The sequence below is a fragment of the Zingiber officinale genome, chromosome 5B, assembly GCF_018446385.1.
Source record: "Zingiber officinale cultivar Zhangliang chromosome 5B, Zo_v1.1, whole genome shotgun sequence".
Taxonomy (NCBI): Eukaryota; Viridiplantae; Streptophyta; class Magnoliopsida; order Zingiberales; family Zingiberaceae; genus Zingiber; species Zingiber officinale.
This window is the reverse complement of record NC_055995.1, coordinates 112,003,606-112,141,406: the sequence shown is the minus strand read 5'-3', so window position 1 is coordinate 112,141,406 and position 137,801 is coordinate 112,003,606. Positions and strand designations below refer to the sequence as shown.

Sequence of the window (137,801 nt, the reverse complement as noted above, 5' to 3'; positions counted from 1 at the left end):
GGCGGGCGATCGCTGGCTAAAAAGATACTGCTAGCCGGATACTTCTGGCCAACCCTGCAAACAGACGCCGCTCGTACCGTCTCGACGTGCCTCTCTTGTCAGAAGTATCATAATTTCTCACACCGACCGACAGAAGAAATGAAAGCAGCCACTGTGTCCTGTCCCTTCGACCAATGGGGAATGAATATTGTGGGTCCATTCCCTATGGCGACCGGGCAGCGGAAATTTTTACTAGTGGCAGTCGATTATTTTTCCAAATGGGTGGAGGCCGAGCCGCTAGCCAAGATTACCGAGCAGATGGTCAAGAAGTTTATCTGGCAGAACATCATCTGTCGGTTCGGCATCCCTCATCGACTTATTTCCGACAACGGGCGGCAGTTCACAGGAAAATTGCTCGAAGATTGGTGCGAGAGCTTCGGCATTGAACAACACTTCACCTCCGTGGCGTACCCCCAAAGCAATGGTCAAGCCGAAGTAGCCAATCGGGAAATTCTTCGCATTTTGCGCGCTCGGCTCGACCATCTGGGAGGAAGTTGGGTGGATGAAGTGCCAGGCGTCTTGTGGGCCATCCGAACGACACCGAAGGAAGGAACTGGAGTCACGCCCTTCCATCTGGTGTATGGCGGCGAAGCGGTTATTCCTGTCAAAGTTGGCGTCGAGTCCGCTCGGATCCAGAACTATGATGACGACAACGTTGAGCGGAGGAACATGGAGCTGGATTTGGTTGACGAGGAGCGAGCCAAGGCATCCGTCCGGCTGATGGCGTACCGGCAACGGATAAAGCAAAATTACAACCGACGCGTCATCCCCAGATCATTCCAGGTCGGCGACCTTGTATGGAAGAAAGTGAAGCCGATCGGCGACGTCGGCAAGCTAGAAGCTCCTTGGGCTGGCCCCTTCAAGGTTATCGAAAAGCTCCGCTCGGGCCCTTATTATTTGGAGGATGAAGACGGGCGCCAGCTGGACCGACCATGGAGCGCGAATCATCTCGAGCCTTATCGGGCTGGTTGAAAGGTGCACTGATATAATTCTTTTTTGTATATATTCTGGTCGCCCATGCCCTTGTAATGCAGGAAGCAAATTTAATTCAAAGGATGGCTAATGTGTTTGCCGAGCGGCTATGTTAAAGTTAGCCATTAAGGCCGTCGAGCTCCGACGTTAAAAATCGAGAGACGAGCCGACGTTTATAAACCCGCCGAGCGGAAGACCGTCGAGCTCCGACGTTAAAAATCGAGAGACAAGCCAGCGTCTATAAACCCGCCGAGCGGAAGACCGTCGAGCTTCGACGTTAAATATCGAGAGACGAGCCGGCGTCTATAAACCCGCCGAGCGGAAGACCATCGAGCTCCGACGTTAAAAATTGAGAGACGAGCCGGTGTCTATAAACCCGCCGAGCGGAAGACCGTCGAGCTCCGACGTTAAATATCGAGAGACGAGCCGGAGTCTATAAACCCGCCGAGCGGAAGATCGTCGAGCTCCGACGTTAAAAATCGAGAGACGAGCCGGCGTCTATAAACCCGCCGAGCGGAAGACCGTCGAGCTCCGACGTTAAAAATCGAGAGACGAGCCGGCGTCTATAAACCCGCCGAGCGGAAGACCGTCGAGCTCCGACGTTAAAAATCGAGAGACGAGCCGGCGTCTATAAACCCTCCGAGCGGAAGACCGTCGAGCTCCGACGTTAAATATCGAGAGACGAGCCGGCGTCTATAAACCCGCCGAGCGGAAGATTGTCGAGCTCCGACGTTAAAAATCGAGAGACGAGCAGGAGTCTATAAACCCGCCGAGCGGAAGATCGTCGAGCTTCGACGTTAAAAATCGAGAGACGAGTCGGCGTCTATAAACCCGCCGAGCGGAAGACCGTCGAGCTCCGACGTTAAATATCGAGAGACGAGTCGGCGTCTATAAATCCAGGCGGAAGACCGTCGAGATCCGACGTTAAATATCGAGAGACGAGCCAGCGTCTATAAACCCTCCGAGCGGAAGACCGTCGAGCTCCGACGTTAAAAATCGAGAGACGAGCCGGCGTCTATAAACCCTCCGAGCGGAAGACCGTCGAGCTCCGACGTTAAAAATCGAGAGACGAGCCGGCGTCTATAAACCCGCCGAGCGGAAGACCGTCGAGCTCCGACGTTAAATATCGAGAGACGAGCCGGCGTCTATAAACCCGCCGAGCGGAAGACCGTCGAGCTCCGACGTTAAAAATCGAGAGACGAGCCGGCGTCTATAAACTCCCGAGCGGAAGACCGTCGAGCTCCGACGTTAAACATCGAGAGACGAGCCGACGTCTATAAATCTTCCGAGCGGAATATGCCAATAGAAAGGATGCAATGGCCCCAGAAACTCGCCTTCAATATCGTTAGATCGTATCTACGTTCTGCTCGGCCCAGCACCCAAAGGTACTTCATCGGTATCTAGCGAGTGATCACTGCTATCAAAGCGGAATATTAAGTAGTCGAAATATTACATATTTAGCCGAGCGGAAGGGCAATGCCAAATACTTGGGATTTTAATGAATCCTTTCTGAATATCAGGGGGGTGATAATAGGCGAGCGGGCAACACACATATTCACTAGCAATAGGACAGAGTACGTGAAAGAAAAACATTGCATTAAAATTAAAACTTTAGACCGAGCGGCCTAAGTACAAAAAAGGATCATTTTTTTTGCCGAGCGGCCCAGTTACATGGAGACCCCTACTCTAAATATTCATAAAGTGTCGAGGGGATGTTGTTGAGGACAACCGCTTGATCTGCGGCCGGGATGACAGCGGACTCGGGAAGATGCCCCTTTGACTTCAGATACGTGGTGGTGGCGGTCATAGCCTGGTCGAAGGCTGTGTACATCCGCTCATAGACTTTCTCCGAGAATTCGGGCGAGCGGATGTAGCTCTGTCTTAAGGCAGCGACCCGACTCGGCTCGGCCTCTTGGTATTCTTTGAAAGCCGCTTGGGAGGCAGTAAGGGAATCCTTCAGATTTTGGAGCTTGTCCGCGTCGGCCGAGCGGCCCGCCTTCTCTCTATCAAGCTACTCCGTTAGCTCCTTTACCTTCTGTTCAAGGCCTCGAGCTTCCACGTTCTTCTTCTCCAAGTCGGAAATGACCGTGTTTTTTCGAGTGGTGGCCAAGGTTATTTTTGTGTCCAGCGACTTAACTTGTCGCTCAGACTCGGCCAAGGCATGGGCTTGATCGGCCGTCTTTTTCTGTTCAGCCGCCAGTAAATCCTGAGCTTTCTTAAGCTCCTTCCGCAGCTCGGAATACGACGGGCCTTGAGAGCCGGACAGACCGACTGCCGCCTTTAGTTGTCTTAGTTCTTCATCCACCATCGCCAGACGGTTGGAGACTGCTATCTCCTCCACCCATCTCTGATGCAAGGGGAAATTGTTAAGGGTCGATCGAAAAAAATGCATACAAAACTTCGGAAAAAGCGAACTTACCCCCATGGCCTCCTGCATATGGCTATTGGCCAAATTGCGGAGGGGGATCATCGCGATGCGCGCCCGAGTGTTGGCCCACATCTCGGCTAGAGGCCCTTTCAAAGTAATGGTGTGCTCGGGCGCGGTAGGTCTGTTGGCCTCTGGTAGTAGCTCTTCAATAGGGAGATGAAGAGTAACCCGTACGGTGCGGCCACGACCGGGGGTCATCCGACCGGCGGACGGAAGGGGATCAGAAGCCGACGCAGAAAATTGAGAATGAATGGTGGAGCGCTGGACTGAGTGACGAGCGGGCGGAAGGGTGTTGACCGGAGTAGCCTCAATTGGAACAGCCGGCTCGTCCCATTCAGAAGGAGTCCGGTCGGACGAAATGACTTCGACCTCTGGCGCCTTGCCCCTAGCAGTCGCAGTGACCCGCTCAGATGGTTGGACCGCGGAGGTAGCCGACCGCAGGGGAGTCTCCACTCGGCGTCTCTTTTGTAGAGGCTGCTCCTCCTCCCGAGCGGAACCTTCCTCGGGGACAGTTGCTCCTCCGCTGGGGGTGGCTCCGCTGGCCACGTTCTGTTGAGAAGTTTGAGCGGCCGACTTAGCCCGAGTCCCGCTTTCTCCTTCATGGGATCCGACCGGCTGGATACCAAGCGTTTCCATTTCTTTGGCCGCCGTGGCTTTGAGTGCCGCCACCTTTCTCTTCAAAATACCGGCCATCACCGACTCCATGACGATGTCAGCTGCAAAGGAAAGGAAAGAAATCAGTTAGCAATCAAAACAAAGGTCCCAAGTAAAATTCTTACCGAAGCCGCTCGGAAGAGGAGTTCGCATTGGACTCAGGCCGAAGATGTACATCACCCCTTCATGAAGAAGTTTATTGATGTCAAGCCGCAGACCGGCTAGCATATTTGCCGCATGTAGGTAGTCCGGTCGGGTCTTGAATTTCTTCAGCTCGGGAGTAGGGGGTAGGTTGACCTGCCACTTGGTTGGGAAGTTGGCCTGATCGAGCATACGAATATAGAAAAAATACTCCTTCCAATGTTTATTGGAAGAAGGTAGTTTGTTAAAGAAGACTAAGCCGGGCCGAGCTTGGAACATGAAGGTGCCCAGCTCGGACTGCTTGGGGTAATAGAAATAATAAAAGACCTCCGGTCGGAGGGGGATGTTGTTAATCTTGAACAAAACAACAACACCACAGAGAAGAAGAAAGGTGTTGGGTACCAGACTGCCGAGCGGAACACAAAAAAAGTTACAAACATCTATAATGAAGGGATGTACAGGGAAACGCAGACCGGCGGTAAACTGGTCGCGGAATACACAGAAAGCTCCGCGCGGCGGCCGGTGTGGCCGAGCGGAGGGACCGACTAAAAGAAGTTCAAAATCTTCGGGGATTTCAAAATTATCGGTCAGAATATCAAAGTCACGCTGATCAAATCGTGACTGCATGGTAGTGTACCAAGGGCCAAGGGACTGGTCTTCGGGATGGGAAGAACTAGCCATAGTCCGATCGGAAGGAATCAAAAAGGCAAAAAGGCAGAAGGAAAACAACAGCAAGCTTCAAGGATCGTAACTAGGAAGAGAAATGCGGAATAAACACCGGAAACAAGGAAGAAAAGATATTGAGCCTTACTGCGAGGAAAAAGGATCAAGGAAGAAGCGCTGGAGAGCATCGGAAAGCAGGAAGGAAATCGCCGAAGCACCAAAACACCAGAGACGAAGGTAGAGGTCGCGGAAGCAAATGAGGGGAATAGGAGAGAACGAAGATTTTATATGGCGGAGGCCGAGCGGCCTCCACCGTTGGATCCAAGTCACGGGAATCAAAGCGCACATCTGGCCGTTCATTTCGAACCGCCTCGATCCCATCAAAGCACCACGCCGCCGCCGCCGTACGATGATGACAGTGTGCCACGTGGCATTCGGTCATTCGATGCATTTAATGAACGCGTGCTCAGCCTTACTGTCGAAGATTGGCGTGAGTTACGAGAAGATCCGAGGAATGTTGCTGTTGACTAACCTTACAGTCATCACTGCGGGAGGCCGAGCGGAGGATACTGTCGCGAAGGAGCCGTCCGGCTAAACTCGCAGTCCAGTCAGTCGGACTAATCGCCTCCTTCGACTAGACTTGAAGGGGAGGCAAGTGATCCGGCGGTAAGAACAGGGGACCCCCGTTCTGGGGAGTCAACGCCACGTGGAAGTCAAAGGGCAGGTGGCTGGCCGGCCGGGGGTCTAAGTGATGGTTAAAGGCACTGTAACGCCCGCCCTCCCTGCTAACCCTAAGGGACGGGGCTACGATACTCTATGTACAAATAACAGCGGAAGACTTAAAATAATTTTCTTAGTTTCATAAAAACTTTTCTTTTGCTTTTCTTTTCATCAAAACCGAACTACACTATCATGGCCTCAATAACATGATATCAAAATTAGTAGAAACATAACATCAAGTCACACATAAGGTACTACAATTCATGATACCAAAACGTAGTTCTTTAAAAGTTTTAAAGCAGGTTCTTATTTGGTTGCCTAGCCACTGCCACACACATCTCCTTGCCCCTCCTGCTGCTCCTCTAGCTCATCCAGCTTTTTTCCTTTATCTGTGGTACAAGGACAGTAAGCTGTGAGCACTCATGACTCAGTAAGTTCCTTTCCTACTCACTAAAACCGAAAATCATAGTATAATCAAAGAATGTCTCCACATGGCATCATTTCAATTAATCATGACATAATGTAACATACTCTTTTAAGCTTATCATGCAACATGAAGAAATCATAACTAGTCATGGCATATCATAGCGTAAGCATAGCATGAAGCATAACATAATCTTATCTAACCATGGCATATCATCATAAGGAGTCATGGCATATCATACACATGGACATATCATGGAACATAACATAATCATATCTAACCATGGCATATCATAAATCATCATAAGGTATATGCAATATGATTTTTGAAAACATGTATCCGAAAAACATGTGTATGTCTCATGACCTTTAAAACCATTTCTTCTTACATATATACTTGAACATAATCTCAACTTAAAGGGGATCCCGGCTATGTACCACTTACATATTGCGCGCAACCTATGTAGGTCCAAGGTAGCAAGTCTTGAACCCTACAAGGCAACATACTAGGCCCGAGTCTTACTCCATCGACCTAGGGGCACTTAGGAGCCCATCCCTAACGAGGCCCGAGTCTTATTCCATCGACCCCGGGGCGCTTATGGAGCCCACCCTTGGTACAATCCATATAAAGTAAAGTACATGTCATACTTATACATATCATACATCATAAAAGCATGCATCACTTAGGCACACACCATATCATAAAAGTATGCATCACTAAGGCATACATCATGTCATAAAAGTATGCATCACTTAGGCATACATCATATCATAAAGGTATGCATCACTTAGGCATACATCATGTCATAAAGGTATGCATCACTTAGGCATACATCATACCATAATAGTATGCATCACTTAGGCATACATCATATCATAACAATATGCATCACTTAGGCATAGATCATCAAAACATGCATATCTTAAGCATAAAGCATATCATCAAGCATTCATAATTTAACCACATAGCATATCATGAAAGCATGCATATTTTAAGTACTAAACATAGCATCAAAGCATGCATAATTTTAACCACATAGCATATCATGAAAGCATGCATATTTTAAGCACTAAACATAGCATCAAAGCATGCATAATTTAACCACATATCATAACATAAGCATGCATATTTTCAGCTCATATCATATCACCAAAGCATGTAAGATTTACTCACATATCATAACATAAAACATGCATATTTTGAACTCATAACATATCGTAGAAATTCTCATCTGGTATAGCTCACAAGCATACATGTCTAAGCATAAAAGTATATCATGTGCTCATCCAATCATAAGGAACAATGTAACATGATTAATTTGGGTACTAAGCTTCCTAATCCTTTGAGTTCTTATCATGGCCGAAACCCTCTTAGGTTCCCATTTAGGTTTTAAACACATCCAAGCATGTAGAACCTAATTCATTCACATATCATTTTCATAGGAAGTATCATAAACAAGGTTTACTTGGACTCTAAGTTCTCCAAGTCCTTAAACCTCATTTGGCCGAATCTTAACAAGTGTGAAACAAGGTTCTAAAGGACATAAAGCATGGAAACCTTAACCATATTTATAGCATTCATTTCAAGGAATATGGTAAGCACCATTGAGTTAGTTCCTAAATTCTTTAAGCCCTTAAATTTATGTCTTGGCCGAAACTTACAAGTACTCATTTAGGTTTTCAAGCAAGCATACAAGCATGTGAACTTATTCTAACATCATGTATAAATTTATAAATGGCATCATACAAGTGGTCATGGCCGAAACTTCCCTTAGCATCAATTTAGGTCACTAACAACATATAGCATGTGAATTTTTAGCTTTCTACATTTCATATTTCATGGAGAGTGACATGAGCATGTTCAATGTAAGTTCTAGGGTTTCTAAGGCATGTATCCCTTCATGTCCGAGACTTTAAGGTGTCCATTTGAATCATAGTTAAATATATAAGCATGTGAACACAATCAACATGTTATCTCAATTTCATAAGAAGCATCTTTAACACATGAGGTCTAAATTTTAGGGTTTCTAGGTCTTTAAACCCTACATGGCCGAACCTCATCAAGCATAGAATTTGTTCAAATGGCATAAAAGCATAGTAAGTCATAACACATTTCATAACATGTATAAAAGTCAAGCACTATAAGCATACATTTAAATTGTGTCTTAGGTTTCCTAGGTTTTTCCTTTCTTTATCTCATAGCATATGTTTGGCCGAAACCTTCCAAGTCTTTAAACTAGGTTTTAGGTGGCCTAAAGTATGGAAAACTTAAACAAGTTTTATGGCAAAAATATCAAAGAACTATACATATAAGTTTGGTTCACAACAAGCTAGGACCCTTGTGGTCATAATTATCATATATCATGCAACCAATTTTCCTATACTCTAATTAAGCATGGGAGCATTAAACAACTTTCATATCTTATTATCATGGAGGTTTTGAGCATGTTAAAACTCTGTTTAAGTAATTCTAAGCCATCCACCTTACCATGGCCGAAACATTAAGAGTGGTGTTCATGAGTTTCTATCAACATACAAGCCTGCAACTTCTTTAAGAAACTCTATATTCTATCATATAAACATGGTGAGTTTAAATCCAAAGTATTCCTAACCCTAAACCCTTTCTTGGCCGAAACTTATGTGTGGAATACTTTTGGTTCCAAGTAACCTTCAAGTATGAAAACAATAATGGATACTTAACCATTTATTTAGAGGGTTTTGTACAAGTTAGGTAAACAAATAAATTCCCTAGCCCTTATAAAACCTTTTTGGCCGAAACTCTAGGGTTAGATACATCTCTAATCCAAAATCACATATATATAAAAATATGAGAGGAAACCTTCTTACAAAGCATAGAAAAATTATCATGAATCAAGGCTTATTTTAAACATTCCTAGGATCACAAGTCCTTCCTTTGGCCGAATTTTTCACAACTTCGTTCTAGGTTTTAAAATCCTCATAAAATCCAAAAACACATCAAAACTACTTGTACCACAGGTGAGGGGATACTTACATCCTTTTCGCTTGTGGTTCTAAAGTGTGGTGATGGAAGAAGAGGTCTCTTCTTCTTGTTCTCCTCCTTTGATTTCCCTTGGTAGCCTTCCTTGTATTCTAGGAGGAACCTTGTTTTTGGGGGCCGAAAATGGAGGAGAGGGGGCTGAGGTTCTCGGTGATGGAGAGGAGAGAATGAGAGAAATGAGAGAAAAATAAAATCTTCTCTTTACATACTCTCTTTTATGTTAAGGGGGAAGAGGTAGCAAAATTGGTTTTTGCTTTCCTTCTCCCTTAGCCCTTTTTTTTTTTCATTTTCATTTTTATTTTATTTATTTATTTGTTCTCATCATTCATGATGAAACAAGGGGGAATGAATCCCCTTAATTCCCCTCTTTAAGTCACGGCAAAAGAAGAAGAAGAGGGAGAGAAAAGAAGGAAGGCAAGTTGCCTTTCTCTTGCTCTTTTCTTGTTTTCTTTTGGCTAGCTTTTACTCTCACCCTTATCATGAGTTTCCCTCCTTTGCTATCAATATGTTATTCCTATCCCAACTGGTTATTACCCATTAATCCTATCATTTACATCATGAGAGGTTCAAGGTTCAATCCTTGACCACTCCCTATTTTTATTTCTTTTTATTTCTTTTTGGTTCAACATTCTACTAATATTTTTCTAAGGCAAGTTCATCATTCTCATATTTATCTTAAAAGCTTAGTGGGTGTTACAGGCACCCTGGCGAAAGTCAGGGTTTCGGCGCTCATTGAACAGGATCGAAGGGCCAAGCGGATGTCACGCTCGGCCAAAGACATAAGGTAGCATACTGCTGACAGTCTCCACATAACACGTTATCAAGAATCTCCCAAGTAGACCTCTATATAGGGCCGGCCGGGTGTAAGGAGAATGTGGGCCGGTCGGACGCCCGACAGGGAGTAAGGAGAAAAGGACAAAGGACATCTTCTGACAGCTGTCATGCTCTAGGACTAGGCCGTACTCCAAACCTTATGACAGGGGGTTCCGCTGTCCCATCGAAGGCGTGATGGGACTGTAGCAGTATGGGGTCAGGTAAGCTCACTGACAGGCCTTTACTTGGGTATGGGCTAAAGACACGTGTACACCTCGGTATGCGCGCACCCACTTCTCCACAACCCTATATAAAGACTCTCATCCCTCGACGGAGGTATGCATTCTACGATTCCTGGAGCCACTTTCTTGTTGAGCTTTGCCTGACTTGAGCGTCGGAGGGTCACCGCCGGGAACCCCTTCCCGGCGCGACTTCTGTGCAGGTTCACCGGAGGTTCGTGCAACCCGACTGAGATCTACATCAACGACTCGGAGAGCGCCACGTGCCCAGCGTCCGCTGATTCAGCTTTCGGACAGGATCAACAGGCATTTACACTTGTGACCCGTGGAGTAGGATTCATCACAGTTAAAACAAAGACCCTTGGCTCTCCGTTCTGCCATCTCGGCGTGAGTCAGACGCTTAAAAAATGAAACAGGTGGAGTCCTCTTGCTGATGTCCGGGGTCCTGGTCTTCGCCAAAGGAGGGCCTCCACTGCTGGTGTTGAGCTTGGTTGTGGTCCCACCCCAATTCGTGCACAACAACCCCCCACCTTGATGGAAGAACTGCTTCCATTCTAGTGCCCTGGCCATATTCATTGCAATGCCTAGGTTTTTAGGCTTCTGCAGTTTGATGTCGATACGGAGATCTTCGACTAACCCTGCAGTGAATAAGTCAACTTGTTGTTGTGGTCGGAGGTCCGAGGTCTGAGCGAGGTGAGATTGAAATTGGCACTAGTAGTCTTCTACAGAGCTTGTCTGCTTCAGATTTGCTAGATCTCCCAAAGGGTTGTTGCTTAGGGGCGGTCCAAAGCGGACAGTGGTCTTTGAACCGCTTTCAAGTCATCTTTGGCTCTTCTTGCTCTACCTGATCAAACCAAAGTTAGGTTTCCCCTACCAAGTGGAAGGCAGCAAGGGCCAACCTTGTCAGCCTCTGTGGTCCTTTGGTTGGTAAAGAATTTTTCGCACCTTTTAACCCAGCTCAGCGGATCCCCTTCTCCAGAATAGGTGGGGAACTCCATCTTTGAGTATCACAGAGCCATGGTACCGCTGGTTGGCAGTTCATATCTGACCTCTGAGCCTCTAGAAGGGCTATACTCTGCACTGGTAGGGCTGTCTGCAGTGCGCAAAGGTCGTCGTCTAGCATCTTTAACAGTACGAAAAATCTCGGCAATCTGCTCCTCTAGTCCTTGCTGGCGGGAAGTGATCTGCTCCATGAAAACTTATTGTTGTGACATCAATCTTTCCATGATGGCCTCGAGGTTGGATGTGATAGGATTCGTGTCACCCATGACCGACTCTGATACCAAGTCGATATGGTCCCGAGTATAGGATCGAGTCACAGGTCAAGATCCGGATTTGTACTTGGTCATGCAACACGTAAGGGGGGAAGGGAGGAGGGAAAAGACTCATCCTAGACAGAGTCCAAATCACTCAAGGGGGAAGACTCGTCCTAGATAAAGTCCTAATTTCTCAATTTTTCTCTCCTCCTTTATTAATAATGACACTCCTTATATAAGGAGTCAAACATGACAAGATTATGAAAGACCAACCATAAAGGAAAACAAGGAATCAAAAATAGAAAAGCTAATTGGGCCATTATTTATTTTCTACTATAGCAGTAATTAAATTAGGCCATTATTTATTTTCTACTAATTAGGCAATAGTTAATTTATTTCTAATAGCTAATTAGGTAGTAATTAATTTGCTTCCAACTATAGCGATGTTCAACAAAGACGTCCACCTCGACGCCCACATCAACATTGTAGGAACTCTTACACACTCAGTTGATGGGGTTGTTCAGCAGTTAAGGGAGGAGGGTTACTTATCAAAGGAACCTCCTCCTCTCTCTATAAATCATCAACGACTCAATAAGAAGCTTCCAAAAGAATTCCTAGGCAAGTTTGAGTAAATATATAATTTTGTACCGTACTTTTATATTGTATGCTTGCTATTTAAAACAATGATAGAACATGAGATACCAGTGAAAATTAATAAGTACCTATCACCCATTATCCTGTGTACTTTCATGTATCTTCAGAACTACCCATATCTTAAGATACAAATTGAAGTCTTTAATATGTTTATAGATAAACCTCATAGAGAAATTCCTCATAAGATAAGGAAATCTTGACTATCTAGTCATTACATAAACAATCACTCATAGAGTTCCCAGATTAAATAATGAATAGGACGAATATAAACTACCAGGTGGGATAAATAGTTCGAATATTATATAAGCAATTAATGATGACTTCCTGGTTGAATCATAAACCACCTAAGCATATAGGGCTAAACGAAATGAGCAAGCCAGATATAATACAAACACTCCATAATAAACTCATGAGCTGCATAATAAACCAGTCGGGTATATAGTCTTGAACTAAATAAGCAAACTGGACATAATATCAACAAAATTGATAATGAATTCTCGGACTGTGTAATATACCGATCGGACATATAATCCTAAACAGAATAATATCAGTAGAATTGATAATGAATTCTTAGACTGTGTAAGATACTGATCGGATATATAATCTCGAACGAAATAATATCAGTGGAATTGATAATAAATTCTCAGACTGTGTAATATACCGATCAGACATATAATCTCGAATGAAATAATATCAGCAGAATTGATAATGAATTCTTAAACAGTGTAATATATTGATTGGACATATAATCCCAAATGAAATAAGCCAACCAGATATAATATAAGCAGAGTTGATAATGAATCCTTTGATTAACTGTTGAAGGTTTAAAGTCTCCGGTTGCCTCTCAAGGCCGCCTATCCGGTCATCCCTTAAGGTCGACGATAGACTGTTGATGGTCTAAAGTCTCTGGCCGTCTAGGCAATTGATTGATTGTTGATGATTTAAAGTCTCTGGCCGTCCAGGCGACCGATCGACCGTTGATGATTTAAAGTCTCCGATCGTCCAAGAAATCGATCGACTATTGATAGTTTAAAGTCTTTGGCCATCCGAGTACTGATAGACTGTTGATGGTTTAAAGTCTTCGACCGTCTAGGTGATCGATCAACTGTTGATGGTTTAAAGTCTCCGACCGTCTATGCAACCGATCGACTGTTGATGGTTTAAAGTCTCTGACCGTCCGAGCGACCGATCGACTATTGATGGTTTAAAGTCTCCCATCGTCCGAGCGACTGATCAATTGTTGATGGTTTAAAGTCTCAGGCCATTCGAGCAACCGATTGATTGTTGATGGTTTAAAGTTTTTGGCCGTCTGAGCGACCAATACTGTTGATGGTTTAAAGTCTCCGACCATCCAGACAATCGATCGACTGTTGATGGTTTAAAGTCTCCGGCCGTTTAGGCGACTGATTGACTATTGATTGTTTAAAATCTTCGACCATCCAGGCGATTGATTGACTGTTGATGGTTTAAAGTCTCAGGCCGTTCGAGCGACCGATCAACTGTTGATGGTTTAAAGTCTTCGGCCATCTGAGTGACCGATTAACTGTTAATGGTTTAAAGTCTTCGACCGTCTAGATGACCAATCGAATGTTGATGGTTTAAAGTCTCTGGCCATCTAGGCGATTGATCGACTGTTGATGGTTTAAAGTCTCCGACCGTCCGAGCGACCGATCGATTGTTGATGCTTTAAAGTCTCCAGTCGGCCGTGCGATTGATCGACTGTTGATGGTTTAAAGTCTCAGGCCATCCAATCGATCGATTGACTATTGATGGTGAATAAATCCACTTGCTCGGGAGATTGTATAGATTTTTTAGATAATGTCGCCTGCACTTTTCATTAATTATGCAAAAAAGTTAAACAAAATATATGAATAGGTTACAAGAGTACTTGTTAGGTTCTATAAGGTTGCAAATGATTAGTACTCCAAGGTCTATCCAATTTTCGACCTTCCGCATCTTCGAGATAATAAGAGCTTGAGACGACTTTTTGTACCACCCAAAAGGGTCCTCCCCATGTGACTCTAGTTTATTAACGTCTCCGACTAGCTTGACACGCTTCCATACCAGATCCCCCACTTGAAAGAATCTAGGAATAACTCTTCTATTATAATTTTGTCTCATTCTTTGGTGATATGACATGAGCCGAACTGCTGCCTTATGTCGTACTTCTTCTATTAAATCGAGCTCCATAAGGCGTCAATCGTCATTATCCTCATTATATAAACATTTTCGGTTGGACTCCACACTGATTTCAATCAAGACTACTGCTTCACCACCATATACTAAATGAAAAGGAGTTATACCTATTGATTCCTGAGGAGTTGTACGATATACCCATAACACACTGAATAACTTGTCCACCCAACTACCCCCAATGTGATTTAGCTTAGTTTTCAGTCCTTGAATAATCTCTCTATTTGTCACTTTTGCTTGCCCATTACTCCGTGGATAAGTTATAGAGATAAAAGCTTGTGTGATACCATACCCCATACGCGACTCTCGAATCCTTCTGCCCTGAAACTATCTTTCATTGTCATAAACTATATTATACAGAATACCAAATCTATAGATAATAAATTGCCATAAGAACTTAATAACTGCTTGTTCAGTAATTCTGGCCAAAGGTTCAGCTTCCACCTATTTGGAGAAGTAGTCCACAACCACTAATAAAAATCTTCTTTGAGCCGGTGCTATAGGAAATGACCCCACTATATCCATACCCCATTGATCAAAAGGATAGGATACGATGGATGTTTTCAATAATTTAGTGGGGTGATAAGGAATATTCTGGTGTTTCTGACAAGATGAACATGTTCTCACAAGTTGAGTAGCATCTGTTTGCAAAGTGGGTCAAAAATATCCTGCTAGTAATATTTTTCTAACCAGAGACCAACCTCCCATATGATTATACAAGAGCCTTGATGTGCTTCTTGTAAGATATACTGCATGTCATCGGGTCCTATACACTTAAGTAAAGGATAGGAGAAAACCCTTTTATAAAGATGATCCCCAATCGTAGTAAATCGTCCAGTTCTTTTCTTGAGTATACACACTTGCTTTCCATCAGTGGGTAGAATACCCTGTTGTAAGAATAGAATGATTGATGTTTTCTAATTACTTTGTATATCCAGATCAGCCTGTCATTCAATACAAGCTACCAATAATGTCTGTTGTACAGTCCTGTCCAAACTCCAGGGAATTATGGCAGAAGCCAATTTAGCCAACTCATCTGCTACTTGATTGTCTGAACGAGAAATCTTTTGTATGCATACTTCTTAAAATTCAACCTTCAGCTTACTAAATGCGTCTGCATATAGTTTGAGCCTTTCGTTATTGATCTTAAACCAGACAACTGTTGAACCGCTAGCTGAGAGTTAGAGTACATTAAAACCCGAGCAGTTCCTGTGTGCTGCATGCCTTGCAACCCCACTATTAGTGCCTCATATTCTGCTTCATTGTTAGTAGCCCGATAATTTAACCGAACGAATAACTGTATTCAATCTTTTCTAGGAGATATAAGAAGAATTCCTATTCCATTATCTTGCCGAGTGGAAGATCTATCAACATATATTTTCCAAGTTCCTTCCATCTTTGGACCTTACACTTCTGTTATAAAATCGACTACAACTTGGACTTTGATGGTCATTCGGGGATAGTACTGTATATCATATTCGCTAAGTTCAGTCATCCATTTAATCAACATTCCAGACGCCTCTGGATTAACAAGTACTTGACCCAAGGTACTATTAGTTAATACTATAATTGAATGCGATAAAAAGTAAGGACACAACCTCCGAGCAGCCAAGACCAATCCATAACCCAACTTCTCGAGTGTAGTGTAGCGACACTCTGCTCCTTTTAATAAATGACTCAAAAAGTATACATGTTGTTGCTCTCTTCCCTCCTGGCTCATTAATACTGAACTAACAATATGTTCATTAGCTGATAAGTAAATCCATACAGTTTCACCCATTATTGGTTTAGCTAATACAGGAAGAGTAGAGAGATAGTTTTTTAGCTCCTTAAATGCTTTGTCATAGTCCTTATCCCATTGGAATTTGGTCGCTCGATGCAATACTTTGAAGAAGGGAAGACTTCGATTGGCCGACCGAGAGATGAAACGAGATAAAGTAGTAATTCGACCGGTTAGTCACTGTGCCTCCTTCAAATTTCATGGAGGGGTCACGTCTTATAATGCCCAGACTTTACTAGGATTAACCTCTATTCCTTGTTTAGTTACAATGTAGCTCAGAAACTTCCCGCTTTTAGCTCCAAACAAATATTTATTGGGGTTGAGCTTCAGCCCATATTGCTTTAAAGTTCTACAAGTTTCTTCTATGTTTGCACACAAATCTATAGCTTGGAGGGACTTAATATAAACTTCCATGTTTTGCCCAATTTGCTTTTTAAAGACTTTGTTCATAAGCCTTTGATAATTAGCTCATGCATTCTTTAGTCTAAAAAGCATAATATTATAACGGTAAGTGCCTTCAGTAGTTATAAAGCTAACATTTTCTTGATCATCCTTAACGAGTGGAACTTGATGATATCCTTGATAGGCATCCAGCATACATATGAATTCACAACTAGTAGTAGAATCTACCACTTGATCAATACAAAATAATGGATAATAATCTTTTGGACAAACCTTGTTAAGGTCTCTGAAGTTAATACACACTCTCCATTTATTTTTAGGTTTAGAGACCAAGACTACATTAGCCAACCAGCTTGTCCACATATTCTTTAATGATTTTATCTTGATCAACTCCAAAATCCCTCTTCCTTTGCTTGACCAGACGAGTGTTAGGGTAGACATGCAATACATGCTCCATGATCGAAGGAGACACGCTTGTTACTTCTTTGAGCGTTCAGGCAAACACATCACGATTGCTTGTTAAGCAGCTCACTAGCTCGACCTTGAGATTGGGAGTAAGGTTGGAAGCTATGTGAGTGATGGTTTCTGGCCGACCAAGTTGAATCTATACTTCCTCCTTCTCTTCATACACCAGGATAGGCGACTTCTCTTGGATGATGTTGACCTCCATCCTTTGAATTTTCTGAACGACATTAGCTTCTATCTTTACTACCTCCATATAGGATTTGCAGGCCACTAGTTGATCACCTTTAGCCTCCCCCACTTGATCATCCATGGGAAATTTGATCTTCTGGCAGAAAGTTGAAACGACTGTTCAGAATTCATTTAGGGCAGGTCGACCCAAAATGACGTTATATGCTGAGGGTGCATTCATAACCATAAAGACTGATCGACATGTCCTCATTAGGGGTTCCTCCCCTAGGGATATAACCAATTTGATTTGGCCGAGCGGTTGAACTTCATTGCCCGTAAATCCATACAAAGGAGTTGACATGGGCTGGAGCTCGCTTGGGTCAATCTGCAACTGATCAAAAACTTGTTTGAAATTGATACTAACAAAGCTACCTGTGTCAATGAAAGTACGAGAAATATCATAATTGACTATCACAGCCTTAATTATCAATGCATCATTATGGGGTACTTCTACCCCCTCTAGATCTCTGGGTCCAAAGCTTATCTTTGGCCGGGTCGCTTGTTCGGCACTACATCCGATCTCATGGATGACCAAACACCTAGCATGTAACTTTCTCGCTCAGTTAGAGTCACTAACAGTGGCCCCCTGCTATCATGCTGATGTTACCCCGGGAGGTGTTATTACAATTTTCTTCTTGTTGGGCAGATGATTGTTCTTATTGTGCCCAAGCAGGCCCTTGAACTTGCTCGGCATAGAGTTGTAGGGTCCCCGGCTATGGTTTGGTCGCTTGATATTCAATTTTGAGTGGGTTATTTGGTCTTCGATATAGTCTGTGATTTGGGGTTGGGGAACGCAGACAATATTTGGGATTACCTTCTCGCTGATTTTGCAGAGTGTAACACTCCTCCGTACTGTAAGTAGTTGTCTGATGATATGTGCACCACTTTTGTGGGGCATCTCAAGGAACCCCTACATGTTGTACGACTTGAAGCCGTGGTTCTGGATGATAATATTGAGGAACTGCACAAGGTCCTTTAGGAGGAGGAGCAGGTGCTATGGGGCACTCGAGAGAAGAAACGGGTGTGATAACCTCCTTCTTCCGGGCAGCCTGGGTTTCTTCTACATTAATAAATTTAGTTGCTCTTCTAATTAGTAGATCAAAGTTGGCTGGAGGCTTTTTAACCAAATCCTTGAAAAAGTCATTATCATTAAGTCCTTGAGAAAAAATATTTACCAGAATCTCTGTGGTGGCCGTAGGAACATCCATGTCAACCTGATTGAACCTTTTGATGTCGGTTCGAATGGACTCCTTAGTCCCTTGTTTGAGTGAGTAGAGACTCCAAGGAGTTTTGTGATATCGTCGATTACTAGAGAAGTGGTGGAGAAATATCTTGCGAAAATCCTTAAATCGGCGAATATAATTGTTGGGCAATCGTTTAAACCATTGCTAAGTTGCTCTGCCGAATATGGTGAGGAACATTCAACATTTCACACCGTACATTAATTGTTGGCATTATGCTTGAACTTGAGGAGATGATCTTCTGGATTAGTTGTTCTCGAGTATTCCTCAATATTCAAGTTCTGACATCGCTTGGGTAATAGATCATCCAACACCCTTTGAGAGAATGGAGTGACAATTCACTCAGGAGAACTATCACTAGCTACAACTTTTCCTCTATATCGATCTCATATAGGTACTTCTCCAGAAGACTCTTGAGGGATTATTCCTTGGCCCAGTTGATCTAAGGGCGTTCGAAAAAATGCTCGAGGTTGCCGGGTTGGTGAGAGAGGCACAGGGAGCAAGCGAGTATGACTTTCCTCTTGAACTCCCCTCTCCCTTTAAAGAGTGTTGGTTGATGCTTCTGGATTTAGTGGTGGTAGCATGCTACCGGTATTGGCTTGTTGTTGCTGTTGAAGTAATTTCTACCCTCTTCCTTGTTGAGTAACTCCAGATTTTCTTATGTTAGGGTTATAGTATTGAGTTTCCCTGCCTCTTCCATTACAAAGCTTTAGATTCAGGTGAATATTCCCATAGATGGTATCAAATTTGATCTTGTCTGAAGGTGATGAAATGGTGCGTTGGCTTCGGTGAATGGAGAATGACCAACCTCTTAAGATATGAAGGAACTCCTTGATGATCCTGCACACACTCATACAATCTAACAAAGCGTTAGTGACTTGAAACTGGGTGGGAATCCCTGGCTAGACTCTCCGACGCTCAAGTCAGTCTCCTTGCTCGAATGTGGATGAAGAACAATAACAAAAAAAATAGGAAAGTGGAACTTTGGATGTAAGTGCTTATGTTTGCATACATTTCTAGCGGAGAAGATTCCTCTTTTTATACCACCTCACATAACCTCCGTGATCGTGAGGTGGTACCCAATTTGTTAGAGTTTGTTACAAGATGAGAAAAGTACAACCTGAACTTCGTGCAATAATCCTCTGAGGAATATTTTTTCTATCCCAGATGTACCCTCTTTGTTGTTTATGACTTGAATCTTGGATATGATGACATATGCAAAAGAGTACATCCTGTAACCGATTAATGAATAAAAAAGCTTCAAGAGAATATTTCCACCAAGTTTGCCAGGCTGTCATGAAGTTGTTGACTACTTGTCTACTAAATATATATTGGCCAGTCATTAAGCCAGTCGTATCATGAGAACACCTTCTGTTAAATATATCTCGGTCGGTCATGCATTAAGAATATCTTTTGTTTAATATATCCCGACCGATCATGCATTAAGAATACCTTCTGTTGAATATATCCCAGTCGGTTGTATTATGGGAACACCTTCTGTTGAATATATCTCGACAGATCATCCATTAAGAATACCTTCTGTTGAATATATCCCAGCCGATCATGCATTAAGAATACCTTCTGTTGAATATATCCCGACTAGTTATTAAGCCGGTCGTATTATGATAACACCTTCTATTGAATATATCTCGACCGGTCATGCGTTACAAATACCTTCTGTTGAATATAATTCTGGCCAGTTGTTAAGTCAATTGTATGCTAGAAAATTTATAAGGTTAAGTGCCTTTAGGCTCGATTGGGTTTTGCTCGGTCGAGCGCATACATGCACCCTTACGCTCGTTCAGTTTTCGCTTGGCCGAACGTATGCTAGAAACTTTATAAGGCTGAGTGCCTTTAAGCTCAATCGGGCTTTGCCTGGTCGAGTGCATACAATCACCCTTGTGCTCGTTCGACCTTTGCTCGGTCGATTGTATGCTAGAAACTTTATAAGGTTGAGTGCCTTTAGGCTCGATCAGATTTTGCTCGGTCGAGCGGATATAAGTACCCTTACGCTTGTTTGATCTTCGCTTGGATGAATGTATGCTAGAAACTTTATAAGGTTGAGTGCCTTTAAGCTCTATCGGGCTTTGCCTGATCGAGCGCATACAAGCACCCTTGTGCTCGTTCGATCTTCACTCGGCCGATTGCATGCTAAAAACTCTATAAGGTTGAGTGCCTTAAGGCTCGATCGGGTTTTGCCCGGTCGAGCGCATACAAGCACCCTTACGCTCATTCAGTCTTCGCTCAGCCGAATTTATGTTAGAAATTTTATAAGGCTGAGTGCCTTTAGGCTTGATCCGGCTCTGCCCGGTCGAGCACATACAAGCACCCTTACACTTGTTCGGTCTTTGCTCGACCGATTGTATATCAAAGAAGTTACAATGCAGGATGACTTTTATCTCGGGTAGATTTATGTTCATCCAGACACATGTAGAGAGCCTTGTATTCAGTCGGTCAATGCTCGACCGATCATACAATATAGATTAGATAAGGCTATGCATCTCTGGGCCCAATGAGTCTTTCCCGTCTTGGCATATGCAAAGAGCCTTATGCTTGACCATGTTTGACCGTTACCCCATCCTCTTGACTTTGGCTTCCCCATTACCTAAAGGGTTCACTCGCCATAACCCATATCATTTGGTATTAGCAACTAATGTTAAAATTTGCCGCTAATAATCACGGATATTAGCGACAAATTTTAGAAATTCGTCCTTAATTTATAGGTTAGTGACGAATTTGGAAAATTTCATCGCTAACATTTGTCAAAAATAAAACCCTACAGCTGCATTTCCCTGATGCAACACACTTCTTCTCCTCCACTATAGTCTTCTTCTCCTCCGATGACTTCAGCGAATCTTCCTTGTCTCCAGCGAATCTTCCTTCTCTCCAATGATTGCTTCTTTTCCCAGACTCCACCACACACTTCTCCTCCTCTGCTTCTTCTTCTCCTCCACCACACTGTTCTTCTCCTCCGACGACCCTAGTGAATCTTCATTGTCTTTGGCGAATCTTCCTTCTCTAATGCTTCAATGATTGCTCCTGCTCCAACTCGATGCCAATGACCTTCCCTATTCCGATCGCTCCAATCTTTTCTCCCATGGTAGAAGCTTTTCATCTAGTATTTTTAATAATTTTAATCATAATTTAAAGTTATTTTGATACTTAGATGATAGTTTTAGGGATATTTTAATACTTAGGTGATAATTTTAGGGTTATTTTCTAGTTGGATGCTAGGTGAATCAAGTCCAAGTGTATAGAATCAGCTGGGAGCTGATTGCTTGATACAAGTCCAAGTATGTGGAATCAACTGGAAGCTTATTGCTTGGCAAAACTGAACTAGATGGGTCAAATCTAGTCAAGTAAGTGCGAGTAACTTCACATTTTATATCATACTCATTACATGTAACAACTGCAGGAAATCATGTTTTATGGTTCTAGGCAACCGGATGGAGTCGGGGGTGACTGTCTGGTGATAACTCTTGACAAAGGGATTTCGGAGGGTCCAGACAACCGTAGCTGGGTCGAGGTGACTGGAGCATACGAGCGATCAAAGTAGCTTTTAGGCGATGGGGAGATGACATTATCAGTAATCTGAGTAAGGTGGCCAAGAAGAAGTTTGACCCCTACCCAGGCAAGCAGAGGATGTGCAATCAACAAGAGAGGTTTGTTAACGTTATCTTACGGATAGACATTGTAGCCACATCAGCACCTTTACAGACCACCAAGAAGGCTCCAGGCGATTGGAGGAGTCCTATATAAGGAGTTTTGAGGCAAATCTTGAAAATAACTCAAATAGAAATCATCTACTCTTGTTCTCATGCTTAAAAGTGCTCTTTTGCCTTCGGTGTTACTATACACTGCGACACAGGCTTCATTTTTGATCGATAACATTGTGAGTAATAATTTCATTTGTTTTAGGGTTGCCTTATTTGTTTATTGTGCTTAAATTTTTTAAAATTTTTTCTATAAGGTTTTTCCATTAAGGAGAAATTAGAAATAAGAATCATATTTTATAACTGTTGCTTGTCTATACTTCTGGCTTGGTCGATCAACATACATGCTTAAATTGTTAGCTAAATTTATTGCCTTTGTCTTACTTGATTGAATCAGTCTAAGTTAATTTTATTTTTACTGTGCTAACTCTGATTGATTCATCTGCTTTATTTACTATCTGCTAATTTTAAAAATTCTTAAACGCTATTCATCCCCTTTCTAACGTTGAGATCGATCCTACATTAAAGTTTCAATTTTTAAGCCTTTCTAATTGTGCACAATCTATTTTCAAAAATTCTGTTGGCGTGTTAATTAGCACAAACTCACAATTTCATGTAGAAGGTTTAGAACTAGGGTTGCACATCATATTTATCTTCTTTACACTCACTTCCACTCCAAGTCCAAATTTCAAAATTTCAAATTCTTTAGGTCCATCAATGAGTTTTCGGACAAAATCTATTGATGACGGTAAACAACTCTCATGGGATCCAATCCAAATCTTGTAGGTTTCTATAGAGCTCCTCAGTCTCACCATTTTCTAAAAATCTTATATTAAAAGCTTTCTTAGGTAAGTACAATTTATTTTAAAAAATTCATATAGGTAGTTATGCTTTGATTAAATTTGTACTAACCGTTTTCTAAAAATCTTATATTAAAAGCTTTCTTAGGTGAGTACAATTTATTTTAAAAAATTCACATAGGTAGTTATGCTTTGATGAAATTTGTACTAAGATATTGATACTTTAAGAAATCAACACCAATGCTTTTAAGAAATCAACACTAAAGTAGTGATGTTTTGATGAAATCATAACCACGGAAATGATGCTTTAATCAAAATAGTACTAAAATAATTTTGTATTTTTAATTAATTATTTATTTTTCTTTTTAAATTTTCTTATTTTTTTCCTTTTTAATTAACTATTAAAAAGGAAAAAATAATAAAAAATGGAAATAATTTTAATATGTTATTTTTATAAAGGTTCCTTTATTTTAAAATTTGTATTACTCTTCTCTTGTATGAAACTATTGGATTTAGTTCGATTTAAATAAAGAAAATTAATAATTTAAGTTTGGAAGGAAGACAAGGAAGTATTTTTTTTCAAAATAAAGATGCCCTCTCACAAATAACAAAACTGTGGTACGATGGCCTGTAGGGATTTCATAATTTTGAGCGCCCTGTTAAATTATAATTTGGATCCTTCCATAATTTACAAATCATGAATAAATTGGCTACGAGCTCGGCCATCAATCTCGACTCAAATTGTAATCTAATGGAAAAATGAGTGATGAAAAAATCGAAAGTATCTGTCGTCGTTAAATTGTGTATGTATGTTCAAATGGTTCTCGGATCCGAACTCGGGCTTCGGGTCCTCCCACCGTGCTTTGCAATTCGCGCTTCTCGATTCTTTCACCAACAAATTAATGCCAAACGATTCTTCTTCTTTATTTTGGGTCTCCACTCTCCGCGATCACCTCGCTCTCCCCCAGTGACTGTGAGCATGGCCAAATCTGTCCTCCGCCATGGCGCCGACCTCTTTCGATCTCACCTTTTCGTCAATATCTCCGTCCTCGCCCTCGTCGCTCTCGTCTCCTTCTACCTCGGCAAGCACTGGAACGACGCCTCCTCCCATGCCCAGCCCGCGTTCTCCTCCCCCTCCGTCTCCCTTTCCCCCAACGCCAACCTCACATTCGACGACGCCTCCTCCCTTCTTTCTGACGCCCTGCCGCAGCCGACGGAAGGCCGAGAGGATGCTAATGATGACACGACGACTCGACGGCGGAGTGGAGTTGGATCTGACGTACGGCTGCTTGCGACGGCCGGGAAAGAGGCCAGCTGCGAGGATTAGGGCGAAGATCGACAAGTTTACGAGTGACTAAACACCATTAAGTAGAATTAGACGTCCTACTTACTACTTTCTTTATTTTTAGCATATATTGCTCGTATTTTTGTTTTCGTTTAAATAATTTTAGTGTAGCGGTGGTGGATCGAACTTTGGATTTCTGTTTCGGCTACTCATTCACCTGTGTTTGTTGGACGTATCATCGATCTACGATCCCATTAAAAAATATAACTCTTAAATACTTGTTGTAAAAAATTAATAAAATAATCCTAGTCAACTTAACCCTAATTCATATTATATTGCGGCCTTAATGTTTTTTTTTCTAGTTTGAATATTCCGTCCTTAATTTAATTTACCTCAAATATAATGATTTAATGTATTTCTTTCGAATGAACACTATGGATATAGACTATGGACCAGTTGATAATTCCTTCGTCAGTTCATTACCATCTTGAATAACCATTATAGTAAATTAACTATTATGTTATAACTATCCCACAATCATCAGTCGACTGTTCGACTATTTTTACCATCAGTTGACTGTTATTCGTTGTTACAACCTTTGATATTTGATCACTATCTATTGAGACTTCTTCTTTCTAGATTTTTTATTACCTTTGATCTATCTAGATTTACTCTTGTCTCGTGATCTACTTTTATATATATTTGTCACAAGCTAATAAAGCACATATTCAAACAAAACCCTTTTCCTAACATTAAAACTAATTGCACGACAAAATCAACGCATGCTTTGATCAAAGTCAATAACTCTTCTCTATAATATTTAGCCTACTCTAAAAAAAAATTAGATCAAATGTTCCTCGATCTTTAATCCTAGGTTTGCTGCTATTTAATACCAACCTATCTTTATATACTCGCATTTCCAAGACACATTTGTTATTTGCCATATTCATGTTCAATTGAGCCTTTGTATTTAACCTCTCATTCAGCAACAACCATGTGAAAATTTTAACCTTAATAGAGCAAAAGAGTGCCAAAGCCATCCGAATTTAAATTTAAATGCTTAATTCAGTTAGAACTTTATGCATGGATGATCCTGTCCGAACGCTGAATCAACGGACGGTGGGCACGTGGCGCTATCCGAACTGATGACGTGGATCTCCAGTCGATCGTAGGGATCTCCGGCGAACCTGCAAAGAAGTCGAGCAGGGAAGGGGTTCCCGGCGACGACCCTCCGACGCTCAAGTCAGGCAAGAGGAAATGCAGAAGTGGCTTCGAAGATGCGAGAATGCGTGATCGCGTACTTTCGTCGAAGTATGAGGGCTCTTATATAGAGCTGTGGGGAGGCTTGTGCACACTTACCGAGGTGTACACGTGTCGTTTCCCATACCATAGTATGAGATTGTCGGAGGAACATGCCTGACACTATACTGCTACAGTCTGATCACCTTTCCGATGGGACAACAGAACTTTCCGTTGTACGATTCTACGTATGGCCTGGTCGTCAAACATGCCCGATGTCAGAAAAAGATGTTCCCCAATGTTCCCTCTGCCTTTGTCTTCTTTTTCCCCGAGCCGAGTATCCATCCGCTCGGCAAGCATCGACCCGGTCGGATGTAGGCATCGGTCCGACCGGGTGCTTTGCTCCAACGGTTCCTTTACAATATCGATGCTTCAAGCCTCGGCCGAGCGGGCTACCCGCTCGGCCAGGCGACTCTATTCCCCATGAGCGTCGGAGACCCGACTCCCCGTCGGGTTGCCTTTGCTTCTGCTTAGACCCCCGTTCGGCCAGCCGGTCCCCCTTTTCCGATCGGCCATTTGACCTTTGACCTCCACGTGACGTTGACTTCCCTCAAAGGGGGTCTCCTGTTCTCACCGCCGGATCACTTGCCTCCCCTTCAAGTCTAGTCGAAGGAGGTGATTAGACCGACTGACTGGACGCCCGTTGTGCTGAGCGGCGCTTCCAAGAAACCATCATCCGCTCGGCCGGTGTGGAGATAAGTACGGCCTTAATCAACGCCACCCTCTCTTGGATCTCCTCGGAATTTGTGCAAATCTCCTTCCTTAAGGGCGAGCACGTGCTCTGTGCCTCGATAAGGCGCTTATTAAATGCTCTCCTGTGATGGAATGCCACGTGGCACCCCTGATGCCGTCAGCGTACGGCGGCGGCGTTACCTTCGATGGGACCGCCTTAGTTCGAAATGGACGACGCGATGCGTGCTCCGGTTCTCGCGACCTGAATCCGACGGTGGAGGCCGCTCGGGGTTAACCCTATAAATCCTTCGCCTTCTCCACCTTCGCCGTATTTCTGCTCTCGCGTGCCCAGAAGCTTCCTTCGGCGTTTCAGTGCTCCGGCAGCTTCGATTCTCTTTTTCTGGCGATCCCTCATTCTTCGTCGATCCTCCTTCTCCTCTGTAAGGTTCTTCTTCTTTCTTTCTTCGTTAGCCTTGTGTTTCTTGTCGTGTTTTCGTCCGCTGCGCACAGTTTCATCTACCATCTTCTTCCTTTTATCCTCTGCCTTTCGTCTTTTTTTGGCTTCGTCTGCTCGGACAATGGCTAGCTCCTCCCAACCTCAAGACCAAGCCCTCGGCCCATGGTATACTACCATAGAGTCGCGCTTCGATCGGCGCAACGTCGATATTCTAATGGATACTTTTGATATCCCTTCTGACTTCGAAATTATCTTACCTTCTCCCTCCGCTCGGCCACACAAACCGCCGTGCGGAGCTTTTTGTGTTTTCCGCGACCAGTTCACAGCAGGTCTGCGATTTCTCATTCATCCCTTCATCGTTGAAGTTTGCAACTTTTTCGGCATTCCGCTCGGGAGCCTAGTCCCCAACACTTTCCGCCTTTTATGCGGCGTTGTCGTCCTGTTTAAAATCCATAATATCCCCCTCCGACGAGAGGTTTTTTACTTTTTTTTATTACCCTAAACAGTCCGAGCTGGGCACATATATGTTCCAGGCTCGGCCCGGTTTAGTTTTCTTCAATAAACTGCCCTCTTCCAATAAACATTGGAAAGAATTCTACTTCTACCTTCGGATGCCCGAGCGGGCCCCCTTCCGAACGCAGTGGCAGATCGGACCACCAACCTCCCCTGAACTAAGAAGATTCAAGATCCGGCCGGACTATCTTCATGCCGCGAACATGCTAGCCGGTCTGAAGTTTGACATCACTAAGTTCTTGCCAGAAGGGGTGATGTACATATTCGGCCTGAGTCCGATCAGGACCCCCCTCCCGAGCGGCTTCGGTAAGAATCTTACTTGTACATTTGCCTTGATTGCTAACTGATTTTCTCCTTCTTTCTTTGCAGTGAACATTATCATGGAGTCGGTGATGGCTGGAATTTTGAAGAGGAAGGCGACGGCGCTTGAGGCCGCGGCGGCCCAAGAGATGGAGACGCTGGGCATTCAGCCGGTCGGCTCTAACGAAGGGGAGAGCGACACAAATGCTGGGGAGTCGACCGCTCAGGCTTCTCTCCCGGAGCCAGCAGCTGGCGCAACTGCTAGTCAAGAGCCTTCCGTCCGGGAGGAAGGCTCCACCCCAGAAGAAGAACGCCCTCTTCGACAAAAGAGGCGCCGAGCGGAGACGCCGCTTCGATCGGCCACTTCTGCCGTCCAGCCTTCTGAGCGGACCACCGCTGATTCCCGTGGCAAAGCCCCAGCGGTGGAGGCCATCTCGTCCGATCGGACCCCGCCACAATTGGACGCGTCCGCGGACCCTCTCGAGGCCGTTCCAGTCAGCGTCCTTCCGCCAGCTGCCCGCCGAGTTCAACGTTCAGCAATTTTGTCCCAAATGTCTGCGCCGGCCTCCGATCCTTCCCCGGCCTCCGCTCAGACGACTCCTGGTCGGCATCGTACCATCCGGGTCTCGCTTCACCTCCCCACTGAAGAATTGTTGCCCAAGTCCGATCGGCCGACCGTGCCCGAGCACACGATCACCCTGAAGGGGCCTTTAGCCGAAATGTGGGCTGACGCTCGGGCACGCGTCGCTTTGATTCCACTCCGCAGTCTGGCCAACAGCCACATGCAGCAGGCTACTGGGGTAAGCCAATTTTCTCAAGGCCTTTACGCATTCTTTCCGATCGGCTACTAACACTCTTACTTATGTCAGAGATGAGTGGAGGAGATTGCGGTCTCCAATCGTCTGGCTATGGTGGACGAAGAATTAAAGAGGCTGAAGGCTCCAGGCGGCCCTTCCGGCTCACAAGGTCCATCATATGCCGAGCTGCAGAAGGAGCTCAAAAAGACCCAAAATCTGTTGGAGGTCGAACGGAAGAAGACGGCCGACCAGGCTCACATTCTGGCCGAACTTGATCGCCTGAGAAAATCACTGGATCACAAAATAAGCCTGGCGACCGAGCGGAAGAAGACGACTATCTCCGATCTGGAGAAGAAGAATGTCGAAGCTCGGGGTCTGGAGCAAAAAGTTAAAGAGCTGATGGACCAGCTGGCCGGCGAGAAGGTGGCCCGCTCGGCGGAGGCAAATAAGCATAAGGAGGAGCTGAAAACTTTGCAGGAGTCCTTAGCAGCCTCCCAAGCGACCTTCAAGGAGTATCAAGAAGCTGAGCCTGGCCGAGTCGCAACCCTGAGGCTGAGTTACATCTCGGAGAAAGTCTGCGAACGGATGTACACTGCCTTCGAGCTCGCTATGACTGCCACCACAACTTATTTAAAGTCCAAGGGTCATCTCGCCGACTCCGTCCTCATCCCGGCCCAAGACCAGACGACGCTCCTCGGCACCATCCCCCAAGACCTTTATGATTTCCTCGAGTAGAAATTTTTATGTAACTCGGCCGCTCGGCCAAAAACTTATCCATTTTTGTAATTCGGCCGCTTGACCTTAATTTCTTTAATGCTATCCTTTTACTTGTTTTCTCTTTTGCTAATCAATATGAGTGTTCTCCGCTTGGCTCGCCAACTACCGTTGTTCATGTTCCTTTGCTTCTCCTCGTTATTCGCCTCTCATCTCACCTTTCTTGTGTTCGAAAGGGGTTATTTACGAAGTATTTTGCATAGCTAGTTCGCTTAGCTGAATATACCCTGTTTCGCAAACGGGATTTTCGCCAGAGGTTCACGAAGTGCTTTCGGTTACTTGGCCGATCGGCCAAACGACTTAAGAGTCGACCTCTTTACTGTTTTCTTCCGGCCGGAGGATTTATAGTCGCCGGCACGACTCTCGATATTTAACGTCGGAGCTCGACGGTCTTCTGGCCGGAGGGTTTATAGTCGCCGGTCCAACTCTCGATATTTAACGTCGGAGCTCGAAGGTCTTCCGTCCGGGGGTTTATAGTAGCCGGTCCGACTCTCGATATTTAACGTCGGAGCTCGACGGTCTTCTGTCCGGGGGTTTTATAGTCGCCGGTCCGACTCTCGATATTTAACGTCGGAGCTCGACGGTCTTCCGACCGGAGGGTTTATAGTCGCCGGTCCGACTCTCGATATTTAACGTCGGAGCTCGACGGTCTTCCATCCGGGGGGTTTATAGTCGCCGGTCCGACTCTCGATATTTAACGTCGGAGCTCGACGGTCTTCCGTTCGGGGGGTTTATAGTCGCCGGTCCGACTCTCAATATTTAACGTCGGAGCTCGACGGTCTTCCGTTCGGGGGGTTTATAGTCGCCGGTCCGACTCTCGATATTTAACGTCGGAACTCGACGGTCTTCCGTCCGGGGGGTTTATAATCGCCGGGGCGACTCTCGATATTTAACGTCGGAGCTCGACGGTCTTCCGGCCGGAGGGTTTATAGTCGCCGGTCCGACTCTCGATATTTAACGTCGGAGCTCGACGGTCTTCCGTCCGGGGGGTATATAGTCGCCGGTCTGACTCTCGATATTTAACGTCGGAGCTCGACGGTCTGCCGTCCGGGGGGTTTATAGTCGCCTGCGCGACTCTCAATATTTAACGTCGGAGCTCGACGGTCTTCCGTCCGGGGGGTTTATAGTCGTCGGTCCGACTCTCGATATTTAATGTCGGAGCTCGACGGTCTTCCGTCCGGGGGGTTTATAGTCGTCGGTCCGACTCTCGATATTTAATGTCGGAGCTCGACGGTTTTCCGTCCGGGGGGTTTATAGTCGTCGGCGCGACTCTCGATATTTAACGTCGGCGCTCGACGGTCTTCCATCCGGGGGGTTTATAGTCGCCGGTCCGACTCTCGATATTTAACGTCAGAGCTCGATGGCCTTTAAGGCTAATTTCAACACTGCCGTTCGGCGAAGATTGCTAAATGTGTTTTATCATTTTGCTTCCTGCATTAAAAGAACACAGGCGACCAAGAGATACACAAAATGAATTACATCAGCGCACCTCTCACCCAGCTCGATACGGCTGGAGATGATTTGCACTCCATGGTCGATCCAGCCGCCGTCCGTCTTCATCTTCCAAATAATAAGCACCCGAGCGGAGTTTTTCGATGACCTTGAAGGGACCCGCCCAAGGAGCCTCCAACTTGTCAACGTCCCCGACCGGCTTTACTTTCTTCCACACTAGGTCGCCGACCTGGAACGCTCTGGGGATCACGCGCCGGTTGTAATTCTGCTTCATCCTCTGCAGGTACGCCATCAGCCGGACAGACGCCTTGGCTCGTTCCTCGTCGATTAAGTCCAGCTCCATGTTCCTCCTCTCAGCATTGTCGTCATCAAAGTTCTGGATCCGGACGGACTCTACGCCAACTTCAATCGGGATAACCGCTTCGCCGCTGTACACTAAATGGAACGGCGTGACGCCCGTTCCTTCCTTTGGAGTCGTGCGGATAACCCATAAGACGCCTGGCAGCTCGTCCACCCAACTTCCTCCTATGTGGTCAAGTCGAGCCCGAAGAATTCTGAGTATTTCTCTGTTGGTTACTTCCGCCTGGCCGTTGCTTTGGGGATACGCCACAGAAGTAAAGTGCTACTCAATGCCATAACTTTTGCACCATTCTTCGAGCTGCTTCCCGATGAACTGTCGCCCGTTATCAAATATGAGTCAACGAGGGACGCTGAACCGACAGATTATATGCTGGCAAATGAACTTTTTGACCATCTTCTCGGTGATCTTGGCCAGTGGCTCGGCCTCCACCCATTTGGAAAAGTAGTCGACCGCCACCAGTAGAAACTTCCGCTGACCGGTCGCCAGAGGGAACGGACCCACGATATCCATTCCCCACTAATCGAACGGACATGATACCATAGACGCTTTCATCTCCTCTACCGGTCGGTGGGAGAAGTTGTGGTACTTCTGGCAGGAGAGGCACGTCGCGACGGTCCGAGCGGCGTCTGCTTGCAATGTTGGCCAGAAGTACCCGACCAGCAGGATCTTCCTAGCCAACGATCGACCGCCCGGATGTCCCCCGCACGATCCTTGGTGCACTTCGTGGAGGATGTACTCCGCGTCCTCCGAGCTCACACACTTCAACAGTGGGCGGGAGAAATCCTTCTTGTAGAGTTGGTCTCCAATGAGTGTGAACCGACCGACTCTCCTCCTTAATAGCTGGGCTTTTTCCCGATCGGACGGTGTTGCCCCTGACCTCAGAAACTCCATGATGGTTGCCCTCCAATCGCTCGGAAACACTATGCCCCGCATCCGGTCGACGTGCGCCACCAAAGATACTTGTTCAATTGGCTGCTGAATGACGACCGGTGATATTGAACTTGCGAGTTTGGCTAACTCATCTGCCGCCTGGTTTCCGGTCGGGGTATCTTCTGGATAATGACTTCTCTGAAGCTGGCCTTGAGCTTTTCAAAGGCTTCAACGTAGAGTTTGAGCCGAGCGTTGTTAATCTCAAAAGTGCCCGAGAGCTGTTGGGCAGCCAGCTGAGAGTCGGAATGGAGCATCACCCGACCAGTCCCAACATGCCGGGCGGCTTGCAAGCCGGCTATGAGCGCCTCATACTCCGCTTCATTATTGGTGACTTTGTAGTCCAGTCGGACGGATAGGTGCATCCTTTCTTCTTGGGGAGACAGTAATATCACGCCAATCCCGCTCCCGAGCCGAGTGGTCGATCCGTCCACAAATATTTTCCACATAGCTTCGGGCTTTGGCTTTTGCACTTCGGTGACAAAATCTGCCAAGGACTGCGCCTTTATTGCCGAACGGGGTTGAAATTGGATGTCAAATTCACTCAACTCCGTTGTCCATTTGATGAGCCGGCCGGACGCTTCTGGGTTCAGCATCACTCTTCCCAATGGGCTATTCGTCCAGACTATGATTGTATGTGCTAGGAAATAAGGGCGAAGTCTCCAAGCAGCGAGGACCAAAGTGAAAGCCAGCTTCTCGAGCCCAGTGTAGCGAGATTCAGCGTCTTTTAAAATATGGCTCAAGAAGTACACGTGTTGTTCTTCTCCACTCGTCCTCACTAATGCCGAGTCTACTGCCTGCTCGGTTGAAGATAAATAAATATAGAGCGGCTCACCTACAGATGGCTTGGCTAGCACGGGCAAAGAGTTCAGATATATCTTCAGTTCTTCAAACGCCTGATCGCATTCCTCGTCCTAATGGAACTTAGTAGCTTTGTGCAGGATCTTGAAAAAAGGGAGGCTCCGGTTGGCAGTCTTCGAGATGAATCTTGACAATGCAGTTATCCGACCGGTCAGGCGCTGTACTTCCCTTAGATTTCTTGGGGGCGGCATATCTTGCAATGCTTTCACCTTGCTGGGATTTGCCTCGATCTCCCGCTCGGTCACTATATAGCCCAAAAAACGCCCGCCTTTTGCTCTGAACAGACATTTCTGAGGGTTGAGCTTTACTCCATACTTCCTCAGCGTTCGGAAGGTTTCCTCCATGTCAGTAAAAAGATCAGCCGCTCGGACGGACTTGATGAGAATATCATCCACGTACACTTCTAAATTACGTCTGATCTGCTTCTTGAATACTTTGTTCATCAAGCGCGGGTAAGTTGCTCCTGCGTTCTTCAATCCGAACGACATTACATTATAGCAGTAAGTGCCGTCGGCCGTGACGAAGCTAACCTTCTCTTGATCCTCTCGGGCGAGCGGCACCTGATAGTAGCCCTGATAAGCGTCCAGCATGTATATTAACTCGCACCCGGCTGTGGAGTCCACCAGTTGATCAATCAGAGGCAGAGGGTAGAAATCTTTTGGGCATGCTTTGTTGAGATCCCGGAAATCAATGCAGACCCTCAACTTGTTGCCCGGCTTGGAGACTAGCACCACGTTCGCCAGCCAGCTCGGGAATTGGACCTCGCGTATGTGGCCGGCCTCCAGGAGCTTCTCAACCTCCTCTCGGATGATGGCATTTTGTTCGGCGCTGAAGTCCCTCTTCCTTTGCTTCACCGGCCGAGCGTCCGGTCGGACGTGGAGCTCATGTTGTACGATACTTGACGAAATTCCCGGCAGCTCATGCGTCGACCAAACGAAGATGTCGCAGTTTCTCTGAAGACATTTTATCACCTCCTCTTTCTGGCTTGCCTCCAGATCGGCCGCAATAAATGTGGTGGCCTCCGATCGGGTCGGGTGAATATGCACTTCCTCTTTTTCTTCATAAACCAAAGAGGGTGGTTTTTCAGTAATGGCGTTCACCTCAATCCGTGGCGTCTTCCGAGCGGAATTAGCTTCGGCTCGGACCATCTTGACGTAGCATCGCCGAGCCGCCAGCTGGTCTCCTCGTACTTCTCCCACTTTATCTTCCACCGGGAACTTGATTTTCTGGTGGAAGGTGGAGACGACCTCTCGGAACTCGCTGAGCGCCGGTCGCCCCAAGATGACATTGTATGCAGAGGGAGAGTCGACCACGACGAAGTTGGCAGTCCGCATCCTTCTGAGCGGCTCCTCTCCCAGCGAAATAGCCAGTCGGACCTGTCCGACCGACAGAACTTCATTGCACGTAAACCCGTAGAGGGGGGTTGTCATGGGCAGCAGCTCGGCTCGATCAATTTGTAGTTGGTCGAAGGCCTTTTTGAATATAATATTGACCGAGCTTCCTGTATCGATGAAAATGCGGTGAAAAGTTAGCTATTACCGCTTTGATGAGGAGAGCGTCGTCATGTGGCACTTCGACTCTCTCCAAGTCCCTGGGCCCGAAACTGATTTCGGGCCCGCTCGCCCGTTCTTGGCTGCAGCCGACCGCATGGATCTGGAGCTGCCTGACACTTGCCTTTCGTGCTCTGTTGGAGTCACCTCCGGTCGGCCCGCCGGCGATGATGTTGATTTCGCCGCTGGACGTGTTGCTTCTATTTTCTTCTTCTCGAGCGGACGGCCTAGGCCGCTCCCTAGACACCCGGGGATAGTCCTCGTGCCTCTGAGGATGATGCCGCTCGGGAGACTGTCACTGTTGCCTGTCGGATATACACCAATCGGCTTCATGGTGTTGCTGTCGCCTGTCGGATGATGGTGAGCGACGACGGCTACTCCGAGGAGTGGGGTGGGCCATCAGGGGAAGGCTTCGGCAATCTCTTGTGTTATGCGTGTCAGTCCGGTGGAACGAGCAAAACATAGGGGGTCCATACCTTCTTCTTTGGTTTGGGCCGCTCGGCAGCTACCTCTTGGACTGCTTGGGACCTTGGGTTGTGAGGGCGGACTGCTTCGGCCCGCGGTCCCCTAGGCGGCTCCTGGCGATTGACAGGCTTCCGCTCGGCAGGGGCTAGCCGCTCAGTTGGAACTTCTTTTCTTCGGGCCGCCTGTGCTTCCTCCACATTAATGTACTCGTTGGCCGGGTGTAACATATGATCGTAGTCTCGGGGCGGCTTCCGAATGAGTGACCGGAAGAACTCACCGTCCACGAGGCCTTGCGTGAACGCATTCATCATCGTTTCTGAGGTGGCCGTTGGAATATCCATGGTCACTCGGTTGAATCGTTGGATGTATGCTCTGAGCGGCTCCCTGGGCTTTTGCTTGATGGCAAATAGGCTAACACTGGTCTTCTGGTAGCGTCGACTGCTTGCGAAATTGTGGAGGAAGGTCGTGCGGAACTCCTTGAAACTTGTAATGGATTCGTCCGGCAGCCTCCGAAACCACCGTTGTGCTGATCCCGAGAGGGTGGTAAGGAACACCCGGCACTTTACTCCATCTGTGTATTGATGTAGGGTAGCCGTGTTGTCGAACTTACCCAGATGATCATCCGGGTCGGTGGTTCCGTTGTACTCACCGATCGTCGGGGGCACATAGTGCTTTGGTAGAGGGTCCCGCAGGATGGCTTATGAAAATTGCCGGTTGATCTGCTCGGGGGAGGCGTCCGTTCGGGGGGTCTTGCCTTTTCTGTTGTCTCGCAGAGGCGCCTCGTCGGACGAAGATCCTCGATCACGGTTAACTGTTGCGGCTTCAGTAGGCGTACGAAATAGGGCCCGATGGAATGGAACCATGGCCGGTGGTGCTTCCGCTCGGCCTCCTGACGCGGACGTCGCTTGTTGCTCGATACGCTCGGCTTGCGCCTTTTGTTTTTGTTGTTCCACAAGCTTAGCTGCTCTTGCCTCGATCATAGCGTCGAGCTCTTCCGTGGAGAGCATCACCGTATGCGGTCGTCCAGCTTCGTCCATTTCTTCCGCTCAGATGCAGGTGCGTTCCCACAGACGGCGCCAATTTGATCCTGTCCGAACGCTGAATCAACGGACGCTGGGCACGTGGCGCTATCCGAACTGATGACGTGGATCTCCGGCCGGTCGTAGGGATCTCCGGCGAACCTGCAAAGAAGTTGAGCCGGGAAGGGGTTCCCGGCGACGACCGCCCGACGCTCAAGTCAGGCAAGAGGAAATGCAAAAGTGGCTTCGAAGATGCGAGAATGCGTGATCGCGTACCTTCGTCGAAGTATGAGGACTCTTATATAGAGCTGTGGGGAGGCTTGTACACACTTACCGAGGTGTACACGTGTCGTTTCCCATACCATAGTATGAGATTGTCAGAGGAACATGCCTGACACCATACTGCTACAGTCTGATCACCTTTCCGATGGGACAGCAGAACTTTCCGTTGTACGATTCTGCGTATGGCATGGTCGTCAAACATGCCCGATGTCAGAAAAAGATGTTCCCCAATGTTCCCTCTGCCTTTGTCTTCTTTTTCCCCGAGCCGAGTATCCATCCGCTCGGCAAGCATCGACCCGGTCGGACGTAGGCATCGGTCCGACCGGGTGCTTGGCTCCAACGGTTCCTTTACAGTATCGATGCTTCAAGCCTCGGCCGAGCGGGCTACCCGCTCGGCCAGGCGACTCTATTCCCCATGAGCGTCGGAGACCCGACTCCCCGTCGAGTTGCCTTTGCTTCTGCTTAGACCCCCGTTCGGTCAGCCGGTCCACCTTTTCCGATCGACCATTTGACCTTTGACCTCCACGTGACGTTGACTTCCCTCAAAGGGGGTCCCCTGTTCTCACCGCCGGATCAATGAATTTGTTAGAGAAAGAACCATTGTTGTTCTAAATCTATTATAAACAATTGTCTAAATTTAATCTTTTGGTTGGCAATAAGTGTTCGATGAACCTACAATATTTCAATTAGTTCCAATCGCCATGATCAGGCTCTTGAGCTTCTACTTAGCTTTTTATATTGTAATTTCTAGTTTTTGAGGCATTCAAAGCTATCAAGCATTTTTCTAAAGTTCTTGATTATCCTTTAGCAGTCCTCTCAAGGTGGTACGATGGTTAAAATATGGTATTGCTACATTAGGCATGGGGTTGAAACTCGATGCGTCTGAGCATGCTTTCCCCATGTTTTGTCCATTGTACTAATGGTTAGTAGCCATCCGCGATTTACGTCCTCCGTGTTGACCTAGGAACAGGTTGGTAGAGGCACTGAGGGTGAACGAATCACCTTTTGCCACATTGATCACCCTTTAATATGAGGTGTCTCCTCGGGGCGGTACGATAGTTGAGACATGAAGTGTCACCACATGAGATCTTGGAGTTGAAAGTTATCAAGCACTTTTTCTACTTAGTTTTTTAAATTGTAATTTCTATTTTTTTTGAATCATTCAAAGCTATCAAGCACCTTTTCTAAAGTTCTTGATCACCATTTAGAATGCCCTCGGGGTTATGGTGTCGTGATAAGACATTCAATTTGTCACCCATGTATTCGTGGTTCGAATCCTAATTACGACGTGTTTGTAAAAAGTTTTCCTCTAAATGGGAGACGTAATCAAAGGATGCTGGGCTTCTGGGTTGGTCACCGCGTGCACTTCCCGATTTATTCTGGTAGTCAGTGGGAAACTTTTGTGGGACCGGGCCGGTCACCCATAGGGATAGTCAATGAGGCTAACTGAGATTATCATTTTTTTATCACCATTTAGAAGTCTCCTTAGAACGGTACGATAGTTAAGATATAAGGTGTTATCATATTAGGTCATGGGGTTAAAACTCGGTGCGCCTGAGCATACCCCCCCCCAGTGCGGTAGTTGAGGCATGAGGTGTTGTCACATGAGGTCTTTGGGTTGAAACTCGGTGCGTCTGAGCATACCTTCCCCTATGCCTTAGCCACCTGTACTAATAGTTAGTAGCCATCCGTGATTTACCTTCTCCGTATCATCTTAGGGACGGATTAGTGAGGACGCTGGGACGAGCAAATCGTCTTTTGTCACTTGATCACCCATTAATAGTCCATATGAGATGTTCAAGTAGTTGGAGGGTGATAACTTTATTATAATGGGGTAAGGAGTTTATTCTATCTTTTAGGTACTTGACGATAAATTATAAATTAATTTTATGATTTATTTTTCTTCATATGACTTAAGAACGAATTATCGAATTATGTAAAATATTTGAACTGAACATAATTAATTTTTACTATAATGGATTGTAATCCAAAAAGTGTTTGATCATCCTTTCGTCATGCCGAGATGAGTTAAAGGATTTTTTTTAAGCCGTTGAGGGTTATATAATCTCTCTCCTGTCTGTCCACACAACCAGCGATGAGGGATTGAGGAAAGTGAGGTGGATTGAGCTTTAGGGTCGGAAGGGATGACCTAAGTAAAAAATTACAAAAAGAATTCATGTGTAATTAATTTAATAGTGATTTTTTTTATAATAAACTTTGTTTTATAATAGATAATAAAAAAGATCTTTAGGCTGGGCTACAGCCCTAGACATCCTTAAGAAGATCTGTCCTTTCACACAACGTCACCTTCTCTCTCTTTCTGTCTCGATCTTCATGTGACCACAATTAGTCATTTTCCCTCAGCTCCCTCATCTTATCTTCTCTCTTTGTTGGATTGTAATGACAAGTGGTCATTGCCCATTGTCACCCGAGATAATCGAGCTACCACCATTGACCTCCCTCTTTACCCTTCCTTTCGTATATCTTTCTCACTCCTACTCCCTACTCCATCACTCATAAATATATAAATAAATCAAATCGTTCATGACCTATTCAAAACTCGATTCAATAAAAATTCGTTTGAGCTGATTTAATGAGACTCGTTAAGATAAACAAATTAAGTTCAAACTTCACAATACTCAGTTTGTCAGCTCATAAATTACTTTTAAATAAAAAAATAATAGTTTTAATATTGAATTTATAGATTTTACACTCTACTTATGAAAACTAGAGACAAATATATTAAATTTATTTATTAGAATAAAATAATAAATTTTAATAAGAATATTATAATTTTTTTTTAAATATATAATTTAGTTTTTAATGAATATTTAAATTTATAATTTCTATTTATTAATCTCATTTAGGTTGGATAAAAGCTTGAATAAGCTCTTAAGCCATAAATATATTCATTAAATAAAGCTCGAGCTCGGCTCAATTGTAAATGAGCTAAACTCAAACATTAAAGAGTTTAGCTCGGTTCGGTTCGATTACACCCCTAATCACTCACCACTTGGTTCCCTATAGCTAAACTAAGGGGATCAATCATTGAGCCTCTTTTATCTCTCCCTATTCCCTCTTTCTTTCTTCCCTCTCCTTGGGCGCCGTTCTAGCCACCACTTGGGCACCCGAAGCTGAGTCAAGTGAACACCACTATTGTTGGCCTCCACTTCTGTTCTCGCTTCTGGTTGTCTACACACCACAATGCCACCGAGACCTTACACTCTTGGGGTGAAGTTGTTATGTGAGCATTATCGCAACCAAACCTCACCTTGCACACCAATCAAATTGAAGGCAAAATATGTTGAGTAAATTTATTGGTGGTGTTGAAACATAATTTTTTATTTTGGATTGATCATGGCATGTTTGTTATCTACGTGCAATTGCTATTCGCTACAAACACTTCCTAATTTATCCTGACGATCCAGAATTAATTAACGTAAGTTAAATATTATGTACCAACTAAAAAAAAATTATCAAGGGGTTTCATAGCATTGAAATATACTTACATTGTTTCATCTATTGGGAGAATTTACAATGTGTTGTAAAATAAAGTATGTGGATGCCCATAACCCCCAATAACTTTATAAACTCCCTCATCTACATAGTCTATCATCTTTTAAACTCCTAAGTTATGTAAATTTATGAGGAGTTTAGGGTTTAGGGTTTATCTTTTAAACTCCCTCATCTATAGCTAAACTCAAACATTAAAGAGCAAAATAACGAGCTTTTGATGAAAAATCATGAGATCTGTCTAACTAGTTCTAGTTTCATCCCTGAAGTGAATGAGATAACTGGTAAAAATGATAAACGACAGCACATACAAAAATTTCGTCATGGTCGTGGTCGTGGCCGTGGCCGTGGTCATGGTCGTAGATATGGAAATGATCGATCTCAAGAAAATCATGATGGTTATAATAAAAGAAATACAACAACTCACCAGAAGTGAGTTAACAACTCACCAGAAGTGAGTTAACAATAATGTTCACCAAAAGTGGACAAATGACAATGGCAAAAGGGTTCAAAGTGGACAAGATGATGACGAAAAGAAATCAGAAAATTCATGTTATAGATGTGGCATGAAAGGACATTGGTCATGTACTTGTCATATGCCAAAATACTTTATTGATCTCTACTAAGCCTCTTTAAAGGGCAAGGCAAAAGATATAGAGACAAATGTTGTCTTTCAAGACAATAACACAATTGTTGGTCCTTCTATGACAACACATTTGGATGTTTCTGATTTCTTTGCATATCCTGATGGAGGGATAGACAATTTGATTGGAAATGAAGATATTTATAGAAATATCTAAATTAATCAAATATTTTAAAATAAATTAGTTCATTTGCTATTATATTTTATTTTACTAATCTTTTAGCTGTTTCTCATTATGTATCTCTTTTGTTTTAATGAAGAATATCATGGCTTTTGGATTCAATAATAGAAATTTATGCCTTATTGATAATGCAACGACACATTCTATATTCAAAAAGGAAAAATATTTTTCTTATTTAGAAATGAGTAAAAGTAATGTTAATACAATATTTGGTACTACAAATATTATTGAAGATTCCGGAAGAGCTAATATATCATTATTTGGAGGGATAAAATTTGTTATTGAAAATGCATTGTTCTCTCTTAAGTCTCAAAGAAATTTACTAAGTTTTAAAGATATTCGTCGAAATGGATATCACATTGAGACATATGATGAGAATATTGAATATCTCTATATTACAAAATTAGTGTTGGGTAAGAAACATGTATATGAAAGATTACCCGCTTGCTTATCTGGTTTGTACTACACAATAATATATGCAGTAGAAACAAATACAATAGTAAACTTGAAGTTTACTGATTCAAATAATTTTATACTTTGGCATAACCGATTCGAACATCCTGGTTCTACAATGTTTCAAAAAATTATCAAGAATTCACATGGACACCTATTAAAGAACCAGAAGATTCTCCAATTTAATGAATTCTCATGTTCTGCTTATTCTCAAGGAAAACTTATTATGCGACCTTCACCATCTAAAGTTGGAATTAAATCCCCTGTATTCCTGAAATGTATACAAGGCGATATATGTGGGCCTATTCACCCACCATGTGGACAATTTAAATATTTATGGTGTTAATTGATGTCTCTACAAGATGGTCACATGTATGTTTATTATCAACTTGCAACCTGGTGTTTGAGAGATTGCTCGTCCAAATAATTCAGTTGAGAGCTCAATTTCCAGAATATTCTATCAAGAAAATGCGTCTTGATAATGCCGGTGAATTTACATCCCAAGTATTTAATGACTATTGTATGCCTATTGGAATAACTGTTGAACATCCTGTTGCTTATGTTCATACACAAAATGATTTAGCTGAATCATTTATTAAACGCCTCCAGTTAATAGCTAGACCATTGATTATGAGAACTAAGCTCCCTACATCTATTTGGGGGCATACTATTTTGCATGCAGCAACACTTATACTTATCAAGTCAACCAGTTATCATATATTCTCCCATTTACAATTTGCTTTTGGTCAAGAGCCTAATATATCCCATTTGAGAATATTTGGATGTGCGGTATATGTACCAATTAGCCCATTGCAACGCACTAAAATGGGACCCCAAAGGAAATTGGAAATATATGTCGGATATTATTCTCCTTCAATTATAAGATATTTGGAACCAATGACAGGAGATGTTTTTACGGTGCAATTTGCCAACTGTCACTTTAATGAAATAATTTTTCCAAAGTTAGGGGGAGAAAATAAAGAGTTTCCCAAAGAAGTCATTAATATGCATTATTATCGCAATTTGATCCTTGTATAAATTAATGTGAACTTGAAGTTCAAAGAATAATACATTTGCAAAATATTGCAAATCAATTGCCTGATGCATTCACTAACTTGAAGAGAGTGACTAAGTCACATATACTAACTATTAATGCTCCGACTCATATTGATGTACCAATTGGGCAATCAATTAATGAGATTACAACTCACCTGAAGCGTGGTAGACCAATCGGTTCTAAAGATAAAAATCCTTGAAAAAGGAAAGGAGCAACTAATCAAGATGTTCATTTTGAAGCGCCTAGGTCTCCTATAGAGACAACTGACATAACTTTTGATAAAACTCCAGAAGAGGTCCAGATACTTGAAAATAATGAAGAAATCTCAATAAATTATGTCAGGTCAGGGAAGAAATTGAATCGATCAAGATTAGTTATCGACAATAAATTTGCATACAATGTAGCGCTTGAAATTATTTATGAAAATGATGATCAAGAACCTAAATCTATTGAACAATGTCATAGTATGCATAATTGGCCAAAATGGAAAGATGCAATTCAAGAAGAATTAAACTCACTTGCAAAACGTGAGGTTTTGGGACATGTAGTCCAAACATCAAAAGGTGTAACAGTTGGGACCTTGACGTCCGCTAGAGGGGGGGGGGGGTGAACGTCTCACCCAAATTAATCGCTTCCTATAATGTTAGTTCACAACGAAAATACAAAAATAAATACTAACAAGCGAAAGCAAACCTAACACGTTGATTTAACGTGGTTCGGAGATAAAGCTCCAACTCCACGGCTGTCCGTAAGGTGGACGATCCCGATCCGTCGGTGGATGATTCCCCGGAAGACCTCCGGCTAGCTCAAGCTCCTTGTCGGTGGAGAAACCTCGCCACAAACACTTGAATACAAGCACATCGATCACACGAAGGCTTGGGAGACTCTAATAGGCTTTAACCAAGTCTATTTCGTCAACCATGCCCAAGCACCTCGAGCTCTATTAAATAGAGCTCGAGAGGAAAACACTAAACTGTTTTCCCGCTACCAGTCGACTGGTGTATGCACTAGTCGACTGGTCCTTTAAGTGAAGCCGACCGTTACCCAACGTTCGGCTACCAGTCGACTGATACAGTGTACCAGTCGACTGCTACAGTAAATCCTAAAACACATATAATTTTGCCCTGAGTACAATCACTCAGCACTCGTCCTCGCCCGACCAACCTAGACCTAGCCTTCTAGCCTCCTCCATCAGCCTCGCGTCCCTCGGATGTCTCCCCATCCTTCACGTCTTGCCTTCTGGAGCTTCCTTCGGCCTTGTCCATATTATCGGGTCTTCCTTTGCCAAGCGGCTCCTCACCTCCGGGACTTCATCCATTGCCAAGTCACACTTGGACTTACGTTGCCAAGACTACATGCTTGGACTTACACCGCCAAGACTCATTCTTGGACTTTCCTCCTTTGCCAAGATCACACTTGGACTTTCCTTGTTGTACCTGTATCCTGCACACTCACAATGCATATCAAATACAACAATAAACCTAACTTAAACCTTTGCCCAAACATCAAAACCTAGGGCACCTAGATTGCTCCAACAATCTCCCCCTTTTTGATGTTTGACAACTTGTTTAAGTTAAGGAAATATAAATGCAATACATATGCAAATAAATATGCAAATAAACTCATGCATAAATAATGGAACCTAAATCCCTAGGCTCCCCCTTCACCTAAGCTCTCCCTTGAGCTAGGATTTCCCTCAAAGGTAAACTTCTCTCACTTTGCCTAAACAATCGCTCCACCTTCACCTAAGCTCCCCCTCGAGCTAGGATTTCTTAAAAAGGTGTATAGATTTCCAACTTAAACCTAAACTTCTCCCCCTTTGCCATACATCAAAAAGAGCTTCAACAATATCTCAATTGTTGAAAACATGTCATCCAAATTGACCCTAAACTCATGTATTTATCTCCCATAGATCTCATACATCTAAACAAGTTGAAACGATCAAGAACAATGTTGAAAAACACTTTTAGGCTGGTATCAGTCGACTGAACTAGGTACCAGTCGACTGCCCCCTTCGATTTCCACTCACAGAACCTTCTGTATTCAAAATACACTGTTACCAGTCGACTGGTATCGGAACCAGTCGACTGACCTCATCAAAATGAGCTTACAGAGACATTTTATGCTCAAAAACATTGTTACCAGTCGACTGGTAACTGTACCAGTCGACTGGTACTCTTTTTGGGCAAAAATCAACCTTTTTTACTTACTTTCAGAAATGCGCCAAAAATTTCACAGACCTCCAAAAAATCTCAAATTTTGTTGAGAGGTCTATTTTATCTATGTCTACTTGAGAAAAATATATATATAAATATATTTATCACAGATCCCAAGATTGATACAAAATTTAAAACTAGTTAAATAGTTCAATTGAACATTGACCTAAAGTCCTAGTTTTGGCTTCATCTTGATGTATCTGCCCATACTAAACCACAATACTTCCCTAGCATGGGTTTATATGACATCTATACATCAAAAATTAATTTTTATGCAATATGACCCCCAATGTCATATTTTCATGCATGAAACACATCCCAATTGTGTTAACCCACTAGGTTAGAGACTTAAGTCCGTCTCCTAACCACTTGACACATTTGATAACCCATCTATCATGGGTCCCAAAGGCTCTTCATAAACTTAGGAATCTTAACCTTAGTCACCTCCCTTGGTGACTCATCCACTATGGCTAGGCCATTTCGGTGCACCTCGGGTGATACTTGGCCTACTAAACTCACCTTCTTAACCTTAAACACCTTGTCTTTGATTAATTTCTTCTTGTCCTTAATCTTGGACACCTCATCCTTGCTATAATTATATGCTACCCTAGCATATTCCTTCTTATTGGCCTTGGATGACTCTCCCTTGTCCTTGGTAACACCTCCCATACCAATGTCATGTGCTACCTTAACACTTGACCTCCTTTTGGTCTTGGAAAAGATTTTTATGTTTTCAAAGAGTAACTCCCCCTAAAAACATGGTCAAACTTCTATCATTGCACCAACAATGACTTGGGGTTCCTAAATAATTAGGAAAATCAAAACTCGAAGTTTTGAGGTTCAAAATTCAATAATGAAACTAAACCTCAACCAAAACTTCACTTTGGTTTTTCTTAACCAATTCATACTTGTTTTCATCATGAAAACTCATGTAGACATTATTTAGGGTATACTTTATCAGGAAAAAATAGTTTTCTATGAAAATACTTCCTATTTTCAAATATTGACACAAATTTGAAAACTTCAATGTTTTCTCCTAATTTGTGTCTAACTTTTCAATGATGATTACTATCAAAAGATAATCTTCACCAAGGTTTTTCAAAAGTATTTTGAAATCATTTTCAAAACCAATATCCAACCACGTTCTTTGGGCTCAATGCACATGACTTGTACATTAGCTTTCCCAATGATTGGAAAATACATAACTATGTGTTTTGATAAACCTACTCAACAAAATGCACTAGATCAACATCTTGAGTTTTGTTCACCATCTTAACATCTCACTTGTATCTAACATGTATTAAAACACATACGAGTCACCTTATAGTTCTTTGTGATATGTATATTTGGTCTTGCCCCTAAATTAAGGGATCATGCATCTCTATCTAGGCATTATAAAAATCATGATCATCCATCTAGGATGTCACTTGATATGATCCCTCTTGTTGGGACACTTCCATACATAATAAATACCTTTTGTCCTTAATTACAAGGAAATTGACATACTGCATGATGATTAATAACATACATCAAAATAAGCAATTTTCAAAAGCAAAGCATGTTATAGCTACATGATGTATGTATGACATGACATAGTATTTTTATATTTTTCATAATAAAATGTGAATGCTAAATATGATGTCATGGCATATGATGGGCAAACAATCATGGCAAGTTAGTATAAATAAAATTTACCTAGATTACCTATCTAAGTATTCTTAACCCTAGCTAACTCAAAATTTAACCCTAGATTGTCCAATTTCATCAAGAAAATGTCAAACCCCAACTTGACATTTCTTTAATTTCTTTCTAAATTTGTGTCATTTTAAATTAAACAAATTCATCAAAGTATGACGCATTTTACTCTTTCCAAGAGTAAATGAAATCAAATTAAGACATAGATTTGCCTTTAACCTTCTAAGAAAATATCAAAACCCCAACTTGGCATTTCTTATCCTTTTTTAAATGTGTCAATTTAAATTAAGTTCAAAACCTCAAAGTTTGACACATTTTACTCTTCCAAAGAGTAAACATCTTACATTAGGACCTATATTTTCCTTTAATTACCCTAAGAAGATACCAAAACCCCAATTTGGTATTTCTTATGTTTTTCCACATTGTGCCAATTTAATTCAAACATAATTCCTTAAGATTTGGCACATGTTATTCTTTCCAAGAGTGACAATTTGGATTAAGGTTTATATTTCCCTTAATTCCATAAGAAAATGTCGAATTTCAAATTTGGCATTACTTTTGCTTCTCTCTAGTGTGTCAATTTAAATTAGATTTAACTCCTCAAATTTTGACACATTTTTCTCTTCAAGGCTTTAATCACATTTGATTAAAACATGAGTTTTCTCTTAATTCCTTAAGAAAGTATCAAAATTCAAACTTGATTTTTCTTATATTTTTCTTAAGTATGCCAAGTTAGATTAAATTCAACTCTTCAAATTTTGGCACATATATTACTCTTTCAAAGAGTAACCCTACAATCCTTTTCATTTTCAAAGGTTAACAATAACCTTGAAAATGCTCTCAAGTGCCAACTTTAACAAGTTTGGGTTAACTACCCTTCCAATTGGAGTTGACACTCTCTAAACCTATCTAGGGTGTAGAGAATATGCTCCTAGGAACCCACAACCTATTGGTGCTCCTTGGATGCTCTAGGTACTCACTAGGGATGACTTCCCTAGATACCTTCCTAAGGACCTTTCTAGGCTTCTTAGAAGCCTTGATCACCTCTACTAGGTCACTTCTAGGAATAACTTCCCTTGTAACATTCTTTGTGACTTTATTAGGCCTTTTTGGACCCTTAGTCACCTTTACTAGATCAACTTTAGGGATGACCTCCCTTGCGACATTCTTTGTGACTTTGTTAGACTTCTTAGAAGTCTTAGTCACATTTATCTTGTCAAAAGTACTCTTAGGGATTCTTTCCCTAGTATCTTTGACTTGACCTCTACACCTAGGGTTGGCCCCATAGCTATATGGAACCCTATGAAAGGAAGTCATATCCTCCTTGGCTTTAGATTTGTATCCCAAACCCCTATCGCCATTGGATGACTCTTGTCTAGCTTTTCCTAGGTTATGCTCATTTTGACCCCTAAGCATGTTTTCCATTCTTGCTAAGGTCCTTTCTAAATTATCAAGTCTTGTCCTCAAGACTTGATTTTCACTCCATAAATCCCTAAATTTTGATTTTTCATTGAATCTTTGAGCATTTCTATTTTTAGGCTTATATCTAAAATCCTTGGTGTTATTGCTTAAGTTGTTATTTACCTTCCTAACCTTAGGTGTGGTAAATCTAGCATGAGGAGGAATATATTTATCCTTAAGGTTATCATGCCTCCTATTCTCATGATAAATAGCATTAAGATGATAAGAGTTATTTCTAGCATGCTTTTTATCATTTGTCAACGGAATGGATTCATTAAATGATACCTTGGTTTTTACCTTGGAAGCTCCCTTCTTCTCCCACTTCTTCAAGTACGCCAATTTCTTGAGCTCTCCTCTCCTTGGGTACTTTGTGTGGTAGTGACCCCACTCACTACATGTAAAGCACCTAATGTGCTTCTTCTCCTTCTTCTTCTTCCTACAACTCACATTAGTTTCTAAATTAACTTTAGTGAGTTTAGGGTTTACCTCCTTTACCTTCTTGAGCGAAGGACACCTACTCTTGTAGTGCCCCATCTTACCACACTCAAAACATTTGATGTAGTCCTTTGTGCTCTTCTTGGTAGTTGAGGTAGAGAGTTGAGCTTCCAAGATCTCCTCTTCCTCGAATTTCTCTTCTTCCTCTTCACTTGAAGATGTGGACTCTTCCACTTCTTCATCTCTTGAGGATGTGGAAGATCTCTCCTCTTCCACCTCTTCCTTCTCTTTCTCTTCCTCCTCTTCCTTTTCCTCCTCGAATGTTGACCTCTTGTCAACATCGGATTGGTCCTTCTCTTCTTGGACCAATGAGCCATACTCCTTGGACTCTTCCACTCCTTGGATTTTTATAGGGCCTTCATGATAGGCAATGATCTTTTTCCAAAGATCACTTGTATTTGTAGTTTCACCTACACTCAACAAAATATTAGAAGGTAGTAAATTATGTAAAATTCTCGTTACCTCCTTGTCCGCCTCCGATTGCTCTCGTTGCTCTTCGGTCCAATACCGAGGTCGGAGGCGTTTACCCTTCTTGTCCGTAGGAGCTTCAAATGGGTCACTCAAGACAACCCATTGGTTCCAATCCATTTGGAACCATGTCTCCAACCGCTTCCTCCAATAATTGAAGTCTTCTTTGTCGTACGAAGGTGGAATTCGGATATCCCATCCGAGCGGTCCTTCGAACTCCATCTTCTTCTTCCTCTAGTTTCTTGCTCTCTTGGCGGTTAGTCCGTAGAAGAGCGACCTAGCTCTGATACCACTTGTTGGGACCTTGACGTCCGCTAGAGGGGGGGGGGGGGGGGGGGGAATAGCGTCTCACCCAAATCGATCGCTTCCTATAATGTTAGTTCACAACGGAAATACAAAAACAAATACTAACAAGAGAAAGCAAACATAACACGTTGATTTAACGTGGTTCGGAGATAAAGCTCCTACTCCACGGCTATCCGTAAGGTGGACAATCCCGATCCGTCGGTGGATAATTCCCCGGAAGACCTCCGGCTAGCTCAAGCTCCTTGTCCGTGGAGAAACCTCGCCACAAACACTTGAATACAAGCACACCGATCACACGAAGGCTTGGGAGACTCTAATAGGCTTTAACCAAGTCTATTTCGTCAACCATGCCCAAGCACCTCGAGTTCTATTAAATAGAACTTGAGAGAAAAACACTAAGCTGTTTCCCCGCTACCAGTCGACTGGTGTATGCACCAGTCGACTGGTCCTTTAAGTGAAGTCGACCGTTACCCAACGTTCAGCTACTAGTCGACTGCTACAGTGTACCAGTCGACTACTACAGTGTACCAGTCAACTGCTACAGTGTACCAGTCGACTGCTACAGTAACCAGTCGACTGCTACAGTACTGCTACAGTGTCGCTACAATACTGCTACAGTAAATCCTAAAACACATAGAATTTTACCCTGAGTACAATCACTCAGCACTCGTCCTCGCCCGACCAACCTAGACCTAGCCTTCTAGCCTCCTCCATCAGCCTCGCGTCCCTCGGATGTCTCCCCATCCTTCACGTCTTGCCTTCTGGAGCTTCCTTCGGCCTTGTCCATATTATCGGGTCTTCCTTTGCCAAGAGGCTCCTCACCTCCGGGACTTCATCCATTGCCAAGTCACACTTGGACTTACGTTGCCAAGACTACATGCTTGGACTTACACCGCCAAGACTCATTCTTGGACTTTCCTCCTTTGCCAAGATCACACTTGGACTTTCCTTGTTGTACCTGTATCCTGCACACTCACAATGCATATCAAATACAACAATAAACCTAATTTAAACCTTTTCCCAAACATCAAAACCTAGGGCACCTAGATTGCTCCAACAGTAACCCCTATAGGGTACAAATGGGTTTTTGTACGAAAGCAAAATAAGAAAAATGAAAACATAAGATATAAAGCTCGTTTAGTGGCACAAGGTTTTTCTCAAAAACCCGGTATTGATTATGAAGAAACATATTCTCCTGTAATGGATGCAATCATATTTTGATATCTTCTTTGTATGACAGCACAAGAAAAGCTTGAAATGTGTTTGATGGATGTAGTAGCAACTTATTTGTATGAAAAACTTGATAATGATATTTATATGAAAATTCCTGAAGGGATCACAATGCGAGAAGCATCAAGTTCAAATTTTAAAAATATTTATTCCATTAAATTACAAAGATCTTTGTATGGATTGAAGTAATCTATGTGGTATAAACGTCTAAGTGATTATTTGGTGCAACATAAATATTAAAATGATCCAATATGTCCATGTGTTTTTATAAAAAAGGATGGACTAAAATTTATCATTATTTCTGTATATGTTGATGATTTGAATATCATTGGAAGTCCTAAAGAAGTTATACATACAGTTGATATCTTGAAAAGAGAATTCGAGATGAAAGATCAAAGAAAAATGAAGTTTTGTATTGGATTGCAAATTGAACATTTTGTAGATGGAATTTTTATCCATCAATCAGCTTATACACTAAAGGTTCTAAAATGATTTTATATTGATAAATCTCATCCATTAAGTTCCCCGATGATTGTTTGATCGCTTGATGTGAACAAAGATCCTTTTCGACCTAGTGAAAATAGTGAAGAACTGCTTGGTCCTAAAGTATCATATTTAAGTGCAATTGGTGCATTAATGTATCTTTATAATAATACAAGACCAGATATAACATTTGCTGTAAATTTATTAGCAAGATATAGTTCTTCTCCAACACGTAGATATTGGAATGAAATTAAACATATATTTAGGTATCTTCAAGGTACCATCGATTTGAGCTTATTTTATTCTAATATGTCTACTTTAGAGTTAATTGGTTATGCAGATGCAGGATATTTATTTGATCCACATAAAGGTCGATCTCAAATTGGTTATTTATTTACATATGGTGGAACAACCATATCTTGGAGATCTATCAAACAAACCATAGCCACTACATCATCAAATCATTCTGAAATACTTGCAATACATGTAGCAAGTCAGGAATGAGTTTGGTTGAGATTAATGATTCAACATATCAAGGAAAAATGTGGTTTAACTACTAATAAGAAAATTCCAACAATATTATATGAAGACAATGCGGCATGTATAGCTCAATTAAAGGAAGTGTACATCAAAGGGGATAAAATTAAACATATTTCATCAAAGTTCTTCTTCACTTATAATCTACAAAAGAATGATGATATTAAAGTTTAACAGATTCACTCTAGCAATAATTTAGCAGATTTATTTACTAAAGCATTACCTACAACAATATTTAAGAAATTAGTACATGGTATTGGAATGCAGCGGTATAGAGATCTCAAATGATATTTCAAATAGGGGGAGTAAATTTTTACTATACCATATTATGTTGTTCGGTAAATTTATAGTGATACAGTTGCGGAATGACGCACTCTTTTTCCTTACTAGGTTTTTTCCCATTGGTTTTTCCTAGTAAGGTTTTAATGAAGTGGATTCCTTAATTATGGATATCCAAGGGGGAGTGTTGTAAAATAAAATATGTGGATGCCCATAACCCCCAATAACTTCATAAACTCCCTCATCTACATAACCTATCATCTTTTAAACTCCTAAGTTATGTAAATTCATAAGAAGTTTTAATATGATTGTGTACTTATAAATATATATGTATATATTTATTTCAATGAGTAAGAAAGAGAGTGGAGAAAAGAAATAGGTTAATAATATTTTCTTTTCATATGCAATTGTTTATATAATTTCACAATACAATGTAAATATTTTAGTATATTATATATATATATATATATATTTTTTATTAGGATGGTATATTTAATTTAGGATATGAAATAAATAGTAGTTGTCTATTAATAGTGGGAGTTAAGTTTGTATTGGGGTTATATTGAGGTGGTTGGCTAAGCTTGAATCTATTGATTTTGAATTCTAATTAATTCATAGATTTTTATGTTATTATTATTAGATATTTATCTTATAGTTTTCTAAGTTATTTATATATTTGTATTTGTGGATACACTAAGCATGCTGATTTCAAATCCACATTATATTCGAAGTAAATTTATCCTTGGACTCATTTAAACATTCCTTGTGCATAAATTAATATATAAAAATATTATATATATGTTTTTATAACTACTTTGAAAAAGGGATTAAAATGGTATTAAAATAACAAAAAAAACGTTTAAAAAGAAACTAAACTATTGATGACTTAAATAATTGATATCCTGTTCATGTTATCCATATGTGGCTAATAATATGAGGATTAACATGAGATGAACTTATTTTATAAAATTAATAATTAATTACTCTTTAATTGATAAAGATTGCTTTACCTTCCATATTATATATTGATTCTTGTAAAACTTTGAGAAGTTATAATCTTATTTCGAGAGACCACCGACTTAGCTACTATTTAAATAATGCAATATTTATTATGTGGTAACACGGGTTAGTCCTTTAAACTAACTAATAAAATGCGAATCTAATGTAAAATAATTGTTGGGTAAAAATAATGAAGCAATATAAAATAAATAGAGAAAATTACTGCTAAAAGTTAAAATTTTGAGCCTAACTTTGTACATGAGCAATTGACACCCACCTAATATTATGTTAGCAAGATGTTGTTACCGGTCATATTTATTAGGGGTATCAATTCAAATACATTGGGTCGGATTTAGATCGGGCTAATTTTTTTAAAACAAATTTCAATCCAAACTCGATCCAAACCCGAATACAATCCGAAATCTTTAAACCCGAATCCTAACCCAACCAATCCGAACCCGACCTAGATAATCCGAATAATCTGATTCAAAATGATTTTTTTTTCTCCTATAATTTTTTATTTTTATCTCAATAGTCCATTATTATCATACTAATATTGATATTAATAAACATAAAATTATTTTAATTTTTAAAATAAAATTTGATTTAACTCTAAAAAATCTACTAAATCTTAAATTTGGATCAATCCGAATTTATCGGAATTTGATATGAAAATCTTCCAATCTGAACCCGATCCGAATTTAAAAATTCTCAATATAAACTTAATTTTTTTAGATCGGCTCAAATCGAATCGTTGGATCGGATTTATTTTTGATATCCTTAATATTTATTTCCTTGATGACTCTATATAGTTGTATATCACTAGTATAATGAGGGCTTTAGCCTGTAGGTTAGATGATGTTATTTTCATTGTAAGGACTTGGTTTTAAGATTTTTTTTTTTATGGATTCAATGATGATAGATTTATTGGTGATGTCTAAAATGATAATTAAAAGTAAATTAAATTGTGACAAAGATGATGATAAATAAAAAGAATGAGTGATAACATTAATTGGTAATAAATAAATGAAATAAAAAAGAGTTGATTATATATAATAAAACTAAAGACCACAAATGAGAACCGTAAAGATGTAATGAAATTTGAAACTTATTTTGTTTTCATGATCTCTTAAACAAAATCAACTCCATGCACATCTTTCTTTTTTACGTACTTAGTAACTTATTTTTTTGGTCTCCAATTTTATAGGCAAAGGTTGATTTTGGAGTTATAGTCCATTTCATCTTGTAGAGTTGCTTAGATGATTTTATTGCATTTCTTGTAAAAAAAGAATACATATATTTTATTAAACACTCATGTTTATCTTTGCTTAATGATTGTTGGCATAGTTCTTGGTTATTTATTAGTATAGTGTCATCAAGTGGGGTACCCCGTGGTAAGTGGAATCACACCTTAGGTAGCACAATTGGCTTGATTTATAGCACAAGTTATAAGGTTATTCATGGTTTTATAAAGAGAGGAAGTGATGAAGTATAAAGGAGTTTTGATTCCTTTTGACATGGAGGTCAATTCTAGGAGACAAAGAACTAGACAATACACAATCTGATTATAGAGCTGACCTAAAATGGAAATACAACTACCATTATCTTCATAGTTTATTTGGATAGTCAGAATTGCAACTGCAATGAATTTAAAAATTTTGGATTCCCTTACTCACATGCTATATCGCAATGTTATCCTTTAGAAACATAGATGTCTACTATTATTGTTAGCATTATTTTTTCTCTAAAACTTGGAAGTTTATTTATATGGTTTGTCCCATGTGAAAGTTAGCAATTTTGGGTCAATAGGTGTTTGTGATATTGTAGTTTTACCTTCTCGAATCTTATACAGTTAGGTAGGAGGAATAAGACACATTGAATCAAAGCACAATGGAAAGGTTAAAAATAAGTATAGTAAGTACAGAATGGCACCAAAAAATTAAGTTTCTATGTGGTTTTATTTCGTTGTAGCTAAAATAATTTTGTGCTATATGGAATAGTCGACTGTGCCAATTGGAGATTATTAGATCCATCAAGAACTTTGGGCAATCAGCTATATGAAAAGTTTCAGTTGATTAAATTCATAAACAATCATACTATAACAAAAAAATATTTGATGATCTTGAAGGTCTCAAAATTAGGAAATTGAATATGGGAAGACTCAAAAGTAGCATAGGAACACAATAGTGCCAATTTAGAATGAATTCCAGGTGTCTAGGTCCATTTGATGGCAATATTGGAGGCTGAAAATTAAAACTAAATTAAACATAGATGACTCAAGGGATTGCTAGGAATACAAAGGTGTTTGAAGTGAATCTAATATGCTTATGTCCATCATGTACTTTTGTAAAAAGTGTTTCATGGCCTTGGAGGCCTCAAAATCATAAAAATTAAACATGGGGAGATTCAAAGGGAATGTTAAGAATATGGGCTAATTTGAAGCAAATATGAGGTGTCTATGTCTATTAGACACTTTTTGTAAAAAATGTTTGATAGATTTGAAGCCTCAAAACTAGTAAAGTAGAACATGGGAAGACTCGAGGATGCACATAAATGTAATAGTGTCAATTTGGAACGGATCTAAAATGTCGAAGTCCAACAAACTAGGAAATTGAACACTTTTGGAAAAAAATATTTAGCGGCCCCAAGACTAGGAAATTGAACATGGAAAGACTTAGGGGAATGTAGTAAATAAAAAAATAATAATTTGAAGTAAACATGAGGTGTCTAAGTCTACCAAAAAATTTTGATAAAAAGTTTTTTATGGCTTAGGAGGCTTCAAGACTAGGGAAATTGAAAATAGGGAGACTCAGAAGAATACATAGGAAAACAATGATGACAATTTGAAGAAAATTTAAGGTGTTAGGTCCAACAAACAATCTTAGAAAAATTGTATGATGCCCTAGGGCCTTCAAAACTAGGAAAATTGAGCATTAATGGAAGACTCATGGGAATGCCATGAATATAAAAAGCTCCAATAGAGTAAATTTGAGATGTGTAGGTCCATCAAACACTCTTGAAAAAATTGCCTAATGACCCTAAAGGCTAAAAAACTAGGAAAATTGAATATGATAAGACTCATGGAAATATAACAATGCAATAGTGTCAATTTGGAACAAATTTGAGGTGTTTAAGTCTATCAAGCACTTTGGTTAATCAATTATATGAAAAGTGTCAATCAACTTCATAATCAATCAAAGTATGACAAAAAGTGATGAGCAATATCATCTTTTCCTCTAATAGTATGACAAAAAGTGTTTGATAAACTTAGATGCCCCAAAAAAATTTGTGTACTCTGATTGTCACGCCCCCAGAAGAGTCCCTGTCCGAGAAAATTTCGGCAGCATCTCCCCTGTACGGCGGACAATCAAAATTTTCTACAAGCACTAAATACTCAGCCACATGCGGCTAGAATCATAACAATAATGAAAATCAATCACCACGCAGTTTATATATATATTCAGCCTCTGGCTGACACAACCACGCAGTAATAATACTCTGACTCAAAAACCACCCTACTCAACTACACTCGTAAAGCTCAAAACCGACGAACTCACCTCTTCTGCCATCCAGGCAGGCATGTAGTAGAATAAAAACCAAATCCAAATCCATCAGTATAATAAAGTCTATATCATGTCCATAAGCAAATAAATCCAGAACATAATGAGTTCAAACAGTCTAGAACAAAAAAGAAACCAAAGAAAACCAAACATATCCTGGAGGTCTGCAGGACCAGCACTACGTGCAGTGAGGACTAGCGACTGGAACTCCCTCCTGACAGCATCAACCTGAAAATATCAACAATGGAGGCGGGGTGAGTCCAACACTCAGTAGGTTGATATGCAAAGTAAAGAAACAACACCTAGCACTAATCGTGCGTCTCCCGATAAGAAAGATAAGAATGCATCCGAAATAAACAGGAGAATCTGTACTAACCAGTCTGAGTATAAGGTCAAATCGAGGAATAAGAAATCACATGTGTCAAACATAGGTATCCAAACAATATACGGCGTATAAATGCGTGAAACACAAACACTGGCGATAAATGATCATGCGTATGATGCGATGATGCGTCTGGTCACCCCGGCGCGGTCGATCATCTCACACATAGGTGAGGCCGAGTGGGTAGGGTTGACAACCGTGCACTCTGTCACTACTCCCGATGAGTGACCGAGTGGACGGGATCTTTGTCGAGTACACCTATCCTCCTACCCCAAATCAGAGATGGGGGAGCTCAACTCCGGTACTCAAAGACGGGGAGGAATCCCTGCAGGATAACACGTTGTGTCACACTACCCATGAGCGGACCAAAGAGTCCCTGCTGCAACACACTCGGCTGAATCGACCACTAACCCATGAGTGGTGGTGTGTGCAGATCCATGTAACTGGCGATGTGCTCAAGACTATCGCACAGCATGCAATCACGCAAATGATGCGTGGCAATAATCATATAAACATCCGACCTAATCCATATATATAGAAATGTCACCCTAGGTCAAAGAATCATATCAAATCAAGGTACACAGAAGGTATAAAAACCTAGGTCCTGAACATGGTCAAGCATGGCATATCACTACCCCTATAAGCATGTATAAACAGGTAAAAATATACCTGAGATGCAAAACCAATCAATCAATCAAGCATGTAAGATTTGGGTAGTGATTAACCGAAAACAGATAAGAAACACAATTAATGCAACATGTTAATTTAATTACTAAGCATATCAAATGACATAAGTCAAAAGTACCCGCCTCCGAAAATAGAAAGGTCCGCGTCAAAGTCCTGTGTTATCAAACAGATAATGTATTTAGCTATATAGCTAAATAAAAATCTCCAAACCTATTTAATAACCTTATCCTTCCTTAGAAATGGAATTGATCCCATGTAACAAAACAAGCAATGGATTAAATTCAATACCAATCCAATTCTATACATAAACCTAATTCATCATATAAACTTAACTCACATCTACCATCATAATAGTCCAACCAACACAGAATCTACTACAAGGATCTGTTATCCTACACCTTACCTAGATTCCTAGCAGAAATGTTGCTGCCGAAGAAAAGTAGCCGCTGTTAGAAAGCTGCCGGACCCAAAACAAACCACAGAACAACACCTTGCTGGAATTCTTCCCACGAAACAGATCAATATGGTATCAAGCCATAATATCCTTGATCAGAACAAGAACAAATATCAAGCCATAGGAATCATAGATCTAAACACCAACCTAATTAACAACCTAACCTTACCTTAATCGATTTGTCTCCGAGAAAAATGAAGCAAGGCCGGCTGTAAAAATCAAACCCAGGGCACGGGACTGGTAAGGAAGATCCCTGCGATCGCCGGTTGCTCAAGCACGAAACAAGGCAGTGGCTGGCAGTGGCATCGGAGCCGGCTACAAGCTAGGGCACGGTGTTAGCGCAGGGGTGATCGAGAGTGAGGGGGTCTCGGAACATATCTGGTGGCCGGCACTGCTCTGTGCGACGGCGGCTCTCGGCTCCCGACGATCTAAGGCACAGACGATGGCGGCCGGCTGTCGGCGCTAGGCTGAGAAGAAGGGTCGGCGTCGACTCGGCCGGTGGCGGCGACGCGATGCAACGGGATTGATCCTCCTTCCGACGAGCCCCTGCTGGCCGAGGGGTTCCTGTCGCGAGGAGGAGGAACCGCCGCGGGCGGCAGCGGTTAGGGCAGAGAGATTTCGCGTGGGGAAGAAGAAGGGGCGCGGCACGGGTTCGGCAAGAGAAAAAAAAGAAAAAGAATTTAAAAGGGAAAAATCAACTTTTCCTCACTTAAATGGGGTAGCCTAAACAGGCTTTTCCGGGCCCCGTTTTTATCCCCGTCAACTCGTCCGTACGAGCTCCGAAAAATTCCCGAAAAATTTCTAAAAATTCCGGAAAATTCCCTTATTAATATTCGTCTATTTCCAGTATTTTACACTGATCCTTAGTGATCGAGATTGACCTTGAGTTTTAATATTTGTGTAAAGGATTTAAGTTAGATTTTATGTATTGTATTTGATATATGTACGTGTTTAAGTTGTGCGGGGACTTGATAGGACATGCATGGAATTCAAGGAGCTTGTGACTCGATGACGTTGACACACTCAATAGCTTGGAGGTTCTTTGGAGAATGAAGAAGGTTGCATGAGACGCGTGAGGGATCACAAGACGAGAAACATTGAAGTGGTGTTGGAGTAACTCATTGAGCATAACTTGATGCGACCAAATTAACAACTCGGTAGCTTGAGATCCTCTAGAGATCAAAGAAAGAAAGGGACATTTGATGTATTGCAGGATGAGGAGCATTGAGATCCAATGTTAATGACAACCAGAGGAGGCAAAATACGTAAGTGAAATGTGGAGAAAGACCTAGTGGAAAACTACCTTGATGGTGAAGTCATGTTGCAGAAGGTAAGCTCTGATATGTGAGCTGTGAGAGTTGAATGAATGGGAGAGGGTAGATCTCAACTTAGACCAACTCGATCATTATGATGATCATAGACGGACTTCAAGTCAATTGGTGTATGTTAATCAACCAACAAATAAAATATTTTTGTTCTTGGTTGAGTCGACTAAGCAATAGATTGATCTGTGGTCAGTCAACTTATGACAAATTCTAATTGACTAATAGTACGACAAGATAGTTGGAAGGAATCATTGATCTAATAAAGTTATGCAATAATGTTAGGATGATGTAAGAGCTATAGTAGAGCAGTCAATTAATGGTGGAATCCAATCAACTCAAGTAGTCATTAGTAGACATAGGTTGAGAAGATTAGGAAACCACTCGATTGATGATGGATATAATCAACTAATCAACAACATATCAGTAGAAAAACAAGTGAAACTTGAAGGTGTTGAAAGCTATAGAAAGGGAAGCAAGGTGGACATTTGAAGACCGACAAAATATAGATTGATTAGATCACATTGAACCTCTTCTAATCATTTAAGCCTTCCTCTTAGTTTTATCATCTTAATTTATGTTGTAAGAGGTTTCTCTACTTTTGGAGGTTATCGATGAAGGAGAAAGATGGTGGGCATTCCAAGAGTGACGACAAGTCATAGGCCATACACATTATTCAAATCATGTTACACGCCTTATTAGCAATGGTGACATGCTTTTATTTCTGTTTGCATTAATTCTTGTGTGACCTTGCTAGCTTATAGTAAAAGTGGGATTAGTTTGTATTTGTAAGAAAATTGCTTCCACCCCTCTAGCAATCGGATCATCCATGCACATCATTCCTAACAAAACTAGGGAAATTGAACATGAAAAAAAATCCAGGGAATGGCAAGAATGTAGAGGTGCCAATTTAGAGCAAATATGGGGTGTCTAGGTCCATCAAGCACATTTTACAAAATAGCTTGAAATTGTACATAAAAAGACTTAGGGGAGTGATAGAAACAACGGTTCCAATTTATATATAGTAAAGTCAAGGTATTTAGGTCCATCAAGCACTTCTAGCAAAAAATACTTAATGCCTTGAAGTCCCCAAAACCAAAAAAAATTAAACGTGGGAAGACTTAGGGGAATACCAGAAATGTCATGATGCCAGTTTGTAACAAATCAGAGATGTTTTAAGTCTACTAGTTATATGAAAAATGTCATTCGACTAAATTCATAATTAGTCATAGTATGGAAAAAAATGTTTGATGCACCTAGATGTCTCAAAAATTACAAAAATTGAACATGGAAAGATTCAAGAGATTACCAAGATTGCAAAGGAACCAATTTGGACGAATCCGAGTTGTTTTGGTTCATCAAGCACTTTTTACAAACCACCAATATGAAAAGTTTCAATCAAGTGGTATTTTATCCAATCACCATATAAAATTATATGCATAATACCATTGCGGTTTAGCATCAGGTATCAATAATCATGATTTGGATCCATGTTGGATCATGAGAAGATTTTTGAGAATGGACATGTCCAGCCACATTTCATGGCATTTTCATACTATACATTCACATTAGATGTATATCAGTAATGATATTAATACTGTGATTACCATTGAAACTTGTTACAGTTACAGTGACTATGACTTCTTTAGTCTTGTACTAATTGATTTAATAGACTAGATTGTTTAAAGGGGTATTTAACTTATAAAGTTTGGCATGTTGAGGTCAACTAAGAAGTTGTGTGGTGTACAAGAGATCAAGTATAGCCCAAGTAGGAGATTGAAGGATTAATTCCACATTAGTGGGCTTAAATCTTCGTAAGGTTGGCTTATATTTGATTAACACACACACGACTAATTGTCGTCATTAAGAAAACTAAACCCCAATTAAGTGATCTAATACTTGATTGCATATAAAGGGGGTTTGGAATGTGTAGATCCAATAATCCGATTCATTAATATTGATGGGCTATTTATGAGATATGAGCTTTATGGTGGATAATCTCCACATGTTGGGTCGGGTATATAAAGGAAGAAAATTGATTCAATTAGAACATGCTGAATTGTGTTATCTTCTCCTCTATTCTTCTCCCCCATTGAGGACTTTGGGTTGCTGGCTCAATCTTATGGAAGACTTCCATTGTGCTTGCAGGATCTCTGATGATAAGTATGCAATATGATGACATTAGCGATGGATTCGAGTCAGCCCATTGATAGCCGTTGTATTAATTTCAGTTTTGTATTGCCTTATTGCTAGATGATAACTAGATCCTGGATTGATGCATCATATGAATTTTTTTTCAATGCTATTATTGCTTTCATTTACTCGCAACTTGATTGTGCTAAAGATTTCAGCATTATCATGGCATTGGACTAACAATTCTGGAGAGAACAAAGAGTTCAAAATTATTGTTTCAATCCATAAGAACTCCTCATGATCTGTAATAATCAATTTGTAATTGTCATAATTTCTGCAGAAGAATGAATGGCATCCCCAGAAGCCTCACATTAGTACGATATCTATCATATGGAGGAAGTCGATTGTCTAACCATCTCCATGGACAGACACTAAAAGAAGCCATGTTTTTCAAACAGTGATACTTGGGTTTCTAAGGTTAGCAAACTATGCTTAAATGGTTTCTCCACATTGCCACCGCATATTCCAGACCCAAAGTTGTCAAAGTTGAGTCATTTCAAGTTGGTGCAGAGCTGAGTCATTCCTAGTCGAGATGAGCTGAGTCATTCTGATTCGGAGCAAGGCTGAGTCATTTTGAGCTGAGTCACTCTGAATTGAGTCATTTCAAGCTGAGTCACTCTGAATTGAGTTCGATTTGAGCCATTCCAAGTTGAGTCACTCCAAGCTTTCCAGTCTAAACTCTTGAGTTCATGAATTGCTCGAGTTCTTGAACTCTTGATGAATGTCCATGCAGTCTCTCCTAGGCGTGGTCTCATCTTGCTTGCTGCTGGTCATACATGGCTATGCTCCATTGTCATCTCAAATCATACTTGGGCATGATCACTTGTAGTTACAGGTCCTACTTAGGTATGACCTCCCATCTATCATGTCATCCCAAGCCATATTTGAACATGGTCCTTTGCAGTTATAGTCCCTATCTAGAAATAATCTTCCACCTATTTTTACTTATAAATACTCAGGTATATTCACTAGAAAGGAGGGACCTACTCTCTCTAGATCTCTCTCTACTTATTTTTTTGTATTCTTCCTACTTCTACACATGTGTAACTTAAGCATCATATCAGTTTTGTCGAACAACTCCAACTCTCTCTGACACTCTTGCTTTTTGTGTCCAAGTTGCACGTAAGTTGATCCATCTCATCAGTAGGTTTCTGCCAGTTCACATATGTATTGGAAATTCATCAATTAACTTATCACAATAATACTTGTTAGAGCATTGCACAAATACATAATAGCAATCTGTAGGCCTAAATTTTAAAAATTCCGTAAGGAGATCTGCCTTATTAAGTTGTTCTACTCAAGAATTGAGGTAGCTTCCTTGTAAGTTTTATATGCAAGCCCCATTCATTTCATTGATAGTTTCACTCGTCTAAGGAGTCATAGGCAGAAAGCATTTAGCTTGTGTGTTTAAGGTGTGATGGTGTTTTTGTTAGTGCACCACACTTGGTTACATTTAGGAATAGATTTTAAGAAGGGGTGACATCTCTTTGGATTCGGACACTTCCTTGCACGATGCCTTTGGAGGCATCCAGCCCAGCATATTGATATGCCAACCCGGTCGAGTGACAAGAGTAGAAAAACTTCCCCTCTTGGGACTTCCATATAGCTAGCTAGTCTTGAATGGATCTAGGAACCTCTAAAGCTTTACTTGGTGCTAGCTAGATGCATGTGTGCTGTGCTTTATCTTCCAACGATTGTTTGGAAATGAGAAAACAATGGCTTCTTTATGGTTGGTTCGATATGTATTATAGAGTTTCTTATCTCTATGTCATTTGCCATGTAGCTTCTAGGATGGTAAATGAAAAAAATAGAATGAATAAACTTATTTATTAAACCATATAAAATTTAATGTCTAATTTTTACATTATTATAATATATATATATATATATATAGGACAATGACACTATTAATTGAGCTCATTCAAACTCAATAAGATTTTTTTAATAAACAAACTCGAACAAATTCCATAAATATACAATCAAGTTAGAACATAATTAAACTTTAGCTCGTTTACACCCCTAGCAACTTCCAGTTTGGTTTCAATTGCTTTCATGCTCCTCACAATTTGTAAGTGTTCTATCTGTAGTAGCCTCTAGGTTGCCATGTATACAATATACGAATCACTTCTAATATAATTTAGGTGAAAACTATTCACCCTGGTTCATCTCAATTAAAAAACATAGCACATGAAAATTTTAAAAAACAATTAGGTACATAATCTAAAAATAATTCCACGTGATTCTTTTTTTTTTTAATGCTTGTGCATAGTGTAAAAGTTGCAATGATAAAGACATCCACAGAGGAAAAGAAGCCTTTGTAGAACTTTCTTGTTTTTCCCCAAGTACTTAGCATTTAATTTAGATTGAGCTCTCCTTTGGGTTTTCATACTTCTCCATGGAGTAAAATTGAAGAGCTTTGTTTGATGGAACTATATATTGTTGATACAAATATGAGGCAAAGAAGTGTAAACGTTGGCAATTGCAGCTAAAACTTTGCCAGCATATTTTTCCACATGATCATTATTGGACAACAAAGAAAAGAAAGCATTGGTCAAATTCATATTCTTCCAAGAATTGTGTTGCAGAAGCTAGAAAAATGATTTGAATGATTAAAAAGATGAACGTCACTTAATCAGATATGCTACTTTGCACTGTGATAACACAAAATACTTTATATGGAGTCAGTATAAAGTGGTACCTTAACTCTAGCCTTGATTTGAGATGCAAGTGTTCAAAACATCATCTAAAAATCAAGGGATTGTCATTACATCCTCAGCAAGCACATCTTTGTCGCCTGGATGACCTTCAAACTGACTTCCGCACTCAAAAAGGTTGGGACCATTTTGTTTGTGTGTTTTCCGTCTTCCATCATTCATCTCGATGATCCTACTGATCTTTTCACTGATGCACATCTCCATCTGCTGTTCAGTGTCAGCATCGCCTAATGGAAGCCCAAGAAGTGAAGCGCATTCGTTTTGGAATTGTGGATCATCAGATGACAAGATCAAACCAGCAAGTGTTCTTGAAAGATTTGGAACATGCTTGTGAATCTGAAAAAATAAGGAAAAATAAGTAAATGCAACGGTAAAATCAGACATTGAACACGAAATTCTATTCTGTTGTTTGCATTGCCTAAATAAAACAGCTAGTAATGTTTGCACTAAACAAACATGTAGTATTAGATTCTTATAACTAGCAACGTAAGAGCATTCACATTAGCTTCCTTAAACACAGTATTTATTTTAAAATTTATATTTTATGTAAAAAAACTTACATTAACTGTCCTATCCATTCCCTAAATTTAGATTTCATGAATAGTAATTCTTTAAATTTAGGGAATGAAATCCATTCCTTAAACATTAAAATATCATTTAATTTGGGAGAGAAAAAAATAAGGGGAATGGATTGGATAATAAAAAGTAGATATTACATAGGAAGAGTAAAAATAATAAAAAAAACGTGAAAGAGATAGAAGAAAATAATAAAAAAAATAAAGATAATAAAAATTTTAGGGTACTTGATGTAGTGTAGTGAAAAATGATTGTCTAAATTTAATAAAATGGATGGTTTATCCCAAATTTTAAAAATATTATAGAGAAACTGATGTGGATGCTCAATTTGGTTCAGTAGAGATTAATCTGTAACAAGATTGAGAGAGAGAGTTGAAACATTAGTTGATAATCGTGACACTAATGTTTCTTTCTTGAAACTTTGAATAAAAAATGAGCAGTTAATTCCATCTTAATATGAAATAGCAGACTAATTATCAAATTGTTTTAAAGGAAAAGAAAGCGGTTAGAATGATCCTATCCAAATGTAGGACTGTTGAAGATAGTTTATTCAAATTACACTTGCACTCCTTGTCTCATTGGTTATATTGGTTTCCAATGGGTACAAAAGTAATGATCCCATCCAAATGTAGGACTGTTGAAGATAGTTTATTCAAATTACACTTGCACTCCTTGTCTCATTGGTTATATTGGTTTCCAATGGGTACAAAAGTAATGATCCCATCCAAATGTAGGACTGTTGAAGATAGTTTATTCAAATTACACTTGCACTCCTTGTCTCATTGGTTAAATTGGTTTCCAATGGGTACAAAAGTAATGATCCTATCCAAATGTAGGACTGTTGAAGATAGTTTATTGAAATTACACTTGCACTTCTTGTCTCATTGGTTACATTGGTTTCCAATGGGTAAAAAGTGTGGTGTTGCAAAGTCCAGCCATTGCAGCTAAAATTTTGATGATTAGTTTAACATGAATGTCAAACCCTCTTCTTTACAAAAATATATGCATAGCAAATACCTCGGAAACAAGTCAAGGGAAGCATCAGACTTGCATGAAGGGCATACCTTGTGTGCATGATAGCTGAGGAGTAATCCTGGGTATTTGGTCTTCAAGTCGTCCATTGCGATCTTAACTGCTTTCTTGATGAGGTTTTGATAAACTGAAGCACATTGATGGGTTTGCAGGATTGTATTTGAGAGGTTAAAGAAAACATAGCTATAACATTATTAGCAGAATAACATGGAAACAATCTATGACACGACAATGGCAATGGATATTGTTGTCGATAACAATGGATGAAAATGTCAATGTGGCCACATAATGGCATCTCCTCCCATTCAAGTACCACATTCCCATCCCCATCCATGATACTCTTCCTCAATCTTAAACCGTAATTTTGCCAATCAACACTTGTCACTGCATCGAGGGATGACTGAGAAGCTGATAAAGATGTAAAGTCTTGGAAATACGTAACCTACAGAAAAACTTGAATGTTAGAATCCGAAGAATGCTCAATTTAAACAGAAACATAGAAACGCCTATATAATTGCTCTTTCTAGTTTGGCGCACAATTTAAACAGAAACCTAGAAACACCTATATAATTGATGTACCTGCTGTAAACAGAAATAACTAGATCTACAGTTATGACAAAGCATCAATAATTTGTAAATCACAAGGAGCATAAGTAGCACAGGAGCCTCTACTGTGATGGCTAGTTCATCTGGTTGTCTTTTATTGGTGTCAAATTTTTATCCCATGCGGCATATTTTTTGTATGCAATATTAGCTTTCTAACCAAAAAAAAGTTGATCCATAAGGACACTGAACCTTAAAGATCTTCACTGAGAAATCAGTTATTCTTTTACAAGATGTTTTTAATGTTGTAATAAAAAACGTTGAGAACTCTCACATCTTCAAAACATTATGTTTACCAAAATCTAAATGTGCTGCATGTTTGCTTAATCTTTAAAAGTTTCATGGTTACATGCATTTCAGAACCAATTTGTTAACATGAGGTTTCCTATAAAGGCAGGTCTCTGAAAAGATTATCTCAAATTTCAGTTCATTCACCTAGTACAAACTTATCTTATTTTCATTTCCAGGCATACAATAAGTGAAATGGATCATGGGATGGATGACATGTAGGCAGAGCAATAAAGGGCTGTGAATAAGAGTTTATTGAGAAATCCACCTAGACCAACATGTACAGGTAAAACAGAATTAAAATAGCAGAGAGCAGCTCGACACACCAATAGTTAGGCAACACCTAGCAGAAGTTCAGTAGACGGGCTCTCACTCCATGAGATGATAAAGGCAAGATACCATAATCGTTTGGGACATCTAGATCCGCATTCAAAAGGACAATTTTTTCTCTAACTCATACATTCTCTAACTTACTTCAGTCCATCATATACTTTCAACCACATTGAACTTCATTTTAGCCAATTAAACAAGCTATTTTGCAGCAAGCTCCACTATCAATCAAACTGTTCACCATGTCCGAAGCTTCTGTTGGTGCGGGAAGCATCCGACGATCGAACCGGTGTTTTGATTATGTCAAAGGGTTCAAGTTAAGTTAGTTTGTGATCTAATGTGTGTAAATGAGGTTTCAGGAAAGTCCTAACCGCGGTTAGGCAGGTGAAAACCCTAGGAGGTGGTAACCCTAGGTCCTAGGGGGTGGTAACCTTAGGTGGAGGAAAACCCTAAGGGGCGGTAACCTTAGGTCCTAGGGGGTGGTAACCCTAGGTGGAGAAAAATCCTAGGGGGCGGTAACCCTAGGTCCTGGGGGTGGTAACCCTAGGCAGAAAGTCCAGTCGGTTTGGAGGACCAGACTAACATCAGGTAATCTCTCCTGAGGGGAGTAGGTGAGGATGCGTTCCCAGGAAGAGGGAGCAGTAGGCGTCGGTTCGACCTAGGATTTCCGGTAGGAAATCCGAAGTCAGAACCGGACAGTCCGAAGACTATCAATATATTTTTTTCGTATATTATCTGTTGAGTTCTAACTCTGTTTTGCAGGTGACTAACATTTTTATGCAGGGGTAGAACTGACCGGGATCGGTCGACCGAACCTTGGGATCAGTCGACCGAACCCCCAAGCCAGCAGATCAGTTTTCCAGAGATTGGACCAGCTTGACAAGGGGATCAATCGACCGAACCTTGGGATTGGTCGACCGAACCAAGGTTGGGCGTCGACTGGATCAGGGCGGCTGGACTGAGTCAGAGCAGCTGATCTGTCGACCGAACCTGTTTATCGGTCGACTGAACATGGGATAGAAGTTGACCAGGTTGAAGCGGAGCGAGTGGATCGGATGAGGTGGAGGTCATCTGATCGGTCGACCGAACCGGGGATCGGTCGACCGATTCGCTTCGATTCAAATCTGATCCCGAGGTTCGAGAATCTGGATAAGTCTTGCAGAGGTTATAAAAAGAAGCCTTGGGGTGCAGCTTCAAAAAGAACTCGAACAGAAGAACTTGTGATCTTGTACGCTGCTCCGAAAGCTTCAACTAGACTCTGCTACTCCGACAATCGACAACCACTTCGTTCATCTTTGTATTTGTCGGTATAATCTTTTAAAGTTTAATACTTGTACTTATTTGCTTGTAAAAGATTTGCGATATTATAGTTGTTGTCCACCGAAAGCGATCAACGATCGCGGGCCTTGGAGTAGGAGTCGCCCTAGGCTCCGAACCAAGTAAATCTTGGAGTCTTCTGTGTGTTTGTTATTTTATCTATTTCCGCTACTACTTCTCGAGTGTTTTACAAATCCGAAACGAGTGAAAGCCACGAGCACTATTTCCCTCCCCCCCCTCCCTCTCTAGCGCTTTCGATCCAACAGCTTCATCATCCTTAAACAATTTGGTTGGAATTGCTAAGTAACTCAGGCCAACTGGCAAACATCTCACTCTCACCCATCCACTAATTCCTGAAGGAACTCCACTTGATTTGATGCCTACACAACCAAACTCCACTCAACTTGACTTCCTATGACCATGTTCCCTATTAAGGTCAGAATGAGTTACTGATAAAAGGTACATCAATTGTAATCTGTTGCAAAAAATACCTCGAGTGCATCAATATAGATGTTTATATTTTCTTGTAAACTTTTTCCAAGAGACCCTTTATATTGTGTCTACTTCAAGGGAGGGATCTAATCCATGGAGAAAGGCAGGAAACACCTCGTATGATCTTCCCTCTCCCTTGCCAAATGCGAAGAAGCAATGAGAAGGTGGGATTGAAGGCAATTGCAGAACCAAAATTTCACCCAAAATTCTTTTGCTTAAAACTAGGCAACAATAGGAGGGTAGGGGGCATGAATTTAAAATTTTGATCTTACCTTCTCTCAATTTGTGAAATTACAGAGAAAAATCTAGAGGTATAAAATATTTCAGTATCCAAATTTTTTACACAGCGGCAGAGAAGCCGAGATCCATGCAAGGAAAATACCAGCGACTACTTCCTATATTCCTTGCGATATAAGAGTAGGCATCTTATCCATAGTATCTTTCTAGTGGGACTCTCCAAGAGCATCATAATTTGACCAATAAATTTTAACAGTTAACACGGATATGGCACACTAGCCAATAAATTTTCACACTTGACATGGATATAGCACACTAGCCAAAAGATGAATCCAAATTTAGAAAACAAAAGAAATAGGATGTAATAGTGGAAATACATTTTCCAATAGCTAAGCCTGACAAAAAAGGCATGCTGTCAGTGGATTTGCAAACGAGGTTATTGGGGAGGTTGTGATATAGTTTCAGAAGGTGGTGGGAAAGAATTAAGAAATATAATGTTTCAAATAAATATTACATCAATTGAAACATAAGATCATCAAAATACTGGATCATAGCCTATTACCGTTTTTGCTGGGTGGAGTATTTAAGAAAAATGAGTATCTCTACAAATTAATCGTATCGCATCTAGGGCTAAGAATATGCACAAAGCATAAATAACCAAAAACTTCTAATGGTAAAGAAAAGCCAACTTGATGGGAATAAAAATATGAAATATATTTTATGATGAGTACATATGAAGGTAAAGAATTAGTGAGATAGCACAAGGTAAGAGTTGTATCTCCAATATTGCTTATGCATATGCATAATAACATCATACTGCATGCAATGTTGTCAAGAAGAATAGTGATTCTTGTGTTCATCAACACCACTCTACTGGGAGGTATAGGTACATGTGAATTTAGTGAATAACACCTTGTGGTGCACTAAAACATGAAAAAAATTTGACTGTATGCACTTTGAGAGTATTATTAGTGCATAAAATTCTGATAGAAGAATAAATTTGTATCTTTATGCCATACAAAAAATTTTATTACATCAAGAACCTTAATTGATTTTTCAACAAGTAGACTCATGTCATACATTAAGCACATATGTTAAAGTGAACCAAGTGTACTAGGTTAAAGGGAAAAGAGGCATGTTCACAAGTACTAGAAGAAAAAGAGGTACAGAGATGTTTACTACACTCACATACTTCATAATAGAATTTAGTTGATGAGGGAGGAATAGAAATGAACACTCTAACTTTACACTAAAAAGGTTGACTAAAATGGCAATGTTATGGGGTTATACATGGATAGGTAGAGCTATTTGTCTAGCATATCATAACCACCAACCATTCTCTTCACTATAAATCCTAAAAAACGGCACTACTAAGATAGAAGATTACACAACAAATTAAATATTTTCTAAGAGTGCTGATATTATAACTTCATGGGAAACTCAGGAAGATATAGAACTTTATCTAAGAATAGTGAGGAGGTAGGTAAAGAGTCTTTTCCTTTAACAAAACCATTTGAGAATAAAATGAATAGTATGGTGGATCAGATATTCTAACTTTCAGTGGACAAAATAGAGAGGGAATTAACAATGGGGGAGGGTTTAGAGAGTAGGTTGCATTGAGGAATGGGTTTCCAAGCTCTCTGCAGCTTGGGTGCAGGAGATGGGAAAAGGGTCCACATGGGGTGATTAGAATCTAAGAGAATAGGTTATGATCAGGTTTATCACAAATTGGTCTCACTGAGGGGTTGTTGTCTCACAAAAAACGAAATGGTTGGAAGAGGTACAATGTGTGGGGGCAACAGGGAATGGAAAAGGGGGTTGCACAAGTGGAGGAAAGGACTTTGAACTTATGAGCAGAGGTGAACGAGAGTATGAAGGAGGCTGTGGTCAAAAGACTTGGTAACATGAGGCAGGAAAGGGAGGGGCTAGCATGGATAGGTAACAGGAAGGCGGATGCAAGCAGGAAATTCTTAGTCTCAACGAGTAGCTTAGGAAAGAGCAGAAAGAACAACGGTTGCAAGAAAAGATGGGATGGATGGGAATGGTTTTATACCAAAATGAAACTTGGATATCTTATTATCACTTTTGGTGGGATTAAAATCCATGTATTTGTAGAAACTTGGATACATTTAACATGACTAATTCTATAAACAATTAGGAATAAGGCTAAGTATGCTTATTTCTAATAATTTATCTTCATCAGGCCATTAACTTGCAAATTAGAAGCTAGAGAAACGAAGTCTACACTTCCTTTCAGGGTGTGCCTAAGAAGATGAAACAGACTTGGTGTGCTAAAATTATTTCAGAAAAAGTAAAGCATAACCATAGAAATTCTGCAACAACAATCTGATTTACTGATAGATTTGAATTTCATCACTTACAGGTCAAAACTAATCTTAGTCCAAAAGGAAAGAAAAATATGAAATTTAAGGGTATGAGCAGTATCAAAGGAGAACAATTATTGAAAGTATTAGGTTTGCAAAAACAAAACAAGTGATAGGCATGAATTTCTCAGGCAAACTAAAAAGAATGCAGCATTTCTGAGTAATCCTATATTTTGAACTTGGAATGTGTGTGTTAGAATTACACCAAGTCACATTGGAGTTCCATATGGGAATTAAACTATGTTGTGATTCATAATGAAACAAATAAATAAAAATGAGAAAACAAGTACTTTGAGAAAATAAGACCTGTGTAGCAGAACAGTTCAACCTCCATTGGCAACTATCTGATGAAACAGAAGCTATTGCTATAGCCACTTCGACCATTAGTTTGGAACTTCTAAGTGTGTGGAAGCCACTTCCAAACTTCAACTGTTCTCTAAAGAGTCAGAGACAAAAGATATTAATCCATGAATTTCAGTAGCTATAACCCGAGCATATAGAAAAAACATTTCCCCCGTTTGATGGCATGTGACAGTTATATTTAGCATAGCAAATTGTTTATAATCATCTGCATTATAGTGATTGTGAAACTCAGAAACATGAGAAATTATATATGAAAAGACAATCATCATGCTCCGTCTCTGAGCAGAGATGTTGATCAGTATATAGCTTGCAAACAATTTAAAAAAAAAAAAATCTGATATCTAAATAACACACCTGACCAAAATAAGATAATGATGAAGATGCAAAACTAGTGCATATTGGGAGTATTTCATGACTTGATGCTTTGAAGTTAACTAAGTTGATCTGATTTTCAAACAACTTTTTGAGTATAAACTTCTTTTATTTCTTTCAAACTAAAGAACCACAAAAAATCGAAATTCATGAAGATAAAGTAACAAATTATGAAGAGCATGGTTTCAAGCATGAAATTAGTTGGTACAACCAAAAGGTGTCATTTCAATTCCTGACTAAGTATGATACTATGTTGACATGAGTAAATGTCATCATGTCATCCATATTGACAGGTTAGATAGTATTACTATTTTGGTTGATATCATCAAGACTAGCCGAGATAGGAAAAAATTCTCATGACCCATTATTTATCTATGAGTCAAAAGAAAGAGATAATCCCTTTCCAAAAGAGATGGGAGGGAAAGAGCAAGAGCACCAACCACAGCAGAATGATGCCAAAGTCAAATCAAGATGCATCCATCTTCTATGCATGTATCATTGTGGTTCCAATTATCCCAATTCAAATCTAACTCTTACCCCTATTTATTTGGAACGACAAAAAAAAAATAAATAGAGAGTTTTTCGCAAGGAAAATTTTCTAGCGTGGACGGTCTGGTGCACAAGATTCCCGCTAGTGCGAGTCCCGGGGAAGTGTCAGATCATATTGGATCTATTGTACGTAGTCATACCTTGCATTTTGCAAGAGGCCGTTTTCGCGACTTGAACCTAACGCGGGCAAGGTTTAAAATCTTGACCCGTGCCGAGGTTTCGGTCTCAGACCGGAACGATACGGTTTCGGTATCGTATCGTGTCGTGCCGATACAGTTTTAATATATATATATATTAGCTATATAGGTTGTATTAATGTTATGTAACCATATATGTAAAAACTTCTAAAATAAAATTAGACATTTATATCAATAAAAATGTGTTTTATAGGTTTAGGAACTAAGAATTTAAAAATAGAGAAGCTAAGTATTATAATATTTATTCTTTCAAATCTCAAATTGATTCTAAGATAAAAAAAATATTATCTATAATAATTATATAAATTAACAAAAATCATAATATATATAATAATTATATAATTATAGTTTATAAATATTCTAAATAATATTATATATATATATACATAAAATCAAATATATTTTAAAACATTTATTTATATTTTATTTTTTTTAACAATTAATTTTTTTAGAATTATTTATAAAATTTTAAAATTATTATAAATTTTCAAAATTATTTTAAATTTATAAAAATAATTTAAAGTTTGTTTTTAAACTTATTTTAAATTATATATTTTTACTTTAATTTTTTTATAATTTAAATAAAATAATAAAAATATAAAATTATATATTTTAATTAGATCAATTAATTAACCATTTTCTTTAATTAATTATTAATTTATATAATATAAAACTATAATTTATATAATAATTAATTAGAAATTAGAAATTATATATAAAATATAATAGTTTTATTTAAAAGTTTTAAAAAACCCTAATGTTTTCCTCTCCCATCGCGATTTTGCTCTCGCTGCCGCCTCACCGCAGCCACCGCCGCCGCCGCCTCACTGCAGCGTGCCGCTTCGCACCGATGGTTCGAGGTAGGTCTTCATCCCCAAATTGATTCGTTTTTTCTTCTTTCTTCCTTCTTCTTCTTCTTCTTCTTCTTCTTCTTCCTTCTGTTGCGCCCGCGTGACACACGCGAAATTGTTGTGCGTGCGGTGCCAATCCCGAGTCAGAACGGTAAAAACCGCCCGTTTCGGGCGGCACGGCTCGAGACTTATTTCCATGAACGCGGGACCTCAAGGTCACATGGCAGCAACTTTACTATTGCGCCAAGGCTCCCCTCCCAAAATTTTCTAGCGTTTATTTTATAAAAAGAATGAACCACTCATCCTTTTCATTGTTTACCTATTATAAAATAATAGACAGATGGATTTAAGAAATCCATCCGTGAATCATTTTTTGGATATTTTTTTATCCACCTAAATTAGATGAACTTTCTGTTGGTGCAGCGAGGCCGACAAGAGGGGGGTGAATTGCCTGCAAAATAAAAGTATACCCTCCTCGATTCTTTCAACTCAAACAGTGCAATAGTAATAAAGTAAATTAACAGAAATAAAGAAAAAGACTCAGCAATTAACTTGGTTACAACCAAGAAAGTTGTTAATCCAAGGCAGTAGAAAAAGCTCTGAAAGATCTCCTTCTCTGAAGGAGGAGAAACCTTTTACACACTAGAAGCTCAGAACTATTGCTAGAAATGAATACAGAGTTGATTGCTTGATTGATTATCAATTTCCTAGCTCCAAGGGCCTTTATATAGCTCCTGGAAACTCTATCTCGAGGGTCCAAGGCGCCTCTAACATGGGTTCAAGGCGCCTCGAATAGTTTGACCGGATAAAATTTTATCCGAATCCAAACGACAACTTTGGCTGGGTTTGAGGCGCCTCAAACAGCCTTAGAGGTGCCTCGGACTGGGTCTGAGGCGCCTCCAAGCTGTCTGAGGCGCCTCCAAGCTGTCTGAGGTGCCTCAGACAGTGCAGGCTGCGGAGGCGCCTTCAGCACTTCATTAAAGGCGCCTCCAGCTAGCTTTCCAGCTCCTTTTGACTTCCTTTTGGCTTCCGATGCTCCGATAGCTTGGGTGATTGTGGCCAACCGGAATAGGGCTCACCCGAACCCAATTTCCTGCCTTTTCCTTGAGCAGGCTTCCGTCCCGGCTTCTCATCCCTCGAACACCACGTACGTTCTTCTCGTCCACCGATGTACTCTTCCGTAGCTCTCTCGTCCTTTGGACGCACCGATCCAGTCGGCTCTCTTCCCGTGCCATCCTTCTCGCTAGCTGCGTCTTCTGCTCGACTTCCTGCGCTCCTAAGTTCCTGCGCACTTAGACACAGGGATGAGATAACTAGCAGGAACTAACCTAACTTGGTTGATCACATCAAAACACTCACGAGGTCCAACAATCTCCCCTTTTTTGATGTGCATCAACCCAAGTTCAAGTTAGGGAAAAAACAAACAAATAATAATTTTAAGAAAAATTACTAAACTAACAGTTTAAGCACAAAAATTGCAATAATATAATTCGCAACATAAATTAGATAAAAATTTTAATTTTCTTAACTCCCCATAAACTTGTACTTAACTCTTCCTCTTTGATCACAGCAAAAAGAATGGGGTAAAAATAATTTAAGGGTTAAAAAAAATTTCTAAGTAAAAATTTTTTTTCAAAAAGATTTGTCTAAGTTAAAATTCACTTTCAAAATAATATGTAAAAAAATAAAATTCTAAGTCAAAATTTTATGCAAGAAATATTTTTCTTGGTATAAAAATATTTTTGAAGAATTTCCAAGAAAATGTTTTAAAAAACTTTTCAAAGCATTATATAATTCTAATTTTAATGCTTTACCAGAAAGTTAATTAAACATTGTATTTCAATATTTTGGTTTCTAGGTCGTGGCGAGGCACTAGGCCTTCTTAGTTATTGGAGTAACAACCACTTCCTTAGACAAAACCTCATAAAAAAATTGTAATGTTTAATTTTTTCGCTGAAAGCGTTACCTTTTAAAAAATTTAATCTAGCACAGATTTTGGAATCCAGTAAAGGTTTCTACCTACTGGATTAATCAAAAATTTAGGGGGTATATAATTGTTGGGGACTTTTCTAAGTTGCCCCTGATTTTTTCTAATATACCAATTCAATTTCTCGTAAATTCTAAGTTTTGATTTTGGGAATTTATTTAAACATGTATTATTATTTTTCAATGTTTCAAATTCAATTTTCAATTTTTCATATTCTAATTTTAAATTGTCAAATAATTCTAATGAGCATGAATTTTCTAGTTTCATTTTCAATTCAGCGTTTTCTTTTTCTAATTTTGCTAGATCTTTCGTAAGCACTTTGATAAATTGAAAAGATTGAGTAGGGGTAAGATCGCGTACCTTACTTATCTCACTTGGTGATGCTCCCCCTTTATCGTATCTTTCCTCTTCTGATTCTTCCCCTTGATCTATGCTCATCTCTGAGTCTGAGTCATCTTCAAAGAGATGGTTGGCCATCAATGCCACTCCTGAGAAGCCTTCGATTTTTGACTCGGAGGATGAAGAATCGTCCCATGTAGCCTTCAGACTCTTACGTGTAGAGGACGTCGGTCTCTGAGGTTTCTCCTTGTGTTTTTCTTCAACTTGGGGCAATCATCCTTGATGTGCCCTTCCTCATTGCAGTTGTAGCATCGGACCGTCCTTTTGTTGCGTTGATGCTTCCACGACTGCGATTTAAATTTATTAGTTTTAACAAATTTATTTAACTTTCTTACCAATAGTGTCGCTTTAGATTCGTCGATGGATGCTTCGGAGTCGGGATCGTCCATCTTAGCTTGTAGGGCAACGTTGAGTTTTGACTTTTCTATAGGTTCTGCAATTTGAGACTCGTGAAGTTCAAATGTAGAAAATAAACTTTCTAAACTACTTACCTCAAAGTCCTTAGAGATGTAGTAAGCATCTACTAAGGACGCCCACTCTGGAGTTCTTGGGAAGGCGTTGAGCGCATATCGGATGGAATCTCGGTTCGTTACTGACTCGCCGAGATTTGTTAGTTGCGTTATCAGCTCCTTGATTCTAGCTTGGAGTTGCGCTACCTTCTCGCCGTTGTTCATCCGGAGATTCGTCAACTGGGTCCGGAGGATGTCGCGCCTTGCTAGCTTCGCTTCTGAGGTGCTTTCGTGGAGCTCCAGGAATTTTTCCCAGAGATCTTTAGCAGAGTCGTAGCTTCCGATCCGACTTACCTCCTGGGACGGCAGAACACTGAGCAGGTGGAATTCTGCCTTTCCGTTAACCAAAAAATCAGCTTGCTCCTTCGTCCAGTTGTATTCTTCCTTGTCTTTGGGGGCAGAAAAACAATATTTCATGATTAGAAGTATATCAAATTCAGTCTTAAAAAATACCTTCATTTTTTGCTTCCATGTAGCGAAGTCTCCGTCGAATTTCGGGGGATGAATGTTCGCCATCGTCTTGATCTTTATGCTTCAGTCGGCGGTTCGTCCTTCTGAGGCTGTCGGGCTCTAATACCACTTGTTGGTGCAGCGGGACCGACAAGAGGGGGGTGAATTGCCTGCAAAATAAAAGTATACCCTCCTCAATTCTTTCAACTCATACAGTGTAATAGTAATAAAGTAAACTAACAAAAATAAAGAAAAAGACTCAGCAATTTACTTGGTTACAACCAAGAAGGTTGTTAATCCAAGGCAGTAGAAAAAGCTCTGAAAGATCTCCTTCTCTGAAGGAGGAGAAACCTTTTACACACTAGAAGCTCAGAACTATTGCTAGAAATGAATACAGAGTTGATTGCTTGATTGATTATCAATTTCCTAGCTCCAAGGGCCTTTATATAGCTCCTGGAAACTCTATCTCGAGGGTCCAAGGCGCCTCTAACATGGGTTCAAGGCGCCTCGAATAGTTTGACCGGATAAAATTTTATCCGAATTCAAACGACAACTTTGGCCGGGTTTGAGGCACCTCAAACAGCCTTGGAGGTGCCTCGGACTGGGTCTGAGGCGCCTCCAAGCTGTCTGAGGCGCCTCAAACAGTGCAGGCTGCGGAGGCACCTTCAACACTTCATTGAAGGCGCCTCCAGCTAGCTTTCCAGCTCCTTTTGACTTCCTTTTGGCTTCCGATGCTCCGATAGCTTGGGTGATTGCGGCCAACCGGAATAGGGCTCACCCAAACCCAATTCTCGACCTTTTCCTCGAGCAGGCTTCCGTCACGGCTTCTCGTCCCTCGAACGCCGCGCACGTTCTTCTCGTCCACCGGTGTACTCTTCCGCAGCTCTTTCGTCCTTCGGACGCACCGAGCCCTTCGGCTCCCTTCCCGTGCCGTCTTTCTCGCTAGCTGCGTCTTCTGCTCGACTTCCTGCGCTCCTAAGTTCCTGCACACTTATACACAGGGATGAGAAAACTAACAGGACCTAACATAACTTGGTTAATCACATCAAAACACTCACGGGGTCCAACACTTTCCTACCTATCTCACTTTTTCTCACGCTGGCGACCCAGGGGCCTTGCGCTGTCGCCTCGCATGGCCCTGTTGTGAATTTTTATCTCATATTTTTTTATCTTGAATTTTTATCTTGTATTTTTATCTTCCCATCTCTTTCCTTCCTCTTCTCCTTTCTTTTTCTTTTTCTTTTCTTTTTTCTTTTTTCTTTTTTCTCTCTTCTTTCTTCCTGGGGATTCTTTTCTTTTCTCTTCCTTTTTCCTAAGGATTTTTTCTCCACCTTGGATTCCTTTGTTTCCTCAATCCACGGCTCGAAGTAAGGAACATTAGTGAGTAAATATATTTAAGAGGATATAGAGAACTCAATTGCAATAGAAAATGTCTTGATAGCATTGTTTAATTTGATCTATAAAAAATACTCGATCTCACTAGAATGAGAAGTATAATAATCTTTGTTTAAGATGTTTGATATTTTTCTTCTATAGAAACATGGATGGTCAACTAGAGGGAAGGGGAGAATAGGCATTGTAGTTTGATTTCATGTTTTGATCTACAAGACGATATTAATACTATGGAAACATAAACAAAACCCACAAGACAAGAAGACAAACCGAACTTGACAGTTTAACGTTGTTCGAATTCCTACTCCATAGCCTATGACCTGTTAGATCGGTCACTCATGAAAAGCTTCTATAGTTTTCTCCTTCTTGGTCTTCCTACCAGAGGTGAAGAAACCTCTTAAAATGAAAGGATTAAGAGGATTAGAAAATGAAAGCAAATAGGAAACCTAAGGCTTCTATTAGCCTCGATCGGCTCTAATCCACCGACCTTCAAAGCCTCCCAAAACCTCCTTTTAAAGCCTTGAAATCATGTTATGAGATTGTTTGCCACCTAACGATCAACTGTGTGTGGCCATTAATCGACTGCTCCTCGTGATCCTGTCGATTAGGCGACTGATCCTCTAATCAACTAGAATTCTAACACTAGTCGACTACTCCAAACCACAAACCTCAATTTACCACAACTTCAAAGTTTTGGTTTGCAGTCAGCTAATTGTTACACTTCAGTGAACTCTACCACCAGTGGATAGATGTCCATCATAAGTAGATTTGTCACTCTTATACTTGAATCCATTTGGGGTATTGAGTTTCCTAATCAGTTGTTGACCTTGACTACGACCTCCTAAGGTTAAGTACTCCTAAATTGAGTTCTAATCTTTTCCCCCATGTGTACAAGTCACTCACTTCTCACAGGTCATTGGAGACCTACCCTTACAGCTTGACTTCGCCTCAAAACCCTTTTTATTTAGGCCCCACGTCCTTGGATGCACCCAAGCCCATGACTCCTCTCCATACCATCCTTCACACCTTTGCCTTTGAAGTTCTCTTCCTTCGACCATCCTCCTTACTGCATCGATACTCTACAATCTATGAACCTCGAACCATCGAGCTACCAACTTGGTTGTGCTAAGTTAATGCTCCAGAGTTATACCATGTGTGTCCCCGCAGTCCCTACACACTCAACACACACATCAAATACAATAGATAAAGCTTAATTTAAACATTTGTCAAACATTAAAGTCACATCGAACCACTTGGGGCATAATTGCACTAACAGTCTCCCTCTTTTTAATATTTAGGATTTCATTTAAACTAGAGGCACCAACAGCAACAACAAAAAAATGCTAATGTATATGCCATAAATGCAATATCATAGATCGAGACCTATTTCTAGGCTCCCCCAGACCTAAGCTCCCCTTTGAGCTAGGAATTTTCCAAATCCACAATTAATGGAGAGCAAGGTTCCCATAACATATCGTCACATCTCCCTTTAATATCAAATCAGGTTCCTCTTAATCCCAACATAGGAGAACCTTACAATGAGTAGAACAAGGTTTCCCACTTAAACTTGTTTTCTCTCTCCCATTGTCACACAATAAAAGATACACCAATATCTAGGCTCCCCCAGACCTAAGCTCCCCTTTGAATTAGGAATTTTCCAAATCCACAATTAATGGAGAGCAAGGTTCCCATAACATATCGTCACATCTCCCTTTAATATCAAATCAGGTTCCTCTTAATCCCAAAATAGGAGAACCTTGCAATGAGTAGAACAAGGTTTCCCACTTAAACTTGTTTTCTCTCTCCCATTGTCACACAATAAAAGATACACCAATAATGTCCTAGCTGTTGGTTACATGCATCTATAATGACCCTTAGCTTGCATTCAAAATCCTCCATTGGTTCTTATGCATGAATACCAAGTCCGATGGTCAACTACTCTCAAAGATGATCAACACTCTTGGCCAAAATATCATTTGACTTCTTGAACTTTTCCAGTTAACTGATGACCAATAGTCAACAGCTTTTGAAATAATGAACTGTTGTTTCTGAACAGCTCACCCAAGCCAATTTCTAAAATGTATTAAAAATTCCACAAACCTCTTAAAATTCACAAATTTTGTGGAGATGTTTGGCGCATGGTTTTGTGGCCGAAAGGTCCAGAGTTCGATCCTCGGGGTGTCATTGCCTGGGGTTAACATCCCGACTATGCACTTTCAGCTGTGTACCTGCATTTACCTCCTTCCATAACCGTGGGACCGGCTCTAGGGGGGCCGCTGATGTGGCGGTTCCACATTTTTTTTTTGAAAAATAGATATTCTCCAAAATTCCTTACTATTCCTAGGTTTGACATAAAATTCAAAACTAGCTAAATGATTCAAATGAACTTAAAGTCCTAATTCTAGTTTCCATCCAATGTATTTTCCAAACCAAAACTAAAACACACCATTGCATTAGTTTATTTGGCATCTCATGAAATTTGATCATAATGTCATGGCTTATAAACAATTTTCATATTTCTCTTACATGTCTCTCCCCTCAATGTAGCAATACCAAAGGGTTTAAATTCTCATTATCTCCAAACCCATTGGCATATCCTATGGACCTTTCTAGTATCCCAAGCATCCTTATCTTGAAATCTAAAGAATACGAGTCCTAATTTGGCTCATGGAGCTCCCCTTGGAACTTCCACCCTTAGCCGCCTTCCTAGATCCGAATGCTACCATGGCATGCTCCACCCTTGGATTCTTGCCCATTTCATAGTCAAATGATACTCTATGGTAGGAGGGCTTTTCAGCCATTGACTTACCAACATGAGGTGATAATAGATAATCTCGAATCTGATTGATCATTCCTAGGCATTTTCCCTCCTAAAGCCATATTTAAATTCCTAGACTCTTTTACAAATTTCTTTAAGGTTTTCTCTAGGTCCATAAACTTTGCCCTCAATGCTTAGTTTTTCACAGTGTTCTAAAAGGCATCGCCTAGGCGGCACCTAGGAGGTGCCTAGGTGGTGGGTGGCTGGCCACCACCCTGCCTTTTGCAAAGGCGACGCCTCTAGGCGTCGCCGCATTAATCGACCACCTAGGGCCGCCTAGGCAGGGGCGGACAATTAATTTTTTTATTTTGATTTTAATTGTTTTAAAAGAATTAAAAGAAAACCTTTTTAAAAAAAAAGAAAATTAAAGATTAAAAATTTTAAAAATTAAAATGGGGAGAAAATGAAATCTCTAAAATCTATATCTCCTCACGAAAGAGCATTGGCTATGGTGGAATGTATAAAAGATGATGAGAAATATGATCCGGGTAAGAACTAAGAACTAAGTAATAATTGCTTACTTTATTTTGTAATTTCTATTGCTTGTTTCTTAATTTTGCTTATTGTTATTGTTTGATTTGTTTTTATTTAGTTGGATGGTGATATCTTTTTGGAAATGGTGTACCTAAATTACAAATGATGGTTAAAAAAATCCTTTCTTTAACTATAAGTTCTTCGGGTTGTGAGAGAAATTGGAGTACTTTCGAGGGAGTAAATACTTAATTACTTATTGTGTACCGTGTAGTAACTACTAATTACTAAATGTCTAAATATGTATTCAATATTAATATTTTTCTTTAATGTAGATTTATACAAAGAAAAGAAATAGGCTAGATATCAGAAGGTTGAACAATTTAGTCTTTGTTCAATTTAATGCCAAAGTCATAAACAAAAAGAGAAGACAAGAAGAAAAAGGAGTTGATGTGCTACTTGCTAGTGAAGTAACTATTGCACAAGAATGGATTGTTGACGGTGGATATGAAGATGTTGAGACAAATATTGAAGATGTAAAAGAATTTCATGAAGAAGAATTTGTATCGGATGAAGAAGACGAAGATGCCATGGATTTTGAGTTTGAATCCGAGACATCGGAAGCGTTGAAGAAATATGTAGATGAACTAGAAGAAGAATTAGGGATATAGGATTATAGGAGTTATTTTGTGTACTTTTGCTATTTGCATTGTATGTTGAACAAATTATACATATTTTGATTAATTTTAGATATTGTAAAATATTTTATATATTTTTATAATTATTTAAAATATTTTGTAGAAAAAATTTGCCAGGTGGGCGAGTGGCCGCTCGCCTACCGCCTAGCGCTTTTTAGAACAGTGGTTTTTCAATTCTAGTTTTCGAATTCTAGAGTTGTTCTCCTCTTTAGACAATTCTAAACCTATTCTTAGGCATGTGTTTATCCTTTTTCAATGGCTTGCCTAGGTTTCCAACTACCTTCCTATCCTTGGGTAAGGGTAAGGTAGTCCTATTATGAACCTTTGTCCTAGGGTTATGATGATCATTTACACTACACTTATGATTCTTGAAACTAAAATTCTACATAAATACAACAACAACAACAACAACCAAGCATTATCCTACTAAGTGGGGTCGATTATATAAATCCTCTTATGTCATTGGGTTTTATCCCTACTATATCATCTATATTTAAATAAATGTTATCTTTTTTTATTGTTATTAAGTCTTCTTTGTCTTCCTCTTTCTTGTTTAATATGCATATTTATCATAATTTCACATCGCTTAATTGGAGCATTCATTGGTCATCTAAGAACATATTTGTACCATCTTAGACATCTCTCAAAGTTCTCTCTCAATAGACTCAATCTTGACTTTCTCTAATGTTCTTATTTCTTAGACTGTCCATCCTTGTATATTAGCACATCCACGTTAACATTCTCATCTTTGTGACTCTCATCTTCTTCTCATATGCTTGAGTCATAATTCAACATTTAGCTCTATAACATAACAGGTTTAACTATCATTTTATATAACTTCCCTTTAAGTTTTAGTCTTTTAAAAATATTTTACGATCACAAAGAACACTTGACGCTCTCCTATATCCCAACCATCCTACTCGTATTTTATGTAAGATATCTCTCTCTCAACCCCGCTATTCTTTTGTAAAAATAATCCTAAATACTTAAAGCTCTCAATTTCAGGTAATTCATCATCTCCTATCTTAACAATTAACTTATTATGTCCAATATTGCTAAACTTAAATTCCATATATTTTATTTTTACTCTACAAGTCTAAATCTTTCGCTTTCAGTGTCATAGGTAAATAAATATAATATTTTCTACTATGCATGAAAGAATTAATTCTTAAAATTGAATTTATGTTACGAATTAGCTTCCCTTTTACCTTTGGAGCTCCCCTTGACTCGGGCCTCTAAATTTCTTCTCCATTCCTTTAAATGCTTCATTTTCTCAATTTCCTTCTTCTTTGGGCACTTTGTGTGATAATGACCCTTCTCCCCACATATAAAGTAAATGATACACTTTTTCTTCTTCTTTTCTTCCTTATTCCTACTACTTGTAGTTGAAACATTGCATGATTCATTAAATTTAAGATCCACCTTTTCTTTACCTCTTCCTTCATGAGTGAGCATCGATTCTTGTAATATCCATTCTCATTGCACCCAAAGTATATAATATACTCTTTGTTCTTCTTTTACATAGAGGTGCTTGAGGCCTGGACTTTTACAATCTCCTCCTCAATCAAATTTTGCCCTTCCCACTTGACTCTCATTCTCATTGACAATGAGTTCACCTTTCCTTTCTTCTTTTCTTGTGGATTTTTAGACTCTTCTCCACTCTTCTCCACAATTGTTTCCTCATGAGCTTCCTCTTGATTCGGGAATTATATGATCTTTTCCCAAAGATCTTTAGCATTTTTTTACTCCCCTTCCTTGCCCAACAAATGGTTAAGTAGAAGCAAAATTTTTGACAATATACCTTTCAACTCCCCTTCCTTGCCCAACTTGAGTTGGGTTCAGTCACTTAACTCTCATAACTCATTGGAGACTTACCCGTGCAATTTAACTTTATCTCGAAATCCTCTTCCTTCATACCCCACGACCTTTGGATGCACCTAAGACCATGACTCCTCTCTATGTCATCCTTCACGTCTTTACCTCTGAAGTTTTCCATCGTCCTCACTACCTCGATGTTCCTCGCCATGCGGTCCCTTGGAACCTTCTCCAATATATGAACCTAGAGCCATCAAGCTACCAACTTGGTTGTGCCAGGTTAATGCTCCAGAGTTGTTTCATGTGTCTTCCTGCTATTCCTGCAAGCTCAACACACATCAAATATAACAAACAAAACCTAACTTAAATCGTTAACCCAAACATGAAATCCAAGATCATACCGGACCACTTGGGGCATGATTGCACTAACATATGCAACATGTTACTACAAAATTTTAATTAAATTGATTTTTCTAATTATTATAAGCTTATATTTGAAAGTAAACAAGCTCAGTGAAAGAGAACTATAGGATTAAAACTCATTGAACTTTGACTTGGTCTTAGCATGCTTTTAACTAGCATTTGCAATATCAAGTCATGTCACTCGACACGGCCTACATTCAATTTGGTTGAAGGATATACAAAGGCATATGGAAGTCCTCGTCCGGAAGCACCGAAAGAGGGAAATGAGTACAATCGAAAAGTCAGGACAAATTTAACACGCTACACTTTCCTTTATGCAAAAATTAAGTACAAAATGAAATTTTGTTACCCAACACTTATAGTTTTAACGAATCGATCTTGATGTTGGACGGCTTCTCAACAGCAGTTGAACGCAGTAGTGTCGTCGCAAAGTAGCAGCACGAAGTCGGAGTAGTCGGAGCGTCGCAAGATTGCGTAGAAGCTTGTAAATGAGGTGTACTTGAGTATTATTGAAGCCTTGGACGAGACACCCTTTTATTGAGCACTGAAGGCGCCTTCTATAGCACTGAAGGCGCCTTCCATAGGCAAAGTTTTATCCCGCAAAACCTGTGCCTTATCGTTGCCGAGGTCTTCTGAGTTATTCGACCGGAGGCGCCTTCCAAACACTCGAAGGAGCCTTCCATGAACAATATTCAAGGCGCCTTCCATTGGCTTGAAGGCACTTTGGGTATTGTTCACCCAAGGCATTTTGTGCACCTTTTGCCCTACAAAATGTGTTAGTCCAACACAAAATATGTAACTTGCAAAACAAAGTTAGCATAATAAAAATAAGCAGTTTAATAATTAGATCCTGTCTCTCCGAGACCAAGATCTAGTCAGGGTCTCAATTTAGGTTACGAAAAAGACCTAAATTAGACCGACGCCTACTCCCCTCAAACGGGATGTGTCTTCACTGAGTCACTCTCCTCCAGTGACTTACCTCCACTTACCAAATGTCGAGTTACCTCCTTGACATCCAATCTAATCCACCAGGTCTTCCTATCGAAATCGCACATTCGGACTTAGCCAATCGAGAATCGAACATCTTGACCTCCTACTGAAATCACACATCCATATTTCAACCCATCGGGAATCGAACATCCTGACCTCTTGCCAGAATCCTACATTTGGACTTCGCCAATCAAGAATTGCACATCCCGACTGAACTTCCTGCCTGGTGCCTGGTGCCTGGTCCTCTTGATTTGTCAAGTTAGTAAACCCTGCGCACTCGATAACAAGGTTAGATTAACAACACATCTAACTTTAATCCACTTGTCATTCATCAAAACTTAGATTTGATCATTAGTATCAACTGCACCAACAATCTCCCCTTTTTGATGCAATGACAACCTGGGTTAAAATTAGGAAAAAAATGCAAAACATATATAAAAAAATGATTTTGAGATAAATCTAAAATGAAACAGTTAAGTTTTATCCTCTTGATCATTTTTAGGGTTATGTTTTTCAGATTTTCTTACTTAAACTCTAACTCTCCCCCTTTAACATTTATAAAAAAATTATGCATATAAGTATACCAAATTATGAAAATGTAAATATACAAGCAAGCATGACAAGTAATAAATTTTTTAAAGTAAGCATAAAAATTTGTAGGTCTATTGTAGGGAGGAGTTAAGAAAAATTTTCAAAGTAATTTGAAAGGAATTTTTAAAATTTACAAAAGGTTTTCAAATTTTTGAAAATTAAATTTTGCAAAAACAAAACATTTTGCAAAGCTAAATTTTACAAGAGTTCTGCAAGCCATTTTTCAAGACAACCCATTTCCAAAATTTTGAAACAAGTTTTGAAAATTTCATGTATTTTGAAAGACATTTTGCAAATAATTTTTTTTAAGATTTTACTGAAAAAATTTTAAAGTGTTTTCGAAGTGAAAGGATAACCTTTGCAAGAATTTTATAAAACTTTTCAAAGTGTTTTTGAAAACATCTTTCAAAGTATTTTTAAGCAGTTTTTAAATGTAATTTTCAAAACACTTTGATTTTATTTTTCAAAACAAATGTTTGAAAAAGTATAAGAGTATTTTTCAAAGCAAGTTTTAAAAGCAAGTTTTGGAAGCATTTTGCAAAATATTTTTCAAAAATCAAAATAATTTTGGAAATATTTCAGAAGTAATTTTTGAACCATTTACAAAGTAAGTTCCGGTAAGGTTTCAAATGAATTTTTAAACCAACACTTTGCAAAAATTTAAAAAAAATGAAATAAAATTCTATTGAAAGTACTTTTCAAATATTCTCCTTTGAACCTGATATTACTTTGAAAATAATATTTATCTATAAATTGTCTTTAAATGTCTAACCTTCAATTACTAACTAACTATCAGAAGATGGTAGTTTTCACTTGGTTAGTCAAGTTAAGTACTAATGTCCAGTTAGAAATTTGCTGAAAAATGACTACTTAACTTGATCAATATGCTAGCATTTTTTGCCCAAACTTATGTTGGTGCACTAATAAAAGCATCTGAAGTCTAGGCAAAAGGCCTACGCATCTCATGTCATTCTAAGTTTTTGAATACACAATCAAGATAGCCCTAGTGTGTTTGTGAGATGCTCGTTACCTATATCTATAAGATCATGCTTTCTATGGGATCGATCTAGACTAAGACCAAAACACATTTTGAAATACTAGAAATGAGAATTTTCAGAAAACATAAGTAATGAATTTTCCTAGAATTTGCAAATCACTTAAAAATTTATTTGATAATAAGAGTCCTAATCTATCGTACACATTCCCAGCCATCTTCGTAGGTTACTAAATTCAAATTATGGCAGTAGTTTAGTGAAGATGCCCTCCAGATTTAACTTGGACTTAACATAGTTGAGTTCAATGTCTCATTTGGTGACGTGATCTCTAATGAAGTGATGTTTGATTTCAATATGTTTGGTTCTTGAATGATGCACTGGATTTTTAGTTAAGTTGATCGAACTAATATTATCAATATGGATTTTTACATTTTTATATTCTAAGTTAAAGTCTTTTAATGTGTGCATCATCAATAATAATTGTACTACACACTCACTCATTACTATGTACTCGACTTCAGTAGTAGATAAAACAACACAATATTGTTTTCTACTAAACTACAAGTGATAGTCTATGTAATTGGCATCCACCACTTGTACTTTTACGATCTATTTTACAGTCAGCATAATCTGAGTCAGAGTAATCAGTTCAAAATTAGGTGTTCTAGGATACTAAATTTCCACATTTGTTGTGCCTTTTAAATATCTAAAAATTCTTTTAGCATTTTTTATATGGGACTCTTTAGCACAGATTTGATATCTAGCACACATACTAACTGCAAATAAGACATCAGTCGACTTGCAGTGAAGTATAAAAGACTGTCTATGACACTCCTATAATATTTTATATCTATTGGTTTTTTGTTTGGATAACTATCTAAAGTTGTGTTAATTGCCATTGGTATTTTTATTTTTTTGATATTTTCTATTCCAAATTTTTAAAGTAATTTTTTTGTGTATTTCTATTGGTAAATATAATTTCCTTTATTTGTTTGTTTAATCTGTAAACCTAAGAAATATGTTAGTTTACCTATTAGGCTCATTTCAAATTCCTGTTCCATTAAGTTTATAAACTCTTGCAAAAATTCTGAGTTTGTTGAACCAAAAATTATATCGTCTACATATACTTGGGCTATAAAAATATCAAACTTAAGTGATTTTACAAATAGAGTTTCATTAATTTGACCTTGGTTGAATCATTTGGAAATTAGATAGAAAGTTAACCTTTCACACCAAGCCCTAGGTGCATGTTTAAGACCATACAATGCTTTCTTTAGTTTAAATACATGGTCAGGATGATCTAAACTCTCAAACCTAGGTGGTTGGCCTACATAGACCTCTTCTTTTATTAGCCCATTTATGAAGGCGGATTTAACATTCATTTGATAAAGTTTAAATCCTTTATGGGATGCATAGCTTAGTAGCATTCTAATAAACTCAAGTCTGGCTACTGGGGTATAGGTTTTTTCATAGTCAAGTCTCTTTACTTGACTAAACCCTTTAGCTACTAGTGTAGCTTTATTTCTAATAATTTTCCCATTTTCACTTAGTTTATTTCTAAATACCCATTTTGTTTATTATTTATTATTGTTCTATTTTGTATAGTAGGCTGTACTAACAGCTTCTGCCCAAAAATATTTTAGTTGGTATTCATTACTAGTGGCTTCTTAGAGGGTTCTATTTTTTCTTTCAACTATTCCGCTTTATTGAAGTATATTAGGACACGAGAATTCTTGATGGTACCCATTTTCTAAGCAGAATTTAGTAAACCTATGATTTTTAAATTCTCCACCGTTATCACTCCTAATTCTTTTGATTTCTAAGTCTTTTTTGTTTTCAGTTTGTTTAAAAAATCATTAAATATTTCAAATGTTTCATCTTTATTTTTTAAAAATTTTACTCAAGTGAATCTTGAGTAATCATCAATTATTACTAGACAGTATAAATTTTAATTAATAGATTTAATCTCATGTGAGTCAAATAAATCTAAGTGTAATAATTCAAGTGTTGAATTGATTTGAGTTTAATTAGTTGGTTTGTAGGTTGATTTGGTTTGTTTTTCTTATTGACAAGTATTATAGATTGTTGAGTCTAAGTTGGGTAGTTTTGGTAGTCCTCAAAGTTATTTAGTTTGGTGAGGTTTCTAAGGTGAGTGTAGGTTCTATGTCATAGCCAGGTTTCCTCCTTTTGTGTCAAGTGACACTTAAATGAGGAGTTGATTAGATTAATTATGTAAATATTATTATTCCTAAATCCTTTTAATTTTATTATGGAATCTTTCATATGTTTAATTAAACATTTAGTGGATGTAAACCTAACCTTATATTCTGAATCACACAATTGACTAACACTGAGTAAGTTGAATTTGAAATTTCCAACTAGTACTTTATGAATAATGAAATTAGATTCTAGTTCAATATTACTTATTCCAATTACCTTAAGTTTGTCATTGTTTCCAAAGGCAACTGTTTCTAGTCTTTTAAATGTCAATTTTGTGAATATTGTTTAATCCCCGATCATGTGTTGGGAGAAACCACTATCAAATACCCATTTAGATTCCCCATTTGGTTCGTTTGAACTAGATGCGGATTCATTGCTTGACTCGTATTCGGACTCGTCTTCTTGATATGATTCGCCTCCGGTTGCCATCAATGCGAGATAACTTGCTTGCTTTGATTCGTCGGCTTCCGATTCGTCTTAGGAGGACTCGTCCCACGTCGCTTGAAGCGCCTTCTTCTGCTTTGTCTTCTTTATCTTGTCTTCGTTCGGGCATTCGTGCTTGAAGTGTCCCCTTCTTGTTGCAACCGTAGCACGTGACGTTCGCCTTTGGGTTGTTGGATGTAGACTTGGACATCTTCATGTCGTGCTTAGAGAAGTTTCTCTTACGTCTAATGAACATTTTTCTTACCATGTTCACTAGCTACTCTTCTTCGTCAAACTCCGAGTCGGACTCCGTCCCTGTCTTGAGTTTGGCTCGGGTTCGTGCTTTGGCTTCCTTTGAAGTACCTGCAAGAAAAGTGATCCTTTTCTCGACTTTTGTGGCATTAGTTTGTTTGTGCAGTTCCAATTTACAAAATAACTCGTCTAGTTTTAACTTTGAACGGTTTCTCGAAACTTTATAGGCATCTACGATCGATGCCCACAATGCATTTCAAGGAAACGAATTCAGAGCATACTTGATAATGTCGCAGTTTTCGAGTTGATATCCGATCATGAGTAGGTTGTTGAGGATATTCTTGATCCTCGTGTGTAGTTGGCTTGCGGTTTCTTCATCCTGCATTTTGATATTAAATAAAGAATTTAATAAAAGATCACGCTTCGTTACCATGGAGTCGGTTGTTCCCTCGTGTAGTTCGACCAGTTTGTCCCATAATTCCTTTGTGTTGTTGAATGGTCCGATTCAGTTCAACTCTTCCTTGATCAACCCACATTAGAGGGTATTCAACGCCTTGTTGTTAGTCTAGGCCTCCTTCATATCCGGATTCCAATCCTCAGGGTCAATGGGTGTTTTGGTTGCTTCGTCAACTGGTGCCCAGTACGTGCGTTAGATTGAGAACCACTGCTTGATGTAAATCTTCAGATAGGCCTCCATTCTCTTCTTCCAATACGGAAAGTCGTTTCCGTTGAAGAGAGGAGAGCAAGTGGTACTATACCCTTTGAGTTGGGCCATTTGAATTATCTTACAAAAAAAAAAAAATAACAAAAATGTCCTAAGACTAGGTCTTGGATTAGCAGAGTTTGCAGTAAAAAAAAATATCGACGACTCGAGTGGTGTTGCACCAACTTCGAGTAAAAACCAAATGAGAAAGAATTATTTGAAGAGGTAAACTTTACCAATTCAAATGAAATACGAAAAACTGAAATCCGAAAAAAAATAAAACAATTCCCCTTGTTTGTTTAGTGGTTGCACCAATTCAAAGTAGAACATTGCTCTGATACCACTTGTTGAATCGAGACGCACGTGAGAGGTGGGTGAATCACGTACGTGAACTCGATCGATTTTACTTGGTTCGGAGCCTTCGGCGACTCCTAGTCCAAGACCCAGATCTCACGGACCTATCGATGGGTAATCCACTAAAATCCTTTTCCAGAAGAGGAAAACGAGTACAATCGAAAAGTCAGGACAAGTATGATACGCTACACTTTCCTTTATGTAAAAATTTAGTACAAAATGAAACTTCGTTACCCAGCACTTGTAGTTTTAACTAATTGATCTCGGTGTTACGGCTTCTCAGCAGCAGTCGAACATAGTAGTGTTGTCGCAAATTAGCAGCATGAAGTCGGAGCAGTCGAAGAGCCACACGATTGCCTAGAAGCTTGTAAATGAGGTGTACTTGAGTATTATTGAAGCCTTGGGCGAGACACCCTCTTATTGAGTGTTGAAGGCACCTTAGCACTGAAGGCGTTTTTCATAGGCAAAGTTTTATCTCACAAAATCTATGCCTTATCATCGCTGCGGTCTTTTGAGTTATCCAACCGAAGGTGCCTTTAAGAGCTTTGAAGGCACCTTCCATAAACAGTACTCAAGGTATCTTCCATTGGCTTGAAGACGCCTCGGGCACTATTCACCCGAGGCATTTTGTGCTCCTTTTACCATGCAAAATGTATTAGTTCAATACAAAATATCTAACTTGCAAAACAAAGTTAGCACAATAAAAATAAGCTATTTAGTAATTAAATCCTGTCTTTTTGAGACCAGAATCTAGTGCCTCAATTTAGGTTTCCGAAATGGACCTAAATTGGATCAACGCCTACTATCCCCTCAAACGGAGCGCGTCCTCACTGAGTCACTCTCCAACTTACCTCCACTTACCAAATGTCGAGTTACCTCCTCGACGCCCAATCTGACCCACCAGGTCTTCCTGCTAGAATCGCACATTCGGACTTCGCCAATTAGGAATCGAACATCGCGACCTCCTGCCAAAATTGCACATCTAGACTTTAACCCATCGAGAATCAAACATCCCAACCTCCTACCAGAATCCTACATCTGGACTTCGCCAATCAGGAATCGCACATCCCGACTGGACTTCCTGCTTGGTGTCTGGTCCTCTTGATCCGTCAAGTTAGTCATCCCTACGCACTTGGTAACAAGGTTAGATCAACAACACATCTAACTTTAATCTACTTGTCATTAATTAAAACTCAGGTTTGATCATTGGTGCCAACTGCACCAACAGATATAGATGAAGGGGAGCATTGGCGCAACGATAAAATTATTATCGTGTGACCTGAAGGTCATGGGTTCGAATATTGAAATAATCTCTTGCATTGTAGGGTAAGATTGTGTACAATAGATCCTTCCCTAGGACTCCACATTGGCAAGAGCGTCGTGCACTGGGGATGCCCTTTATATAATAAGAGATTGAGTCCAATGGAGTAGGAGGACTCAATATAGTCGACCCTACCTAGTGGGATAAAGACTTAGTAGTAGTAGTAGTTGTACCTAGTTATGTGCATCAACATGTATCCTGTATGTTCCGTTATGCAATTGTTCTTCTAACATTGGTATATAACTCTTAAATATTCTTAACAAATTCTATACTACAAGCATAAAGTAAAGGTAATAAACAACTATTGACTTGGATAAGAAAAGTTGCACAAAGAAAATCAATAGGTTGACTCTTGACAAACAAACGATTGATAACCATAAACAATTAGCGATTATGCTGCATCTTTTTAAGGAATTAAAGAGGAGGAAATAAGGGAACACTATTAATGGTCAAAATTATCCATAAACATGGTTTCAGGTCTCCTATATCAACTTTTATAATCCAATAAAATAAACCGAGTCTAATTATAGACAAACTGGAGACAGCCTCTTGCGAAAAGCAGGGTAAGGCTGCGTACAATGGATCCTTCCCGGGACCCCGCATGGCAGGAGCTTCGTGCACCGGGCTGCTCTTCGTAGTCTAATTATGGACAAAATATAATGTTCAAATTTAAAAGTAAAGTAAACTCAGATGATAAATTATATCCAAATACGATCTAGAATAAAAAACTGTCTAATCTTTAAAATGTCTGATATGCATCAACTAATGTGCCAACATTGAATGGTTAAACCGTGATGTAGAATACAACCAAACATAGTGGTCATATATCATGCTTAAGCAAGTGAAATCATAGGATTTTGAGTAAAAACAAAAGGCGACAACTACCATTTCCACCAATAGTTATGATTCAGAAACAAATGAATATTCAAGTCAAAAAGTACCAATCATACAGTATAAAGATTAGTCAGCAATGAAAAAAAAATGAAATGTCATGGTTTAGACTTTAGACCAACTACCTGCCTGAGAAGCAAATATGACACTCTTTATTTAAAGAATTTCTGTGTCTGAGAACATAGGTTTTGAGGCCAGAAAGTAGTCGTTCATGATTTGACATGGAAAGGGGAGGATACATGCCATCAGCTTCCTGAATTAGATGATCACATCGTGACCCATGACTATCTATGCTCTCAACTATGAGATCAACTGCAAGATCCTGCAGAAGCTTAAATTGTGGTTATAGTCAACAAACCTATCCATGAGATATATGCTAGACAAAACAATATAGTCCAGCCTTGGAATCAAACGCCCTATCAAAAGTGATAATAAAGGTCTACACATTTAACAAAGAATCTTAAAAAATTCAGAAAATGATAATTTTAAAATAAAAAACTAATGGCATTTAGTACAGTTTTCCTAAATAAACCTTTTTTTAAGGGTCTTCAATAGACTATGTGCCCTCATTATTTGCATCAGTCGAACAAGTGAAGATTGATAGCATATCATAAATCACTTTGGAATTTATTGTCTTGGATCTAAACTCATGTTTATATGAGGCCATAGAATAAAGAGGAAGAAAAAACACCATTAATGTAATTACAAAGGCGAGATTGCATTAAGGGCCATGCTAGAAATCCCAAAAAAGAAAGAAAATTGTTGATTTAAAAGACATCTGACCTCATGCACATAGAAGATAGAAATCAACTACTGTACATGTGACACCTCTACCTGAATATAATAGTTATGCTAAATAGATTCCTATAGTCTGAACAGGTTTCCAAGAAAGCTCAAGCAAGATATTAGTGTTGCCTAGAAATCATATTAGAGTTAGCATGAAAACCAAATGGAAGCAAAAAACAAGAGATAAATTCTACCATCTTTGTAATGAAATTAAAAATAAAAGGACAGGACAATCTTACATGCATTTTCAATAGGAGTATCTGCAAAAAAGAAAAACAAAAAACAAAAAAATAGTTAGCTTCATAGTATTGACCCATAAAAGATATCATTGTAGGAACAAAAGAATTCTAAATATTAGTATATTTGTCTATTATTAGAAATCCACAAAAACAGCTAATATCATTTCCCAGATTAACTACAAAGGGCATTCATTGTGTTTTTTTTTTTCATTTCACAGGATTCACTTATCACTTTTATATTGAACTTGTTGCTTTGAAAGTGGGTACAAGTTTTCAGAAACAGAGGCAAACCTTTTGAACAAAGGGAAACATCCATTCCATGAACACATCAATGTCCTCTTCCTCTGCAGTGGAAAAGCATACTTCGGTTCCACTAAATTTAATTTGCCAGATTCACAGTTCAGTACGACAAATGATATTACAACATCAATGGGCTGATGAATTGAGAGGTGAAAGGAACAAAGAAGGCATGTGCAGTGAAAAGCTTGCCTGAATGTTCCATGACTTTTGTGAATGGAAGGTAATTTGTGCAACCATGAATCAGAAGCCAATGCTTCTCTAAGATTTAGATGGTATTTATATATGACTTTGTCTTTAGTTCCTGAATGAAATAATTCAATACCCAGTGTATCATCACTAAATATGTTATTATCAAGTAAAATACTTCCATGGATAGAGAACAATCTTGAACCAAGGTCGTAGCAGAAGTTGACATGGTTTCTAGTCACTGTCATATGTTAAATGTAAGTCCAATAGACTAAAATTTTCATAGATTAATTAACTTAAAAATAACATGTGCACTATATTCACAAGCATGGTCACAATTTAAACATCCTGAATACATGTTAACTATAGAAGGTTGAATCGCAATTTGTTGTTCCCTAAAGTTACATATATACCATTCAAATTAAGGTTCCATGCCAGGATGCAGTCCCTCGTTGGAATAGTAGGATTTTGGTATTGTACCATGCAAACACTTGACATCGAAGCTGTATAACAATGAATTCAAGTAGGTTTTTTACTCCTTTGATTCTCTTCCACTTAGTTTATTTATTTCTAAAATAAAAATAGTTTTGTAGATAATCAATGGAATTAAAATTTTGTTGTGGCATACTAGGCCAACAATCATCATACTTCAGCATGAGTCATAGCATAACAAGTGAATTCAAATGAATTTCTCTCCATAGTAGTCTTCCTTTAAATTTAAATATCGTTCTATGTTTGGAACAAGTAAAATATTTTGTTCCGCTCACCGACCAACTTATGCAATTCACAAAGGTCAATGAAACCCCACAGGAAATCTTCTATGCAAGTTTGGCATGAATCTTCCACGAGCATGATTCTTCTTCTAGGATACCTACAGCACGTGAGTCTTCCATGACATAACTTTGCACACATGAGTCTTCTGTAGCAAACATTGAATCTTCTGCAATATCACCTAGAGCACATGAGTCTTCCATGACACATCAGGGCTTTCCTAAGGTACATGAGTCTTCCACAACACACCAGATGATACATTGAGGTGCACAAGACTTCCTCATCTCCTTCCACTTCTCCTCCCCTTCTAGTGTTCAGCACATCCTCGGACACTAGCACTTGTCACAAGTAGCATGTCTCAAGCCAAATGAGAATGGAAACCCCAAATCATATTGCTTTTTACCCTAAAAGCGTAACTAGAAGTTAGATAAACAATTAGATTAAAATTTTATTATACCAAACCATGTCAAAATTCGACATGCTTCAAAACACTTTAAAGTATGTCAAAATTAATTTCAAATTATTCCTTTAATACCCTTCCACTTCTTTTCTTCTAAAAATAAAACTAAGAATTAGATATGTAATTAGATTAAAGTTTTAGTGATACAAGTTGAACAATAGTCAAATTATTATTACTCAAATTCATATGAAGTATATTAGCATGCTTTGATATGTGCCAAAACATGTTAGGATGGGTTGAAAATAAGAGCATACTAGTGTTGACTAGCACCTTACGTAATTTTCCATATGTTAAATTTCAACCTTCATTAATTCCATTTCCATAAAACCTTATCCCTTCTCATGTAATTGGTCTTTAAGAAAATGTAACATAGAACCAAAAAAATTCCATGCTTTGCCTTGCGATCTCATGTTGTTGTATGCATCAGTCAACAATCCCGCTAGAAAAAAAAATTCCAAATAAAAATTATATTACACATTGAATGATAAGCTTTTTTCAAGCCTCACAATAACTTGGTTGTGTAATAAGACCCTAGCAAAATTAGATATGTTTTTCTAGGAATAGTAAAATCAGAAATACTATAATTAGAACAAGTAGAAAAAAAAGGTTAAAGTTTAGACCATGAATTGGATTATTTTTCTATGCTAGTTTATTCTTAAAACGTCTTTTTTTTCATTTTATTTGCATCACACTCTTCCACAAAAAGAAACTCAACTTTTGACAAATTCTCACTATCTTTATCTTGGTTTCCTCTCTGATAAACAAAGAGACTGTAAATTATTGTAGAAACATTATTTATAGCTCAATCATACCCTCAATATTAGGATAGTAGCGTTGAAGATGAAAGTGCTGTCAACAAAGTGTGGTTATAAAAAAAATAAGGATGAAAATTAAAATGTCTTTCACTAAGATAGCAGTTCCCTTTTTAGAAGATTGGACAAATATTTAAGTTAGTTGACAAGTTAAACAAATAGAATTAGAATAAATTCTTCTACAATAAGGTTGGTGGATCAGACATGAAGGATCATGGAGAGGTAATAAGGAAATGGTCAAACTATGTATATAAAATAAGTTAAATTGAGATGAATATGAAATTGTTAGACCAGATTTCGTAATTATAGTAATTTTACATTCTTTACTAATAATCAAGAATAGCTATGACACCATGGTGACCATAGTTAAATTGGATTCAATGGATAAACTAAACTAGGAAGCTTCAAGTTCCTAACCTGAATTATTTAGGGTAATCAACTTCAAAGCATTTAAATACAGGAAATTCAACATGAGAAGCAATTTAGTGACAGCAATTCTTTTAAATTCCAGCCTTCCATCAATCAGCAGTTATATAAGACATTTAAAGAAATATTTCAAAACTTTCAAATATATTTGAAATAGTATTAGAGAAGTGAAAATCATAGCAAGTGAAAAGTACCACAGGATAGAAGCATAAATGATAAAACTAGGGAAGAGAGAACATACCAGTAGTTGTTATCGACAACACTCCGTCTGCAGTTTGAACAAATATTACACAAAGATTAACACAATTTTTTGATATCAAGTGTCATTGCATAGCATCAATTAATCTTAGACATTCATACAAAAAATTTCATGGGTTTTTACAAGATGCAAATGCCTTCCAAGATGGTCTTTCAAACTTAAGATTTGTTCTATCGTAAGTGGAAAATCAGCATAGTGGTATAGCGAAACATAATCCAACACAAAATGGAAACCATTCAAAAGGAATGAACTATGAAGTCAAATTAATATATTTTAAGTTGAAGCACTTGAAAGAGCAAGACAGTAGGAATATTAGTTTGCTGGCTATTACCATACTATTAAGACCAGGCTAACACTCAAATATATGAACTCATGGTATTACCCCATTTATCACACGATATGGAATGCACTCCAACATCTAGGCCATGAAACTCCACCAAGTTGCTTCTGATCCCAGTATCTGAAACTGGCAAATCATACAACTCTCAGATGCATCACAAAAGTTGTCAAACTAATGTTCTACCACAATCACACTACAAGAGGGATATGCACTATGAAATTTAAAGAAAATGCCCTCTTTGCTAGAGATTATTTAATTCCATTTAGTTTTTTGTTTGCATTTCATTAATATCGGACAAATGTGAGAGAAATGTTATGCTAAAGAATTGTTGCCTATCCAAATGCATTGCTTGTGTTCTTACCAGAGATTTGCATAAATGGAGGATTTGATGTGTGGAAGCATTTGATAGAAATTGATAATCGGCAAAGACTCTCAGCAATTCGGCATCTTTGAACTGCTGAGTAGACAAGCTAGAGAGAGAAGAAATTGAAAACAAAACAAAAAAGTGAATAAATAGCTGCAAAGAAAACAAAGAACAAGAATGAAATAAAAAATTGAACTAGTAGGAAAGGATAATTGTGTTTCACCCAATGTAGTAGTTGTCTAACAGAAGAAGTGAAGCCACTTGCCCAACTTGAAACAAACTTTCTTCGCCTTTTAGTTCCCCGTTCTTTTGCTTCAATATATACCTACTCATTAACACCAAAGAAATTAATTTAAATTATTCTTGTTTACATTCATTATAAAATTCAATTTCAAAAGTAATTGCCATTGATTTTTGCAAAATAAAATGTACTTCCAACTTGAGGGAGCTCCAAAATGTAACATATATTGTTGTCTTTTTATATGTGAGTAATCTATTTGATAACTTACCAATTGTATTTTGGTCAACAACAGCAGAATGAACCTGCTCAAATGAATCAAAGACGAGTTTAAAGAATAGATTTAAGCTAAAGGATGCTAGATCAAGCCAAAAGAAGGATTAGGAAATGCAAGTATCTTCTGAGAATGGTTGACAAAGTCCTGGGCTTTGCCAAACTGCTACAGTGAATCGTAAGCATAGAAAGAGAAGAAACATTGACAGATCACTGGATGCAGAGTCTAATCCTTTCTCTATTGATATAACATATAAGGAAGTATTTTATAGGAACAGAGACAAAAAAAGTTAGCTATATGATATCTTGGTATCAGAGACACTTGTCAGTTCCCATCCTTCAACTTATGCTACCATTATCAATGTGTTATATGCCTCCTTCCTGTGTATTGCACTCTAATTCACCTAATCTTTTTCTAATAATTTTGATTTGCTGCTTGATAGAGCCAATTCCTAGCTCATGTGATGTCCAGATTTGTCCATTTTTAAGAGATTTGCAAAATCATTACAAAATCTAATAATTCCTTTGCTAATTAAGTATTTGCATCAATCCCAACATAAATCTGTCTTTTCCATTCTGTATTAAATGCTAAGGTTTTAAGTCTGTATCAAGCATCTAATTTCCAGTAATATGTCACCGTTCCATTTTCATTCGTTTGTCTTCATCATGTTATTCTTTAGTCCTTCAATTTGGCGCTTTCATCATCCTAAAGTAGCCTCAGCTTCTCCCTATGTTGTAGTTCTAACTTAGTCTACCACAGTTATTTCATCTAAAACCTTTCGCCAAAGCACTTTGTGATTCTTGTTTCCTTTCCTAATGACCTTTCCATCTGCCGCACAACAACCAGAACCATAAAGTCAGGGAGAGTGTTTCTTAGTATTTAAGTTATTTGTGAGGTTTTTCTTGATAAAACATCTATCGTACTCTATACCCAAGGTGTATCAACTAATTCAAACCCAATCTCAATGATCGGAGCGTACACTTTTGAAGTGCCTCCTTTGTCACAGTTAGTGTATTCCTCTTAATCCCTTAGCATATAAATCTTCCTGATTTGGACTCCAATGAATCATATGCAATGGAATCTCTTTAAAAATTTTACTTTACCTTAAAGAAGCTCATCTCTAGGAGCTTACCTTAGTCGTCTCTCTTAAGGTAAGCTTAGGGTTCCCTTTGGTCATCCTCTACTTTTCATGATTTTAACATTTGCTAACCTATTATTCCTTTTGCAAAGGAAAATTTTCTTCACATTAATGCCCAAGACATTGCTGAATATGTCCCTTCCTCAAGTGGTGGCCTTTGCAATACAACTAAAAGTGGAGACAACTGCACCTACTATGATAGAGGTTGGACTGAGCTCTTCCTTTATTATGGTGTCTCATGCCACCAATGTGGAACCAGATACTGCTACCTAAGGCACTATGGTGTGAAGTGCTTGATACTCAACTTTTGTCATCTCCCTCAGAGTGAAGGATAAAGGTCATGCCTCCTCTAGACCTAGGTCTAATAAAATTTAAAGCTTTCTGGGGAAGACTTTGTGCCAAGGGACAATGTATTCCCAAACCCATCCAAGGAATCAAGTTGCCAAGACCTCATTAGGGAGGTAAGAAGTGAGGATGCTAACAATTGTCAAATCTTGAATCTTGTTGAACCCCTACTTGCATGAGTAAACATATAAAAGAATGCTTAGTTATCTCAAAACTATATTTTGGTGTGACTCTCTCGCAATGAAAAACAAAAAAAAATCTATGACTGCTCCTAGAAAATGAATCCACCACTTGACGATGGATGTAGTTAAGTTCCTCGATGATCACTTCCCTCCTTGATAAGGTAAGGGATGTAGGAGTGCATATCAATCTCTGATTGGAGGAGAATCAAAGTTGAAACTTGATTCTTCATCAGCATGACACCGAGGTGGAGAAGATGAAGATGTTAAAACAGAGCAAGGTTTAGAACATCACTCTGCATTAGGGCGTCACTTTCTAATCAGAATGGTACAATTTTAGTCTTGAGTTATGCTGACACTCACATGCTTTGTCACACTTCAACATGTATCGAGATCAACTCATGAGTTATAATTCTAATCATGTTCTACATACCTTGTTTACCACCAAATATGAGCGTATAGAAATTAGCAAGTGAATTAAATTAAAATTTTATAACTAAAGTATCAAAATATTAAAGCATCTCAACTAATAACAATTAGTTACTAATACTAAAAAAATATTGTGTATCAAATGAAAGCATTGGTTCTTGTAGCATGCTATTGATCTCCATAATATTTCAAGACCTTTATTAATCAATACTCAAGACATACATTAATTAGTGTGCCTAGGATGTCTTGGAATAACTTTATCCACATTCCCATAAATATATCCTGGTAAACTACTAAGGTTTGGATATGTGTTGCACAACTAAAAACGGAAAAGGCATCTATGTATATCTTGATTTCTTCAATTCCAATCTCACTTCTCTACTATTGTTAGTGCTCCAATTGGTGCTTCCTTGTTCACTACCCTCGCTTTTTAGTGTTTCATTTCTTACTAGTGACTAGCAACAAAATCAGAGAATAAGTCAAGGGAAAGGAATCTTTCTGTTTTCAGCCAGTTCTAAACGATATCAACTAAGATAGTTTTAATCTCGGTCAGTTAGATTGGAACTATATTGGCACAATGACATTTGCTCATGTTGATATAGTATTAGTATTGGTCGACTACTAGAATGAATGATATGTTCCAGACAACCAAACTATTTAAAATCGATCAACAATTGAAACTATAGTAGAGAGGTAGCTCATAGAGCTCAAGTACCTAAGCATGTCTAGAAGCGTTCATTAGGAGTTATTGTCTCTTGAAAGACTAGGTAGCAAGTAGCACTCCAAAAAACTAAGGATCACCCCACAATGCCATGCATCTAAGAAAGAATTTGCCTATGCTTCTACGAAGTCTGAAAGGATACATTAACCAGATGATGGGGTATAAAGATTTTAGGATCTTCAAAATAGGAATCTTGAAGCATGTTGAGTCTTCCTTCACCCTTAGCTATGACCTCAAAGGACACCACGGCATTCCCATAACCCCTGAGCTAGATGTCAAACTATCTCGCAATGGGCATCTGCAAGGAACCTGTGGATAAGGAGCTTCTAGTAGTGGAGGGATTTATAATAACTCAATAGACCTGCCAAGATCCATAAACAAAGTTATGACATAGGAGGAGCAAAACGACAAAGCCAAGCTTTCCTTATATACTAGAACTGAATTATGAGTTGTATGAAATTCTTCCTTTATCATCACGTTACTCTTATGTGCATGCTTATCCATGGTGTGATTGCTTATAACTTGTATAAGCTAAGGTTTAGGATTGCCTTCCAACTTGGAGGCCTTGCCTTGACCCATCTATCTAGCTTGTCCAAATTTTCACTAAGCTTCAATTTAGCCTTTTCTAAAATGATGCTTGACTACATCATGTGTACTTAGTCTTCCCTTGGCCAATATATATTATCATTTCTTTAGATATTGACTTTAGTTTAATTTAATGTTTTAATACAATATCTTATATTGAAACACATGCATGGAGCAAGGATCAACATCTTCAGTTTAGAACTTCTTGGGCCATTTAAGCCTCGCCTTCTTGACTTAGTTAGGTCTTTGGCTCCTTAGACCATGTTGTTTTGTCAGCTTTGTTTCTTTAGTCTCTTGGGCCTCATCCTCATCTTACTAAATCTAGATATTCAGCCTCAATGTTGTTGTACACTTTGGGTCTATAGTGTCTTGGGCCTCACCTTATCTTTGTATAGACTATAGAGTGTACACTTTCTCAGGTCTCACCTAATAATCTAGTCCTTAGTCTTTGACAAGCATCTACAATCTTTAGTCATGCTTCATTCATTAAGTTTGAGTCCTTTGTCAGTGACTTGGGTTTACAAACATTTTTTAAACCTCACAATGCTTATTTAAGTCGAACTTTGATTAACCTCTTCAACTCCATTCTCATAACTCATTGTTTTTTCATATCCCATGAAAATAATAAAAGTTTGAAAACTTTACATTTTCGAACAAGTTTGGATTTTGTCAACTTTAGATGAAGCCAATAAATTTTAAGTTTCCCCTTAGCAAAGAAAACCTTTTTTTTTGCAAATTTTAAGTTTCCCCTTAGCAAAGAGCATTTTTATAGTTCATCATCTTGAGACAATTTTAGTTTGTTGGTTCTATCATTCAGAGCTTCTAGACTTGAGTTCATAGCACAAAAGCTGTCTTTAACATCTTCAATGAATTATGATAGCCTATCTGAGACTCTTCTATGTTGACTCATACTATGTCTACCTTGGTTAGGTTCAGAAACTGTCACAAAAGTGGTAGGGCAATTTTTGTTGCTTATAATTTGTTCAACATCTACCTTCCCAAAATTATATTGTAGGTGTTAGAGTCACCGCAGAAGAAGAATATTGGCACAGATAGTAATTTTTAGTTTTTGCTTCTTTTACCTACATGAATAGATGAAACCAAACAAAACAAAATAGCTTTGGTAAAAGAATTAGCTTCATGAATGTCGCACATATTTATAACCTCTACATCGTCCATGCTACTTGAACTTCTTTTGTAGCAAAAGGTGATTACGCTCATCCCAAGCTAGTGTAGCAAAAGGTGAACTTCTTGTTGTAGAATAAAGGGGTTAGTGTTCAAGAGGGTAAAACCATTTATCATTTTAAACCCCTAGGAAGGGACCAATGGCACAGGGTAAGCAAATGCATAGAGAGAGAAAGGATAGGTGGTTAACTTTAGATTATAATAGCCTGTATCTCTTAAGATTATCAAACCTCTTATTTATGGAGATGATTCTAAATTATCTTTAATCTCAGCCATCTATTTGATTAATTAGTTTACAAGGCCTATTAATTAGAAAATATATTTCTAATTAATCTTAAAATAATTTTATTATTATTTTACAATATTTCAAACCTTCTAAAATATTTACAGCTCATGCATAATAATTTTTAAAACTATTCCACATCCAAATCAATATCTACAACTCTTGTAAAATTAATAGCCTTTAGAATCTGTGATCATCCAAATTAAAATTCAATCAACTAATTAATTTCAATTTGAACCTCTCAAATTTAATCATACAAATTAACTTTATTTTACAACTAAGCACTCTAATTTAATTGAATAAATTCCTTGTTAAGTTATTGTAATTAAAGCAATTATTAATAAATTAAGATAATTAACTCTTCACTATTTGATAATTAATTAAGATAATTAATTAGAATAATTAACTTTTAATTATCTACTAAATTTCTTTCAATGTTACCAGCATCAAATGCCAAAAGTTTAAAACTTGTGCATGTAACTCTATATACTTCTAGAAATAACATGTAAATTTCTTTGTACATAATTAGGATTGTAAATGAACCAAACGTTCATGAACAAGCTTGATGTTCGGCTTGGTAAGAGCTTGTTTATGTTCGTTAATTTACGCAAGATCAATTAAATAAACAAGCTTGAACAATTCATTAAACTAAACAAACAAACTTGAACACATGTTCAGCTCGTTAATGTTCGTGAACAACATTCGTGAACAATATACATGAACCATGTTCATTAAAAAAATTCTTATCAACATGCTAAATAACTAAACAGATAAGTTTGAATTATCGAGCTCAATAACCAATCAAATAAGTAAAAATTTCAAACAATCAATCAAGCTTGAATTAAGAGTTTGATAGCATCTAAATGAATCAAACTCGATCCAAGCTCAAGCCAAGCTTGAATTGAGAGCTCGATAACATTTAAACGAACCAAACTCAAGCCATGTTTCAAATAAGCTCAAGCTTATAAAAAATAAACCAAGCCAAGCTTGAACAATCATTTCAAAGGTTTGGTTCATTTTAAGCTCGGCTCTACACCTCAAAGCTCGGCTCGGCTTGTTTATAGCCTTATACATAATAGATCAAACTCTTTAATCTTCATGAAGTTGTTATTCATTGGTTTAGGTGCATAAATCTTAATGGACCTCTAGTTAAGGTAGCAGTTGTGCAATTTAGATCTCTTATTAACTTATATAACAATGCGCACAACTTAGATCTCTTATTAACTTATATAACAATGTGCTCTTAGGACTAAGAGTAGTGTTTATCCTAATGGAAATTTTCAATAATTATTTAATATAGTTGTTAACTTGAAAAAAAAACAACTGACTTTCACTACATATACATCTTTAAAGTGATCAAATCAACTAATGATATATGTTCCTCTTTTATCAAGAATAACAAGTCCTATTTTAATTATTTACTCATCTCTACATGTAGGGTTGTAAATGAACCAAATGTTTATAAGCAAGTTTGGTGTTCATCTTGACAAGAATTTATTTATATTCGTTCAATATACACAAAGCTAATTAAATAAACAAGTTTGAACAACTCGTTAAAATAAATGAATAAATTTGAACACACGTGTTCAGCTCGTTAATGTTCATTAACAAAGATTGTGAACTATTTATGAGCAATGTTCAGAAAAAAAAGTTTATGAACTATGTTCATTAATAAAGCTCTTATCCATATAATAAATACAGAAAGAAGTTCCCAAAATGAACAAACAAACTTATAATATCAAGCTCACTAACCAATTAAACAAGTTTTAAATATCAAAAGTTTTAAACAAACTTGAATTGAGAGCTCGATAATATTTAAATGAACCAAGCACATATGAAGCCTGAACCAAACTCACTTGTAAAAAAGAGACCAAGCCAAATTTGAACAACCCCTTCAACGGCTTGGTTCATTTTAGCTCGATTGGCTTAACTTGGCTCAATTACCTTATCAAACAAGCTTAAACAACACAAAGTTTCGCTCTTGTTTACAACCTTATCTGCAGGGCTAACAACAAACTTAGTAAGTGTATATGCAACCTTTTAAAGCTCTAACCTATAAGGCCTAAAATAGATTGATTCTTTTATGAGATGAATGTAATCTCAAATCAAAAGATCAGTTGCACCCAACCTACATGTGAAATCCCAAAAACACTTGGTAAACTAACAAATGAGTTTTCATGGCAAGTTATATCGTTCACAATATCCCGCCTATAAACTTATCTAGGCATCAATATACCTATAGACATATAATCATCAACTAGTATCATATAGTAGAAATATAGCACTTCATATTTTACAATAAAGTTAATATCTTATCTCAAAATTGTAATGACTAGAGACATTCAATAATATTATCTATCATACTCTACCGTCTCACATTACAATTAATCCATCACTGAAGTAGTAGTATTATCATGAACTTTATTTATAATCTACCAATTGTACATAATAGAGATTATAATAAAATAATAATTTTATTAACAATATGCAATTATAAAATAGTGATTTCTTCACAATCCAATTATCTCAAAGGCACTATTGCTGTACAAATATACCACCAAAAATTTGGCCCTCGCAATGTAAAATTATGCTTCTTCCCCCTATGATATTGTCCGACTCGGGCAAGATAAAAGAATATATCGTAAATACCAACTAGCATGAAGAGAACTTATTAGACACACTAACTCACTAGAACCATACAATCTCTACCTCATCTATTGGTGTGTCCTAACCCGATTTAAAATAATGAAGCTATACATTTTGATATTCAAGATAAACTGCGACTAATTAGGTTAGCTAAATGTTCCTTAAAGATCCAAACCTTAACTAATTTTCCAATTTTAATACCTTGTGTCATTCATATGCATGAAGAGTTCATTAGATCTATCATTCAATTTTGATTGACCATTATTAATCAATGAAGTATTTGATTTTATTTATATTTAGAATTATAACCTAGAAAACCCTTTGTTCCCAATAATCATATTTAAGTACTTTGAGTCATTAGTGAATTTTTCTAGTGTTATTCTTGTCCCATCAAGTGGGATTTCAAATTTTTATTCTCAAATTATAATTCCTCAACCCTATAGTGATCATGTTCACAAGTGGATAAAGGTGAACTAAGTTAAGTCTTATGAATTCTCATTATATCTTTTAGTTCAAAATTGTTTTCTTCTTCACTTAATAGTTTCTTACTCTTAGTTTATAAATGCTACAAGAGTTTAGTGCATGAATAGTCTTTGGGTTAGCTCCTTATCCAAGGTGTTCGGGTAACTTATAGCCTTTGTTGGGCTATTCTTTTTCATTCCTCTTTTTTTTTCCTTTTTTAATTCTAGGTATTTACTCTCAAGGTGATTTTTATTATTGCACTTAGAACATATATGTATTTTCTTGGATCTTTTGCTCTTCTTCATCTTTTTTACCATATAAGCAATATGTTTAGCGTCAAGTTCACTAGTGTTCAGTGAAAAGGATGATGATAATGTGTCACCCTTAACCACAAATGTCATTCCTTTTTTACTTGTCCATTATTGAGAATGTCCTTCAATATGCCAGTTCCTAATCCTCTAGGCATATTGTACACAACTAATATCGATATTGCAGCTTTAGGAAATCCATTGAGTGCATTCTGCATTAAGTCAAGATTGATTTTTTTCCTCTAATTATCATAAGCTCATTATAATTTCTTGTACCTTAAGTGCATTTGGGCAACAATTTCTCCATATTTCATCTTGAATGTTTTATTGTGTTCTTAAGGAATTTCGGTTGACTAACATCAAATCAGATGTGCCCTTATCTAGCTCAATGCATACTTACTCTTTTATCATCACATCAGATGTACATCAACTCATCTCAATCAGCTCTCATCTCTATCTCTTGGTTTTTTGTAGCCTCTTTCAATGCTAGCATCTAACCAAAATTGAGCCAAAAATAAGTCTTTATTCTTGTCCTCAGATAAACAAAATCTCCATCAAATGTGGATCAAAGGAAATAGTCCTCCAAATGTGAGTGAAAGGAAATAGCCTCCTTAGTTGTCAGTGATCACTCTTCAGTCTTAATTCAAAACATTAAGCACCATCTCTAATACCAAATGTTAGAATAATAGTGGTCAGAATAAAGAGAGGTAAATATGGTTTAAAGTAGAGAGAAGTAAATAGACATCTCAGAATACTTCCACATAATACAAACAAATACAATGTTAAAAAAATGTGTGTATATAGTTAATCAAAGTAATAATATATGCACAGAAAATAAATAAGAAAAATAATTGATGTTCGCATGTAACTTAAAATTACACTCCTACTCCATGGACTGTCGTGCATCCAATGTCACTTTTAAATCTAGTAATCCACCCATTCAAATAAGACAATGGAGTAAACACAACACAAAGCAAGAACTTCTAATAACTGCAAGCTATGGAGGACCTAGTGAAATACCTTTTAAACCCATGATCTACCCTCCTCTCTAGATCAAGAAAACACTTAAAATAGAAGTCATCTACCCAAGCATGCCATATAGTGTTCAAATTGTGATACATCAATAATGAACTAAAGGATGCATCAAGAAAACACTTAAAATAGATGTCATCTACCCAAGCATGTCATATAGTGTTCAAATTGTGATACATCAATAATGAACTAAAGGATGCATCTACAACCGTATCTAAGGATCTAGTTATCATCAATGTCTAAAGCAATATTGAAATCGAAACAATAGCTAACGAAGAGCTGACCTGAATCCATCGCAAAGGCTATTGCTTCTTACTTGTCACCGGAGATCCTGCAAGCGCAGCGGAAGTCTTCCACAAGATTGAGTCGGCAACCCAAGGTCCTTCTCAATGGGGGAGAAGAGGCAAGAGGAAGAGAGCAAGATTCAGCATGCCCTAATTGAACCAATCTCTTCTTTTATATACCCAATTCAACCAATGGGGATTATCCACCATAAAGCTCATCCCTCATTACAGTTCATCAATATTAATGAATCGGGTTAATGGATCTACACATTGTATCCACATTCATTTAATCCAAACCCCCTTTATATGAAATTAAGCATTAAATCACTTAATTGGAGTTTAGTTTCTTTATTGGCAATTAGTTTTGTGTGTACGTTAATCTCAAGTGTAAGCCCGCCTTATGGAGATTAAGTCCACCTATGCGGACTTAATTAGATTTAGTCCACCCATGTAGATCTAATCCTACAATCTTCCACTTGGACTATACTTCATTCCTTACACACCACACAACCCCTTAGTTGAGCTCAACATGCCAAAACTTTATTAGTTAAATACCGCTTTAAACAATCTAATCTATTAAATCAATTAGTACAAGACTAAAGAAGTCATAAATACTATAACCCAACAATAATCACAGTACTAATATTATTAATGACATAGATCAAATGTGGATGTGTAGTATGATACGAAATATGATTTATAAGTGTTCATTCTCAATAAGTCCTCTTTATGACTCAAACCGGGTCCAAATAATATTTATCAAAACCTTATACTAAACCACAGTGGTAAATAATGATTCAACCTCATGACTCCAAATGAAGTCCACATTATATTTACAAAAACAAAATGCAAAACCACAACAGTAATAGTAAAAATGATATTCATATATCCAAAAAAAGTTAAAATCATGCACACATGGAAAATCTGCAATATATACAATGAGCCAAAATATGTGTTCATGAATATAGAGCATCACACAAAATACAGATTCCTGCATAATAGGTACTTTATTAAAAGGAAGAACCTCATATTCAGCACATGCTGATGAAACACCTTGGGTGACAAGCCATTGGTGAGTAGAGTTGCTAACATGGAATCTGCCCTTATATGCTCTATCATTATTTAATCATTCTGAACTCTTTCTTTAATCGCCAGAAACTTTATGTCGTTGTGTTTAAACTTCGACAAACTGTAGTTGTTTTTTATTATCACAGTTGATTCTCAATGGTCTGTCTATGCCCCCAATGATATGTAAACCGGTGATAAGGTTTTGTATCCATATCCCGTGGTTGGAAGCTTCATAGCAGGCTATAAACTCTGCTGCCACAATGGAAGTGGCTATACGCGTCTGTTTGATGTTTTTCCATGATATAGTCCCTCCTGCCATCATGAAGACATAACCTAAGGTGGACCTTCTGCTATCTAAGCATCCAGCAAAATCGGAGTCGAAATATCCTTCGTTCTTTGCAAATACCGCAAAATCCTTTTTACAGCTTTCCAATGCTCCGATCCAAGTTACTCAAATATCTACCCAACATCCCCATAATGTACGTAAGATCCGAACGCGTACATACTTGAGCATATATCAAACTCCCTACTGCAAAAGGGAATTGATGCATTTCCTTAATCTCAATTCATGACGTGGACATTATTGCAAGCTAAGTCTATCACCCTTTGCCATCGGAGTGCTGTCGGGAGCACAACTCTTCATGCCATACCAAATGAGCATCTTTTCTATATAGGCATTTTGAGATAGTCCAAGTGTGTACCTTGAATAATCACGTGCAATCTGTATGCCTAAGATAAAGGATGCATCACCAAGATCTTTTATTTCAAATTCACCGAATAGAAATAACTTGGTTTCTAACCGCAGACTCTTGTCATTGCTTGCAAACAATATATCATCCACATAGAGAACAAGTATGATAAACTTGCTTCCACTGAACTTGATATACAAACTTTGATCAACTGGATTCTCCTTAAAATCGTATGACGAAACCACTTATCAAACTTCCGATATCATTGACGAAATACCTGCTTTAAACCATAAATGAACTTTCTTAGTTCACATACTAGGTGATTTGAATTTCTCGATTCAAAGTACTCCGATTGCACCATGTATATAGTTTCCTCATTGTTTCCATTAAGAAACACAGTCTTAACGTCCATTTAGTGTAATTCCAGGCATCCCATAAAACGAAAAGCTATAAGTGTCATGATTACCCTAAGGGAATCTTTTGTCGAAATCGGCGAAAAAATCTCCTTATAATCAATATTCTCCTTTTAAGTGAATCCCTTGGCGACTAGGCGTGTCTTATACTTTTCCACATTGCCATGTGAATCCCATTTAGTTTTAAATATCCATTTACAAACAACAAGTTTTACACTTTCAGGCAATTTGACAAGTTTCCAAATGTCGTTGTCCACCATAGACTTCATCTCTTCCTTCATGGCTTCAATCCATTTTTCTGGATGAGGGCATTATTTGACTTCTTGGAAGGACGTGGGATTATCTTTCAACCTAGTGTTAAACTCATGCTCTTGGAGATATACATAATCACAAGACATCGTAGATCTCCTTTCTCTAATGATTGGGAGTCATTCTCAACCATAGGAGGGAATTCCTCTATTTGAGATGATGTACCTTCTAATTGAATTGGAGGAGATATGGAAATATCATGGTCAACTATCCCTTCCGATTGTACAGCTCAAACTGTATGTGGAATGACAATCATTTCACTATTAGCTCTATCGGTAGTTACAAACTTACAATATTAGGATCATAAATGTTCTCCTCAAATGATATTTTTTTAACTTTATCACTCCCACCATGCTCAATAAATTAGGCATTTCTCATCACGAAAAAGGATTAACTCAAGGGGTTGAAAAACTTGAAACCTCTTGAGTTTTCAAAGTATTCTATAAAATGATAGCTAACGGTTCTTAAATCCAATTTCTTTTTGTTAGGTCATAAGGCCTAGCTTCAACTGGACAACCCAGACATGTAGATACCTAAGACTATGCGCTTTACCTGTCCACAACTCGAATGGGGTTTTCGTTACCACCTTACTAGGAACTTTGTTGAATAGGTAAACCGCAATCTTGAGTGTCTCACTCAAGGACTCTGGTAGAGAAGAAAATGCAATTATACTTCTCACCATGTCCTTAAGGGTCTAATTTTATCGCTCTGCTATACCATTCATCTGAGGTATCCCAAGCATGGTGTATTATGCCTTGATAACGCACTCAGCAAGATAATCCGCAAATGGTCGAGGACGTTGTTCACCTAATCAGCCAGATCTACCATAGTATTCACAACCACGATCTAATCTTACGGCCTTAATCTTCTTACCAAGTTGGTTTTCAACTTTGGCTTTGAAGGTTTTGAACATGTTCAAGGATTAGGACTTCTCATAAATAAGGTACAAGTATCTGTATCGGGAATAGTCATCTATAAAGCTTATAAAGTATGTTTGACTGTTCCAAGAAGCTTTAGGGGACAGTCCACATATTTCCGTATGTATAAGCTCTAAGACACCATTACTCAACCTTGAACCCTTATTACTTTTGTTAGTTATTTTCCCCTGATATACTCAATGCAGATTCTAAAATATGACATATCGGGGGAATTAAGAATTCCTAATGACATTAACCTCTCTAGGTGTTGTTTAGATATGTGCCCTAAACTCTTATACCACAACATGGATGAATTTTTATTTGTCATACCATGCTTCACACCTATACTATGCATCACAATGTTATCCATATAGGTTATAGTGTCTAATCTGTATAGTTTGTCAATCAAGGAACTCGTACCACAATAGATAAACTTTCGAAAAATACTAAACTTTTCATTTCCAAATGAACAAGTGTATCCAGATTTTTTCCAAACACGAAATAGAAATTAAGTTCCGCTTAAAAGACGATACTACAAATGTATTTTCCAAATTCAAAAGTACATTGTTCCCCAAACAAACTCTAAAGACACCTATCGCCTCTACTTTTGTCTTCTTGCCCATTCCCGTATAGATGAATCTTTCAACATCAATTGACATTTGGCTCGTGAGGCAACCCTGAATAGTTACACTTATGTAAGTAGTTACACCAATATCTATCGACTAAGTGTTTTTAAGTATAATAACTAGGTTGACTTCTGAACTAACAAAGTTGAGAAGTATATCTTTCTTGACTCGCAGTTGACATATCTGGGGCAATTCTTCTTCAAATGACCTTTCGTTTTACAAAAGAAACAAGTTGGGTACAATTCTTGTTATTTTTGCACCTTATGCCCTGAAGCCCCAGTCACTACAAATTGTTTACCCTTATTCTTGCCATTGCCCTTCTTCTTCTTCTTCTCGTTCGAATACTGAGATGAGGATGCATAGTGAGCATTATGAAATGTGTCATCCCTCAATCTCTCTTCTTCCTGTACACACTGACCTATAAGCTCATTTAGTGTCCATTTCTCCTTTTGAGTATTATAACTAAACTTAAAAGGAGTGAACTGTGTAGACAGCGAGATTATGATAAGGTTCACAAGGACACTTCAGACATGTCTAGCTTTAGTGTCTTGAGCCTTGTAACCAAGTTGAAAATCTCCATTATGTACTCCCTAATGTTATCCTTCCTGTTGTACCGTATGGACACTAACTTCGTGACAAATGTAATAGTCTCGACCTTTTCGTTTGAGGCGAATCGGTTTACTAATTTCTTAAGAGAAGTTTTAGCATCCTTATTTTCAATAATTAAACCTCTAAGTGATTCTGGAATAGACATCCTCATGATCATTAGACTCATGAGATTTGATCGCTCCCATTTGTCAAAGATCACCTTTGGATCCGCAGTGGAATCATTAGTTAAAGGTGCAGGGCGGTCATGCCTAAATGCAAAGTCTAGATCCATGCAGCCCAACAAAAATATAATATGTTCTTTCCATTGTCCAAAGTTTGTGCTAGTAAGCATGGGAATGTTGTTCAGATTAGCAGACATTGAGAATACTATATAAACAAAAGCAAAGAATATAGCTCAATTTAACAAATAAGGCATGTATCTTAATAGTTGTGCCATAATAAAATATAACAAATAAAACATGCAACTATATGGGCATTAATAGAGATACCTAGTGCAACATTACATCAAGTCTTTGGACTAAATTGTAACTTGCTATTAGTACTCTCCAAACAACTCATAATTACCTTCATTTGCCACATAACTCATCTTCCTTTGGACTAACGCATTATGCGCTAGATACTTTATTTATGAGTTTCCTTAATTAGCTTATGCTTTTAACTATCACTCACAATATTTCTAATCTACCATATAGTGTCCCTTCCTTTGCGTCGACACACTATGCGCATGACTTTGAAGTTTAACTTAATTTGTGAGCTTCCTTAAACATATATCGGTCATAAGAATAACTTTCTTTTGGTCAATCACCCTTAGCATAGATATACATCCCTCTACACTAACACTCCTAGCCACCCCAATAGTTCTCACCAATAGTATAAGTTTGACTAAGTAGGAAGAGCAAAGAAGAATCCGAGAAAAAACAATTTAAAACTGAGCTAAATTCAGCTATCAATTGATTGCCACCCTTCTTAATCGATTAAGAATAGATGGGAATCAATTCACACATGCACTAATTGATTGCCCAACATTGGTAATTGATTAGTACGCAGCAATCAACCCCCTAATTGATTTCGAAGATCATTATTTGCAACTCATCCACTTTAATCGATTGACGTAATCGATTGATGAACACAAATCGATCAGTCGATCGATTCAAAAACTCTGTGGAGAACCCAAATAACCGTAATCGATCGCCCAATCAATTGGTGAAAACCAATTGATCAACCAATCGATTCGGAAACTCTTTGTGTGCATTCTCAAATTCCGTAATTGATTGGCTCCTCATGGTAATCGATTGATGGAAACTCTCTGTTCGCAAATTAGGCTCAAGTAATCAATTGGCTCAATCAATTGGTGAACACCAATCAATCAATCCAATCGATTTGAAACCTGTCGCGATCTAGTAATCCCAATCAATTGGCCCTCGTGCTAATTGATTGGTAAAAACCAATCAATTAGCCCAATCAATTTGGGAATCTTTGTTACGATTTAGCAATCCCAAACGATTGGCTCTCACCAATCGATTAGCCCAATTGATTTAGGAACTCTCTATTTGCTATTTTGGGCATCTTAATCGATTGAACCTGTATGGTAATCTAATAGTGAACACCAATCGATTACCCAATCGATTGGTAATTGAAAAACTTGATTTCTGATCGTGCTTTTTTCAGCCCAAAAACCCTAAAACTGTGCCGCCAATCGTGTTCTTCGTGGATAACGTGAAAAGCTCGATTCATAGGTTAAATCCAAACCTATCCATGCTACGTTCAACGGATATATATCAATTCCATTCATCCATATGAAATCAAATGCAAAAATTGATGCATATGTGTCAAATCATTGAAAAATAATCTTTACGCCTTAAAAATTGACAATAAGCTAATCCTTAGCTATGATACCAATTGTTCGAATCATGATACATCAATAATGAACTAAAGGATGCATCTACAACAGAATCTAGCTATCCTCAATCTCTAAAGCAATATTGAAATCGAAACAATAGCTAGCGAAGAGCTGACCTAAATCCATCGCAAAGTATATTGCTTCTTACTTGTCACCGGAGATCCTACCAGCGCAATAGAAGTCTTCCATGGGATTAAGTCGGCAACCCAAGGTCCTTCTCAATGGGGGGAGAAGAACCAAATGGAAGAGAGCAAGATTCAGCATGCCCTAATTGAACCAATCTCTTCCTTTATGTACCCGGCCCAACTTATGGGGATTATCCACCATAAAGCTCATCCCTCATTAACAGCCCTATCCACCATAAAGTTCATCCCTCGTTAATAGCCCATCAATGTTAATGAACCGGGTTAATGGATCTATACATTGAATCAGCATCCATTTTATTCAAACCCTCTTTATATACAATTAAATATTAGATCACTTAATTGGGGTTTAGTTTCTTTAATGGCAATTAGTTGTATGTATTAATCAAGTGCAAGTCCACCCATGTGGACTTAATTGGATTTAGTCCACCCATATGAATTTAATCCTATATGTAGACCTTACACACTCTCCGTGACCTACTTTGGTCTACACAATCAAGTTACTTCCATATGGGATGAATATACTTCAAGCTGTCTTCTAAGTATGCATAACTTGCACTCCAAATTTACTAAGTGAACCAGGTCATCTACTTTTAGAATTAATCGAAAGCCAGGACACCGGAATTATCAAAAAAAAAGTGAGTTGCTTCATTGCTAGACTTAGTGAACGATTACAATTCAATACAAAGAAAAAAACTTAGATACATTCTAAAAGAAAACAATACCTCTTAAGTTGATAAATCAAATAAACTAAAACGATGAGAAAGATCCTCTACCTCACCTCTTAGACAAGAATATAATTGCAGGTGAAAAGAATAATATCTAAAAAAACTTTAGGCCAAAGGATGGTACCTTGTCTTTCCTTCTTGTGTGTTTTCTTTAGAACTTGAAAATGATAGAGGATTAACATAAATGTTTTCTTATAAATTTTAATGTCAAAGTTCTACCAAAAAGAACTTTAAACAAGGGCATGACTCTTTCCAAGCATTTTGTCAACCAATTTTGAATCTGTGTATATTAACGTATAAAATACAAGCATTAGAGACCTTAACATTCAATTCTGAATCAACTTGTTCAATGCACTTTTGCTATCATGCCCAAAAACACAACTAAAGCAAATTTCGAGTCAACTAGAACTGCTTAGACTGACCAAGGAAGTATATCTTAGGACAACCTGCGCCTCAGGTCAACCACTTCAAGAGTGACTTAAGTTTGTTGCAATTTATATAGCCCTCCAACCACTATGAATCATCATACACCCACTAATTCCTAAGATAAACTTCTTCAATAACCAACTCTATGCGGAAGCTAAAAACTACCTACCAATACAACATTTAATTCAAAATAAATCCAAAACAATACAATACAATGCATGGATCTTCAAATCTATCTTCAACGTTAATGATCATGAATCCATGAGTTTAAAGCTCCTCGTATCTTCACACTCATGTATGAAGTCTAACGTTTAAATTTGATCAATCCAAATATAATCACTTCAATCTCTAAATTCGCATGATATTTTACACACTTTATGCAAATGATCAAATATACACACCTAACCAAATTCATATTACCAATCTATCAAACCAGTGTGGTTAGATCTAACCACAAAAGAGAAAACATTGCCAAAACAGCGTATTCCAACGAGATCACGCAAAGTGAAAATAATCTTGGTGGATCTAGATTAGAAAACCTGGTCAAGCAGCTTAAGACTTTTCTTTTCCCTTAGATCATTGTATTCTCCATGTATCATTACAAACCCATAAAAGGATATTGAACTATTATAGTAAAATTACAACAACAAAAGAATGGGCCCACTTGAATAGATTAAAGAAAGATTGAAAAAAGGAAGTCAAATTAAGCTACATCAAGGGAGGAAGGAGAAGAGCATCATCAGATCTTGCTAAGAGTGGTTACTAGATTTCTTCTATCCTTTATCGAATTGTTATAATAACCTCCATAAGCAAAGAAGTAAAAGAATGTTGGATGACTATACGCACAGTCTAACATGTAATTTATGCTCATGTCAAAACATATTTATTAGCTCAAAGGAGTACATTGGCTAAATTATGCTTGTTGTCAAAGACAACTAGACGAGTATTAAACTTGTCTAAGAAAATATAAAATATATGGATAGGAAAATTGAATCTCCACATAATTTATGGTGTAATTAAACTTCAAAGCCGTCAATGTATAAAGTTTGCATAACCATGATACCAATAATATGCAGATGAACACTTTCATAGAGAGCATCAAATAAGAAAACAGAACTGCAAGTGTATCCATGTAGCTGTTGAGTCACACTGCTAACCAAAACTTCTAACAAATCATTTCCATTTTGAATCAAATATAAGCTAGTAGTTGGATCATTACAAGTTCAAGATTATTAAGGACAGTGACTCTAAGGTTCTTCCAATACATGAAAAGCAGAAAAATCAAAGCACGTCTCCATGACATGGATTATGGTTTGCTCAGATCTCCCCATCCCACAACTCCTCCACAGTTTTGTAAATGCTTTGAGGGTGGACTAGAAAATCGGCTCTCATTAACCTTGCCTGTTGAGTAAAACAAAAAAAAACCAAAAATTTGGGATTACCGAGACTAAATAGCTGTCAAGAATCTAAAAATAGCATTCTCGAACAGTATACTACCAACATTTGAATAGATGAAACAGAAAAAGAGATGAAAAATATTTTTGGATACATGAAAAATATTTTGGATACATGAAAAAGATTTTAACTTTATTTAGACTCAGCTAAATATAGAATTAAGAAGCTAAACAAAACCAAATATTCAACATGGAGAGTTCTAAACTGAAGCAAGAGATTCTTCCTTATGAAAACCAACCTAAAATAACAATTTAGGAGGTTAAATTTCAATTGGAACTGACTAATGCCACTTTAGTTTAGGAAGATTTATGTTGGCAAAGAATCATAATTAATGTGCAGTGGGTACTTGGGGGATTAGTTACCTGTTCAATTTGAGATAATTTGGCAAGCATGTCATCAGGAATGGACCACTCATATATGTCCAAGTTTTGTTTTATCCTTGCTTCAGATGTGCTCTTGGGCAGCACACTATTCCCCATTTGAATGCCCCAGCGCAATGCTACTTGTGCAGGAGTCTTGCCTAATTTCTCAGCAGCCTGGTTCACTATTGGATGTGTAAGCACATTGCTACCCTTAATGAAGCTTGTACCAGGTGAGCCCAGAGGAGAATATGCCTGCAAATGAATCATATGTATAGGTTATCTAAGAAAATAGATGGAGAAAATATATGTGAAAAAAAAAGGATAGAATTGCAAGAAACTAGATAACTTACAGACAGATGAACACCCTTTGATTGACAAAAGGTCCGAAGCTTTGTTTGTTGCCAACATGGGTGAGACTCAACCTGGTTCACAGCTGGAGGAACTCGAGCGTATGAGAGCAAATCTTCTAATTTCTTAGTTGAAAAATTGCTCACACCAATAGCACGAGTTTTGCCTAAATCATACAGTTTTTCCATAACCCCCCATGTAGAAGGTATATCAACTGGTAAGAAATTTTCAGGACTTATGGTAGTTCCCCTCTTAATGCGAAATGGCCAATGAATCTTGAGAAAAAATTGAAACAGTGAGTTCCACTAATTAAAAGGAATATATATTCAAGAAAGATATGTGAGGATTACAGAATCTTCACAGGTAAAATCTTCAAAATTTATTTTATAGAAGGCGTAATAAGGGTAGTATATGTTAAACCAAACTGATAGTTCAAAGAAAAAAGATCACTCTGCATCGACAATGGCAACATTGAAAGAACTGTAATTTTTTTCTGGGTAGTGAGACCTCAAATTCACACATGTTAGTTCAATAATTTCTCTTATCTATCTCCAGAATTACTTTCCTCATATCAAACAAATAGTTCTCAGCTGTTGCATTCAAATATTATGCAGCACTATTAATAAAGAAAGTTTTTGATGCAGTGTAAAATAAAAATTTTCAATGTGAAACTTTGAATGTTGGTACCTTTAAAGAAACCCTTAAATAAGATAAAACTTAAATGATGTGTTTAGTTCGTGCGTATAATCACTCCATTCTTAATGAATTCTCATGAAATAAATATCACATTGATTGCCTGTAAAAATGACCTTGTAATACTTATTGAATTTGATCAAGGTAGTCAAGATCATCAAGCTAAAAATAGATCAAAGCATCAAAGTAAGATGACACAAATAAAAATTATTCAAATAAGGCAAAATTTTCATTTAAAACTATTCTTTGTGAATTCCAAATAACATTCCTACCAGCTAAACATAAGAATAGTTATTCTATGATTTTTTGTCTATCGCATGAACAGAAGTAATTTTTTATTTGCCTATTTATTCTGTATGAATAGCTATTTTATTTCCTAGGAATAACTATTATATATCTTATCTATTCCATTTTCAGACACAAACAAAACATAAAACTTTAATAGTTTTAACTAAGGTTTAAATACCATCCTAATGAGGTTTTGGTCCCTAATCAAAATGGTAGACTTTAAGTATTATATCATGCTGTTATATGTATTTACTCTTTTAATGCTTCACTTTATTAACTTTAAGAAATGACTATAAAAAATAAATAGTGAATTAAATTAAAATTTTATTAATTTTATTGTAACCCACTATGTCATGAACTCAACATGCTTTGGCATTTGTATAAGCATGCTAAATGAACTCAAATGCACTTAACTCATTAAATCTCCTTCCATTATTTTATTTATTTATACTTGAAAATTAATCATTCTCAATTAGATAGAATTAAAAATGGATTCACTTATTTCCTTCGATGTATATCAAAATAAAATTAGATAAGTTAACACCTTCAATTTCCTTCCACTAATTTGTTTACATTGAAAAATAAATTATGTGAACTAGAATATGAAATTAATTAACATTTTTGAGCGAAATTTTTAAAATGTAACAAATCTTAATCAAAAATGGTTTCACTTATTTCCTTAAGTGTATATCAAAATAAATTTAGATAAGTTTACGCTTCAAAACTCATTGAAGTGTGCCAAAGAGTGCCAAGTATTGGCCTAGTACAATAATCCTTATCATGAGAAACGATAATGGCCTTTTCTAGTTAACTTATGTGATTCAGTTTGGCCCTTGTAAATTAATAGAATTTTTCAAATTATAACCTAATTTCTACAAACTATATGGGAGAAAGTGAAGATCGCTTACAAGGTAGAGGTCCAAATAATCAAGTTGAAGATCACTCAACGTCAAATCAAGTGCAGCAGGTACATCTTCTGGAGCATGATCATCACACCTGGGAACCATTTCATGGTTTTTATTTGATTGTATAATAAATTGATAAGACCTACTTTATTGACTTAGCATCTATTACATATAAGGTTTGATAACTCACCATAGTTTAGATGTGATGAACAGCTCCTCGCGCTTCACAATACCCTTGTCAAATAGGCTCTTTAAGGCCAGACCAATCTACAATAAAGACATAAGAGTGATCATTCCAGAAATCTACTCTAACAAGATTGAACAAACTATCTTCTAAGTTACCATAAAAGAATAGTTAGAAATAGAATGATGAACCTCTATTCTCGTTCCTATTATACATATTACAACCATTCAAAGGTCTGCAGTAACACATTAACATTCCTTTATTGTATAACTATTACACCATTCTGTCTCTCCTTAATCTGAGCAAAAAAATAAATTACCTCTTTTTCATTATTGTAGATATGTGCACAATCAATGTGCTTGTAGCCAGCCTACAAAAGAACAAGAGGAAAATCAATTAGTTGCCCAGCTGACACCACATTTCGAGAGAGTCATTAGCTTCTATTAGAGAAGACGTGAAAACTAGCGATGCAAATACTTCGCAGCAAAAACAAAAAGTGAAAACCTCCCCAATATAAGGAGAAACAGATAGATTATGATAGGTATAGCCATTTCATGGTCTATGGACACCAAACAACATACAAATGCAGCGCGATCAATCGTAACGAGGTGCTTGATCTAATAGATAGTTGCAACCGACGCGTGTTTTAATGTTTGATGCAGATCGAGAAATCCTAGATTGATTTCTCCGACAAAGAACCATTTGCTAGTGGCAGAAAACAGAGCGCAGAGAACACCAAACAAAGCTGCCTACGTATCAACTATTCGATCAAGAAGAAAAAATCAAGTGGTTAAAAGTTGTGATTGATACCTGGACAGCTGCGGTGACTGCAGCGGCGACACGTCCCGGCTCTGACTGCCAGGTTCCGAGCCCGATCGAGGGGATCTTTACTCCGGTATTCAAGGTAAAAAACCTCGCCATCGGCACTTCTATCAGGAGGAGGCGAAAAGCTTAGGAGGAGAGAGGGGGAGAGTGAGGGTGCCGTGTGGCAGGAACGATGGAGAAGACGCGAGGCAGGACTCGGCTCACCCCATCCAAACAGAGGGTTATAGTGGAGACGCGGAGTAGACCGGTGTGGCAAAGGGTTCGGGACATCGCCAAGTGGCGTGGTGATGGTTTTGTTTCGTCACGAATTGGGACTAGCTGGGAATAACGCCCGCTGCTTCTGCGAGTCATGCCATTTCTTCGCAATCAGTCGATCGTGGACGCGAGGTGATTGCGACGCGCCGGACGGCAGAATAGAATCAATTATAAAGATTCAAAGCAAAAAATCAAAATGGTCTCTTGTTATCTTAAAAAAAAAAAAAAAATATTAAAATAGCATCGGCTCAATTTTTTCTTTTGGGCATAACTTAATTAATTAAAATGATTATATATAAAATATTATTATATTTAAATTATAATTAAACTTATTTTAACTTATCAAACATCACTTTTAACACTATTATAAGATTTTTAAAAAAAAAACACAATTATAATAATTGTGAATGTGAATATTACAAGATTATATTTTGCTACAATATAAAATGAATTATAACATAATAAAAATATTTTAACTTAATTAAAATTAAAAATATTGATTATCTTAATTCTTATCAACTTAATCAAAATTATTTTAGTTTAGTTCAAATATCTTTAACATGTTGTAATCAGTATAATTATAATAATATTAAAAAGTTGAAAAAAAATAATATAACAATATTCATATATTATAATTTCATTAATTAATTTTATTTATATTATAATAAATACTAATCAGTGTCGAATAGGAATGTGTTTTAAATAAAAAATATAGACATTATTTTGATTGAAAAAAAAAGGTTACCTTGACCTTTTAATGCGCTTTTAATTTTTACCAAAAATAATTAAAAAATCTTCCAATTTTATTTTGTGTACTTTAAAATAATCAATAAATTAAAATGTAGCCATGTATAATCAAGTATGTGTATGGTAAAATATGGTGGCAATAAGTGAATAAATTTGTCCCAGCGTATATGGGAAGTTTAATTGGAGTTAAAAATTTACTATTTTTATCTCTTTTTTATCCTGATTTATATTCATAAAATAATAATAAATAATTTACCAAATATGTCTATAATTTGTAATTAATTACATTATGTCTTTATTAGCATACCATAACACTTATAAAAAAAACTTAAATACCTTTAACCCCTCTATGTTTTTTATCCAATAGTATTTTACCCCTATCTTTTAAAAATAACATTTAACCCCTTTGACCAAAAGTCAAATGTGAAAAATATTATAAAAGATAATTATGCCCTTGTTTTTTTTTATCTTTTTTCAATAATAATTTCAAGAGGATTATATCCTTCAGTACAAATCCTCACAAAATTCATACATGCACCAGCATAAATAATAGAAAATAACAACTCTAAAAGGGATAAGCAATCAAAACTTATTCTACCACCCTCACTAAACAAAAAAGAGTTACAATTCTAAATTGATAAATCAAAATCAAATGAAAATGAAACAAAATTCATCCTTAAAAATCTCCTTTTCATCATCAAATGTGACATACAATGAAGTATGAGTGATTTGTTGGGACCGAAAAGTAGCTAGAGGGGGGGTGAATAGCTCGTCGCGTGCTAGATGCTCGCCGTTGCTTGTTTCTTCAAAGATGTGCAGCGGAAATACAAGAAACAAACACACAACGCTAACAAGGTTGGTTTACTTGGTATCCACCTCACAAGAGGTGACTAGTCCAAGGATCCACACCTACTCACCCACCCTCCACTAATGAAAACCTCCTTTTCGGTAACTATCGAAGGCGGAGAAGCCCTACAAGACTCTCAGTACAAAAGAAAGGGAAGGGATACAAGAATACAAGCACAAGCTTACAATAAACGTAGAAAACCCTAACCCTAACTTTTCTCCTTGCCTTTGATCCGCCTCTTGACTTGGAAAGCTTCCAAGATCCTTCAAGAACTGCGATCTGAGCTTGTTGAGAGAGTTGTGGAGGAACTGGTGAAGATCTGAAGTTTGTCGTGGAAGCGATGTCGAAGGAAATGAACGCCTGCGGCTTAAATCGACGCCAACGGTCTGATCCCGATCGATTGGATTGCTCCCAATCGATCAGGGAGGCTTTGGATCGATCCACGGATCGATCCAGAGCGCCTCTATTCTCTGGAAAAACGCCTGGATCGATCCACGGTTCGATCCAGCGCTTATCGCGCGAAGCAGCAGCGTCCCAATCGATTCACTAATCGATTGGGACCTCTGGATCGATCCAGAGGCTTTCTGTGCGCTGGGAAAAGCCTGGATCGATCCACTGATCGATCCAGCTCTTGGTTTTTTGCCCAAAACCAAGTCCCAAGCCTCTCAAACCAACATCCGGTCAACCTTGACCTATTGGTACATCCTGCCTAGTGTCCGGTCAATCCCTTTGACCTACTTGGACTTTTCTCCTCTTGCCAAGTATCCGGTCAATTCCTTTGACCTACTTGGACTTTCCTTCATCATGCCAAGTATCCGGTCACTCTCTTGACCTACTTGGACTTTCACCTGATGTCTGGTCAACCTTGACCCATCTGGATTTTCCCTCGTGCCTGGCTTCGCTCACCAGGACTTCCAATCTGCCTAGCTTCACTCACTAGGACTTCTTTTCTGCATGGCTTCACTCACCAGGACTTCTCTTCTGCCTGGCTTCACTCACCAGGACTTTCACTTAGCTTCACTCACCAGGATTTCTCTTCTGCCTAACATCTCAGTTAGGACTTCCCAGTCAAGTATCCGGTCAATCCTTGACCTACTTGACTCTTCTTCAATCAACCTTGTATTGTCAAACATCGAAACCCAAACCAAGACTCAAGCTTGGTCAACCAGGTCAACCTTGACCTGAGAGATGTTGCACCAACAATCTTCCCCTTTTTGATGTTTGACAATACCACAATAACACTTACAATACCACATGTAAGTTAGGCTAATCTCATAGCCTAAACCTTCTTCATGCCACTAGGTAATGGAAGCATAAGTTAAGCTCTTCATTCTCCCCCTAAGAGGGCAAACTCCCTCTTAGATAATGAAAGCCTAACTTATCCCCTTTCATAAGTCCTTTCATTCTCCCCCTATTGGCACACATCAAACCATGCCCCATTCTTGGGCACACATCAATAAATCCACTTGTTGAAAACTCTCCCCCTGAAGAGTTGCTCATCGTTGTTCACAACTTCACTCGGTGTGATCAACATGACAATGAAAGTCCCATACCCTTCATTATCCCATTAATGTAGTCAAATGCCCATCCTAGAGCATTTCTAACTTAAGCCACTTGAACAATGAGGATATCCAATCCCCATTAAAGTTCAAACGCTCAACCTTGAGCATTTTCTGAAAAGAATGTTAACCACCTTCCAAGGTTCATGAAAAATAGTGTTCATGTCTTTAAAGAGTCCCTCCCCCTAAAGATATGGTGGTAACTTCTGTCATTGCACCAACAATGACTTGGAATCCCTAAACCTTTAGGAAACCCCAATTTTGAAGTGGTGAGGTTCAAATATTCAAAACTTTGAAACAAACCTCAGCCTAACTTCAATATAGTCTTCCTTAACCAATTCATCCTTGTTTTCAACATGAAAATCCATTTTTATGTATACAAATGTATTTTGAGGGGTTTGGAATGGTTACATAAACTAATCATAGGTTCAAAATGCTGAAATCAGGCCTTTCCAGCCAAAATCAACAACTTGGATCGATTGGAGTTGGGTTCCAATCGATTTAACCTTTCTGAATCAATCCACTGATCGATTCAGGATGTGTAGATCGATCGGCTGATCGATCCAGCGAGCTTCTGTTCGCGAGAATTGCCTTCTGAATCGATCCACTGATCGATTCAGGCACTCCAATCGATTCATGGATCGATCGGAGCTCTGATAGTTGCTGAATTTCAAATTCAGCCAACTTCAGAAATCCCTAGAGAATTTTACAAAAATCCAAAAATCATGAAATTTCGTGTAGACATTATTTAGGGCATACTTTATCATGGAAAAATAGTTTTCTATGAAAATACATCATATTTTCAAAGATTGATACATGCTTGAAAACTTGCTAAAGACTTTAGCGTTTTTTTTAAGTTTGTGTTTAACTATTCAATGGTGATTACTGTCAAAAGCTAGCCTTCACCAAGGTTTTCCAAAAGCATTTTAAAATAATTTTCAAAGCCAATATCTCATCACATTCCTTGGGCTTAATGCACATGACTTGTACATTAGCTTTCCCAATGATGGGAAAACACATAACTATGTGTTTTGATGAACCTAAAACTCAAAAGAATGCACTAAATCAACATCTTGAGTTTTGTTCATCTTCCTAACATCTCACTTGTATCTAATGTGCACTAAAACATATACAAGCCACCTTATAGTCCTTGTGAGATGTGAGATTTTGGTTTTGCCCTATTCTAGGGATCATGCATATCTATCTAGGCATTTTAGATATATTAGACATCCACCTAGGATGTCACTTGTTGATTCCACTTGTTTATAAATGCCATTTGTTTATACCACTTGGTGGTAAAAACATTTGTCCTTAATTTTAAGGAAATAAACATGATGCATGATTATGTTATGGCATACATCAAAAGGAGATAATTTTCAAAAGAAAATATCCTATAACTACATGATGTATGAATGTCATGACATGGTATTTTTGTATTTTTCATAATAAGTCATGAATGCAAAATACAAAACTAAAACATGATGTCATGACATATAATGGGCAAACAATCATGGCAAGGTTTAGCATAAATAAAATATACCTAGATTACTTATCTAAGTATCCTTAATTATTTAGCTAACTCAAAATACACCACTTGTTTTATCTTAACACGTTAAACCTAGATTGCCCTAAGTGCTTCAAAAAAATGCCAAAACCTAAATTGACATTTCTATTTCTCTTGATTTGTTTATGTCACTTTAAAAATTAAGCATATCCTCAAATATTGGCACATTCCATTTTTCCTCAAGAGTAATCACATAAATCAAGGCCCGGATTGCCTTAAATTTCTAAGAGAATACCAAAATCCCAACTTGGTATTTCTTTAGGTTTTCCCAATTTATGTCATTTTAAGATAAAATCAAATTTTTCGTCATTAGGCACATTTTACTCTTTCAAGGAGTAAATAATAATTCCATTTCATTTTAAGGTTAACAAAAACCTTGAAAATGCTCCTTGAGTGTCAATTTCCTCAAAGTTGAGTTAACTACCCTTCTAATCGGAGTTGACACTCTCTAACTCATCTATGGGGTAGAGAAGATGCTCCTAGGAACCCAGCACCTATTGGTGCTCCTTGGATGCTCTAGGTATTCACTAGGGATAACTTCCCTAGATACCTTCCTAGTGACCTTGTTGGGCTTCTTAGAAGCCTTGGTCACATTTTCTAGGTCAACTCTAGGGATAGCCTCCCTTGTGACCTTGTTAGTGACTTTCTTAGACTTCTTAGAAGTCTTAGTCACTTTGGTTGCAAAGATACTTCTAGGGATATCTTCCCTTGTATCCTTGACTTGACCTCTAGACTTAGGGTGTGTTCCATAACTATATGAAACCCTATGATAACTAGGCACATCCTTTTTAGCTTTGGGTTTGTATCCCAAACATCTATGGCCATTGGATGACTTTTGTACCCCTAAACCTAGGTTATGCTCATTTTGCCCTAATAGGATATTTTCCAATCTTTTTAGGGTCTTTTCTAACTTATCAAGTCTTGACCTCAAGACTTGATTTTCCCTCACTAAGTCCTTAGTATTTGATTTTTCATTTGATCCATGAGCATTTTTATTCTTGGGCTTGTATCTATTATCCTTAGTGTTCTTGCCCAAATTTTTATCTACCTTCCTAACCTTAGGTTGGGTAGTCTTGGCATGTAGGGCCACATGCTTTTCCTTAACGCCCTCATGCTTTCTATTCTTATGGTAAATTGCATTAAGATGATAACAATTAGAACTATCATGCTTTTTACCATAATGTAAAGGGGTAGGCTCAATAAATGTTACCTTCTTCTTTACCTTGGAGGCTCCCCCTTGACTAGTGCCTCCTTGAGCCTTGACCATCTTCTTCCCCTTGGAGCATTGACTTCGGTAATGCCCTTTTTGTTGACACAAGAAGCACACAATGTGCTCATTGCTCTTCTTTGTCCCGGGGGAGGTCTCTTTGGGCTTCTCCTTGCCCTTTTGTGTCACTTGACCCTTCTTCTTGGCCAAGTTGGGACACTTGCTCTTGTAGTGCCCACTTTCCCTACACTCAAAACATATTATATGATTTTTATTTTTAATTGAAACATTTATACCTTCATGTGTAGGGTTGACACTTTCTCCTTTGGATTCGGAGGTAGAAACTTCCTCTTGATCCGCAAATGATTGTCCTCCCATTGATTTAGCTTGACTTGTGGAGGTGGAAGTTATTTCATCCTCTTCTTCTCTTGTCCTGGATGTAGAAGCTTCTTCTTCTTCTTGATCCGGCGTCACAAAGGATTGCTCCCCCTCAATCCTAGAGGTGGAGGCTTCATCATCTTGTACATGGAACAAGGAGTATGCTCCCTCCTTGTTCTCTTCATTGCACTCCCTTGAAGATGAAGCTTCTTCTTGGACTTCTTCTTCGGAGGTTGAGCATCTCTCAACCTCGGAGTCCTCCTCTTGGTCTTGCTCCAAAGAGTCACCCTCTCTGGATTCTTCTTGCTCTTGTACAGTGGAGGGGATCTCTTCATGAAGCTTGGCCAAAATACTCCATAATTCCTTTGCATCTTCAAATTCTCCAATTTTGCAAAGGATGGTGCTTGGCAATAAATTGACCAAAAGCTTGGTCACTTTGTCATTGGCCTCGCACCTTTGGACTTGCTCTTGGCTCCACTTGCTCCTCTTGAGAACTTTGCCCTTTGAGTTTGTTGGAGTCTTGAAGCCTTCCAAAAGAGCAAACCATTGCTCTATCTCCATCATAAGAAAATTTTCGATTCTTGATTTCCAAGAATCGAAGCTCGTGGAAGCGTATGGTGGAGCCACCCTTGTGTCGAATCCGAGCCCATCTCAAAATTCCATTGTAGAAGTTGAGCTTTTGAATTTCTTTGACTTTGACAATTTTGCTTCAACTTCTTCACCCTCTAGCTCTTCTTGTTATGCTTGACCCTTCCGGCGATGATTCCGGTGAAGAGCAACCTTGCTCTGATACCACTTGTTGGGACCGAAAAGTAGCTAGAGGGGGGGTGAATAGCTCGTCGCGTGCTAGATGCTCGTCGTTGCTTGTTTCTTCAAATATGTGCAGCGGAAATACAAGAAACAAACACACAACGCTAACAAGGTTGGTTTACTTGGTATCCACCTCATAAGAGGTGACTAGTCCAAGGATCCACACCTACTCACCCACCCTCCACTAATGAAAACCTCCTTTTCGGTAACTACCGAAGGCGGAGAAGCCCTACAAGACTCTCAGTACAAAAGAAAGGGAAGGGATACAAGAATACAAGCATAAGCTTACAATAAGCGTAGAAAACCCTAACCCTAACTTTTCTCCTTGCCTTTGATCCGCCTCTTGACTTGGAAAGCTTCCAAGATCCTTCAAGAACTGGCGATCTGAGCTTGTTGAGAGAGTTGTGGAGGAACTGGTGAAGATCTGAAGTTTGTCGTGGAAGCGATGTCGAAGGAAATGAACGCCTGCGGCTTAAATCGACGCCAACGGTCTGATCCTGATCAATTGGATTGCTCCCAATCCATCGGGGAGGCTTTGGATTGATCCACGGATTGATCCAGAGTGCCTCTGTGCTCTGGAAAAATGCCTGTATCGATCCACGGTTCGATCCAGCGCTTATCGCGCGAAGCAGCAGCGTCCCAATCGATTCACTGATCGATTGGGACCTCTGGATCGATCCATTGATCGATCCAGAGGCTTTCTGTGCGCTGGGAAAAGCCTGGATCGATCCACTGATCGATCCAGCTCTTGGTTTTTTGCCCAAAACCAAGTCCCAAGCTTCTCAAACCAACATCCGGTCAACCTTGACATGTTGGTACATCCTGCCTAGTGTCCGGTCAATCCCTTTGACCTACTTGGACTTTTCTCCTCTTGCCAAGTATCCGGTCAATTCCTTTGACCTACTTGGACTTTCCTTCATCATGCCAAGTATCCGGTCACTCTCTTGACCTACTTGGACTTTCACCTAATGTCTGGTCAACCTTGACCCATCTAGATTTTCCCTCGTGCCTGGCTTCACTCACCAGGACTTCCAATCTGCCTAGCTTCACTCACTAGGACTTCTTTTCTGCCTGGCTTCACTCACCAGGACTTCTCTTCTGCCTGGCTTCACTCACCAGGACTTTCACTTAGCTTCACTCACCAGGATTTCTCTTCTGCCTAACATCCCAATTAGGACTTCCCAGTCAAGTATCCGATCAATCATTGACCTACTTGACTCTTCTTCAATCAACCTTGTATTGTCAAACATCGAAACCCAAACCAAGACTCAAGCTTGGTCAACCAGGTCAACCTTGACCTGAGAGATGTTGCACCAACATGATTTTGGTTCATCAATTTAGAATTCTGGCTCTTTTTGGTTCGGTGAGGGTGGTTGAATGAGTTTTTGGCTGGTTAACCCTTTCAAAGTTTCTGCTTTTTCTGTTGTTTATGCAGGTGTATATATGAATTTTATAAGGGATTTTACTAAGCATATAATTGTCAATTCAATGTGTTTTTTTCTCTCTTGAAATTATTATCGAAAAATAATAATAATAAAAAAAAGACAATGGCACAATTATTTTTTATTCATTGTATGCCACATTTGATGAGAAGGAAGAGATTTTTAATAATGAAATTTGTTCCATCTTCATTTGATTTTGGTTCATTAATTTAAAATTTTGGCTCTTTTTTCATTTCATGAGGGTGGTGGAATGAGTTTTTGGTTAGTTATCCCTTTCAAAGTTGTTATTTTATGTTGTTTATACTAGTGCATGTATAAATTTTGTGAGAATTTTTATCAAAAGATATAATGGTCAATTCAATGTGTTTTTTCCTCTCGAGGTTATTATTGAAAAATGATAAAAAAAATAATAATAATGGCACAATTAGGGTGCGTTTGGTATGCGCGTTTTTCATTTTCATTTTCTGAAAAACGCGCATTTTCTGAAAAATGGTGTTTGGTTTGCGTTTTTCGTGTTTGTTTTCTAATAAAATAAATAGCGTTTTCTAGAAAAACAGAGAATGACAAAAAGTTATTTTTTGTTTTCTAAAAAATGCACCTTTTTCAGAAAATGAAAATGAAAAATGCGCTTACCAAACGCACCCTTATCTTTTACAAGATTTCTCACATTTTAACTTTGGTCAAAGGGGGTTAAATGTTATTTTTTAAACACAGGGTGGCAAAATGCTACTAGACAGAAAACATAGGGAGTTAAAGGTATTTAAGCCTAAAAAAACTCGACAGAATTATCTATCGCTAATTGAACTTAGCGATCGATTAACGACTGATTATTATCGTCGTTGTGAAAATGATTGCTAACGTTATTTAACGAATGAATTAAATATTCTGTGTAGGATCGAGACATGCTAAAGAGGGGGTGAATAGCACTCGTGACTATTTCCCATTTTTCGTAAAACACAGAATGAAATGCAATAGAAAATAAGAAAAGAAAAGGAAAAAGGATTCACACGAATATAAGTAATTTTATTTGGTTTGAAGTCTACGACGACTCCTACTATAAGGCACACTCATTGAATATTTACTTTGGTAATTCACTATCAATCCAGAATAGTACAAATATGTGTACAACAGATTATAACTTAAATACCCAATTGAAATTATACTGATGACTTCTAAGGATCTAAAAGGTCTAGCTTTCCGTCGTCGGAGCAGAGTTTGGGCATCGTAGAGGTTCTCGGAGCAGCGCATAGAAGCTAAGGATTCTCATATTTCGTTGTGTCGAAGTGTTGGGTCGAGACTTCCTTTTATAGCCAAGTTGAGCTTCATCAGATCCACTAATCTCGGGATCAGGTTTGATTCGACTTTGATCGGTCCATCGATCCCCCGGATCAGTCAACTGATCCTACCTGAATCTGCCCGACTTTTCGTCCAAATGCTGCTTGGATAAGAGTCTTTGTTCGATTAACCAATCCTTCCATTTAGTCGACCGATCCATCGATGATCCCCGGCTTGTCTGATCTGATCAACCCAACCCAATCAAGTCGACTAAACCCAGCATTCGGTCGACTGAACCCAACATTCGATCAATCAATCCTTGGTCGAAACTTAGCCACAAGCTGATATGATCTCTGGGGTTCGGTCGACCAATCCAGAAGTTCGGTCGACCGATCAAGGCCACAAACTTCAACCTATAAAATGTTAATTATCTACAAAACAAAGTTAGAATAATATGCAAAAAGATATTTTGGCAGTCTTTGGACTGTCCAGTTCTAACTTTTGGATTTCTTGGAAACCCTAGATAGAACCGACGCTTATTGTTCCCTCAATAGAGAACGCATCCTCACCTGCTTCTCTAATAAGAGTTTACCTTTTGCCAGACCGGTCCTCTAAATTGTCTGGACTTTTGCTCATCATCCGAGACTTCAAGACTTTTTCACTGGACATCCCGATCCCCAACCTATCCAGTCTTCCGCTTTCCTGTAAACTCATTCACACTTGTTAGATAACAAAACAATCTTAACTTAGAACCTCCTTTGTCATTATCAAAACACAGGTTCGATCATCTGGTGCTCCCTGCACCAACAATATCTCTCTTTTTTATTATGGCAACCTGGTTCAAAAGTTAAGTTAAACAAGTATATAATACTTTAAACAAGTTAAGAACAAATATTTTTATAAGATTTTGAAAGAGTTGTTTCGAAGGAAAATTTCAAAGTTTGATATTTTAAACTCCCCTGGAACATAGCACTTTCTTAACTTAAAAAAATTTGGCTAAATTCTTAGTTTTGAAACTAGACTTTTAATTAGAAAAACTTAGCTAATTTTTAAGCTTTAAAAGTGACTTAGCTTTTCTTTAAAAAAAAACTTAATTTTTTTTGATATAAAGGATTAAAGCTTTTTTTTTTGTCAGTAACTACAAATATGATACTATTTATTTATTTTTGAGAATTATTCTTTTATTTAAACTAATTATAATAATAAATTTTATTTATCGCGAGAATTTCAAAATATACAATTCTAAAGTTTTTTCTTTTGGATAAATTTGGGCTAAATTTAAGTTTCGGAAAATGACTTAGCTTTTTTTTTTGAAAAAAAAACTTAGCTAAATTTAAGCTTTGAAAATGACTTAATTTTTTTTTAAAAAAAACTTAGCTAAATTTAAGTTTTGAAAATGACTTAGCTAAACTTAGATTTTACCACTTGCTTCAAAAATTACTTTAAGGGTTAAATAAATGAAAAAAACTTAATCTTTGAAAATGACTTAGCTTTTACTTAACTTAAAAACTTACTCTAAGTTTTTAATAAAACTTAACTTTAAAAACTTGACTTTTAAAAATTACTTAACTTTGAAAACCTTGCTTTTTTTAAAATGACTTAGCTATTACTTAACTTCATAAATTACTAGGGGTGTCAATTCGGGTGGGTCCGGTAGGTTGGATTTTTTTTAATTTTTTTTAACCCAACCCGAACCCGACCCGAACCCAAGTTCAACCCAAAACACCTAAACCCGAACCCGAACCCGACCAACCCGATCAACCCGAACCCGACCCATATAACCCGAAAATCTGATTCAAAACTACTTTTTTGGGCTATTTTCCCTATAATTCTTCACTTTTATCTCAATACTCCATCATTATCATACAAACATGATATTAATATACATAAAAACATCTAAATTTTTAAAATAAAATTTAATTTAACCCTAAAAAAAACCTCACAAAACCCTATATTTAAGTCAACCCGGGTCAACCCGAACCCGACCCGACCCAACCCGAAAATTTTTAACTCTCCAACCCTCCAACCCGAACCCGACCCGAATCAGAAAATGCTCAACCCGAACCTGATTTTTTTCGGGTCGACTCGGGTTGGGTCGTCGGGTCGAGTTCATTTTTGACACCCCTATAAATTACTTTAAGTTTTGAATAAAACTTAACTTTAAAAACTTGATTTTCAAAAATTACTTAACTTTGAAAACCTTGCTTTTACTCCCCATTTGACATAAATTAAAAATGAATTTCAAATGGAGAAAATATGTTAATTTGAAATATTAATTTACAAAGTGCCTTAAAATTTTTAACTAAGTGTGTTTAGTCTGAGGGAAAAGTAAGTGATTTTTATCCTAAGGTTCAAACATGTATGGATCAAAATTTTTTTTAAAAAAAAGTTAAGCATACATCTACTTTCCTTAAAAAGAATGTCTAACCTTTAGCTACTAGTTGTTTACCTTAAGGTAATAGCATTTACTTGGTTAGTCAAGTTAAGTAATTGATCCAGTTAGTTTGACTAAGAAGGATTGTAACGCCCCACCCTCCTCACTACTAGTCTGTGAGGGCAGAGCGCTACTGGACTACTAACTTATCTTAACTAACATTGCACACATGTTGAAAGTAATTCCTAAAACTCTCGGAGAACTCAAAACATACAATTAACTAGCAGCGGAAGACTAAATGACTCATCTAATACATTCTACTCAACTCTTTGTTAATAAATTCTTATGTTAAATCTCAAGGCTTCTATAGTCCAGGCATCACACATCCATCCGCACCTCCTTGTCGCCTTCGTTTGCTATAACTTTTCCTTTCCTTTATCTGCAGTAAGAGGAAATGCAACTATAAGCAAAATTACTTAGTAAGCGCTATCTAACTCACAATACTCGATATGCATGTACATATATATATAACATGAACTAACTGAATGCTTACTGAAGACTACTCATGTTAATCCAATAGTAAAGGAATCAAACAGGCTGAAATGCTAAACATGCTAGCATAAAAGAAAACTAAACTTGCAGGATTTTAAACTTATGTGAAGCTTGTTTTACTTGTTTAAAAACTTATACTTTAATACTTCAAAATAATAATCAACTTTCTTCTTGGGCCCGACAACTGTACTTGCTATGCGCGCATCCCTAATTAGACCCGAGATAGCTGGTCCCGAATCTAGTAGGGTTTACTAGGTTATCTAAACCTAGGGCGACTATGGGAGCCCAACCCAAGGACAATTGAGAGTCCAGCATAGTGTCACTGATAAAAGTAAAATACTGATTTATAAGCTGATTTATCTTAATTACTTCTTCTTTAAATGTCTTGGCATTTTAACGAGCACCTTGTGTGCCAAAATTCCTAAAGTCTTGACTTTGGGATCTACTTAAGGCCTTGACATTTTTCTTTCTTTTCTTTATCTTTCTTATACTTGTTAATACCTCTAATAAAAGAATGATTCTTTAAAAACTGAAATGTTTAAACAAATTCTAACTTTGAAATGCATAAACAAAAATTTACATACTATGCTAATCAAAATTCTGCATACTATTCTAATCAAGATTCTGCATTATATGCTACACTATTTCTGCATACTATGCAAACATAAATTCTGCACTATAATACTTAACCAAATTGCACTATAATCTTTTTCTTTAAAAACTGCATTATAAGTTCCACCAAAAATCTGCACTACAAGTTCCACCAAAAATCTGCACTATAAATTCTACCAAAAATCTGCACTACAAGTTCCACCAAAAATCTGCACTATAAACTTTAAAGAAATCTGCACCATAAGCTCTTAAAAAAATCTGCACTACAAGCTCTAAAGAAATCTGCTCTAAAGAAATCTGCATTTTAAGCTCTAAGAAATCTGCACTACAAGCTTAATTAAAATCTGCACTATAAGCTTACATAAAAATCTGCACTATAAGCTTGATTGAAATCTGCACTATAGGCTTAATTAAAATCTGCACCTATAAACTTAATTAAAATCTGCACTATAAGCTTAATTAAAAATTTGCACTATAAGCTTAATTAAAATCTGCACTATAGGCTTAATTAAAATCTGCACTATAAGCTTACATAAAAATCTGCATTATAAGCTTAATTAAAATCTACATTATAGGCTTAATTAAAAATCTGCACTATAAGCTTAATTAAAATCTTCACTATAAGCCTACATAAAAATCTGCACTATAAGCTTAAAAAATCTGTACTATAAGCTTAATTAAAAATCTGCACTATAAGCGCTTAATTAAAATCTGCAATATAAGCTCTATATAAAAATCTGTATTATAAGCTTAATTAAAATATACACTATAGGCTTAATTAAAAATCTGCACTATAAGCGCTTCTTATGCTTCGAATTCAAGAAGAACAAAGGTCCGAAACTACTCCTACTGCATGTGAGAAACACTTACCTTTGCGTTCTTGGGCTCACAACCGGAAAGAAAACTTCTAGGGTTTGCAGGAATTGCAAGCTTCGACCCCTCCTTCGTGCTCACGGTTTCCCCTTGACGAGAGGATCACAACCATGTGAAGATCTCGCGGAAATCTCCCTTGGCCGGCCGCCGGAGAGGAACCCTAGATCCTCCCTTTTTTTTCCTTCGCCCAAACAGGAGACGCTGTGCCGTCGGGAGAGAAAAGGAGAGGAGAGGTTTAGGTTTTGGAAAATAATCCCTAAGTTCTCCCTTTTTATATCTTAATATTTCTGTTAACTATCTTAAATAAATTCGCTACCTTTTCTAACAGACAAATCCAACATCAACTTATCCCTTTTATAATTCAATATTATGTTAACTCCTTAAATAAATTTTTCTAACTTTTCTAAACAGACAAATCCAACATAACTTATCCCTTTTATAATCCAATATTCTATTAACTATCTTAAATAAATTCACTACCTTTTCAAAATAGAAAAATCCGTTTGCACACCTGGTCAGCTGGGTTTTGATAGAGTCAAAGGTCGTGGGTTCAATTCTCGGCTTGGACATTTTTTTGTCGAAACTTCCTTCGTTTAGTAAAAATATCAAATGACCTCCAAAAATTACATAAAAATACTCTAAAAATTTCTAAAAATCCCTAGAATATTTCTATAGCATTTTTAAATATTTTTAAATTACTTTTAGGACTCTAATTGAGGAAATTTGAGGCGTTACAAGGATAACTTAACTTGATTAATTTGAGTTGGTATTTATAGCTCAGACTTATGTTGATGTACGGACATAAGCATTTTGAAGTCTAAGTAGTACCCTATACATCCCACTCCATTCTAAATATTTTTCATGCACAAGTAAGGTATTCCTAATGTGCTTATGAGATGCTCTAGCTGGAACCTATGGGTACATGCTTTCTAGGGGGATAGAGACCTAGGTGAAGTCCAATCTTTAAAAATTCTAGTAAAATTAGAAGTTTTAAAGAAAATAAAATAATTTATCCTAGAATTTTGAAACTAAACTGATTTTGAAAAGATAATATAATTTTAAAAAATCATAACTTTTGAAAAAACAACACTATGAAAGGAATGATTTTGAAAATTTTAGAATTCATTCTACTAAGCACATACCTAATTATCTTCTAAGTGTACTGAACTCAAGTTCAAATAAGGGTTTTATGAAAATATCTGCTAGGTTTGACTTGGACTTAACATAGTCAAGTACAATATCTCCCCTAATTACATGATCTCTTACAAAGTGATGCTTAACCTCTGTGTGTGTAGTCCTTGAGTGGTGTATTGAATTTTTAGTTAGATTGATTGAGCTTATGTTATCAATTAAAATTTTTATATTTTTTATATTCTAATTGATAATCTCTTAAAGTGTGCATCATCCATAATAGTTAAGATGCACATTTCTCCATGGCTATATACTCTGTTTCATTAGTGGATAAGGCAATACAATGTTACTTTATACTTGACCAGCTTACTAGCACTGACCTAGAAGTTGACAGCTTCCGCTTATATTTTTTCTATCTAGTTTGCACCCAGTATAGTTTGAGTCAGAGTACTCAGTCATGTTAAATGTGCTAGTCCTAGGGTACCAAAGTCTAACACTTAGGGTCCCCTTAATGTATCTAAGTATCATTTTTACATTAGTTAAGTATGATTTTTTTGCACGCATACCTACTGCAAATAAAATATCAGGTTGACTTGTATTTAGGTAAAGTAGACTTCCTATTGCACTTCTATAATATTTTAAGTCATTAGTTTTCCATCTATGTCAGAGTCAATTTCAACATTGATTGCCATTGGGGTATTAATATTTTTAGAATTTTTTATTCCAAATTTCTTAATTAATTCTTTGACATATTTTGCCTGAAAAACATAAATTTCCTCTTTTGTTTATTTTATTTGTAATCCTAAGAAAAAAATTGAGTTCTCCTATTAGGCTTATTTCAAATTCATTTTCCATTAATTTAATAAATTCTTTTAAAAAATTAGTATTTGTTGATCTAAAGATTATGTCATCTACATAAATTTGAGCTATAAAAATTTATTTTTCTAAGGTTTTAACAAATAAAGTTTAGTCTATTTGGCCTTGGTTAAACCCTTTAGATATTAGGTGTGTTGATAGCCATTTATATCAGACCCTATGTGTTTGTTTTAATCCATATAAAGCTTTCTTTAACTTAAGGACATGGTTTGAGTGGTCTAAATCTTCAAATCCTGGGAGTTGATTTACATAAACCTCTTCTTTAATAAACCCATTAAGGAATGCAGATTTTATGTCTATTTGATATAACTTAAATCCTTTATGTGCTGCATAGGCTAGCAGCATCCTGATGGATTCAAGTCTGGCTACAGGTGCATAAGTCTTATCATAATCTAACCCTTCTATTTGGCTGAACCCCTTGGCTACTAATCTAGCCTTATTTCTTATTATTTCTCCTTTATCATTTAGCTGATTTCCAAATACCCACTTGGTATCAATTATGGATTTATTTGTGGATTTAGGCACTAGTTTTTTTTTTTTTTTTTTTTTTTTAAAAAGAGACCTGTATTCCACCAAGAAAAAGCCCAAGGATTTAGGCACTAGTTCCCAGACTTGGTTTCTTTCAAATTGAGCTAGTTTCTCTTGCATCGCAATTATCTAATCTGGGTCAAGTAGGGCTTCCTCTATAGTTTTGAGCTTAATTTTAGAAATCAGTACTATTTGACTTAGATTTCTATGAGATGATCTAATTCGAACTCCTAAGGTTGGGTCACCCAAAATATGGTCAAGTGGGTGGTTGATTCTTACCCTAGGTAGTCTTATTTCAAGGTTAACACTTAGTTCTTGTGATTCACTTTATTAGGTTGAACTTTATTATCTTC

The 137,801-nt window shown here is 38.3% G+C and overlaps 1 protein-coding gene across 4 annotated transcripts; it reads right to left on the bottom strand.

Annotated features, from left to right (window-relative positions):
- Positions 1-55,599: 55,599 nt before the first annotated feature.
- Positions 55,600-120,760, bottom strand: LOC121985370 (NADPH-dependent aldo-keto reductase, chloroplastic-like). 4 transcript variants are annotated; one of them, XM_042538774.1, is made up of 19 exons: positions 120,404-120,760; positions 119,913-119,963; positions 119,600-119,676; positions 119,413-119,500; positions 117,526-117,798; positions 117,176-117,427; positions 97,645-97,746; positions 97,419-97,527; positions 97,100-97,183; positions 96,700-96,726; positions 93,993-94,104; positions 93,795-93,876; positions 93,504-93,524; positions 92,604-92,809; positions 70,751-70,880; positions 65,039-65,235; positions 64,826-64,949; positions 63,170-63,521; positions 55,600-55,661 (listed from the first exon to the last, which is right to left on the bottom strand). In XM_042538774.1, the coding sequence occupies exons 1-18, from the start codon at positions 120,512-120,514 to the stop codon at positions 63,222-63,224; spliced, it is 2,346 nt and encodes a 781-aa protein (XP_042394708.1). In that variant the 5' UTR covers positions 120,515-120,760; the 3' UTR covers positions 55,600-55,661; positions 63,170-63,221. The 4 variants fall into 4 exon arrangements, with proteins under 4 accessions (XP_042394708.1, XP_042394709.1, XP_042394710.1 ...); XM_042538775.1 differs by having other exon boundaries at positions 92,604-92,800; positions 120,404-120,759; XM_042538776.1 differs by lacking the exons at positions 55,600-55,661; positions 63,170-63,521; positions 64,826-64,949; ... (4 more) ...; positions 93,795-93,876; positions 93,993-94,104 and adding an exon at positions 94,336-95,164 and having other exon boundaries at positions 120,404-120,736.
- Positions 120,761-137,801: the final 17,041 nt, after the last annotated feature.

Excerpts from the sequence above, each read along its gene's own strand:
- LOC121985370 (XM_042538774.1), bottom strand. The coding sequence starts at position 120,514 with ATGGCGAGGTTTTTTACCTTGAATACCGGAGTAAAGATCCCCTCGATC. Across the intron at positions 97,747-117,175 it reads AATTATCTCAAATTGAACAG|GTATATATTGAAGCAAAAGA; the intron begins GTAACTAATCCC and ends GTTAATGAGTAG. Across the intron at positions 94,105-96,699 it reads GTTGTCGATAACAACTACTG|GAACTAAAGACAAAGTCATA; the intron begins GTATGTTCTCTC and ends TATTTCATTCAG.